This window comes from Protopterus annectens, chromosome 5.part1, assembly GCF_019279795.1.
Source record: "Protopterus annectens isolate FY-2018-M chromosome 5.part1, PAN1.0, whole genome shotgun sequence".
NCBI lineage: Eukaryota > Metazoa > Chordata > Ceratodontiformes > Protopteridae > Protopterus > Protopterus annectens.
In genome coordinates, this window is record NC_056736.1 from 288,483,731 (window position 1) to 288,627,909 (window position 144,179).

Genomic DNA, 144,179 nt, shown 5'->3' on the forward strand with positions numbered 1-144,179 from the left:
ACATGCCAAATGGGGCATTGTACTCTATAATGGGTCTAATGAGGGATGAGTAGAGAGGGATTATGACTTCTTCCTGGATGAGAAACCTTTTGTAATGAGGTGTGCCACATAGGACTTTCTAATCACAGTGGCAACATGGTTATCGAAGGAGAGGTTGCTATCTACCTGTGTCCCTATATCTCTTATCACACCTTGAGAGTTGAGTGGGCTACTGTTGATGTGGTAGTTTGTGGGCACTGCATTTTTCTCAAAGGGAATGTCAGTGCACTTTTTAGCATTGAGCTTAAGACCATGGTTCTGGCACCAGTTGGTCTCTGTGGTCCTTTTTGTAGGATGTCTACATCAGCTTGAGAATCAATAATAGCTCCCAGTTTGCAGTCATCGGTGAATTTGGGTAACCAGAGTCCCTTGGTATGGCCTTAACTTCAGAGAAGTAGATACCAAACAGGAGAGGAACCAGAACAGATCACTGTGGAACTCCACTTGTAACTGCCCGGTAGTCAGATTTGGAGTCCGCTACTTTCACCGTGTGGGTTCTGCCCATGAGCCAGTTGGCAACCGATCTTTTGACATAGGGGGTTAATGCCTAGGTTAGTGAGTCTATCAATGATCCCTGAGTGGGGGGTGGTGTTGAAGGCCTTGGCTAGATTGAAGTAGGCTGTATGGACTACCTTGCCTTCATCGACCGCTCTGGTGACAGATTCGAAGAAGTCTGTCAGGTTGAGCAGACATGATCTGCCCTTCACAAACCCAAACTATGAGGGGGTCCAGGGTTTGAAGGTTCTCTATATACCTATTTATGAGGTCATGAAGGTTTTCTATATACCTATTTATGAGGTCCATAATGATGAGCTCCATGGCTTTACAGATCAGGCTCATCAGGCTGATGGGGCGGTAGTTTCCAGGGTCAGTAGTTGCTCCCCCTTTGTGGAGTGGAATAACTGTAGCAGCCCACCATTCGATGGGAACAAAGCCTGAAGTGAAGCTGTGGTTGAACAAGACAGTCAGGTGTGGTCCCAGTTCCCTTTGTAATTCATGTAGAACACAGCCAGGTATATTATCAGGTCCCATGGAAACTGTATTTTTGGCTTTGGACAGTGCGGCTTCTACCTGTGCAGCTGTGATATTAGGGAGTTGGCATTGACCCTCTAGGGGGTGAAGAGGGGGTAAAGTTTGCACTAAACCTGTCGGCCAAGATACTGACAATATCTGTTGGTTCAGTATAAGTGGTGCCATTGTGTAGTAGCTCAGAGCACATCTGCATATTGTTATGCAGATTCTTGACATAGCTAAAAAATGCCTTGTGGTTATCTTTAGTATCTGTAGCAATTTTCTTTTTGTAATTAGCTTTGGAGGACTTGATGAGGGATCTCAGTTTTTTGATGAAACTTACAAGAGAATTTTTCCAGTCTTGGGACTTTACCTTTTTCTGCAACAGTTTTTTCCTTCTGTTGTAGAGTATGTTAATGGCAGGGGACAATTAATTTTGGTTTTGTCCAAAATACTTGCACTACGAGGTATAATGCAAAATTTGTTATTCATGTAACTTTCATTATGAAGCACACATCTGTTCCAGATTTTGGACTTTTTGTCAAACTTACCATATTGTTTTACTTTGTGTTTCCTCACATACACATATACATACAGTTGATATAAAAAGTGTACACACCCATGTTAAAATGCCAGGTTTTTGTGATATAAAAAATGAGACCACAATAAATAATTTCAAAACTTTTCCCACCTTTAATGTGACCTATAACCTGTATAATTCAGTTGAAAAACAAATCTGTTAGGGGAAAAATATAAAAAATAAAAAACGTACAATAAGCTGGTTGCATAAGCGTGCACACACTTAAACTAATACTTTGTTGAAGTACCTTTTGATTTAACTACAGCATTCAGACTTCTTGGGTAGGAGTCTATCAGCATGCACATCTTGACTTGACAATATTTGCCCACTCTTCTTTGAAAAAGCGCTCCAAATCTGTCAGATTGCAAGGCCATCTCTTGTGCACAGCCCTCTTCAGGTCACCCCCATACCTCTCAACCTCTTAGAGCTAGAAATCTGGACAAAGCCATCAATAAAAGTGGACCAAAGGCCCAAAAATAGGGACAATTTTTAAATATTGCTCTTACAAATTTAGAAAAGTTGATTGAATAACAGGTTTGCATTAACATGAATTTTCTGAAGGATATGGAGTTTGAAACTCAAATGTCTGTCATTATTTTTGAACTTCAGTCTTTAATAATTTACCACCTTCTTGTCAGAAAGCCATAATTTTATGAAAAATTGACCAAAAATATGAGGCCAAAATCTGTACATTCTGTGAAAATCTGTACAGTTGAGAGGTATGGTCACCCCATTTATTGGATTTAGGTCTGGACTTTAGTTGGGCCATTCCAAAACTTTAATTTTCTTCTGTTGAAGCCATTTGTTTGTTGATTTGGATGTATACTTGGGGTCATTGTGGTGTTGAAAGGTGAAATTCCTCTTCATCTTCAACTTTCTAACAGATGCCTGAAGGTTTTGGGGCAAAAGTGACTGGTATTTTGAACTGTTCATAATTGCCACCACCTTGACTAAAGCCCCAGTTCCAGCTGAAGAAAAGCAACCCCAAAGCATGATACTGCCACCACCATGCTTCACTATGGGGATGGTGTTCTTCTGGTGATGCAAAGTGTTATTTTTGCGCCAAATGTACCTTTTGGAATTGTGGCCAAAAAGTTCAACATTGGTCTCATCACACCACAACACATTTCCCGCATGCTTTTGGGAGACTTGATGTATTGTTTTGCAAATTTTAGCTGGGCCTGGATGTTTTTCTGTGTAAAAAAAGGCTTCCATCTTGCAACCTTACCCCATAGTCCAGACATATGGAGAATACGGGAGATTGCTGTTACATGTAATACACAACCAGTACTTGCCAGAAATTCCTGCAGCTCCTGTAGGTCTCTTGGCAGCCTCCTTGACCAGCTTTCATCTTGTCTTCTCATCAGTTTTGGAGGGATGTCCAGTTCTTTGCAATGTCACTGTTGTCCTATATTTTCTCCACGTTTGGTGACTGTCTTCACCATTTTCCATGCTATATCCAATGCTGTAGAAAAATTTTTGTACCCTTCTCCTGACTGATACGTTTCAGCAATGAGACCCCTTTGGTGATTTGTAAGCTCTCTATGAACCATGGCTTTTGCTGTAGCAGGCAACTGAGTAAATGTCAGGAAACTCCTACTAGGACAGCTGAACTTTATTTGGGGTTAATCAGAGTCTCTTTAATTGATGGCAGGTGTGTACCCAAAAAGACTGAATGCTGTAATTAAATCAAAGAGTGCTTCAACAAAGCATTAGTTTAAGGCTGTGCACACTTATGCAACTAGCTTATTGTACGTTTTTTATTTTTTATATTTTTCCCCTAACAGATTTGTTTATTTTTCAATTGAATTGTGCAGGTTATAGGTCACATTAAAGGTGGGAAAAGTTTTGAAATGATTTATTGTGGTCTCATGTTTTTATATCACAAAAACCTGGCATTTTAACAGGGGTGTGTACATTTTTTATATCCACTGTACATACATACACACACCATATCACATATTCTGTTGCAACTTACCTTACAAGTTTCAGAAAACATACCTTGTCAGGTATTTATTTTGTGGCTGGTTAACTACTCCTTAGATCAGGAACAAGAAGATTGTTTAGCTAATCAGTTCAGAAGCTCAGCACTAGAAATCCTGATCCTCTGCCAGTATGTGCTTACAAAAAGAAAAATGTCCTCTTCCACAAAAAAAAAAAAAAAAAAAAAAATGCAAAGCAAGTAGCCAGATCATCAAATGAAATGTTGCGAAAATGGACAGAAATAGAACAAAACAGGATGTCAGAGGAACACAAGCATTGTTACTCTACAAATTCAAAATACGTTAACATACACACCAGACCGGACTTAAAGAGATCGAGTCACCCATCAGTATTTCAGGGCAAGTTGGGCTGTGTGAATCCAAGTAGACAGAAACAAAAAAAAATCTCAATTGGAAAGAAACCAGGCAGAAAATAAATAAAGATGTTGGCTGCAGCTGTATTTAAATGGAATTAAACAGCCTGTCAAATAACACAGCAGCCAGTTAAATTGTTTAATTCTTGCATTATCTTGTCATTACCCCCCTTTGCAAACTGCAAGTAGGAATGCTTTCTTTCACTTTGTACCTCTAGTGTTTACCAATACCTCTCCCCTAAGCAATAATGTCCTTTTAACAAAAGCAATGTTCTAATCACTGCTGCAAAAAGCATTCCAATCTGGGGTGGAAGGGGAAGAGTGAAAACTGAAATGATTTTTTTTTCAGATGGAGTTAGATTTTGTTTCTGGCTTTTGCTACCCCTGGCTGGCCACAGTGTGTCCTGTAGTGTATGTGTGCTTCCTGACATGCTTGGAAGGTACAAACTTTATTAATTTTATGGCAGCACAAATAAGCAACTGGACTGGTATTTCACAGCAGGAGTTATTAATTGAAAGATCACATTATGTGAATACTCCAAACCTGAACATGAGAAAGAAGCCCAGACCTTTAATGGTAAAGATGCAATTCTACCAGCATAAAGAGTTGATTCTGACAAAACTGTAGTAGAAGGGCAAAATCCTAAAATGGGGAGACAGCAGAGTGTTTGTGGAAAATGATTACTCATTATACGCCAGGCAAAAGAGGAGTACATTTATTCCAGCAATCAGGGAGTGTCAAAAAGTAGGCGTGAGATTCAAGCTGCTGTATCCAGCTATCTTCAGAATATTTTTCCTGGAGGGTCAAAATCATTTTTCACTGCAGAACATGCCAAGTAGAAAATAGAAAATTTATCCAACAAAAAGTGAGCTATCGAACAAAAGAGGATTCTCCTTTTTATTCTTATGATAATAAAGCCCATAGAGAAACTATGTCAGTGAAATCTTTTCCAGTCTTCCAAAAGAAAATGTTTGAGAGACAGAAAAGCATAAGATTTGACTAGAGGAACCAGGGGTATGTCAGAAATGAGCCAGTGACTGGATTTGGGAGATGGAGGTCAACAGAAAGGAAGCCAGCAACTCAGAAATTGATGAATAAATGTGGAATTACAAAGCATTAATTGCATTTGTGAAATATGACAGAACAAGAAAACCTGGAAATATTGCATTTTTTTGCTTTGTAGGGGACTCGAAAGTATATATATCCTACTTCTTGCCATTAATATTTGAAAGAACATTTAGATGTAGGGAAGAGGAAAGAAAAAGTTAACTGTAAGTAAAACAAAATCTTGATCTTAACAGTATTTTTATACTACATGACATATACAGCATGCTATAAAGTAAAAAGAAAAATACGCCAAACCGGTGTCTGCCAACCACCACAAATCACCAACCAACCAAAACTGGAAACTGAAGTGAAAAAAAGAACCTCTCAAAATTGGTTTTAAGCGCGTTTTAATCCACAGTAAAACACAGTAAAAAAAATACACAATTGTGTATTTTTCCGTGGCTTACTGTGTTTTACTGTGGATAAAAATGTTAAAACCAATGCTATAAAGTAAAGTTATTCAGTTATTTTTGTTTGTAATAGGGACACTAAAATAGGAGCCCCTGTTTTTCATTCTGTCTTTGTTCTTGTACAGTTTTAAGAAATGTAGGCACTGCAATGTAAAAAAAGAAAGGGAAGAAGAAAACCCGGACAAAAGAGAGTGATAGAAGAAAACTGTATATGTTTTTTCTTACTTTTGCATAGGGGAATGACTGATTAAGGTCCTTGTCTTGATTTAATAACAAGTCTTAAGGGGAAAATAAATAAAAGAACACTGAAAATAATGAAAAGCTTCCCTCTAGCACATAAATGTTAACAGTGCAATATGTTTAGTGGAAGGCAATGGTGTATCTTGTTCTCATGTTTCTATGGAGACAATCTGCTAAGGGAGCAGTAAACACAGAATGCATCTTTCTTTCAGTGGCTAGAAGATAATGTTTTCTGAAAGCATTCAAGCTTTTTTTCTAGATTTGGGAGAGGAATTAAAGATAAGACAAAATAGATTGTACTTAGTAGAAGTAGAAGCACATGGTGTACCATGCATCTCAGTATGGATAACCTTCATTAGAGATGGTTAGTTCAAGCCTGTGAGTGTGGCTGTCAATCTGTGACAATTGTTCCTATTAAGTTAATAGGTTTTGTGGGTGTTCTGGGGGTGTTTTTTTTTTTTTTTTGTTTGAGGGTTTTATTGAAGTACAAAGTTTTGTAAGATGTGACATATTTTCAAATGGATATGACAAGAAACAACTGTAAAAAAGACCAACCTGCCAAACATTGGTGTATGCATGTAATACAAAAGCTGAAACTAGACATTTAAGAAAAAAGCTTTTATACATAACAAGTAAGAATAATAACTTCTTATCACAATGACACTCACCATATTATCTTTAAATGTGAATAGTCTCACAGATATATCCAAAAAAGGAAGAGTAGTGAACTATATTAAAAATGCAGAGTGCAAATAGCTATGCTACAGGAGGCACATTTAGACAGACATGAGCATGTAAATTTGATAAAGAAAGGATTTCAGGATGGTTATTCATCAGAATTCCTGGGACAAAGAAAAAGAGGAGTACTTATATTAATTGCAAGAGGAGCTGCAATAGTGATAGAAATGAAAAAAAGGTAATGGTAGAGTTGTAGTATTAAGGGGCTACCGGCAAAGGAGGAGGACTACACTGGCATGTATTTATATTCCACATAAAACTGCTACAATGGAACATAAGAAATTTCTGGGAGAAATAACTTTTAGCAGGGAATATTACTTATAGGTGAGGACTGGAATTTGATTTGCACAGTGAGGATGTGTCGGGGGGGCTAGAAGGGAAAATATAACAAAACTGAGTAGATTTTTGAAAAAAAAATATGAAAATATTTGGCATGGAAGATATGAGCTCAGTAAAATGAGTTCAGAGAGAATTTACATATCATTCCCCAAGGTACAAAAACTGGGCTAGTCGAGATAGAAGTTATATTTCACAGTTACGTGTGCATTTAATTGAAAGTTTTGATACATATCCAACAACTATTTCAGATCATGCACCCGTAATAAATAAAAATACAAGGTAATTAAATAAAAATTAAACACTGGTGCTTCCCCACCTATCTGTTAATAAGAGAGGAACTTAAGGAATGGTCAGTGGAAATTATACAGGAGTTATTAGAGAAAATACAAATTTCTTTTGAAAATATAGCTAGGGAGCAGGATAAAATTAAAGTAGAGTTTAAAAATAGAGTGATAAAAAAATAGAAAAAGAGATATGGACTTTTAGCACTACTTCTCAGGCAACAGAATGTAGAAAGGGTTATTTATTTATTTATTATTTATTTATTTTATTTATTTACATTTGTTTACCGGAAAATTCCGACTGGACCCAGGTCCTTTTTTAGTGGATGCCCGGGGATAAAATCTCCACATCATGTGCATGATACAGATACAAAGTTGCAGCAATAGTAAACAACATTACAGGTTGCTGGCTTTAATACAATAGCAAGATATTGATTATCAACAGTATATACAGAAAATGTTGCAAGTTAAGATAGTTTCTTGTCATTTATAATATTAGTAACAAAGTTGTCAGACAAGATGTTAAAGTATGTAAAGACAACTAGCTATTTCTGACTGAGGTTAGTAGTGGCGGTAGTATAGTTGGGTTAAGAGTCTAGGTGGGGGGAGGTTGTTGACATGCTTAGGGAGTCTATAACAAAGAAAATAACCAGAGATCCTGTACAAGTATTATAAATATTTCAGAAATGTTAAGAAAATCCATATAAAGCACAGAAATGTAGAAATCAAGAAAAAGTGCAAATGGAAATGTTTATGGAAGAATTAAATATGCCAAGGTTAGAGGTAAATGAGGCTGAATTACTAACAGGATAAAAGAAGATGATATAAAAATGATGATGTATAGCCAATCTACAGGAAAGTCCCCAGGAATAGATGGTATTCCTGTTGAAGCTTGGAAGCTAGTAGGGAAGAAAGTGATAAAGATCTTGAATGTTTTGTTTAATAGTGTTTTTAAATGAGGAGAAGCACCAACATCCTGGAAGAAAGTGGTGGTGGCTGTAATATCTAAAGACAGTAAAGACCCATCAGATCCAGCTTCATATAGGCCCATTTCAATTCTAAACCATGCTTATAAAGTGTTTATGTCTATAATGGCTAAAAGATTGGCAAAGGTGGTGCCAGCATTGATAGATATGGATCAATGTGGTTTTGTGGAGGGGAGGCAAACATTTGACAACTTTAACAGAACAGTGATAATCCAGTGGGAAGTAGAATATAAGAAAATGTCCCTGTTGTTGGTTGTTTTTGATGCAGAGAAAACATTTGATAGAGTAAGCTGGGATTTGGGGAAATGGAAGCATCTGCATTCTCTGATGAAATTATATGCTTAATTATGGGGATATATGAGGGACTGGAGATGAAAATTAAAGAAGGGGGTTCCTCTCTGATAAGTTGTGTTTGAGCAAGGGAACTAGGCAGGGGTGTCCTCTTTCCCTTCATTTGTGTTATATTTAGAACCAATGGAAAAATAAGGGACTCAGAAATTCTAGGATATAATTAGTATCATAGTCAAGAAAAGTTGGCTTTATTTGCAAGTGATATTATTTTATACCTGTTTATACCTGATAAAACAGAAAATGACATTTCAGTGTCATGAAACATTCTGAGACAGTTTTAACTCATTTTGGGATACAAAATGAATGAAGCTAAAACAAAGGCAATAGCTGTAAACTATGTACCCATACACAGATTTGTTCATTAATACCGATATGATACAATTAAGTACTTAGGAGTATGAATTAAATATAATTCTATTATGGCAGCCAAGGATATGTGGGAAGAGTCTAAACAAAAGATAATAGAAAAATTGAGAAATTGGAAGCTTTGTTTTATGGATATAGAATACAAGATACAAGCAGTGAAAATGTTTTTAGTCCCATTAGTTTTAAACACAGAACAGGAATAATTTTATCAACCAGAGGAAAAGTTGCGGATAGCAATTAATAGGTCTGAAGGATTTTATCAGGGAGGGGAAGAGAGCAAAAGTCATGTGGGATAAGTTAAACCTTCCAATAGAAAAGGCTCATGATTACCTGATTTGAACGGGTATTTCAAATCTACACAGTTAAGGCTCCAATACATAGCAAAAGCAGAAAGCTATATTTCAAAGTGAAAAGGGATGATAATAAAATGGGGGAAGCAGAAGAAAGAAGGAATGGCTTAGATTTTGGGTGCAGATCCTTATGGAGAATAACAGTAACCATACAGAATATTACATTTATAAAGTGGCAGAAAATATTCTAAGAACTAAGCCAATACAGGGATGGAGAAAGGAGATTCTGCCATTATAGATGACTGCAATTAGGGGTTTCAGGGAATAGGCAAAAGTGGGTTGGAATTTACTGGAGAAAACTGGAAAAGGAACCAAAGTATTGGTAGCAAATAATTAGACAGGAAAAGGTAACAGAATGGGAAGTGGTCAGGATTTAATTTGGACAGGGGAGTGGCCAAGATGATGAGCAGTTAACAGCACAGTTTTTTAGCTCTGCTTCATTTTAATATCTCTGACAGGATTTTTACTAAAAAAACTGAAATAGAGTATTTCAAAACTTGATGGATTTATAGTTAAGCATCTGCTGAAACATTTACTACAAAAATAAGTTTGAAACTCTTTTAATTTCTTTTTCTTATCAAGAACACTAGAAAGAAGTAATTGTCTCAGAATGAGTCAAGTGCAGTATACAGGACAGTACTATGAAAAAAGACATACAGGCTGTACTAAGTAACATCAGTGAGTCATCTGTAAAGACAGATAAATTAGAAAGCAAAATGGACAATTTCAAAGAGGAATGTGAAAAATAAGTTGAAGTGCTGAGTGAGTCTCTTACACAACAGTCATCAGAAATCTCAAGTATAGAAGAGGCAATGTCTGATTTTGTTGGAAGATTACTTGAAAATGAGAATAACACTGAATTTCTTCTGAAACAAAACAACTTATTCCAGGATAAAATAGAAGACTTGGAGAACAGATCTAGAAGGACTAACATCAGGATTTATGGGATTCCTGAAAAAGAAGAGGAAGGCGGTATGATTCAATTCCTTAATATCTGGCTGCCTAAAACTTTGAACCTGCCTGAAGCTTTTTCCTTTGGCATCAAAAGGGCACATAGATCACTTTCTAACTCATCTTTAACAAAAGAAAAACACCTTTACCAAGGTCAGTGACTGTAAGATCTTTCTCAAGTCAAGATAAGAATTTAGTCTTAAAAGCTGCATGGACTAATTATCAAGTCTCTTTAGCTCCAGGTGGATTTTTAAATCCTCTGCAGAAAGGTTGAGCTGTCCATTCTCAGAGTGTGGTACATCTCAACTACCAGTCTGATCGTCCTCTTGGTTGCTGTTTTCTGATGCAGCTGTGACCAAAGCTGCAATCATGTCTGCCTTAGTCAGGTTTCCATGCACCAGTCCCCTAGCCTGGCACATCTCAGCTAGCTGGTTCCTTGTCAGCTTTCTGTACTCCTCTGCTGACATACTGCATGCTCTCCCTGACTAGCTAAGCTAACAAAAGAAATAAAACAATTGTGATTTGAACTCCGAGTATTCACTTCATGGCTGATTTAGAGTACAAAACACCTTCAGTGATCACTGTACACAAGCTACAGTAATTCACCCTACCCACACCACTACAAGACAATTAGTATTTGCCAACCAATTAATATGCTGTGTGGATATCCCATCACTGTCAAATAATTAATATGTGATGCTCGTGTAGTGGTCCAGCAATCAAGAAGCCTCAATCCTCACCACTAACAGCAGTGAGGGGTGTCCATATAGGGAAAAGGATAATAAGTACACACACAGTTAAGTACAATTTCCCTTATGAGCACACAGTGATCACAGTCAGTTTGGGGCTGGTCTCTCCCTTTCTCTCCAGGTCCCTAATAAGACTTCCCACTGGCATAGCTATAGGGTCAAGATCTCAGCCTAGTGGGCAAGCTAAAACCTCCAGCACCCTCTTTGTCCAACCAGTGCTTATTGTCCCTGCCCAAGTAGCTGACACACACACACATTATGATAAGAGTTTATACAACCATACAGACACTCCTGGGGAAGGCTGACACAGGTTCTCCAGTTGTGCCCCTTTTCTTCCCAGTCTAAAAGGTAGTACCAGCTGCCACCACCTACTAATATCAGCTATTCAAAGGCCCTTCTGAAAGGGTGTCCAGTTATTACTGTGCAATATTATTATCGAAATGGTAAGTGTGACTGAACATTTAAGGCTTATTAGAGTGACTTGGTACAGTATCACTATGTACATGTAATGTACTCTAGAGCTTAAATTAACTCTACATAAAACAGCCACAGTTGAAAGGTTTAAAAATATTTAATAATAAATAAAAACACAAGACAATACTTCTTACCACACGGTGCTAGTCAAGAGTTCAGAGATCACAGAGAAATACTTAAAATAATACCGTAAAAAAGTTTTGACATCAACACAGAAAAAACACTTAGTCTAGTCTTCCTATTTTCTAGCTATTTCTAAGAGAAAACACAGTTCTAGATAACTTACATATAGAAAAAGGCAGTGCTGGTGGTGTTGGATGTTCTCAAGACAAAATGCTCACAGCTCTCTGATTTTCTCTCTTTAAATTGATAACACAGAACTGCTTCACATGACATCATTCTTCACACTTCTCTGGTGTTCCAAGGCTAACAGAAACTACATTTAAATTCTTTACACCTGGTCAGAAACCAGAGCAATAAAGGACTTTTATACATGCAAATTCTAACATTAACTCTGGCCTCAAAACAATAGGCAAAATTCCTTCATCCAAATGTATTGGCTCTGAATTTTGACATCAAAGACAGTCATGAAATGCTTGACTTAGATTTCTTACAGCAGAGTTCACTGTTGTTACATTTTTGCAGTTCAATATCCAATGCAGTCTTTTCACATTTAAGAGAACAAGTCTGTGGCTTACATTAATATTTACAAATGATAGAATTATCTATAAAATTATATCTGGCTATGCTGGCAGCCTTCACCTATCTTCACAGAGACTGTGTCATTTAATCCTGGATGTACAGTGGAGTTAATCCTGAGCTGCCACTTCAATTCCTTGAATTCTGGAAAGCCATCTGCGGGTCCTCTTCCTCTGCCCTAAATCTACGTGGTCAATAATTATAAACTTAAAGTTATGATCACCATGTTCAGCGATGTGCTTAAATAATGCATTTCTCATATCTTTTTTCTGGATGTCATAGTAATGCTGATATAGTCAGGATACTTTTTAATCCTATTTATGTGTGCCTTGTCTAGTATTCTTTATTCTGATGAAGTCCTTACACTTTGGATGAAAGAGCTTAAGCAATTTATTTAACTTGTGGTGCTGCTTGCTCTTTGTGCTTCCTCTTGTTTTTTTTTTTGTCAGTTTGTGTTCATGTATCATTACTGTTAGTTCTATGAGTCAGTTTGAATAAATCTCAAACTTAAGATTTAATCATAATAAAACAAGTACATTGTTAATTAATAAAAAAATTTTAAAAACATACAAAAATATTCTAAGTTCAATTGGAATAGCAAGCAAATAAAATACCTTGGTATAACCATTATGTCTAATAGTAAAGAAATGCTACAAACAAACTTTTAACCGGTTGTTGATAAATTTTTAAGTGTAGTCACAAATTGGAACAAATTCTTCTTTACCATGGAATAACAATTAATGCTTATTAAGATGGTAATTCTCCCTAAAATATTGCTTATATTCCAATCTTCACTACTATCTCCATCAACAAATTGAAGAAGAAGATAAATAATATTCTACTTAAATTTTTTTGGCATTCTAATAAACCAAGAGTTTCCTTTGATTGGCATGGAAAAGGTTGGGATAATGGTGGAATAGGATTTCCTGATATTCAATTGTATGCTACTTCAACAATTGTAAGTTATAGTGGTGTGGATAAATTCATCTTATGATTCAAAATGGAAACAATTTATTAAGAAATATTATTAATAAATAATAAATATATCACAAGCAGTCATAAACAAATACTACTTAATAATTTTATGTGGTCATTAAAATATTTTTGTGTAAATGGTATTACACCTTCTTCTCAAATTCCCTATTTAAATAAGATAATTTCCTCTTTCAAAAAATTCACATATTCTAACAATTATATTAAAGACTTAATAATATTTTCTATTGTTTCCAATTGCATATACAAATTATTGCTTATAAACTCATAACTTTAACAAAATGCTAGTGTTGAAACAACAAAATAATTTAATTTATTGGCATCAATTCTTAAATGGTACTGATATAGATACTTTTGAAAATTTAAAGTCCAAATACAATCAAGATTTTGAAAAATGGTTAATTTTACAAATATTTAGAGACTTTGTGAACACAGGTAAAAAAGATATTTAACGTACATAGGAAATTGTTCCCCAAATTATAGGCATTCTTAATAAATAATAATAATGCAATGAAAAATAAATCATATTTGTCACAAATGTATAAAATTCTTAAGTTAGATTTCACATATTTAGACAATTCCTATTCGAATTACTCTTCAAAAATTAATATTCACAGTGTGTACCATGATACACAACATAATCCTGAGAAAATAGTTTCAGCAGGATCAGCAAAGGGAAGAGGCACACATCGCACCACCAATGCCAAGGTCACCACAGCCACACAGATGTAGATGTGCAAAGTATGCCCTTCTATTGGCTAACAGACAATGCCTAGCACACTCACTCACCACTTAGGGGCCTAAAAACTTCCTCCTACTCACATACATATAGTAACATTGATACAGGCAACTTGCACAACCTTTACCACCCCATGTATTGGCTGTGTACTGCTTGCATCAAATAGAGTCAGCCCTGAACTGAAACTGTGTCAACTGCTGCATTTACAAGGTAAGTCCTGAACCTGGAGTGTATTGTTTACTAATATGACTGTATGGCATATCCTTGTATCTCATTACTTGTTCTGGTAAGTTAGTAAAAGGTGGGAGATCTATACAAAACTTACCTTAACATATCACAGCAGAGACTTATTTGACTTATGTGTCCATTACTAAGTAGGCCTCAGGCATCAAAGAGTCACATAGTCATACCTCTCAAAAGTACTGATGATCACTGCATGCCCTCAGTTTAGCACTATATGTTTGTACTGGAAAAATATGTTTGTACTGGAAAATGATTAAAGAGAGAAGTTAGAAAGTAGTGATACACATTGCAGTTTCTGACTTCACAACTCTCACAAGATCATTCACTATAAAGGTGGGAAATGCTGATGCTATCAACTGTCTAACTTTCCAAGGCCAATGTAAGTCAATGGTACAATTACCAGTTAAACACCACAAATGCAGATATACTAAGCACTAAGTTAGCTATGCACCCTGACCATCAGACAGAAAGCTTTTGTATCCCTGAATCCAAAAGATAGAAAACAGGTGTATGGTACAGTTATCATCACTTGCACAGGGTGTTGTGATGGGGAGTAGAAAGCCTAGTCTGGCACAAAAGGTCAACGTGTTTGTGTGAGTAAGAAAGAGAAGAAGACAGACATGTAGATAAACCAACCAATGGCCAGTGAGACAAAATGAGTAACTGTTGTGTATGTCTGTAGTGGTCCTCCAGGTGTAATTGGTGTGTGAGTGTCTACATCAACACAGCCAAACTGTGCACTGGCTCTACATCTTGGTATATTGGACAGGTATGAGCTGTCATCCCTGACATCCCTGACCATGAGAACTGACTCTACCAGGAGTTGAGGGGGAGTATCAATATTCGTCAAAGATACCCACACTTCCAGGTTGGTGGCACAGCATGAAACATCAGAGACTATCCATGTGCAACTAACAGTGGGTAAAACTGCCTTCCAGTTTATAGCCTGCTACAGACCACCCTCCCAAACCCAGGAACCCTACTCGGCCTTCCTGAGAACACTGGAAAATATGAAGGTCTCTCCAAACACCATTATATTGGGTGACTTCAACTACCCAAACATAGACTGGGAGCATTACTCTAGCTCCAACACCCTAGCCCAAAGGTTCCTAGAATTTATAAACTCAAATGCTATGGAACAACTTGTTACCACTCCCACAAGAGGGAAAACATACTGGACCTGATCATCACCAACATGGGGACTCTATGCTCCAGACCAGAAGTGTATCCCTCACTGGTAAGATCAGACCATAAACTAATCTCACTGGATATTCACATCCCGACTCCACCCCTGCCCTGAAAACCACAGTGAAAAACTTCCCTAAAGCAAATTTCACACTCCTCAAACACAAGCTGGAATCCTTCAAAGCCCGCGGCCCTGTGGAAAATATGGCCCCGACCGCAGAATCCTTTATAAACACATTCTATGAACACCTTCAGGAATGCATGGATCATGCAATCCCAAATAAAACCAAGACCCAATCCTCCAAAGGCAGACGTCCTGTCTGGTGGACCCCAGCCATAAACAAACTATACAATAGAAGGAGGAAGCTACTACATGATAGAGCAAAATCCCAAAAAGGGAAGGCATTTCTGATCAGTATTAGCAAAAAACTATGGGCACTCATAAAATCGTCTAAGGCCAGCTTCAAGAGAAAAATTGCACAGGACACTAAGGATAATCACAAGGCTTTCTTTAGTTATGTTAGGAACCTGGGTGGGAATTCCCAGATATGCTCAGAATTAGTCCAAAATGACAAAAAATACACCGAACCCACAGACATTGCCAGCATCCTAGCTGACAGGTTCAGCACAAACTTTTCCCTCCCCTCCCCACCAAAAGGGCAAATATCTATCCCAGCAGAGTGCTGCCCCCCTAACATCTCAGATGCTCAGGTAAAAGCTGCCCTCTCCAAAGCAAAAAACACAGCATCAATGGGACCAGACGGTGTCCCAGGCTGCATCCTACATGAACTCCAAGAAGAGCTAAACCCAAACATAAAACTACTGTTCAATCTCAGCCTTACTACAGGATATGTACCCAAACAGTGGCATACAGCAACAGTGGTCCCTCTCCACAAAGGTGGTGCCTCAACGGATCCTGGAAACTATTGCCCCATAAGCCTGACTAGCTTGGTCTGCAAAGCTATGGAAAGGATCATCATGGACCTCATAAATAAAGATATTGGAGACCTACAGACACTGGATCCTACCCAGTTCGGCTTTGTTAAGGGCAGATCCTGCCTCTTAAACCTGGTTGATTTCTTTAAAACAGTCACCAAGGCCATTGACGAGGGGAAGGTTGTCCACACAGCCTACCTGAACCTTGCAAAAGCCTTCGATACAATACCCCACTCAGGCATTATAGATAAGCTCACCAGCTTAAATATAAACCCCTATGTCACTAGATGGGTTGCAAACTGGCTCAAGGACAGAACCCACATGGTTAGAATTGCTGGAGCCATGTCAGACTCCAAACCAGTTACAAGTGGCATCCCACAAGGCTCAGTTCTGGGAACTCTCTTGTTCGGTATATATTTCTCGGAGGTACAGGCCAACACAGAAGGACTGTGGCTGACCAAGTTCGCAGATGACTGTAAACTGGGTGCCATAACCGACTCTCCAGCCAACACAAGCATCCTCCAAAAGGGCCTCGTAGAAACAGACAACTGGTGCCAGAGCCATGGCCTCGAGCTAAATGCCAAAATGTGTATAGTCATCCCCTTTGGCAAAAACAAAGTGCCCACAAATTACCACATAGGTGGTAATCCATTAAGCACAGAAGACGTAATTAGGGAACTGGGGATCCAAGTTGATAGCAATCTCTCATTTGACAAAAACATTTTATATAGCCCACCTAATCATGAAGGGAATCACATGTAGATCAGGGGAGGTCATCGTGCCTTTTTACTCATCCCTCATCAGGCCCATAATTGAGTACAATGCCCCTTTTGGGATGTACCTTACCAGACACCTGCAGCAACTGGAAAGACCCCAAAAGTACCTCACCAAGAGGATCAAAGGGCTCAAACAGATGCCATATGCTGCCTGGTTAAAGAAACTCCAGCTCTACTCAGTGGCATACCGCCTGCTCAGAGGCAATCTGTGCGTGACGTATAAAGCCATGTCCAACCCGGAATTAATGGACATGCTGCACCTCAGAAAATCCAAATCCCATTGAACTATGCGCTCAAGAGAATTGAACCTCAGCACTGAAATAAATAGGACATGCTGGAGGGACAGATTCATAACCCAGAGGCTCCCTTCACTCTGGAATAAAATCCCAGTCCAGATTAGGCAGAGTTCCACATTGACTCTCTTCAAGAGGAATCTTGATGAGTGGATGGGAGATCGTAGGTTTACCCCGGGTATCACTTCTGTGTCACTGTTAGACAGAGGCACAGTATACTAACCTCGAAAAAGGGCATAGCAAAATTAATTTAAAATGGGTGGCGAAAGCCAAACACACTCTGGCTAGGCTTATAAATGCCCTAGGGCAGATAGCCTAGTATGAACCTATGAACCTATGAACCTTCACGCCTAAGGTTAGATGCAGTGTTGCTACCTGAACATGACTGATGTCTGCTGGATTAACTCCCTTCACGGGGACACCCAGGGCAATGACCCCATGGCCTGCCATGTTTGGGTGTGGACAGCACACTCACTGATGGAGCAGTGGAAGTACTGCCACTATGGGAGAGTGATCAGGCATGGCCATGTTGGCTGACAGCAGATGATGTGGCTGATCTACACCCATGAGGATGCAGTTCCCCTCTCAGCAGACATTCTTTCACAGTCACTGCTCACCCCATGACAGACAACCCTCGGTCAATCACAGACACCCCTCATTCCAAAGTGTCATTCATCCGATCCAGTGAATCAGCAATGGGAATGTGCCTGTGCCTTCATGATGTTCCTAAACATATGTTGTGTGGCATGGGAAGAGACACCTGCAACAGGTGGAGGAGGGACAGCAGGTATCCTCTGAGCATCCCTATCAATCCTTCTGCATGGCACCTCGCCCACACTTTGGCTATAGCCAGACTCAACAGGCACTGAAGCCACAGTAGCCACACTTCCATGATCAATGTCGTCACCCTCCACCTGTCCAATATCTGTAGGTTCATTGGACTGGGTAGGTGAAGGCCTGCTGGCTGTGTCTGATGGAAATACAAGAGATGGCTGTATGTCAACCTCAGTGTCAGATTCAACCTCTGCACCCCCACCTGTGCCTCACTTTGACCACCATCATCATCAGAGTCTGCTGATACACTGTCATCAGGTAGCAAGGGCCAACACTCCCACTGTTATGATCACCTGTGATAAAAAGCAAAAAACACAGGAAAAAAATAATACCTGCACTACTACAGTGCAATATATGCTAACAAACTAACAGTGCTGCCAATATTACATTCAGTACAGCAATACGCACAAAAGGTCTGAGTTCAACATCACACACTACAATATTTCTTTAAACTGCTCAGTGGTACTGACATAAAAATGTTTGCCTTACCATCTGCAGATATGCCTCTGTAGTCCAAACTGTCCTGCAAGAAGTTAAGCAAGAGGTAAGGGCAACATCATCACAATTAACTGTAATATAGGGGGTAATACATTTAACCCTTTATATGTCCATTAACTATAATTTCAACAAGAATGTGGCTGACAACTCTAACTTAAGCTTATAACTGTAGCAATTTTCAATCCCCCCCAAAAAAGACATGTTACACAGATTTAACTTTTTGATCTCAATTGTTTTACTCTACAACAATATGCAACTGCTCAGACAGTAAAGCCTACCTGGAAGCTCAATCTCAGATGTTCTTGCTGTCTTAGAAACTGTTGCTCCAACATCCAAGACATGCTGTACAGCACTCTCCTGGGAGCTGTCTGGATCTCTGATATTGGCCAGGAACTCTTCACTGGGGGTTAGTGGTAGTTCCCTAAACAGGCCCTCCCCTGGTAACCATCTGGTCACTGCCCACTGCAGCTGCTCTCTTCCATGTAGATGTGATCATGTCAGTGGCCCTGTGGCATACCTGCCTGTATGTCCTGCCATGACCGCCCGTGACATTGAGATCATCCACTATCTGCTGCCATATTCGCATCCTACATGCCATATCTCCCTGTCCCCTTTCCAGCAGAAAAACACCATGTTGCCTGAAGCCATCTACAATCACTTGGTTCTCAGCATCAGTGAAGGGGGGGTCTACATGGATCAACATGCCTGGGTGGCATACTTGTAGGTGTCCTAAAAGACAACAGAAGGATAATACATATAAGTATCACATAACTACAAAACAACTGTTTCCAGATAAAACAGAAAAGGTGGCCAGTCAGTATTACCCACTGGAGACACATAAAACAGTCTAGAGATGTCAAATACTAACAACAGGCAGAATGCAAAACAAGGAAAGTAACAAGAGCAACATATCCTTATTTGTGCTATAACAGTAACTCATCTTTGATCCCCCCACAAAAGAACAGCTCATCCTTATTTGTGCTATAACAGTAACTCATCTTTGATCCCCCCACAAAAGAACAGCTCATCCTTGTTTGTGTTATAACAGTAACTCAGCTTTGCTCCCCCCAGAACAACAGTCCATCCTTGTTTGTTCCATAACAGTAACTCAGATTTGCTCCACCCTTACCCAAAACAAGCAAATGACCCATTTTGCTAACAAACCATCTTTGAAATGCTAAAAGTGCTATCAAAGGACCGGTACCTGAAACATTTGTACATATTTATCACACAACATTCCATTTTCATGTATTGGCAAGCATGTATACCTCTGAAATGGCTTGATAAATATGCCCATGCCATTAGTAGACTTTTAAGTAATGTATACAGATAAAACTGTAAAAGCCTTTGCTTCAGATTTTTCTTAGATACATTCCAGCATATGCAGTATGTAGGTGACAAAATGGAAGCATACCTTCTGAAATGTATTACTCCTCTGTACAGATATATCATGAAGAAAAAGGGGTTTTGCAGTCTTTCAAACATAGACAACTCTCCTCACCATCAGTTTTCCTAGCTACACTGTTGTTTTATATGGTGTAGATGCAGGGCTGTTATAATGGTGAATATACAAATGAGGTATGCACTCCTAAGAATTGATGAATCCCAAACACTTGGATCTATGTAGGAGATGTAAATATAGTGCAGCCACTCCCTTAGTGTTTGTTTTTAATGGATTTCACATGTGAATAATTAGTGGTTGGGGGAAGGAAAACATAACAGCACTGCAGGCTGCCTTACTTCTACTGGGTGTGTCAGGTTAGATCTACAAAGTGTTAGATGTAAGGTTGGAAATCTAAGTAAGCAGCACACAAGTCACAGGTTGTGTTCCTTAATATCCAATCTGCCCTTCATTTGTTGTCAACTGCATATGATATTATTTCCACTTACTATCCTCACACATTTTAAGGACAATGATATAGAATGGCTTAGACACTGCACATTTCAGATTACTGGTCAGATAAATGAAGAATGGCATACAAACACAGAAATGTAAGGCAGAGCTGTATATTTGTAAGCAATAATCATGGCAGGTTGTGTGATCACTAAGTTAATTACATCCAAAACCAATACATGTACAATGACACTTGTATGGTTTGACGTCAGTGTAGATGCTGTTAAAGTTGGTTGTGTGCATATCGATTTACGTTTTTTGCTGCAAAGCTGTTTGTGTGGCAAAGAGGGTTAAGGCACCCATCCTGTGTTCTGAAGGTGCACTGCAGTGAGAGTTCTAATCCAGACCTATATAGAAATATCTCATGTGTACTAACATTTCTAGTGTGTATGTCATAGATTGCTTTTCCTCATTTCAAGTATCTCTCCCTTTTTCCTTTTTTTTTTTTTTGTTTGTGGGGGGCACTGTTTGCATGATGTGCTGCTTAGTGCAAACTGGACAACTGGCAATACAGGACCCAGACAGAAACCGGATGCATTCAATTAATGCTATTAGGCATCGTGCAAACCCACTAAGTGGCACTGTTAACAGTGAGACCTTAAGAATGATTAGTAAATCAGGAAATATCATATAATATTCCAGTGGTAGCAGGTGTAAGTGTAGGGCTGGAGTATAGATGGTCCTGGGATCTAGTATGGAGTGTGCAACTTTTATTTTACTGTTGTGGCATTGCAGTTTATAGAAATGAACTGCAACATAGACAAGTGTTTTCTCAACCTTCTTGTGACAACAGGTTTGTTTAGGACTACCAAACACATGGCCCTGGGTTCGAATACTGCATATTCCATACTTTTTCCACTTCTCATTATACTCACTCTCACTTATAACACTTGACATGGTGTAGCTGATATTAATTGTATGTATAAGAGCTGAAGCACTAGTATTCTGTCAGTTAATATTCATTTATCTATGTATTATCACATTTATTCTCAAATACATGACTGTGGGTATATTGTGTACTATATTCCTGTATGTATATTTCTGCTATCTGGACTGCCATGGCCTTCACACTTGTCAAACACACATATACAACTGTCCATACATCCAGTAACCTTGTATTTGCTTTGCTTGCTGCTGTTGTGCTCCATTTACCTTCATGCAAACACAGTGCTCGGCAGTGCGCACTGCTGGATGATGGTGTGTGTGCTCCCAGTAAATGAGATGACTGGAAAAGGCAAGAAAGCATCATTTTCCATTACTCTAGTTCCATGGCAGGCATTTGTGGGAAAGGTGTCAGGTTTAGGGCACAGAAATGGGGTGTCCAGAAGTCTAAGATTTTTATTGGACTTCTAGTGAAGAACCTCAGTGCCAGGCTTTTGCAGGGTGACTATTCTGACTCCCAGTATAAGTCAGAAGCTTGGGATAGTTTAGTGCGGGCTGTAACCAGTACCACCAACATCTCCCGCACTGATGAACAATGCAGTCATCACTGCAATGACCTCTCGAGGAGGATGAGGGATACCCTTGACCATTGGATTGTGGAATTTAGGACTGCGGACATCCCACACTTGTGTAAGTATCAACTACAGAGAGTACTTGTAAGACTTAAAAGCTGAATATAGATAAGACTGGTATCCATAATGGTATTCTGGTCTGTTTTCTTCCAGACCTGCCAGGGACCAGGAGGTCAATATATAAACCCATGGGGCTAGATTGGCAAGGATGAGGGAAGCATGTGGTATGTATGCAGCAGAATAGTAGTATTAGTCTAGCATTAAAAGTTAAAGATAGCTTTTTTAGTATTTTATAGAGTTCTATCAAATTAAGCATGCATATCTCAGCTGTAAAAGCAAGTATGCATGCATTAGTATGTAGTGCAAACCAACAGTACATTATCAGACTTTAGTCAGAGGTTGTGGGTTCAAAGACCACACTTCCCAACTAGACAATGTTGTTAATTCTTCAATTATTTGCAATTTAAAGATTTAAAGTAAAAGCTCTATACCAGTGGCACACATGACCTGCTGTAAAGTGTAATCTGTATAACTGGAACACACCTGTGTGCAGTATATGCACATGTCAAGGAGTACTTGCTGCAGTCTGTAGTACAGTATGCATCTGTTAGGAGCTGGGAGTCTTAAAGTAAAGGTTAAGATAATAGATTCAATTAATTGTATAAATGCATTGTATGTCACATGCTAATTTATCTCTTTTTTCCTCTCACCCCAACCCTTATCTTCTCTTTATTTTATTTTTATTTATTTATTTATTTTTATTACATGTCATCAAATGGTGTCCATGTCATCCATGTGTACCACATCACTAATTGCTGCACAGCACAGTGGGGAGGGCCTGCCCCCAAGATCTAGCTGCTCCCCCTCCACTAGCTCCAGCACCACTGCCCAGCACATCTGGTAGCCAACCTGGCAGCACTGCCTCTGCTGCCCTGCACTACCTGCCCCTCTCAGGTAGTCCTGCCCTGGAGGCTGGTCCAGTGGTACCCTCCAGCAGCAGTGGTGAAGGTGGTAATTTTGTCACCCGCATTGAATTGCCAGCGATGGTGTGTAGGGTTGTGCATCACATTGTTGATGAATGCATACAGCGGCTGAAGAGGCTGCTCTCTCTCATTTTACATAATACCAGGATGAGGAGACACAGACGTCAGGCACTCCAGCCAGCGGCGGAGTGAGATGACAGTGATGACAGTCGAGTGGGTGAGAACTAGATTCTCACTCTCATTCAGCTTGAAAACTATGGGTTTATGATGTCCACACTTTCACGTCAATCATGGTGTCCCCCAAATTTTGGTGCCCATTATCATCCCTGTCTCTTGTCTTGTCTGTCTGCAATTGCTTCCTCACCTATCCACATTACTCACCCACACATTCCTATGTCCGTTCCCCAACATTTCTCTCTCTCTCTCAAAAAAAAAAAAAAATATATATATATATATATATATATATATATATATATATATATATATATATATATAAGCACTTGTCCTACAAAAAGTTGAATTGACTCTATATAAGTTTTTTATGTATTTGTTGTATTAGTATATATTCTTTGTATTTTATATTTTATATTCCATTCATACATTTCATTTTTAATTTTTAATTTTTATTTTTATATATTGCACAACATTTTTATATTATATATATTGTATTTGGTTAGGTTGTAATAGGTTTTGCAAATATATATATATATATATATATATATATATATATATATATATATATATATATACACAATTTTATATATATCTGTATGTATTATTTTTGAGTATTTTTGAGTGGTTATGTGTGTTTAAGAGATGATTGAATATTTTGTTAGTTAATTATTGAATCATTGCAATCAGTGAGTATATAAGTCTGGTCTATGTATCAGAAGATTTGACTCTGAAGATGCCAAAGTGTGTTTGGTGAAAGCGCTTAGTCTGTATCAGTTCGTATTAAAGAAGTGTTTCTACAACTGCCTGCTTTCCGTGGATTCATTTTAGCAGTGGTCTGTATTGTTTGGTGTGGATATTTGCAATACATCCATGTGTTTGCACCTCCCAGCACTGCTACCCTTGTGTCTCAGTATTTTCTCCACACATATATCAACCACACTACAAACTGTAATATCAAATGTTGTGTGCTATGCAATGCACATAAATCTTGTAACATGCAGATTTACAACTACTGACCCATATGCCTTAAAAGCCTTATCTGCAATGCTAGTGCAGGAATCACAATGTACAAATCCACAATGATACAAGTGACCTTCAACACACTTGTTCCTAAACATTTTGGTTTTGTGAAGGGTAGAACTTGCTTATTGACCCTTGTGGTCTTCTTGGATACTGATCCTAAAGACCTGGAGGAGAGATAACAGGACATAACACCCATGTTAAGCTATCCAAGGCCTTTGACACTATCCCCAATTCATGTCAAAGTGAAGAGCTCCCATCTGGAAATTAGGCCATACATACTAGATGGATAGCCAACTAGCTCAATGACAGAACATACACTCTCAAATTTGAGGACTGCACCTCCACCACTAGCCCACTCACCAGTGGAATACCACAAGGGTCTGTGCTGGGCCTTCAGCTGTTTGGAAAATACTTCCCTGATGCACAGGCAACAGTAAATGGCCTGTGGTGTACCAAGTTTGCAGATGAGTGCAAGTTATATAGAGTCCCCTAATGATGGTAACATATTATGGAAGGGGCTGACACAGACTAATGATTGCTGCCAAACTCATTGACTGAACCTTAAAGTATACAATGACTCATTGTACCCTTTGTCAATGACGTACCCCTGCTAATTATGATATGCATAGCACCCCCCTAAGCTCAAACACAGTGTTGTGAGACTTGGGAACACATGTTGATAGCAGTCTACACTTTCATCACTATGTGCCATAGTGGTGACGCACACAATCTGCATTGTGTACATCATACATATGGACATAACATCCAAGACCAGTGTAGTCATACCTGTGCTGTACTGAACCCTTATCACACCAATAATGGAATACAATGTTCAAATCTGTCTGTACCTCACCAGATGCCTGCAGCAATTGGAGAAAATGCAGGGTTGTGCCTGGGAGAATCACAGGCCTCCAAACATGACATACATTGAAAGACTGACATACCTGTCACTATACTCGGTATCATGCAGGCTGCTGAGAGGTGACCTATGTCTGCCCTGCAGAGCAGTCTCAGACCTTGCCCTTCTGGAAATGATGAACATCTTCAATTCCAATGCGACAAGAATAATTTTCCCCCAGGGTTCTCAACCTAGCCTGTGACATAAACAGAACACGGGGGTGGGGAGACAGATATATCCCACAATGATTCACACTCCTCTGTAATAGGCTCACACTGTGTGTGAAGCAGTGCTTCTCAATGACCCTGTTCAACTGCAACCTTGAGTACTGGCACCTACACATCCATTTCATGCAGGCAACCCAACATCTTGTCTGCCACATGGCCTGCTGATGTCATCTACTATAAGTTGAACTGCACTCTTCTAAAAGACAGACTTGTGCTGGTGTGCTTGCGTACTGAGTTCTGTAGTCTGTGTACTTAGATAGGTTGGGGATCTATTCTCACTGCAGTCAACTGTGTATGTGTGTGTTTCTAGCCAGACAAACACGTGTGTATCCTGCAGTTACTATCCCAAGCTCATAAATTGACAGTATTTTGCTACTTGCATGTGCCTACAGATCATTTCAGGCAAGACCTCCCAACGTCTTCTCCCCAATGTGCACTGCTGATGTCATCCACTATAGGTTGATCTGCAACCATGTAAAAGTTAGAGTTATACCATGGCACTTGCGTAAATATGGAGTTCTATTGTCTGTGTACTTAGGTAGGGGTTCAATTTTCACTGCAGTCAACTGTGTGTGTGTGTGTGTGTGTGTGTGTGTGTGTGTGTGTGTGTGTGTGTGTGTGTGTGTGTGAGAGAGAGAGAGAGAGAGAGAGAGAGAGAGAGCTGTTGCTTGACATAACAGAGAGCATTGTACACCAGTGTGTGGGACAGTTATATTCTCCTTACAAACACTGTTAATGTCATTAGCTATAAAGTGTAGTCGGAGATGCTCCAAGTTGGACTTGAGCTGTGGCAATTGTAGAAAGTACTGGGTTCTGTAATCTGTCTACTTAGGTAGCTAGGCCTTCTATTTTCACTGCAGACAACTGTATATATGTGTGTGTGTGTGTGTGTGTGTGTGTGTGTGTGTGTGTGTGTGTGTGTGTGTGTGTGTGTGTGTGTGAGCTGTTGCTTGATATTACAGAGAGCATTTTACACCTGTATGTGGGATACTGTTATATTCTCCTCAACAGACACTGCTAATGTCATCAGCTATAGCAGGTTTTTGGTTGTGCAGTACTCCCACCAGGGTAGGGTTAGAGATGGCCTGGAGGCCAGGCAGATGTCACCTCATCCTATACAATAAAGATTGCAGTGACATGGCTTTTAATCTATACACAGACAACATGGGATGGTTTATAGGCCCTGTGTTATCTTGCTGAGAAAGCCCTGTGGTCTCTCCAGCTGCTACATGTGTCTGGTGAGGTACAAGAAAAAGAGACCATTATACTCTATAAGTGTTGTTATAAGGTTTGACTACATTGCTGTCATACAATCCTAAGATTTCAATATGATGGTGTGAGTTATGATGTGCACAGCATAGGCTTTCAATAACAGTTTGGACAGTTGGTGGTCAAAGTTCAGATTGTTATCTATATGTACTCCCAGTGCTTGCATCACTGGGTTTATGCCTAACGGGACTACTGTCAATGTGATTAACATGGAATTCCACTTTTCAGATGGGCAGCATTACAAACTCACATTTCTGCATTTATTTGTAGATTGTGTGCCTTTGTCACCATTCAGTTATGTGTGTTAGCTCCTTCTGTACTATGTTATCACCACTGGTGGACTCAATGGATTGTACACAAGTTGCAAAAATCAGCAAACCTGGTAAGCTAAAGGCCCTATGCTTTAGCCTGCAATGTAGATAAATAGAGTTCAAACAGTGAAGGGCCAAGCACAGATTCATGGGGTTTGTTAGTGGTGACAACTCCTGTGGTACATGTTGATTCACCATCTTTCACATGATGTCAGTGAGCCAATTGGTTATCCATCAACTGTTGTAAGGCTTAACCCTCAGCTTGGAGGTTTTCTCACTGATACTTGCATGAGGGATTGTGTCAAAACTGTAGGCCAGATCAGGATAGGCACTATGCACTGTCTTACCTTCATCCAAGCCTATCACATGGAATCAATGGGCGTGACAACATCACAGATCAGCTATGGTGTGACTCAGCACATACACCTTCCTGATACAGTTGAATACACAGGTCAACATGCCCTCTACAAAGCCTATGCTGCCATACAAAGGTGTACATCAACATACATCCACCTGAGTTGGGGGGCAGCTCATGATGCATGCATGTACAGAGAAAATTGGGCTCTCCTTGACTGTGAGGTAGACCAACATGTCATCATGGACCTCTTCTACGTGTACACTAGTAATATTCCAGGTGTGTGCAATAGACCTGTGTGAATTGTCAATGGTACATCTAGTCAATTTCATCTGATAGATGTCCTCAAAGAGGTCATCGAGGGCATGCAGGATGACAATAGTATCATCTTGTAGAACTTGAAGAGGTCAAGGCATTTGACATAAATTCACACTGAGGTATTCAATCAACACTGTGATATGTGGCCATAAACATCAATATCACCAAATAGGTAGACCAGTGTATGACATACGTGGCATCTCACTTTGAAATGTGTAACATGACCTATATCTCAGGTCAGGTTCATAGGTTCATACTAGGCTATCTGCCCTAGGGCATTTATAAGCCTAGCCAGAATGTGTTTGGCTTTCGACACCCATTTTAAACTTATTTTGCTATGCCCTTTTTCGAGGTTAGTATACTGTGCCTCTGTCTAACAGTGACACAGAAGTGATACCCGGGGTAAACCTACGATCTCCCATCCACTCATCAAGATTCCTCTTGAATAGAGTCAATGAGGGACTCTGCCTAACCTGGACTGGGATTTTATTCCAAAGTGAAGGGAGCCTCTGGGTTATGAACATCAGGGTTGTGTGCTAGGCCCATTCCTGACCATTAATTAAGTGATGGACATCACAGATGATATACTTATGCTGTGTCCAAACAGCTGCCTGAAGGACTACAGTTTGTGGACAATCATTGACTCCAACTGTGATATTAGTATAATACAGACAGTATCAACACATACCAAAAACTGTAGCCACAGCCATGTCAACACCTACATTGACAAGAAACATAGATGGATTTGCTGATCAGGAAACAGACACACCACCCAAGTATAATGTGGACATTACACCCTTTAATCAGACCATTAGGTATATAACCAGTGTCCTGGGGTAGATGGTAAGTGGTACATCCACCTGCATGTGGTCACAGTACTGACTACTCCCTCAGATGTAACACAAGTACTTGGTATGTGAAGGACATGCACATCAGAGGTCATAATACCCTCATGGTTCCCAGCCTTCATCACACCAATAACTGTGTACAATGCACCCTTCTTCATGTACCTCCTTACACATCTTCTAGTGATGTGTAACTGAAGTGTACCACCTTTGTCACATTGTGCTGTCACACAGCTTATTGGCTTTCCCTAGATATTCATTCTGTGGAATATACACGACTGTCTGATGGTGCGGAACACCAATCAAGTTGTTAAACCAGATGCATGTGTGCTACCTTTGCTGATTTAGATGCATGTGTGCTACCTTTTCTGATTACGCACATACTACATACATAGCTGTTTGACAACATTAATGACATGTATATCATTTGTGACAGTGTGAATTATGCTCTCTCTCTCTCTCTCTCTATATATATATATATATATATATATATCTACAGTGCTTTTTTTGTAAAAAAAAGGTGGTGGTAAGCCTATGTTGCATTCAGATCAACCCCCTACACACACACACACACACACACACACACACACACACACACACACACACACACACACACACACACACACACACAGCCCCACCACCACGCACCTATTCCAATGTCTCATTATTTGGTTATTTCTCCCCAGTTGCCATAAACACTGTTCAAAACACTCAGTGTGCATACTGTTTTTCTGCTTTACTTCTACAATGATTACAGATATTTGGATTTAATTTAAAACTTTTATTTCAAATTTTACAGCATAAACACTGATGAACATTTGCTAAACAAAGCAATACAGTCTCACAATGAAAACAGACTTAGCATTAAAACTTATGTGCCTCTGAAACTCACATTCATTGAAACAGCATTGAAACCCACATTCAAAGAAAATGCATCTGGCCAGTGGCAGATTGTTTACCTTTGGGCTATTTTCAGATCATAGGCCCATTGCACACATTTTTAGGACCATGCAAAAGCTCTTTGATTCACCTTCCTAATTGTATTAAATTATAATATATAATAATTAAATTTATATCTCTTGTATAATACAGCACCACTTGTAAGAGTGTGTTTTAAATTTATAGCCAGTAAGCAATGAAACAAAACATATGAACCAATAATGCCAAAACTGCCCAATTCAGAAAATTTCAACCATAAAAGGCCACTCAGACTTCTCTCATTACAATCTACCAATATCTTTCAATGTGCACAGTCTCTGCGGAAGTAAAAGACATCTGAATAATTCCACATTAACTAGATCTGAGTCTGTAACTAATGAAAAGGTTGCTGCTAGCAAAAAAACTTTATGTTTCAGTGTTTCATCTACAAATTCACTGACTGCTGTCCTTGAAGAATAAATTGCCTATGTTACATTAAAAAATGATACACTGGTAATATATTGCAATAAGGAATGGATGGCAAACTAAAACGGGTTCATAGTTACTAGGCATCTTATCAAAAGGAGGACATACTTAGGAATGCAGCACCCCACCCCCTTAAAATCCATCACAGTATCAGCAATCCATCTACATGCTGAGGGAGTAGAACCTACAACCTTCTGCATAAAAACACAAATATGCTACTAACACTGCTTTAAAACTCTAAAAACACAACAGTGATACAATTTGCTAAAGAAAACAGTTGCACATTGTGGGTAGAGGATTCAGGCTCTTGTTTCTTGTAGCTAAGGTGCAGTGCTTGAGCCTAAGCAAATTACTAACCACCTGCTAACCCTAGCTAGGGCATTTCACTGTCTCACACACACCTCAACCTCTTAGTGCAAGAAATCTTGACAAAGTCTAAAATAAATAGGGACAGATTATAAATATTGCTCTCATGAACTTAGGAAATTGCTAGAATAACAGGATTTGTGTTACTATGTATTTTTTTCTAAAGGATATGAAGTCTAAAACTCAAATATCTGTCATTATTTAGCAACGTCAATCTTTTTGTGAGGAACAAACAAAAATCTGGACAGTCTGCAAAAACCTGTACAGTTGAGGGGTATGCTACCTATCTCTTACACACACACACACACACACACACACACACACACACACACACACACACCAGACCCTTCCCCATACCTCTCAACCTTTTAGAGCAAGAAATCTGGACAAAGCCACACATAATGGGGGGGGGGGGGGGGACAAAGGTCCAAAAATAGGGACACATTTTAAATATTGCACTTACAAACTTAGAAAGTTGATAGAGGCAGGGTAGACCCACATAGCTAAGGTTTCTGCAGTGGTCATCAATATAATGAACATATGAATGCTGTTCATTAATGTTTTTGATGCAAAGCACAGGAAGATGAATGTAAACAGGCAAAGTATTAATGTGTTTTTCAGCTCTGTAAAATGGTTCATCAGTTTACCCTGACTGAACAACTAGGTTAGTACTAGGCTAACTACCCTTGTTAGCTGTTTTAAGCCTAGCCAATTACCCCCATGTGAGAACTGTACAAAGATTTTATACAAGTGATGACCAGTCCATCTTCATACACTAAGCTTTCATACCATGCTCAAATCTGAATGCAAGGTAAAAATGCTAATCATCTTTCAGGTACTGACAAATTAGAAGCCTTCCATCATAAATTAACAGTGGCAACATGAAATAGAAATAAGTTTTATTTTTATGCTCTCACAACCACTTTAAATGATCATGTCACAAGTGCATTATAGGTTCATAGATTAGTACTAGGCTAACTGCCCTTTTGGGCCGTTTGAAGCCTAGCCAGTTACCCCATGTGAGAAACAAACCCTGCACCTTGTGTCCTTAAGGTAAGCACCTTAAACATTATGTCATCCTTCCACCACAACAACATTATTGCAGAAAGTACAGTTTTGTGCACTTACCATAAATGTAGATGTTCGAGTGTATGCACTGTTGCAGTCATCACATTTGGGTTATCCCTGCCAGGGTAGCCCTCGGCCAGCCCAAATACCAGAGGCTTAGTATTTCTGCGTTGGTTGCTGTCACTTCAGGACTGATGTCAGGTCATCAGTAGTATAAAGTAAGGCAACTGATGCCATTACATCAGTTTTTCTTGCCCTAACTTTCAGGGGCCCCTAAGTGGGAGCCAGGTTCTGGTGGAAGAACCCCACCAGTAGAAAGTAAATACCAAAATGTCCCTTGTAAGGAGAGAGAAGAAAGAAGAGGGGGATGGAGGGAGTGAAACCAGGACTGCAACAGTGAATACACTCGACATCTACATTTATGGTAAGTGTACACAACTGTACTATGTTCTTCATGTTTCACTGTTGCAGTCATCACCTTTGGGTTGATTCCCAAGGCTGAGGAAAAGGGTGGAGGCAGTCAAGGAAACTAGCGGCTGGCTAGGGTGCCCTGCAAGACTGCTGAGGCAAACCCTGCCCTGGATTTGGAGAAGATAGGCAGGTGGTAGTGTTTAGTGAAAGTGTGAACAGATGTCCAGGTGGCAGCCACTAGGATGCCCCTGGTGGGGACTCCTCTGAGGAAAGCTGCAGAGGTAGAGGCTGCTCTGGTGGAGTGAGTACTGACCCCCTTAGGGGGAGGCTTTCCATGTTGCTTGTAACAGAAATGGATGCAGTGTGCTATCCATTTGGAAATTGTTTGTTTGGAGATGACTTTTTCCTCTGCCCCTGCAGCAAAGCTAACTAGCAATTGATCAGACTTTCTGAAGGATTTAGTCCTGTCTAGATAGAATCTGAGCTGTCTGTGCATATCTACAGAGTGCAGGATCCTTTCCCCCTTGTTCTGTGGGTTAGGGAAAAAGGTGGGCAAATGAATGGATTGGTTGAGAGCCACACTGGACACCACTTTGGGCATGAAGGATAGGTTAGTCCTGAGGGAGACTCTGTCAGCATAGAAGATAATGAAGAGCTCCACAGCCATGAGTGCTTGTAGCTCGGAGACCCTTCTGGCTGAAGTGATGGCCAGAAAGAAAGCTGTCTTCCAGCAGAGAAATTTTAGCTCTGCTGAAGACGCTGGTTCAAACGGGGGGGGGGGGGGTTTGGGGCAGGGTGAGCTTTTCCAATACAAAGTTAAAGTCCCAAGCTGGGGTTGGTGTTCTTCTCGGTGGTCTCAAGTTGCCAGCCCCTCTTAGGAATTGTTTGATCAGAGGGTGTGAGAAAAGGGGCTGCTCATTGGGGGAATGAGCAGAGATAACAGAGGCATGAATTTTAATAGAGGAAAAAGACAGACCACTGTTTTGCAGGTTAGCTAAGTAATCCAGGATGAGAGGGAGGGAAGGCTGTGCCATATCAGCTCCCTTAGCCTGAATCCAGGTACAGAACCTTTTCCCTTTGTCAACATAAGACTTTCTAGTGCTAGGGCATCTGGCCTCACATATAACATCTAAAACCCGTTTACTGAGGTTGGCAGATTGATTGGTGGCTAGGGAATACATCAGGCTGCCAAATTGAGGGTCTCCAACTGGGGATGCATGAATTCTCCTTCCCTCTGGGTCAGGAGGGTTGGGGTCTGAGTGAGATGCCATGGTGGCAGTAGGGAAATGTTGTGAAGCAGTGGGTACTAGTGCTGGTGAGGCCAGTCTGGGGGCAATAAGAATTGTCCTTGATTTTTCCCTTATTTTGAGCAGTACCCTGGGGGTGAGAGGTAGTGGAGGAAAGGCATAGACCAATAGATTGACCCAGGGGAAGGACAGGGCATTCACTTTCCAAGCCATGCAGTGATGCTCCCTGGTGCAAACCTTGCTGAGCTGATGGTTAGTGTGGTAGGCAAAGAGGTCGACCTTCGGGATGCTCCATTTCTGAGTTATTAGGGTGAAGGTTCTTTTGTCTAGCTGCCACTCATGTGGGTCCAGAAGATTTCTGCTTATGTGGTCTGCCAGAGAGTTTAGAGAACCTGGCAGGAATTATACTAACAGGTGGAGTTGCATGGCAGAGGCTGTGTGCCAAAAGGTCATGGCCAGCCTGAATAAAGGATAGGAGTGAGTCCCTCCCTGCTTGTTGATGTACCACATCACTGTGGTGTTGTCTGTTTTGATCAGGAGAGCCCCTGGGGAGAGAAGGGGCTTGAAAGCTGTTAAGGCATGCTGGACAGCTATCATCTCTTCTTGGTTGATGTGCAGATGGATTTGCTGTGGGCTCCATTGGCCCTGTATGCACCTGCCATCCAGGTGTGCACCCCAGGCATAGTCTGATGCATCTGTGGTGAGGGTCTTGGTGGTGGGGGTGGTGAGTAGGGTAGTCCCTTGTTGTGGGAGCAAGCTGCTGCCCACCAAAGAAAATCTTTTCTGAGGCAAGGTATCATGGGTATAAGAGTTTCCAGGTCTTGAGAGTGTTGACACCAAAGACTTTTTAGGTACCACTGAAGTTTTATCATATGCAGTCTGGCATATAGAATGAGTAGAATGCAAGATGCCATAAACCCCAGAACTTGTAAGATTTTCCTTGCAGATAACTAGGTTCTGGTGGCTAGTTGACAAACGTAGGCTGTCTGGTAAGTTTGCTTCTCTGGTGTAAGAAATGCCATCTGGGATGCTGTGTCCAGGCTTGCTCCCAGGAATATAATCCTTTGGATGGGTACTTGTTTGTATTTCTTTTCATTGATTGCGTCCCTAGAGGGGTCAGTAGGGATTTTACAAAGGCTAGATGCTTGAGCAGCTTTTCCTGGCTGTCTGCCTGAATTAGGCAGTCATCTAAGTATGAGTAAATTTGGATGTTCCTTTGCCTGCAAAAGGCAATGGCCAGAGCCAGACATTTTGTGAAAACTCTGGGAGCAGTAGATAAGCCAAAGGGAAGTGCAGAGAACTGAAAGTGCAAATATCCTGCCCTGAAATGCAGATATTTCCTGCATGATTCCCTGATAGGAATGTGGAGGTAGGCCTATTTTAGGTCTAGAGTGGCTAGCCAAGCATCCTTGAAGAGCATGGGTAGCAGCTGCTGGAGGGTGAGCCTTTTGAATTTTAGTATCACCAGGAAGGTGTTTAGAATGGATAGCTCGAGGATGGGGTGCCAGGTGCCTTCTTTTCTGGGTACCAGAAAAAGTCTGGAGTAGAAACCTTGGGCTTTCTGTTCTGCAGGAACATGCTCTATTGCCCTCATAGAGACCAGGGAAAGGACTTGCTTTTGTACCTCTGCTCACTGGTTTGGAGGTAGATCTGGGAGCCCTTTTGGAGTTGGAAGGGTGTGGAAAAAAGTTTGTATCCCTGGGACACTATGTTGAGGACACAGTGGTCATTGGTAATGGTGGTCCAGGTGCTTGTGTGAAAGGTGAGTTTTCCTCCTAGGGGTAAGTGAAGGTGGGCAGAGGGAGGGAGTGGGGGAGGAGAGTCATTGTAAGTTCTTACCATGAGAGGGTGTCTTAGAACTCCCTGTTTTTGAAGTGGAGGAAGTCCACTGTTTTGATCTCTGCATTCCCTGTGGCTGCTGTCTGGGGGAGGGGTCTGCTTCCATGGGGTCTGGGCTGAATTGACCTGGTGGGAGCAGGAAAGGACCAGTGCTTGGAGGGAGGGGCAATGCCTGCTGAACCTGGGTGGCTGGACCTGTAAGAAATCCTTATCTGTCTGTATAGATTTACCTTTTTCTTCCACCTTTTTTAAAACCTCTTCTGCCTTAGTGCCAAATAAGTTGTCTTTGTGCAAGGGTGCATCCAACAATTTAGATTTAACATGGTATGGCACGGGCTGTTCCTTAAGCCATGCATGTCTTCTAAGGACAAACTGGTGACTGCTGCCTTGCAAGAAGCTTCTAGGGATTCAAACCCACAGTGCAAGGTGTGTTTAGTTACTCGACTTGCAGAATGCATTAACTCTTGTAACTCTTTAGACTCTGCACAAGCAGGAAAGGAAGACACTTTTTGTTCAAGGAGTTCCAGGGTATGTTGCTGAAATGTTAGCATATGGAACTGGCAATTTAGTGCTCTGATAGCAAGAGTAGCAGAGGTGTATACTTTTTTTACCCCATCTGTCTAGTGCTCAGGAATCTTTATCTGAGGGGGTGGGATTCTTAGCAGAGGTTGATTTCATTCCTTTAGGCCCTTGAGAAATTACCTCAGGGTCAGCAGTAGGATTTTTAAAAAGAAATTTGTATGAGTCAGGGACTGTGTAATACTTGATTGTTTTCTGGGTGCAGGAGGGAGGGCGTCAGGAGTCAAACTGGATTCCAGGAAGACATCCTCCACAACATCCAGGAATGGGGGAATGGCCAGGAGCCTGTGCTGGCCAGGAGCCTGTGCTGTGGAAGATCCAAAAATTCCCTGAGTCTCTTCTTAGACTGAGGGTAGTCCTGACATTCTCATTGGAAATGCTCCCTTAAGGTATGAAGGTTTTCCCCAAAGGAAAAGTCCTCGGGGGGAGAGGCTGAAGGAATGGAGTCCTCTGCATCAGAATCCTCATAAGCAGACAGGGGTTGCATGTCTTCATATTCAGATGCATCAGAGTCATCAGACTCCTGTTCTGACAAAACTAATGGGGATAGATCTCTTTTTCTTTTGGAAGGGATAGCTTGACTTCCCCTGATCAGCATAATAAGGTCTTCCACCATTTTAAACATTTGAGCCTGAGGCAAGGAAGCAGGTGCCTGAGATTGGGTCATTGGTTTCTTGGGTGTGGTTCATACCCTGGGCCTTAGAAACTCGGTAGTTTCTGAAAGAACAGTAGACGCGAAATAAGTCATCGGTTTGTGTCAAGAATCGGTAGTGCAAAGTACTTCCTCGGAAGCCGGTGCATGCTCAGCGACTCCGGATGCATCCAAGGGAGCGACAACCACAGTATCCTTAGTCAAAGAAGAGTTTTGCGGCATACTGGACTCCGAAAGGGTCTGGTAGCAGCCTGCAAATCCACAGAAGCGGTCATCAGGGGCTGCGAAAGCACCTCACTGAGGACTGGAGAACTGACTAGCTTAACAGAAGTGTCGTAGGTAGGTTTGGACCTGTGCGGTATGTTGTCTTTATCTTTACATTTTTTCGGAAGATCTGCTGTTGGATGGCTTACCGAAGCCATATCAGAATTCAAGGACTGTAAGCAAAAATATCTACCTACAATAAGAGCCTGATGACGTATAGTTCTGGCATTGAAAAAAGCACAAAAGCGACAGTGGGGGACATCATGGTCTGGGCCTAAGCAAGTGACGCAGTAAGAATGAAAGTCTCGGTGTGGAATTTGCTTTCCACAGGCGAGACAATTGTTAACTTTTTCTGACATTGGTTAGTGCAAGAAAAAAGGATCCCAAATGGGGTACTTAGCTTTAGAAGACTTCAGCTTCAATTCGGAAGATGAAACTCAGGTAGCGGCTGACGGGCACTCATACAAACTGCTTCTGCTTCGGGCTCCGTGGCAAGAAAGACTGATGTAATGGCGTCAGCTGCCTTACTTTATACTACTGACGACCTGAAGTCAGTCCTGAAGTGACAGCAACCGACGCAGAAATACTAAGACTCTGGTATTCGAGCCAGCAGAGGGCTACGCTGGCAGGGATAACCCAAATGTGATGACTGCAACAATAAAACATGAAGAAAATCAGTTATATCTAGATGAAGAAATGCAAAGCTACTTTCACAGCCTGGATTTTCTGATGGAGTAGATCAGGAATTATTTTCACGAACATTTACATTTATTAAGCTTGTTAAGGACTAAAAAGGAAGATCTTATTGGCTTTGCTACAGACTGGATACTACCATTTAAGTTTGATAACATGTCCAGAAGAATTACAACTTGTGATAGAAAAAGAATGCCCACTCATAGGTGCTAAAACTGTCAACGCAAATCTGTTTTGCTCAACATACTTGTGTTAGGAAGTATTCCGTACATTCACAGCAGTAAAACACAAATAGAGAGAGTATATATGGCACTACTTGAAAATGATTTACACTGTTTGGGAAATATATCATGTCATATTGACATTCTCCTTCATACTGTGCAGTCGGTGAGCACATTTACTTTTATTCTTATTTCTATTAATAGATACAATGAATCATTGCACTGTGTTGCACTGTAAATAAACTTTCCTTGAAACATTATAATTAATCTCTGTTAGATGTTATATTTCTGCTGCAGTTTTTATCATCATGAAAGTCAATATTATCCACAAATGCAATGCTAGGTAGATGACATTATGATGGGAAATACTGAGAAAGCCACTAACAAACACATCAAGCTTTTTTAAGAGTGCTTTGGTATGAAAAAGGTTGGGAACCTTTAACTTACCCCACCAAATTTTATACTTCATCTTTTTGTGTCACCTTTGACAAACATTTATGCATTTATTTATTTGTTTTCTTACTTACTTAGGTGTGAAAGAGAATCTAAAACATCCCAGTAATTGGAAACTACTAATCACACACCATCTGATTTTAATAGCTGCCAAATACTTCATATCAATCCACAGGAAAATAAAATTACAACATTATATTGGGATACCACTGCTGTTACAGGAATGCTGCACAATTTTATGAGAAAGAGCACAGATGTGAGACAAAAATCGTGACAATTCTGTGGAAATCTGGACAATTCACACACACACACACACACACACACACACACACACACACACACACACACACACACACACACACACACACACACACACCTATTTCTTATACGCACACACACACACCTATTTATTACCTACTTCTTACACACACTCGTCTTAAAAACTTAAACACACATACACAGCTACCTACCACTCACTTCTCTGTTCGTAGTCTGCAGTCCAAACACCTTCAGGAATTCAAATTTCATGCACGCAGAAGAGGAAGATGTAAACAATCAGTTGCACAGACACAGAAGACCTTCTACGTCTGTGCGACCAGATGCAAAGAGTGTTCTAGCCCTTACAAAAGTATGCTTTCATTTGTGTTATTTAAGGTAAATTAACTTCCCTACCCCCTGCTAGCACAGCAGCAGAGGTCTCGGTATGAAGGGGTGTGTGTGTGTGTGTGTGTGTGTGTGTGTGTGTGTGTGTGTGTGTGTGTGTGTGTGTGTGTGCGTGTGTGTGTGTGATCACTGTTATGTTACCTTGTGTGGCAGTCACAGACAACACATTTTCACTGTACAGTCCATACTGTAATGTATACATATGTGCTTGGTGTTGCCTACACAACCATCTTTCATTAACATGCCCTTCTCTGCTGTACATGGAGTTTCACCTGTCCACTTTCCTTGTGTTCTTTCCTACAATTCATCTGTGTGTCCCTATACAATGCACACACTTCCCCTGAGTGATCATTTTACATGGCTGTCCATGTTCTGTTACAGATTATTAACACAGCTTCAGTACAGAATGACAGGAATGGGATATCACAATACTCTCTGCACTGTAAATAAGTCTTGTACTGTGTCTGGATCATATGCTTCACATTCATACCTCTCAAATGCCTAGATATTCCCAAGATGTCCAGATGCTTTCCTGATCAAATTTGTAGCTTTCTGCCATATCACTTGGATGATCTCTGGAATGATGTGACTCAGTGTTACATACATTTGAGTGCATACCTCTCGACTGTCCTCATTTGTGCAGAATGTCCAGTTTTTGTCACATATTTGTGATCTTTTCTTCATAGCATTTTTGTTTTCTGGCAAATCATTGCCATGTCATTGCGGAGTGAAGTCAAAACTGATGACTGACATTTAAGTTTCAAACGTCATGCTCTTCAGAAAGTTCATGCTAATGTACAACCTATTTATTCAACCAATCATCTAAGTTTGGAAGTGCAATATTAAAAATCTTACCCTATTTTAAGCCTTTGACCCCCCCATTATATATGCCTTTGTCCACATATGTTGCTCAAAGAGGATGACAGGTATTTTGAATTTCATTCTACGATATGTCTGTGTGACATCTATGCAAATATGTCCCTATTTCTTGTTGTTGGCCTTTGTGGAGATATGTTGTACTAACAGGTTCACAGCATACCTCTCAACTGTACAGATTTTTTGCAGAATGTCCAGATTTTGGCCTCATATTTTTGGTCCATTTCTCCTAAAACTGTGGTTTTCTGCAAATCATTGGCAAATTATTGTAGGCTGAAGTCAGAAAATAATGACAGACATTTGAGTTTCAGAAGTTATACCTTTCAAAAAATTCATGCTAATGCAAAACATGTTATACCAATTTGCTAAGTTTGTAAAAGAACTATTTCAAAGTTGTCTCTACATTTGGCCCTTTGTCTCCTCATTATTGATGGCTTCGTCCAGATTTCTTGCTCTTAGAGGTTGAGAGGCATGATTCACAGCTATTTGTGAAGCCCTGGTGCTCACTGTGGCATTCCGTGCAAATCCGTGGACCGTAGGTGCTCTGCTTTCAACAAAATTGTGTCTGTGTTTGCTTACACAGTTTCCTAGCCTGCAACAGCATTGCCAGTCATGAAACCTAACTTAGGCGGGCCATGTGTTATTAATATGCATGGAGCAGTGCTCTGCACCATGCACCATTGTGCAAACATGTAAACTTCATGTAGGCTTCATGCGAAGCCTACATGGAGTGCATTGACTCCCAGGGAAAGACCTGCTTGAAAAATATTGTTGTTGTATAACTTTGATGTATCGATCAGCTGTGGACCTATGTAAATAGTTATTTGTTTGTTTTACAATTGATTTGATTATTTATTGTTTTAAAACCAAATAAAAAATGTAAAAAAAAAATATTTGGACTGCAGGCTATAGACTGCCTTCCTTATCAAGGATTGATAGAGCATAGGCAAGCAGAAAGAAATAGGGGGATCCTCAGTGAAAGACAAACACTGGTAGAGTTTTAAGTAGAATCTAGAACAGAAGCTGCTGTTAAAAAAGGGATGATTAGCAGGTCATATAAAATATTGCATGATAACTATAGGAATGAATCAGATGATGTCAGTAAGGATTGGGAAGAGAGAATGGATAAGCAAGTCACAAAGAAACAATGGGGGATATATGCATGACTACCAAATATACAACAAAGTCTAGGAGATATAGCATCTTTCCATGGAAGTGTTTGCACAGGTATTTTTATACCCCAAGCAGACTGCAAAGAATTCTTCCTCGGGTAGCTTGCAAATGTTGGAGGTGTAATGGGGAAGAAAGAGACAATTGGGAGCTTGTTTTTTTTTTTTTTCTGGGAGTCTAATGAGTTGGCAAACTTTAAAAATTCCCGTGCTGACTGCTTTACCATAAATACTGGGTGATAATACAGGATCCGAATTGCGCAGACATAGTAAGGCCTTGCTGAGTTTAATTCTGGTAGCTGCCAAAAAAGCAATTACTAGAAAATGGAAATCAAAGTCTAAACCAACTGTACTAGAAGTAGTGAATATAGTAACAGAGATAAAACAACTGGAATTGGGATCTTTAGAAAAGGGTAGGTGCAAGTTACATAGAAAAAAATAGGAATTGTGGGAACAATACATGCAGAATAATGTTTTGGAGAAGGAATGAAGTTTAAAAGAAGGCAGGAATTGAATGAGCTTTGTAATATTTGACTGATAATGACTGGATAGATTATTAGTGATATATAATGTTTGCAACTGAAAATATGTCAATATGATTTTTCATTTAGCGGAGAGTTTTGTAGGAGATGGCTGTTAGAAGAATTAATGGGACTTGTTTAAACTACACACTTAGACATTACAGATAGTGGGTAAGTTTTCCTGCTGGCTGAGTTGAAACAACGTTCCTCTTCACACAAAAACATGGCTACAGTAAGACATTGTGGTACATGCTTACAAGCTTACTGAATGATGCTACAGGCCCTGTCTCGAGACTTGTAATATATCTAACTCACAAGAAGTGGAACATCCCGCAAGTGGCATAATCATAGTTTTCTAATTCATCTTCACAAGCATTAGTAACTATGTACATCTCTAACGTGTTTAACTGCTCTATCCATTTGTATATTGTACCAGTACCAGTTGCACCACATCACTGCAACCCCTTCCCCCACTCCTTTTCTCCCTTGTGTTTTTCTATAGTATTCAAAGTACATTAGCTTCAGGTGCCTCCATTTATTTCTCAATTGACCTAAATCTATCCTTATTAATACCTAAATAGTAACATCAGGTAAACATTAGTGCATTGCGTCTTAGAACTACTCACAGGAAAACAATACAGTGAAAACAAAGCAAAGTAAAACTTAACGCTATCAAAACATTTTTATACACACTTTCTTCCCTATATATCTCCCGCGGTGGTGGTGCTGCGGTAGCGTTGTCGCCTCACAGTAAGACGCTGTCTGGTTCGATTCCCAGTTAGAGCGTCTTCTGCATGGAGACATGCGTGAATGGGCGTACCTTCATTGAAGGTTGTGCGTCAGGCCTGGCAAGCTGATATGTAAAAATCAACTGCCAATCATTAGCGGACCGGAGTTCCACTGTGGTGACCCCTAACCGGGAAAAGCCGAAAGAAGACACACACTTTCTTCCCTATATACCTTAATCAACCTTTAAGTGTTAGCTACTATAAAAGTTAACTAATACACATAAAAACAAAGCAGTGAAACCTTACTGATAGAATTTATTGATAAGTCCACTTACAGGTTCGCTCTAGAGCTAGCCATGGACTGTATATATAGGAGTTATCAAACTCCCGTTACAGTCGTCCATTGATCAGTCCTGGCATAATGCTTTATGCCCTTTAAACTTGCAGTCCAGCATTCTGCACCATCTTACTTTCACTCCTTAGTCCAATACAGTGATGTGCTGGCATGTTAACTGGCAAAAGGTTATTTTTCCATTCTACTACTGTTTATTGCCTAAGGTAATGATTTTTTTTTTTACATTATTTCTATTTGTTCACCTTGTTGAAGCAGGAATTGCTTAGGTTAAAGATATTCATAGTATTGCAAGTTTTGTAAGATTTAATTAGACCTTTTAGACTGTTGCTGTGATATTAAGCAAATATTAAAAATTTAATCTTGGTGAAAGTAATGTGAATCTGTAGAGAATTAGCTCAGCTCAGAAAATGAAGTTGTTTTTTCATTTTGTAACAGCATAGACAGGGCAATTCCATGTCCCACTAATTCTCCATCTGCTTAATAAATTAACCTTAATATTCTCTAGTAATCAGTAGCTCATCTAGAGCTATATTTGAAGACTGCTTATGAAGGCTCTATGAGCATCATATAAATGTTATTACTAGTAGCTACAACAAAGGATATGTAGTGCAAACAGAATTAAACAAGGCTAAGATATGTAATTGGAACTAAATGTGTTCACTTGTTGGGGTAGCACTAATAGTACAGAGCAAATTAAAAACTATAGCATGCTATTTTGAAAGACATGATAACCTACAGAAATAATTGTTTATATCTCTTGCTATTTTCGGGTTATACATACTATTAGACTGCTCATGTTTATAACTGCTGATAGACTGCTAGATTGTTTATGTCAGTAACTGCTGATAGTTTGCTAATGTATCAGAATTTGAATTAAGTCTACTGCTGTTTCTGCCTATACATACTGCTAGATTGTTAATCTTTAAAACTGCTGAAAGACTGTTAACATTTCAAATGTCAACTTTATTGTACTGATCTAAACTGTATCTCTCATTGGTCCTACTCATCTGCTGCCTGAAAGCACTCAGTTCCTATATTCTTACATTATACACTCATACTGGTGCAGGGTAACTACCCTATCTGCTCCCCTGGCATCTCTAACTTCTGTAACTCTTCACACAATACCTTCTCTGTGCTGCTTCCTCTTTTCACCTTCGCTCTTTCCTTTACTTGCTACACTTCTCACTAATATATTCCTCCCTAATCACTACTATTTTTCTTCCTCCCTTTTAAACCATCAAGCATAATTCCTGTTTCTCACTTCTCCTAGGCCCTAACTCAAGATATGTAATATATCTGCCTCACTGGAAGTGGAACATCCCTCATGCAGTGTCCTTGCTGCTCCCTAAAACATTTCATAAGCATTAGCAACAGTATGTACATTTCTAAAGTGTTTAACTGCTCTAGCCATTTATATGTTTTACCTGTAACAGCTGCAGCACATCACCACGACCTCCCCAATCCTTTTCTCCCTTGTGTTTTTCTATAGTATTAATGGACCCTACTAGTGCTAATCTCCAAGTACATCAGTTTCATGTGGACCCATTTATTTCTCAATTGACTTAAGGCTATCCTTATTAGTTGAACAGTACCTAGACAGTAGCATCAGGTAAACAGAAGTGCATTGTGCCTAACTTAGAACTACTCACAGGAAAATAATACAATGAATACAGTGAAAACAAAGCAAAGTAAAACTTAATGCTATCAATACATTTTCATACACACTTTCTTCTCTACAGCTTAATCAACCTGGCTACTATAAAAGGTAACTAATATACATAAAAGCAAAGCAGTGAAACCTTACTGATAGAATTTATTGATAACTCCACTTACAGATTCAACCCGCTCTGCTCAGTCTCACTACACTCCCCTACCCCCAATTTCTACCCACCCCCAGTACTCATACTTTTAGCCTTAATAAACCAATGCCCCATTCTAAACTACCTAATCAAAACTCTACTAACTCTCCACACCTCCCCCTTGTTAATCTGTATCACTAATATAGGTAAACACACAAATTACTAACACTTATCAGCAAGTCTAACTACCAACATCATTCACAACTCTTCAATTAATTAACCCACTTCCAACTCCTTTCTTCCCTTTCTCTCATAACCAGCGTTCAACACCCCCTTCTTACTACACACACCCCTGTTCATACTACTCTTCCACATATTACATAACAAAATGTTAACCTTACATTGCACTATTGTCCTAACTTTCTATCTTAACACAACTAACATCCTATCACTATGAGTTATAAACTTCTATACCCAATCACTATCTTCCACAGTGTCACACCAACTACAATCAAAACCCTTGATGATCAAGATATCCCCAACTATATAGAACTGCTCACATACAGTCTTTGCCCCATTTCTAGTGATCCCTCAACAATCATATTCGTGCATCTGTGAAATATGACAAATTTATATCCAAATACCTAAAAACAGTCCTTCAAATAACATCCCAACTTATCCTTAGAGGAGACATTCACCCAAATCCAGGGCCAAGACATACGTTAAGCATTCCTAATCTTCCAACAATCAAATTTACTAAACATCCCCAGGAAAAGATATGACTTATTAATATTTAACATTAACCTAAGAAGTATACTGAACAAAATAGAAGAATTTCACACTACCATTACACTTTACTCCCCAGATATTGTTCTAATAACAGAAACCTGGCTTAAAGCAGAAATCAATAGCAATGAAATACTCTCCCTAGGGTATAATATATATAGACAGGACACAGGATAGGTAGACTAAAAGAGGTGGAGGCATTGCTTTACTATTCAAAAAATAACCTCACACTAGAAATTATAAACCATATCCCTCCCACTTTCAACAATGCAAAGATCCTGTTCACAAGACTTAAAATTAACTCAAAGAAAAACCTAAATATAATTGGAGCCTATATTCCCCCAGCAACAATATTAACACATTAGAATCCATCCTGCATTGAACAGAAGTTACTCTCTCCCAGGAAACTATCATTATGAGAGACTTCAGCATCAACTGGTTCTCATGTAACTCATCCCAACTGACTGAAGATATCAGCCTCCATGGCTTAACTCAAATAATGCAAAATACAACTAGAATAAAGTATCAAAAAAGGAGTCCATCCTAGACTGGATCCTTACCAACCAACCTGAACTATCACATCACTCTGGGTGCCTCCCAGACACTCTTACTGACCACCTCCCCACCTTCCTTCTCCAACATCAAATAAACCCAACAAAACTAATATCACTCCAAGAAATCCCCTACACCAAAAACTTCAACTCCCAAGACTGTGTATCCATACTCAAACTCTGTGATTGGAATCCACTAAATCCCAACATTTAGACAAAGTAGTAGAACATTTCAACACTATCTTACTAGTAATGTCTTTTGGCTTTTCCCGGTTAGGGGTCACCAAAGCAGAACTCTGGTTCTGCTAATGATTGGCAGTGGATTTTTACTGTGCCAAGTTGCCAGCCCAACACCCAACCTTCAAAGAGGGCACACCCATTCACGCACGCACCTACCTGCATGTCTTTAAACATCACTCAACCGCAGGGAGGACATCCTTACTAAACATCCTAATCAATTAGTCCAAACCAGAAGAATTAGAATCAAATCCAACTCTGCCCCTTGTCTCACCAAAGAGACAAGAACACTCCTAAAACAAAGAGTTAAAGCCTGGGAAACATGGCATCACAATAAAACATCAACTAATCAACAAAAATACCTTGAACTAAGAAATAAAGCAAAAAAAAACACAAATCAGGCTTTATAAAAAAAAAAACAATACACAAATATTCAATCAAAGCACAAAAATAACCCACAAAATTCTAGTCTGCCATCAAAAAATTCTACAACCAGGGAAAACTGGCACTCCTCCCCCATCAACCAGTAACTCTACAGACAATATCGCCACACAGTGATGCAGTGGTGCAGCAGTTAGCTTTGTCACTTCACAGCAAGAGATTCTCCGGTTCAATTCTTGTCTGAGGTACCTTCTGTGCAGAGTCTGCATGATCTCCCTGCATTTGTATGGGTTTCCTCTGGGTGCTCCATTTTCCTCCCACATTTCAAAGACGTGCATCTGGAGCATTTCTCCCTGAGCCTGCACTGAAAATAGGCTCTGTCACAGTCAGACTTTTCCCGGTAAGCAAATGTCAAATAAATAAAAATAAATGCTTTACAGAAACTATCCTAGCCCATATAAACAGCAACTGTCCCTCTTCTCCAAACCTCTCATCCCCAGCTCAGAATAACAAATGTTTTTTCCTAGAAGCAGTCCCAACAAAAAATATTAAAAAATTCCTAAGTAAACTCAAACCCACAACCCTTGCAGCAGATAAACTACCTGCTGAATTCCTCAAAATAGCTGCCGAAGCCATTTCATATCCAGTCTCTATACTAATCAATTGGTCCATCTCAGAAGTACATATCCCTGCCCTCTGGAAAATATCTTATATAATACCACTACATAAAGGAGGATCCTCTACAGAATTATGAAACTACCACCATCTTATCACCCTTATCAAAAATGCTTGAAAGATTCATACATTCACAAATTCTAAATTAACTCTCAGACAGTAAACCTCTGGAAAATACTCAGCATGGTTTTTGCCATATCACAGCACTTCCACAGCCCTTATCAGCTTTACTAATACCATTAATGAGCATAATAATGAATGTAACCTTGTTTCGTCTATCTTTTTGGATCTCTCTAATGCTTTTGGCACAGTTTCCCACAATAAACTCTTATCTGCACTCTCCAAACCTAATCTAAGCTACTCCACTATTGCATGGTTCCAAGACTATCAGGTCGCAGCCAGGCAGTAAAATTGCAAGACCACCTATCTCCCCTTCTGCCAATAACTTTAGGAGTTCCACAAGGGTCTATACAAGGACCACTTCGTTTTTACCATATTTACTAACAGCCTTCACACTGCCACCTTACATTCAATTCAAAGAGATTCAAAGAAACTTTGTCATTTAGGAAACACAAGTGCTACCTAAACAAAATTTTGAGTGTCAGCTCTTTTACAGGAGAAAAAAAATGCACAAAAAGACAAGACATGATAGCTATTAAGGAAAAAGCAATAACTATAGTACAAAAGTAAATGTCTGGTAGCTGACACACATGCTTGTACACTATTTATATACAATGGACAATACTGACTACTAGATGATTAACACATCAAAGGAAAAAGTGCACTATACACAAAGGTGAGATTGGGTGATACTGCACATAAGGACGTGATTGGAATTGCACCTGAATGAGAGTATATTAATTTTAATATACAATAATAAATAGAATTGCTGTCTGAAAAAAAAAGGAAAAGAATGACAGCATAACAAGCTATTTTAGTTTTGGTGCATCCAGATCAACGTTTGCATTAATGAGTCTTATTTGAGTTGGAGAAAAACTGTTCATGAATCTGGAGGTCCTGCAGCGGATACTCCATAACCTTCTACCAGATGCAAGTTTTGTGAACCAACCACATGCTGGATGAGAAGTGTCACTCAGTATTTTGCAGGACCTCTTTTTACATCTCAAGTCAAAGAGCTCCTGAAAGATAGTAAGACTAGTGCCTGCGATTTATTCTGCTCTTCTTATTATTCTTTGCACCTTCTTCCTTTCAGCCATTGTGCTGTTACCGAACCATACAGTGCAGTTGCTGCTGATAATGCTGTCAGTGGCTCCCTGTAGAAGGTATTTAGAGCATTCCCAGAGAGCTTTGGTTTTCTAAGACTTCTTAGGATGTGTAGACGCTGGTTGACTTTTTTAATTAGCTGATCTGTTTTTGTACTCCAAAAAAAGATCCTCTGATATATGTATCCCCAGGCACTTTGTAGTTTGGACTCTCTCCATTTATTCACTGTTGATCTTGAGGGGCAGGAGCATGGCACCGTTATTTCTGAAGTCAATAATGATTTCCTTTGTTTTACTGATGTTCAGGCCCAAATTGTTATTGCACCATTCAATCAGGGAGTTGACCTCATTCCTATACTCACTCTTGTCATCACCACTTATGAGTCCCACCACTGTGGTGTCATCTGTGAATTTGATGATGTGGTTGCTGCTAACTTTCACAGAGCAGTCATGGGTAAGGAAGAGGACTCAGCACACAGCCCAGTGGTACACTGGTGTTGATTATAATACTCCCTGAAGTGTTGTTACCAGCACTGGTCTTTTGTGGTCTTCCAGTCAAGAAATTAAGGATCCAGTTGCACAGCCCTTTATTTATGCCATGGTTGATTAGCTTTTCTATAAGTTGCATTGGAATCTCTTTATTGAACGCTGATCTTAAATCTATGAACAACAGTCTGACATAGTTGTTTTCTTCAAGATGCTCCAATGCGAGGTCAAATGCCACCGAAATGGCATCAGCAGTTGATCTGTTTGTCCAGTAGGTAAACTGCAGTGGGTCAAAGGATTGGGATAGAACTGTACTCAAATGCCTTTTAACTCATCTTTTGAAGCGTTTCATTGTATTTGATGTAAGGGGTTGGGAAGTTGCAATCTCTGTTCATTTGTACCTGCCCCATGTTGCTCTGACGTAAATCAATGCTGTTGGCTGTTCTGCTGTGAAAAGAAAAGAAGTAAATGTAAATGCTGCTGTTCGGAACCTGCGATCTCTGCCTGCTTATGAATCAGAATCTCGTGCCAGGTGTGTAACTGTAGCATCAAGCACAAACTGAGTAAAGTGGGAAAACTTGTTTGTTTTTCTTAAAGAAGAGGTGTGCAGGAAAACATTTCTTCCCACCCCCCTTTTTTTTAATTAATCTGTCATGGTCGCCCGACCCACCCAGCCAACCTTGGGGCCTTAGGCAGCTAAAGAAGTTGCCTAGTGCTGGCCCTGGCCCTAACTGACATTTGATTTGTTTTATCCTCATGATCTTCACAAAGTACACAATTCTGATTCTAGCAAACCTGTGCAATACTTCAGTTTATGCTTTCCTCTACCCAGATGATTGATCTTCATGGTCTGCAAATGTCACAGTCTGGACAGGCCAAGGAATATGGTACTGGCCTCTCTGTGGGGAGCCAAACTAAGCTGTAGCCAGTTTTATAGGTTCATAGGTAGGTACTAAGCTATCAGCCCAAGGGCCTACGTAAGCCTAGCCAGCAAGGTTCCATAGCTTACGCCACCCAAGAAAGTTATTTTCCTGTGCCACTGACCAGCAGAGACACAGAAGTGATCCCCAGGGTGTATTTCCTATTTCCCATCCACTTATCAAGATTTTTCTTGAAGAGTACTAATGAAGAACTTTGCTTGACATAGATGGGCAGCTTCTTCCAGAGTATAGGAAGTCTCTGGGACAGGAATCTATCCCTCCAGCATGTCCTGTTTATTGTGGTGACAAGGTTTACGTCCCTAGACCATGTAGCTTGGAGGGATTGGGATTTCTTTAGGTGTAGCATGTCCAACAGCTCTGGGTTTGACATAGCTTTATATGTTAGGCTGAGATCACCTCGGAGTAGGCGATATGCTATGGAGTAAAGCTGGAGTTTTTTGAGGCGGTCAGTATAGGGCACTTGTTTGAGGCCAGTAATCCTCTTTGTGAGGTACTTCTGTGGCCTTTCTAGCTGCTGCAGATGTCTTGTGAGGTACATTCCAAAAGGGGTGTTGTACTCTATAATGGGTCTAATGAGTGACGAGTAGAGGGGAACAATGACCTCTTTTGTCCTGGATGAGAACCCTTTTATGATGAGGTGTGCCACGTAGAAGGACTTCCTGACTACTGTGGCGATGTGACTATCAAAGGAGAGACTACTATCCACCTGGGTCCCAAGGTCTCTTATCACGCATTCGGTGTTAAGTAGATTGCTGCCTATGTGGTAGTTCATGGGTACAGAGTTTTTACCAAATGGGAAAACACTGCACTTTTTGGCATTGAGCATGAGGCCATGGCTCTGACACCAGGCATCTGTCTCAGTGAGGCCCTTATGTAGGATGTCCACATCATTTGGGGACTTGACTATGGCTCCTAGTTTGCAGTCATCTGTGAACTTCATTAGCCAGAGGCCTTCTGTGTTAGCCTGTACTTCAGAGAAGTAGATATCAAACAGGAGAGGTCCCAGGACGGAACCCTGTGGTACTCCACTTGTCACTGCTTTGAGGTCAAATTTGGAGTCTGCAACTTTTACAGTGTGGGTTCTGTCAGTGAGCCAGCTGGCAACCCATCTTGTGATGTAGGGATTTATACCTAGTTTAGTGAGTTTAGCTATAATTCCAGAATGGGGGATCGTGTCGAAAGCCTTGGCGAGGTCAAGATAGGCTGTGTGAACCACCTTATCCTCATCCACGGCTTTGGTGACTGCCTCAAAGAAGTCAATCAGGTTCAGGAGGCATGATCTGCCTTTCACAAACCCGAACTGGCTGGGATCCAGAGTTTGGAGGTTATTTAATTATTATTTGTTAAACAAGTAACTGGACTGGTTTATTGACCCTTTCAAGCCATGCTCCAGGCACAGAGAACAGCATACAAAACAAGACAGGATGAAATGACAATGCTATAATCACAATGCAAACAGAATATAAAGAAGTTTATATATATATATATATATATATATATATATATATATATATATATATATATATACACACACACATATACTGAAATAGTACACTTTTTGTAGATTAGTGAAGAGCACGCATTTATATACACTATACAGAATAAACACATTTGTATACACTATATAGAGTAGATGAGTTATTGAAGAATGTTGTTATTGTTTATTGTTCTGTTGTACCCAACCATTATCCCTGAAACAGTTGCACATGGCTTCATCATCTAGGAGAGTTTTTAACATTTTTTTTTAATTCAACCATTGTTTCTACTGCTTTTATTTCAGGAGGGAGATGATCCATGTGATGGGTCCCAGCTGAAAGGATGCTTTTCACCTGATATGGTTTTAAATGAAGGTCTTATAAGAGTTAAACTACTGATCTGACTATCCCTGATGGAGCATGTTTTTCTCCTTTATTTGGAGATACTTTCTTAGAAGGAAACAATATCCTGTCTTTAGGACCTGGACAGTAAGCACCTGAAGAGATAAGTAGCTCTGTAAGTGACTAGGAATCATTGGACATCCTTTATTAGTTAGCAGTGGTTGTTTGAGAACTGTCTAGAACAGCAAATCTGAAAACGTTCTCTGTGATTTATATTGTGTTCTATGATGTGTAGAGAGCAATTATTGGTAAACAATATTCAAGTATGGATAAAGTACAGCTATTTTAAATAAACTTACCATAACAGTAGATGTTCAAATAGATCATTGCTGCAGTAGCCTCAGCTATCCAAGGCTACTGCAGCAGTGATCTAATGATGAACATCAGTACATTCTTAGTTAGGGTTGCTCTATCTATGATTGACAGGATGTGTGATATCCTCTTGCAAAGTTTAAGTTGGTATAATACTATGTCTATGAGTATACAGTATGTGTAGAGAATGTAAATTAGAGGTCTACAGTGAGACTTAACTTTTTTATATTCAGTACTGTTGGGTAAGATGTTTTCTGGATATTTATTTTTGTTTTGGTAGATAAGAAAGCTTTGGTTGCAATGCAAATAACATCACATTTGTTTTTCGAATTAATGAGAAGTTGGTTTGCATGGGTCTAATTACAGCTGAGATTGGATGTCGGTGTGATTTTTGTTTGTTGCAAGAACGTGCTATCAGCATATAATGTAACCTTAGGGTTGGAAGATGTCCAGTAAGGTAATTTATGAATAAGGAAACTAGAAATGGTGTAAGAACTGAGCCTTTAGGCACATCAGTAGGGTTTCTTTATCACAGTAATGGTTGTTACAGTGTACTTGAAAGGTTCTGTTAGGTAACTTTTAAGCCACTGTATAGTATTGCCTCAGAAGTTCAGTCTTTTTAGTTTGTAATATACTAAACTGTGTTTGGCAGTTTCAAGTGCTTTGTCATATCAATGAATACTGTTGAAGTTAAGAATCCATTATCAATGTTGGAATAGATTTGTTGGTAACAGTGAGTACGGATGTGGTGGTGCAAAAAGCATTCTGAAAACCATGCCGATGGTCAAAGGAGGAGTCTGAGAGGAGACATGATGCTTGCAAGGATAATTTACTGAAAGTAAGTTCAAGTTAGAGTAGTGTAGATGCCAAGATGACTGGGAAGTAGTTCTGGAAAGAATAGTCTCAGTACCTAGCAGCATATCTCACAACCTCTTTGTGAAATAAATCTGGACAAAGCCTAAAATAACGATGGGACAAAGGCCCCAAAATAGTGAGAGATTTTAAATATTGCTCTTATAAACTTAGAAAGCAGCTAGAATGACAGGATTAGTGTTAGCATGAATTTTCCAAAGGATATGAAGTCTGAAACTCAGATGTATGTCATTATTTAGTGACTTCAATCCTCAGTATATGTTGGGGATTGTCTAATTGCCACCTACACATGGTAAAAGGGGTTTATATCCACTGCCTACACTGAGTTATAGGGGAGAAGTCAATTTGCTACCTGCCATGTGTTATCAGAGATGGTTTAGGGACTACCTAGAATAAGAGAAAGAGATATGATAGTGAGTATATTTGCCAGCAACACTGAGTTGATGTTATGGAAAAAAATGTCTAGGTGCCACCTAGAGTGATGCAAGGTAAGAATAATTTAGGTACCTCAAGAATGAGGGTGGAGTAAGGTATGGATTGTGCAGCTGTCACCTATCCTGTGGGTGGGGTATGGAAAGCGGAGCCTAGCTGCCACTTATACTGAGGATGAGGTATGGTACGCGGAGTCTAGCTGCCACTTATAATGTGGATGGGGTATGGTATGATGAGTCTAGATGCTACTTACATGGAGGATGGGATATAGTAGGCAGAGACCAGCTGCCACTTATATGGAGAATGGGATATGGTAAGAGGAGTCTAGCTGCCACTTATACTGGGGATGGAGTATGGTAAGTGCAGTCTAGCTGCCACTTATACTAAGGATGGGGTATGGTATGGGGAGTCTAGCTGCCACTTATTCTGAGGATGGGGTATGGTAAGCGGAGTCTACCTACCACTTATGCTGAGGATGGGGTATGGTAAGCTGCCAGTTATATGGAGGATGAGGTATGGTAGGCAGACACTAGCTACCACTTATATGAAGAACGGGATATGGTAAGAGGAGTCTGGCTGCCACTTATACTAAGGATGGGCTATGGTAAGTGGAATCTAACTGCCACTTATACTGAGGATAGAGTATGGTAAGAGGAGTCTATCTGTCACCTTCATTGGGGATGTTGTATATGATGGGCATTTCTAGCTGACATCTACAATGAGTTACGGGATGGGAAGTGTACTTGCCAGCTGCAGTGCATTTATTAGAATTGGTAGTTTATGCTCCACTAGATCATTGCATGAGGTAAGATACAGGGTCATTTAAAGTGCAGATTGACTAGCAGCCAATACTTACAGGGCACAGCTTAAGTGAGTAACTGAAGATTAGCTTAAGGCTACAATGTTGGTCTAATTTAGGTTCATAGGTTCATACTAGGCTATCTGCCCTAGGGCATTTATAAGCCTAGCCAGAGTGTGTTTGGCTTTCGCCACCCATTTTAAATTAATTTTGCTATACCCTTTTTTGAGGTTAGTATACTGTGCCTCTGTCTAACAGTGACACAGAAGTGATACCCGGGGTAAACCTATGATCTCCCATCCACTCATCAAGATTCCTCTTGAAGAGAGTCAATGGACACTGCCTAACCTGGACTGGGATTTTATTCCAGAGTGAAGGGAGCCTCTGGGTTATGAATCTGTCCCTCCAGCATGTCCTATTTATTTCAGTGCTGACGTTCAAGTCTCTTGAGCACATAGCTTTATGGGATTTGGATTTTCTGAGGTGCAGCATGTCCATTAATTCTGGGTTGGACATGGCTTTATACGTCAGGCACAGATCGCCTCTGAGCAGGCAGTATGCCACTGAGTAGAGCTGGAGTTTCTTTAACCGGGCAGCATATGGCATCTGTTTGAGCCCTTTGATCCTCTTGGTGAGGTACTTTTGGGGTCTTTCCAGTTGCTGCAAGTGTCTGGTAAGGTACATCCCAAAAGGGGCATTTTACTCAATTATGGGCCTGATGAGGGATGAGTAAGAGGCACGATGACCTTCCCTGATCTAGATGTGAATCCCTTCATGATTAGGTGGGCTATATAAAATGTTTTTCTAACCACTTTGGCCACGTGGGTGTCAAATGAGAGATTGCTATCAACTTGGGTCCCCAGGTCCCTAATTACTTCTTCTGTACTTAATGGATTACCACCTATGTGGTAATTTGTGGGCACTTTGTTTTTGCCAAAGGGGATGACTATACACGTTTTGGCGTTTAGCTTGAGGCCATGGCTCTGACACCAGTTGTCTGTTTCTATGAGGCCCTTTTGGAGGATGCTTGTGTCGGCTGGAGAGTCGATTATGGCGCCCAGTTTGCAGTCATCTGCGAACTTGGTCAGCCACAGTCCTTCCGTGTTGGCCTGTACCGCTGAGAAATATATACCAAACAAGAGAGGTCCCAGGACTGAGCCTTGTGGGATGCCACTTGTAACTGGTTTGGAGTCTGACATGGCTCCAGCAATTCTAACCATGTGGGTTCTGTCCTTGAGCCAGTTTGCAACCCATCTAGTGACATAGGGGTTTATATTTAAGCTGGTGAGCTTATCTATAATGCCCGAGTGGGTATTGTATTGAAGGCTTTTGCGAGGTCCAGGTAGGCTGTGTGGACCACCTTCCCCTCGTCAATGGCCTTGGTGACTGTTTCAAAGAAATTGACCAGGTTTAAGAGGCAGGATCTGCCCTTAACAAAGCCGAACTGGGTAGGATCCAGTGTCTGTAGGTCCCCAGTATCTTTATTTATGAGGTCTATGATGATCCTTTCCATAGCTTTGCAGACCAAGCTAGTCAGGCTTATGGGGCGATAGTTTCCAGGATCCGTTGAGGCACCACCTTTGTGGAGAGGGACCACTGTTGCTGTATGCCACTCTTTGGGTACATATCCTGTAGTAAGGCTGAGATTGAACAGTAGTTTTATGTTTGGGTTTAGCTCTTCTTGAAGTTCATGTAGGACGCAGCCCAGGACACCGTCTGGTCCCATTGATGCTGTGTTTTTTGCTTTGGACAGGGCGGCTCTTACCTGAGCATCTGAGATGTCAGGGGGGCAGCACTCTGCTGGGATAGATATTTGCCCTTTTGGTGGGGGGGGAGAAGTTTGCGCTGAACCTGTCAGCTAGGATGTCGGCAATGTCTGTGGGTTTGGTGTATTTTTTGTCATTTTGGACTAATTCTGAGCATATCTGGGAATTCCCACCCAGGTTCCTAACATAACTAAAGAAAGCCTTGTGATTATCCTTAGTGTCCTGTGCAATTTTTCTTTCGAAGCTGGCCTTAGACAATTTTATGAGTGCCCGTAGTTTTTTGCTAATACTGATCAGAGGTGCCTTCCCTTTTTGGGATTTTGCTCTATCATGTAGTAGCTTCCTCCTTCTATTGTATAGTTTGTTTATGGCTGGGGTCCACCAGACAGGATGTCTGCCTTTGGAGGATTTTGTCTTGGTTTTATTTGGGATTGCATGATCCATGCATTCCTGAAGGTGTTCATAGAATGTGCTTATAAAGGATTCTGCGGTCTGGGCCATATTTTCCACAGGCCCGGGGGCTTTGAAGGATTCCACCTCGGTTTTGAGGAGTGTGAAATTTGCTTTAGAGAAGTTTTTCACTGTGGTTTTCTGGGCAGGGGTGGAGTCGGGATGTGAATATCCAGTGAGATTAGTATATGGTCTGATCTTACCAGTGAGGGGATACACTTCTGGTCTGGTGCATAGAGTCCCCATGTTGGTGATGATCAGGTCCAGTATGTTTTCCCCTCTTGTGGGAGTGGTAACAAGTTGTTCCATAGCATTTGAGTTTATAAATTCTAGGAACCTTTGAGCTAGGGTGTTGGAGCTAGAGTAATGCTCCCAGTCTATGTTTGGGTAGTTGAAGTCGCCCAATATAATGGTGTTTGGAGAGACCTTCATATTTTCCAGTGTTCTCAGGAAGGCCAAGTGGGGATCCTGGGTTTGGGAGGGTGGTCTGTAGCAGGCTATAAACTGGAAGGCAGTTTTACCCACTGTTAGTTGCACATGGATAGTCTCTGATGCTTCGTGCTGTTCCACCAACCTGGAGGTGTGGGTATCTTTGACGAATATTGATACTCCCCCTCCTTTTGTGGTTCGGTCCAAGTTTTGGGGCCGAAAAGCATGGTATGAGGTATAACCTGGTAGTGCTGGGGTGCTCTTGGGAGCCTTGAACCAGGTTTCTGTTACTGCACAGATATCGATGTTCTCCATGCTAAGGAGAGTTTCGAGTGCGTGCATCTTGAAGTTTAGACTTCTGGCATTGAGTACCATTACTCTTAGTTTTTTATCCCTTGTGATACCTATGGAGGTGGGTTTGTCTTTTGAGCCTTGCCTAAAAAAGGCACTATGGGGGTAGCAAGAGCCTTTGCCAATATCTGAAAACCCAGGGGTGACAGGTGCAAGCCGTCCCTAGCGAAGCATCGTGGCTTGTCGAGCATGTCATCTCAGGCTGACAGGCATTGGATCCCCTTTGAATGACACCAGTACTTAATTGTTGAAAGTGATCATCTTGTCTTCATATTGTGGCATCATTCTTGGTGAGGGTAAGATGCTACTCAAGGTCAGGGTCATACCGGCCTGGGCTACATGCTCAGAGAGCTCCTCTGTTTCTTTTCATGTAGTCCAGGGAGGTACATCTCAGGTCATTCACACCAGCATGGACAATGACTGAGTCATATTTGTACTTGCCTTGGAGTGACCTGAGTGCTTGTGTTATGTGGCAGATCCTAGCACCTGACAGGCAGCTCACCGTGACCTTCTCCTTGTTCAGCCTGGTGAGCGGGACGTCAGTGTGCCTGACGATAGAGTCAACTATTACAAGTGTATCAGGTGTGTTGTTTAGCCTTAAGGGCTGTGACTGTTCGGCACACTGGCTTTGTGAGCTATGTGTTGCACGTGTTTTGTTTTAGGGTAGCGGTTGCTTGGGTGTCTGCTTTGGAGGTCTCTGCTGCTTAGGCAGATTTTTTTTAGAGCCTCCGAGTATGTTTTTGTGTGTTTATGTGTTTGGTTTGCTGTCGTGGTAGGTCTATGTGAGACTGGAATTGTAGTGAGTGTGGTTTCCTTCTCCTCCTGACTGGTTACGCCAGTACTGAGTTGAGAGAGCTTAGCCTCCAGTTTGGCTATATGGTTGCATCTCTCACATGTGTTGGAATTTGTTGGGAAGAGGAGAGGGTTGTCTGTGTACATGAGGCAGCTGTAACATTGCCTCAAGATTCCCAGATTCACCAGCTGGACCAGAGTTACATTGTTTGTCCAGTTTGTAAAGTTTTATGTTAAACTATAACCAAAATAATGGTTTATCATAACCTTGAACTAATTTTAGCCTCTTAATTGCAAGTATTATGACTTGAATGGTGAAGGTAGTTGTATATGTTTAGTAATGCAAATCATAAACTGCCACACTACATTACTGCCTTGTTTGCATTTGGAGTCAAAATGTGCCTGTACAACATGGAATTTGTACAAAATTAATATTCTGATGTGATTTTAGAAGACAGTTGTGGCTGTGCCAGTCTTTAAGATTTTAAAGATGACACCCAAAACTCATCTAAGTTATACTGTTGGTATCCTGCAGTAATGTAAGAATTATTGCATCAAATTAGGTGTAGACATATCTGCTTTTATCTTTAATGGTTCTAAACTCAGTTAAGTCTCACAACTGACCCCTCACCTAAATTACAATCAGTTGTGCTCGAGTGGCCATAGAGTCCTTCAATACCTTTTTGTGTAGAATCTCACTTAGTATTAAATTTGATTTCTGAAAGAAATGGCAGCCATCACTTTCCTATAATTTAAGTGGCACGCCACAGCTTTACAGACAACAAATGCGGTTTCAAACACAAACTTGCATAGGGTCCTAGCACCAAAACAGATTAGTCAAAACTGCTCAAACTCAGGCCAGCCTGTTCTAACAGTACTTTAAAGATGATGCCATAAAATTATATTCATGGACCACAGCATAGTGTTTCAGTTTCTTTATTGCCTAAGACAAGAACATACTTTGAGAATTCAGCTTATAAAGAGGCTCCAGCTATCAAAATAAAGAAACTACCTGAAGGTCAACCTTAGATGCAAGTTCAAATGATGGCTTGGTAACAATTTCAAGGATGAACCAAAGCAACACCAGAGGAAAGCAATGACATACATCCAAGAAGGGAAGAAGAAAAAAAGAATGTACGAAAGATCCCTCAGCTGGAGAGAAGGCAACAAAAGTAACAGGGGATAGGACAGCGGGACAGAATACTGCAACAGTCAAAAGTAGAACATCTACTGTCCTTCATTATTACTGTTGCAGTATTCTTCAGTCTTGGGAGAGTATAAAAGGTACTGGAAAGTATGGTAGGAGGAAGCAATAGAAGAGACCTCCAAAAAACATGAAGGATGGTCCTGGCCTTAGAAATAAAATCCAACTTGAAATGTTTGGTGAAATGTGAACAGAAGACCAAATTAGCAGCTTCCAAGAATTAATCTAGTATCCAAACTTTTGAAAAATGCGCCAGGAAAGGCCACTGCCCTGCTAAAATGAGCATAAACCATAGAACAAAGCTGCCTGTCATGAAAATGGCAAAAAGAAATAGCTTTAGAAATCCAGGAGGAGATGGTTGGCTTAGATATCACCAAATCTAATTTCCTGGCATGAAAGGAAACAAAAAGCTGCTCAGATTTCCTGATACGTTTTGTCTTGTCCAGGTAATATCTGAGCTGTCTATGTAAATCTTTAACCTTTCACTGTCTCAATAGACAGTGAAGTTTGCATCATGAAATCAGTCAATGGTTGAAGTGCAATGCCTGCTGTGACTGTAAAGTCCAATTTTTGACCGTCGTGCTCTGTCACAATTTATACAGGTGTAGCCACTGCCTGGCTGTGTAGGTACCAAAATTGTCCTCTGCTGTCTGTGCTCTCGCTTCTCTTTCCACAGCCCCTCTCTCTTCTTCTCACTCATTTGGCTGCCTGTCTTGATGGTCAATCTCCAAGTAATGCAATCTACAACCATGGCTTCCCAGCCTGTTGGACTGATATTGCCTGCCTTCATGTCACACTTGCAGACATCTTGGAAGTGCAGAACGGGCCTTCCTGTGGGTCTGGAGCCAGAGGCAATCTTGCCATACAGAAGGTCTTTGGGGATTTGACCATCCTGCATATGGATGACATGACCAAGCCAGCACAAATGCCTTTGAGAGAGCAGGGCAAACATACCTAATATCCCTGCCTGCTCTAGGATATTCTTATTTGGAATGTGGTCATGCCAGGTGATGCCTAGGATCCTTCTGAGGCAGTGCAGGTTCATAGGTGTGTACTAGGCTAATGGCCCTGGAGCCTTTACAAGCCTAGCCAATAGGATTACCCTGGCATGGTGCCACCCAACCTTAGTTCCCAGTGCCTCTGTCGAGTAGAGCCACTGGAGTGATCCCCGCGGTGAATTTTCTATTTCCCATCCACTCAAGATTTCTCTTGAAGAGGGACAGTGAGGTGCTCTGTTTGACAAGTATGGGAAGTATATTCCATAGCACGGGCAGTCTCTGGGTTATGAACCTGTCCCTCCAGCATGTTCTGTTGATTGTGGTAATGAGGGTGATGTCTCGAGCGTGTGGTGCGGAGGGATTGGGATTTCTTTAGATGTAGCATTTCTAACAGAGTTGGGTCAGACATGGCTTTGTAAGTCAAGCAGAAATTGCCTCTAAGTAGGCGATATGAGACAGAGAATAGTTGGAGTTTTTTGAGTCTGTCTGTATAGAACAAGTGTTTAACGCCTAGGATCCTCTTTGTGAGGTACTTCTGTGGTCTCTCCAGTTGTTGCATGTGTCTAGTGAGGTACATGCCAAATGGGCATTGTACTCGATGATTGGCCTAATGAGGGAAGAATAGAGGGAGCCAATGACCTCTATTTCCTGGATGCAAAACCCTTAGTAATGAGATATGCCACATAGAAGGACTTTCTGACCACAGTGGCAATGTGGTGGTCAAAAGAGAGGTTGCTGTCAACCTGTGTTCCCAGATCTCTTATAATGCCTTCTGTATTCAGTGGACTACCATTGATGTGGTAATTCATGGGAACTGGGTTTTTTCCCAAAGGTGATGACGACACAATTTTTGGCATTGAGCTTAAGGCCATGCTTCTGACACCAGTCGTTGGTGTCAATGAGGCCTTTCTGTAGGATGTCAACATCACTTGGGGAGTTAATAATGGCTCCCAACTTGCAATCATCTGCAAACTTTGTCAGCCAGAGTCCCTTCATGTTGGCCTGGACTTCTGAGAAGTAGATACCAAACAGGAGAGGACCCAAGAACGATCCCTGTGTGACTCCACTCATGATTGGTCGGCAGTCTGACTTGGAGTCAGCTACTTTCACACTGTGGGTTCTATCTGTGAGCCAGTTTGCAACCCACCTAGTGATATAGGGGTTGATGCCTAGCTTATTGAATTTTTCTGATTCCTGAGTGGGGAATGGTATCAAAGGCCTTGGCCAGATCAAGGTCAGCTGTATGAACCACCTTGCCTTCATTCATAGCTCTAGTGAATGACTCAAAGAAGTCAACCAAGTTGAGCAGGCATGATCTATCCTTCACAAAACTAAACTGTGTGGGATCCAGAGTTTGGTGATTCCCTATATCCTTGCTTATTAGGTCCATGATGATACATTCCATAGCTTTGCATATCAGACTTGTCAGGCTAATGGGGCGATAGTTCCCAGGGTCTGTAGTCACTCCTCCTTTGTGGAGAGGGATGACTGCAGCAGTGTGCCATTCGGTAGGGACAAAGCCTGAGGTGAGGCTGTGAATGAACAGGGCACACAGGTGAAGTGCCAGGGACAGAGTGTTACCAGTCTGCTTTCTTCGCAGGAGTACAAGGCCAATGCTTCACTACTATAGAGCAGCATACTGAGCACGCATGCTTGGTACACCTTCATCTTAGTGTTGATGGTCAGTTTGGAATTATGCCAGACCCTCACTGTTAAGCGTGCCATTGCTGTTGCTACCTTACCAATCTAGGTGTTCAGCTTGGCATCCAGGGAGAGATTGCTTGTGATGGTGGAGCCCAGGTAAGTGAAATCCTTCACCACCTCAAGAGGTGATTATTGATGAAGATGCGGGGGCTGCTGCTAACATCCTGTCCCATGATGTTGGTCTCCTTGAGGCTGATTTTGAGGCAAAAATCTCCGCAGGCACCAGAGAAGGAGCTTATGAGGTGCTGTAGTGCTTCCTAAATGTGAGTAGTCAGGGTGGTGTCATCTGCAAGCAGCATCTCTGTGATCAGCTTGAGGGCGTGCAAGATTGAAGAGATTATCAACATTTCTGGTGTAGAGGTATATACCATCACCATCTTTGGACTCATTAAAGGCATGATACAGTGGCAGAGAGAGAGTGAGTACACACCTTTGCTTCACTCTACTTCTGATTGGAAATGAGTCTGATGAACAGCCATCATATTGTATGACTCCTTGCATGTCTTCATGAAAAGATAAGATCATCTTCAGGAGTTTAGGGGGACATCAAATCCTCTATAGCAGGGTGAAGAGGCCTTTCCTGTTAACCAAGTCAAAAGCCTTATTTAGATCAATGAAGGCAATGTACAATGGGTTCCTTTGCTCACAGCACTTTTCTTGCAGCTGCCTTAGTCAGATGATCGTGGACCTTCCCACTCTAAAGCCAGACTGTGCCTCAGGATAAACATGTTCCGCAAGTAATTTCAGTCTGTTCAAAACTATGTGGGCAAAGGTCTTCCCAACAATGCTGAGGAGGGATATCCCAAGTAGATGTTGCAGTCAGTTTGGTCTCCTTTGTTCTTGTACAATGTGATGATGTTAGCATTACTCATATCCTGGGGCACTGTTCCTTCCAGCCAATATTGTAACAGGAGCTCATGCAGGTGGTCGAGAAGAGCACACTTCTTGCCCACCTTGATGACCTCTGGAAGAATGCCATCCTTTCCTGGAGCTTTACTGCAGGCAAGGGAGTCAATGGCTTTGCTAAGGTCCTCTACAGAGGGTGGATTATCAAGCTCTTCCATAATAGGAAGGGGGCTTATGTTTTCAACTGCTATGCAATAGTCTCCTTTGAGTAGAGCTCCTGGTAATGCTTTGTCCATCTCTCCATCTGTTTGCCTTGGTCTGAAATGACTTCACCTGAGGCAGACTTTAGGGGTGTAATCTTGGCTTTATTGGGGCCGAAGGCTTTCTTTATGCCCTAATACATGGCACAAATGTTGCCACAGTCAGTGACAAGTTGGATGCTGTGACAGAGGTTCAGACAGTAGTCATTGGCACATTGTCGAATGATCTGCTGGGCATTGTTTCTGGCCAATGTGCAGCTAGAGTCACCTCTGAAGGTTCCCTCTTGCAGTTCAGTAGTGCTGCTCGCTTGGCTGTGAGTGTTGGTTTGATCTCAATGATTCCTGCTTCAAACCAATCTGGATTCTGCCTCTATTTTGACAAAGATATTCATAGCAGAGTTGTAAATGGTGTCATGGATGCGGTTCCACCTCACTTCAACACTGCTTTGTGGGCAGTCCTTGACCTCTACAATGTTATTGGCAGGCATTCATGCAGGTCTGGCACTAATGTCCTAGCAGTATTGATACAAGGGAGTGCTTTAGCTTTGAGAGGTGGATTTGTTTGGGCTGGAGATGCACCTTGCTGCCAACCAAGGAATGATCGGTTTCACAGTCAGCATTGTGATAGCTGTTGGTGACAAGGACACAGTTCAGCAAATGTCTTCTAGTGATGACAAGATCCAACTGATGCCAATGATGAGACCTCATATGTCACCAGCTTACTCTGTGGTTAGGCTTGGTGGCAAAGAATGTGTTGGTCATGCAAAGGTTGTGGCAAGAATATAACTGTAGCAATCTCTTCTCATTTTCATTCAGTTCGCCAACATTAAACTGTCCAATGTTGCTGGGCCAGGAATCATGATCATCTCAAACTCAGGTGTTGAAGTCTCCAAGCACGAACAGGCCTCTGATAATGGTCTCTAACTCCATGCAAAACACATCTTTTGTCTCAGCAGAGGAGGAGTAGTGTGTAGTGTGTGGGAGTGTATACGCTCAGGATGGTCACTGGGCTTGAAGACATTGAGAGACGGAGAGAGAGGATTCGAGCCATACCTTTTGATGGTGGTTAGATTGAGGACAGCAGGGAATTCCTGACTGCAAAACCAACACCATGTAATTGCTGCTCCTCTGGTTCCTTCCTCTGCCAGAAGAACGTGTAGTCCTACTCTCTGAAGCAACCATTTGCTGGAAGTCTAGTCTCCTGCAATGCAGCAATATCAATGTGGAGCCTACTAAGTTCATGGCTGATGATGGCTGTTTTCCTTGTATCGTCAACCTGACACCTGGCAAAGATCATCAGAGAGGCTGGGGCATAGTGTCCTGACATTCCAACTTGCCAGTCACAATACTGGTAGTTTACTTTTCTTTTTTTCATTTCATGGTGCAAAACTTTACAGTCTGCTTTTCAGTATTTAACTTATCTCCAAGCACCCATTAAAACAGGCAGACTGTGACAGGTCAGCATTTTATTGGCTGGGAGCTGCTCAGATTGAGGTGGGTGACAGCTGACCAGTGGGACTACGATGGTCCCTCCCACCTTCGGAGACAGCCTGTAGCATCTGCGCTTACGCTACTCACTCTGGACTTATAAATCGTAACTGTTGTCTCCCATGTTGTTTCTGATGCTGTAAGCAACGGCCCTGAAGAGACCTCTCTAGGACATAAGAGCCTGGGCGCAGTATGTTGAGATTCAGTGATGCCCAATCAACAGGACCCCCCTCTTGGCCTCCCTGATGTGATCAAAAGGAACGCAGAGTGATGCATTTGGTGTCAGCTTGGCTGCCAGAAGGAAGTCAAAAATTGACAACCAGCCTCCTTAGGGGCTCCGCTCAGGATTTTCTGTCTAGGTTTACTCCCATAGCCTTTTCTTCTCATGAAGATATCCACATGGCAGCAAAGTCATCATACAGTGGCCATATTGTGGATTTGGAATCAGAGTTTCCCATCTTCTAGATAAACTGCCTAATAGGCTAATGAGCTCCATCTGCCCAGGTTTAGAGTCACAGTTTACCTTCTCCTAGGCTGGCTGCCAACCAAGCCTGAGTCCAGCCTGCCCACCCAGTTAAACTGCCAGTGACTTGGGTGCACCACACAGCAGGCTCTGTGACAAACAGGGGGCCCACGGAAGATGCTGCTGTGGGCACAATAGTGCAGGAGAGGCTATATACAAGGACCTCCTGTTTAGTAAACCAGACAGTAGTCCCGCAGCAATCACTACACCTGGAAAGGAGAGGCTGTAAGAGATGCTTCACTTTCCTTCAACCCCCATAATCCAAGGTGTGAAGAACCCTCTCATTAGGATTCTGTGGAGAAGGGAAAAAGAAGGAAGATGAATGGACTGATTCAAGGAAAAATCATTAACCACCTTGGGTATAAAAGAAGAATTGATATGAAGAGACACCCTGCCTTTGTGAAAAAACAAAAAAGGTAGACGTGCCAACAGTGCTTGAAGTTCAGAGACCTATTTGCAAAAGTAAGTGCCACCAACAACTGTCTTTCAAGTACACTGTTGTAGGGAAGAGGAAACTCCAGCTTCAAAAGGGGCTGAATAAAGTTCTTAAGGACAAAATGAAGGTCCCAAGAAGGAGGTATAGACTTTCTTGGTGGCCGAATATGAAGGATGCCTTTCAGAAATTGTTTGATTTCAAACTAGAAGCCAGACATGGATTCTTTGGCAGACAAGCAGAAATGGTTGACAAATGAACTTTAAAAGATGAATATGCCAAGCCAAAACTGAGCAACTCACACAAATAAGAAAGGACCATAGGAATGCCCACAGAAAAAGGGTCCAGATTCTGCTCATGACACCAAATAGAAAATCTCCTCCATTTTGTCACATAGGATTTTCTAGTGGGTTTTCTGGCCTCCTACAAAACGTGTAGCATGTCCTCAGAAAATTGGTCTCTAAAATGAATCAAAACCCTATCACCAAAAATGTCAAGTGAAGGGTGGGCACATGAGGGTGAATGACAGATCCCTTGTCTTGTGTGAGAAAATCCATCCTGAGGTAACTTGTGATGACTGCCCCTGGCCAGATGAAATAGAAAGGGGACTTAATGCTGTCTGGGTTAAAAGGGAATCACCAGCAAGATTTTGGGCCTGTCTCACATGATCTTGTGCAGGACCCTTGGTAGCAGAGGAAGGGGGGCTACAAAGAAGACAAAAATTTGTGCCCCCTTGTTTGCTGGTGTGACATGACTGCGCTATTGCCTGTAAAAACCTTTAGGAACCCAGAAACAAAAGGGAGTGAAAGGCCTAGAGAGCTAGAGTTAGAACACTCATCTCCTTGATGTTGATATGGTCTGCCAGTTGTTGATGGGACTCAAGACCCTGGACTTTAAATTTGTTGGATGAGACTCCCCAACCTTGATCAGAAGCATCCATGTACAGCTCCTTGGTAGGGACAGGCACATGAAAAGGCAGAATTGGATTCAGGGAAATCTGGTGATTCCACCAGCTGAGCTTGAGACAAGGCAAGAGAAGAATGAGATATGCCAGAGGATGGCAGTGCTGGTGCCAAACGGTTTTAAGGAAACACTGAAATGTTCACATATGGAGTTCGAAAAAAGGAACGATGGCAGTGCTGTTGCCAAACAGTTTTGAGAAAACACTGAAATGTTCACATATGGAGTTTGACAAAAGGAACCATGGGAACGGTGGATACCATGTACCACAGAGCTCAAAGGAATTCCCTTGCAGGAAGGATTGGAAGAGGTAGAATGAAATGGAAATAAGCAGACAAAGAGAAGACTTTTGTCAGTCAGGAGGCAAGCCATCTTGAAATGGGCTGAATCCTGCAACCCAGGAACACTTGGTTCTGACAGGGAGTCAACACAGAGTTTTTGAGATTGAGGGTGAACCCCGCACTGAGTAGAAAATGCATACTGACGTGTAGATCCTGAAGCTGCTGAGAGTGGGCTTGAATCAAAAGGTTTTCCAAGTATATTTGAATTCTTTGAAGTCTGCAGATGGCTACCACAGGGGCCAGACATTTGGTAAAGACCCTCGGAGCTGTAGAAAACCAAAAGTCAAAGCAAAGAACTGATAATGACAGGAAAAATAGAGAAATATAAAAACTTCCTGAAGAAAGGGTGAATAGGAATGTGGTAGTAAATATCCTTCAAATCCACAGATACCAGAAAAGCTTGAGGAAGCAACACAGGGGAAAAAAAAAAAAAGAGTCTGAGGAGACAAAATCCTAAAAGAGGGAACCTTCAGAAAGGCATTGAGAAAGGACAGGTCTAGAATGGGCCTCCACAACCCCTACTTCCTGGGGAGCAGAAATATCCTGGAATAAAAACTTGATCCCTGCTGAGAAAAGTGGATAGGCTGAATGGTTCCCTCTACCTCCAAATCCTAAAGAACCAAAGGAAAATGAGGGAGCTGACAAGCAGAAGGCTGAGGAAAGCCTGAGAATGGAGGAAGGGACTTCCAGACTATAAAAATAACCATTTTGGATAATGGAAAACACCCAAATGTCGGTGTTTATCTGTTGTCAAACATGAAAAGAAAAAGTCAACCTGAAGGACAGAGGAATATGGCTGAGTGGTAGCAGTGGCTGAATGTCAAACAGAATCAGATTTGTCAGGAAAAGAAGGCTCTTGACCCTTAGAACCCTGAGAAAGCTTGTCCAGAAAAGCTCTCCTAAAAGTCCTCTTGCCCCTAGAAGGCTGTCTAGGCTGCCTATGGGCAAAGGAAGGCAGTCCTCCTCATTTTTCGTAAAGCACAGCAGACTTTCCAGGATACTTCTGGTGAAGCTCCCTCATGAGGCAGAGGTGGTCTGCAGAACCAAGGCTTCCATGGGGCTTTTTCCAGGAGGCATTTCAGTGCTCCTGAACAGTTGCCTTACTGTTGTACTCTGGAGGTAGGCAGAGGTCTCTTGGCTCTCCACCTAAAAGCTTGGGAGGCCATCACTTCAGACACATGGGTGTTGAGTTGCATGTCCAGAGGTTATGCAATTCCCTTAGTTCCCGTGAAGGAATCTCAAAAATCTCTTTCATATGTACCACCCCATCAGAAAAGGTTCACAGCCATCGAAATTCAGAAGCTGCTGGCCAAGTGAATCATCCAAAAGGTCCCACCAGACCAGTGATGATCAGGATCTATTCCAGATTCTTGTGAGTGCCAAAGAAAAACAAGGACATCAGACAAATTTTGTATCTCAGCAAGCTAGACCATTTGTCAAACAGACCAATTCCAGATGGTCATGGTGCAGTCCATTTTACCTATCCAGAGGAAGAATGATTGGATGTGCTCAGCAGAGCTCAAGGATGCCTACCATCACATAAAGATAGTGAGGGACTCCCAAGAGTTTTCTTCACTTTTGACTGGGGCCAATCAATACCAGTTTTGGGCTCTGCTCTTTGGACTCACTACAACTCCCCATATGTTCACCAAATGCATATTGTTAGTGGCACTCTAGCTCATGCTGCAAGGATTCCAGGTGTTCCCATACCTGGATGATTGGCTCCTCACAGTTCCCATGAAAGCATCCCTAACCAAAGCTCAGGACTTCTTACATCAGCTGTGCCTGTCCTTAGGTATAAAGGTGAATTATGAAAAGTCGGGTCTGGAACCAATGCAAATGTTAAAATTTATCATTTGCCATTTGGATAAGGACACTCAGATAGCTAAGCTAATACTATAAGGACTGACCTCTTCATCTACAGGTTTCTCACATTATTCAGGTTCTTAAACCCTCTGCAAATTCAGTACTCCATCTCCTTGGGTATATGGCAGGTTCAGTCTGTCTTATTCCTCTAGAAAAATTCCACATGAGAGTTTTATAATGGACTCTAACAGTTCAGTGATCTTATCTAACACATCCTATGAACTTCTTAGTGGAACTGATAAACATTTGTTGCCACCATATTCAGTAGTGGTTGGGACATTTTGAGGGGCAGATTGTCCAAGGGACCAGGTCAAGGCATGAGGCCAATTTTCACATCAATGTCTTACATATTAGGATGGTCCTCCAAGTGTTGCAGGCCTTTCAGGACCTTTTCCTCAAGGACATGACTGTCATTCAAATAGACATGACAGTGGTTTGTTATCTGAATAAGCAAGAGGAATGCATTCCTATCCCCTGTGTCAACAAGTCATGAGGGTTTGGCAATGGGCAGTGTTCTCGCAGCAGTTTCTGATCGCAACACACATCCCAGGAAAATCCAACATTTTGGAGGACAGTTTGAGCAGAAACATTCTTCTGCCCTATCAGTGATCCCTGGATTCAGATGTAGTGGCCCAGATTTTCAGCCACTGGAGCACTCCTTGCTGCAATCTTTTTGCTTCCCCATCTAACACAAAGTGCAGTAGCTTTTATGCCATGATACCACCCGAGGGACAGTTACCAAGAGATTATCTTCTGCATGCTTAGCTCTGAGTCTTCTTTACCCCTATCCCTGAAGCCTTTGATAAAGTTTCTTCAGGAGGCAGCCTGTTGCAAAGTGATGGTAATCCTCATTTCCCCGTTCTGGCCCCGGCAAGTCTGGCTCTCCATGCTTTGGCCTCACCTGCTTCACCCTCCTTGGGTGCTTGATCCAATTCCGGATTAAATTTCTCATCTTTCAGGATTACCCATTCTGAACCTTCACTGTCTTAGACTTACCACATGGTTTCCTCAACTCTGATGATGGCCAGGAATCCCAAGCTCTCTGAGTTATTCATATCCTTTCATCATCCCACAGACAATCCACTAGGAAGGTTTATACTAGTAAATTGAATAATTTTTTATTTGGGCCTCTTCCAAAATCTTGGATCCCTTTTCAGGACCACTGGATGCTATTTTGGACTTTTTCATTCTGGCCTTAGTTATTCCACCATTAAAGTACAACTGGCTGCTCTTTCTTTCATATTGGCAAAGATAATACTTTTCTAGTGTTTCATGCAAACAGCAATAGCCATGGTTCAGTTTAATAAATAGTAAATCTTAAGTGCTCTCATCAACAGTAAAACTTTAATAAGTGCTTTCATCTTCAATATATAGCCAGACTTCTTTAGAATGAAGAACATAAAAAGCACTAAAAATGTAAAAAGCACTAATAAAGTCAGTACTGCAAAGACTTAGCTTTCACCAAATATTTACATTTACCAGCTTGAATACAGGTAGTCAATAAAATATTTTATATCACAAGCATTCTTCAAATCATGATCTCTGTTCCCTAAATTAGCATTATCTAGGACAAAAATAAGGCTGTTTTCTATTTATTACAAACTCTTGAATGTTTAAATGGAACTCATTTTGACTTTATTCCATACAGATGTTCACATATTCTACAGTTTTAGCATGCTTAATATTTTTCCTGTATAGAATGCGCTACTCTGTACATTGAACTACATCACTATCAGACTTGTACATAAAGGCGTGACTGTTCTCAGTAATACCATTATAATGGATAGCACTTTCCTTAATAAATAATTGCAGTCCAATCATTTACGTATTCCTTGCTTCTTACATAAATTAACTTTCATTTCATCATTAAAACAGTCCTTCAAAGTTTTACTTGTATTATTTCTGAAAAAATAGGCTTTTCACCAAGTACATTTAACACTTTTAGTGACCCTTAATTGTTTATCCTAAATTTCTATCTTCTGTTGCCCATACAAATGCTAGGGGAGATGCATGCCCAAATCTGTAAGTAAAGTACAGTTGTGTAAAATCTTACCATAACAGTAGATGTCCTTGCCTTCACTGTTGCAGTATTCTTAACTATGTGGGATTCCCTGCCACTGAAGCCTGACATCCAGCCAGTTTTCCAAAGACTTCTGAACTTAAAAAGTATGCCAAACGTCACTATATGCTCCCTGCATAATGTCGGGCATAAAGGTGACATTCAGGCTTACCAAAAACAGAACTGATTGCCCGAGGAGGAACACCAGTCCAAGGAATCCAAGAGGTAACATGTACATCCAGGAAGGTAAAGAATTAGGGGAATGGAGGGAGGGAGTGAATACTGCAGCAGTGAAGGCAAGGATATCTACTGTTATGGTAGGATTTAGCGCAACTGTACTATGTCCTTACATTCACAGCTGCAATATTCTTAACAATATGGGAGAGTGCCAAAGCTCAATAGGAAACTAGGGAGGAGGAAGGGGCAGAAGACTCCTCTAAAAAAAACATGAAGAACTAAACTAGCAAAACCAGCCCTAGCTCTAGAGATACCATCCAACTTGTAGTGCTTAGTAAAAGTATGCAGACAAGTTCAAGTAGCTGCTTTAAGAATAGAATTAGTATCAAATTTATGTATTTATTTTACATTTCTTTACCGGGAAAGTCCGACTGGACACACATCCTTTTTCAGCAGAGGCCCAGGGAGTTCAGCTCCAGTAGATAGTATAAACGTAGATAAGATAAATAATATAACAATAATTCAATTAGCATACCAATTTAACAATAGGATAAGACTTAGAAAACAGCATCTAGTGGAAGCAAAAACAAAAAACAAAAGAAAAATACTAGCATTTGGACAAGAAGAAGAAGGCAAGTTACAAAATAGCAACAACTAAGACAGATGTAGTTAGATATAAAGAGCTCAAAATTATCCATGATAACAAGAACAAAGCCAGTTTTCTGTAAAGAATTTAGAGCTTTTTAAATTGTTCTAAAGAGCAGTTAGAGGAAATATTGGATGGAAGTTTGTTCCACAGTTTAGGAATAACACTGGAGAAGAGAGAATCACCAGTTGAGTTAGCTTTGGTGGTTTTTAACAAAACATTGTTACTAGAGCGTAGGGGTCTGATAGTGGAATATGGTTGTATTATATTGTTGAGAGCTGGGATTTCTATCTGGCTGGTGTAGGAGCTTGTGGGCAAAGATAAGTTGTTTGTAATGAAGCAGTTGGGGAAGTTCAAGCCAATTAAGATGTTTAAGTGCACTGCAGTGATGTGACCTATGTGAGGAATCAGTAGCATATTCAGCAATTTTATTGTAGCAGGATTCAAGTTTGGTAAGGTCAGTTTTACGAAGGTTGATTAGTAGTGGGGAGGCATATAAGAGAGTTGACAGGAGGTCAGTATGAGCAATAGTAGCTTTTGTGGATCTAGTTAGGAACTGCCTGTTTCTGTATAGAAGACCTATTTTCTTGTGAACTTTTTTAATAGTTTGTGCAATATGGATGTCAAATTTCAGATTATTGTCAATTTCGATGCCTAACAATTTTGTTTGCGATATTGGGGTAATAATGTTTTTATTTTTGGACTGTAAGTTGAAAGTTAAGTGAGAAGAGGGTGATCTTGATTGTGTAAAAGAGTAGTAGCTTTGTTTTATTGGGGTTTAGAATGAGTTGTGAGTTGGTAAGCCATGTTTCTACAGACAGGAATGAATCTTGAGTTATGGTGTTGAGGTCTTGAAGGGAGAAGGCTACACATATAAGGGTAGAGTCATCTGCATATTGTATCACAGAGGCATAAGCAGTGGAGGTGTGAAGTTGATTGGTAAAGAGGGAGAAGAGTAAAGGTCTATGGATGGAGCCCTGAGGGACCTCTAAGGTAACTGGTAAGGGAGTAGAGAGGTGGTGTTGCCAAAGAACAGCCTGCTGATGTCCAGATAGATAGCTTTGAAACCAGGTGATAGAGCATCTAGAAAAATTGAGAGAGCAGAAGACTTCAGTTTGTTATGGTTACCATATCAAAGGCTTTGGACAAGTCTAAAAATATGGCAGATACGAACTGTCCTTGATTTCTAAAGTCATTAACTGTGTTAGTAAAGTAAGTAGGGCTGTGGTGGTACTGTGTTAGGGATGAAAACCATCTTGTGTGTTAGAAAGTAATTTGTAGGTGTGAAGGTAGTCCATGAGTTGAATATGGATGACTCTCTCCTTAAGATTTTAGATAAGGGAGACAGAATGGCAATTGGTTGATAGTAAGTTCCATGGAATTGCCTCCTTTCTGTAAAGGAATAATGTGGGAAGTCTTCCAGATAACAGGTACTGTGCTCTCAGATATGGATCCATTAATGAGTATTGCTACAGGATATGCTATTCCTTTAGCGGCAATCTGAAGATATTCAGCAGGGAGGTTATCTGCAGCTAGGGTAGTAGGTTAAGGTTTACGCAGCAATTTTTTATGGTATCAACAGACACTGGTTGTTAATGTAAATTGGCTTGGGTATTTTGGAGGGATGTTGCTGAGCTTGTGAGCAACAGGAGCAAGGTTACTGGAGGTGTTATAAGAATTGGCAAGGGCTAAAACAGTTTCCATAAAATAATTATTAAATTGAGTTGCTATGTTATCAGAGTTGCTGTTTGAGCTTGGAGTTGGGGTTATTGCTTTACCAGGTGATAGTATATTTTTGAGTGCAACCCAAAACTTTTGGGGAGTGTTATGATGCTTTTTCTGAATATTATGGTAGTAGTTGATCTTGTCTAGCTTTATAAGTTTTTTAGCTTTGTTTCGAAGTTCTAGGAATGTTTGTTTAGTAGTTTGGGGTTTAAATTTAAGAAGTAAGTCTAAGGACTTTTAAATTTCTGAACTGTGTAGTTCAAGGTGATGGCTTGTATACACAGTTAGTTGAATTGTTCAATAACACTGGACTGACATTTATGAAAATGCTTATACAACATTATAAGAGTGAACTGGTGTCCTTAAGAGAACAAACTGAGAACCTGGACTTTAAAATTAGGGCATCCCAGGCTTTCAGTTCCTTGGCGTCTCTCTATTTCGGAATCAATGCAAAATTAGAGAGGCACAGAGCTCCAGTTATTCTAAGAAAGCAGAAAAAGCTGAAGAGGGATCTTACAGCTTATGGCTCCAAAACAGCTTATCCGCTAAAGAATAATAGGGACACCAACGAAGGTACAATTTCATTTGTCAACAATGGTACATCAAATGATAATGTTAGTTCTATTAATAAAGAGACTGGTTCTAACGTTTGCCCAGTAAATGCAAATGAAGATGGAAACGCTGGATGTTTTCCACCAAATGACACTCAGGCAGTGTCTTTGGCCAGTAAGTTGGTTCTTTTTTTGTTGGACAAAACAGGCAACAAAAAAACTCTGAGATGGTCTGGGAAAGTTCAAACGAGAATCAAGGGGAAGGGAAAGGATCACAAGAAGAACTAGACTATACCATCAATGTTTGTAATTTGACTGATGATGTGTTGTCAAGTGACATGATTTCTGTTCTCAAAAAAGGTTTTTCTTTTATTCCATCAAACCATGTCAATGTTTCTAGGTTGATAGTTGACTTCAAATTGTACTTAAGGAAACTTAACTTGAAGTACATTTTTGAAGGTATTGCTAAACCTGAATCTAAGGAGTTTGAATGTAAAAAAAGAAGTATGTACAACCCTTTATTAAATCCTACTTTGGTGGTTTTTGGAAAGCTGTGTGAGCAAGAGTTCAGAAAAATTAGACACCATGATGAAGGTACTTTCAATTTAAACCCTTCTGAAATGTCTGCTTCGAATGATTTAGCTAATAACTAAAATTGGTGTATTATGAAAGCAGACAAAGGTGGTTCTATTGTCATTATGAGGTCTGTTGATTATAGTGTGGCAATGAATTCTTTACTTAGTGACCAAAATTGTTATAAAAAAGGTCACTAAAGAAGACATTGCCAAAGGTTTTTTGAGACTGGACACGTGTTTATTTAATTTATTCAGTCAAGGCAGTATAGATTATTCTGTTTACAGTTTCTTGACTGTTGAACTTCCCAAACTGGCCACACTATTTGGTATTCCTAAGTTACATAAAAATTGGATGAATCCTCCCTTTAGACCAATAGTGTCAGCCAGTTTTTCCAAGACAGAATCCATCTTAGTTTGGTTGGACAAACTTTTGAATCCGATAGTGCAAAAAATGAAATTTTATTTGAGGGACTCATGGCACTTGTTAGAATGTCTAGGTCAACTAGATAATTTTGACACAACAGTCAAATTTGCATCATTAGATGTGACATCTTTATATACAAGTATTAACCAAACAATTGGAGTAGAATACTTGAGAGAATATTTAAGTCAATACACTAATCTCGAGAATGACATGGTTAACACAGTGTGCACTTTGATGGAGCTGGTATTGGAAAACATTTTTTTTATTTTTGAAAATACCCATTTCCAACAAATTTCAGGCATTGCTATGGGATCAAGGGTAGCCCCTTGTTTTGCCAATTTGGTAATGGCAATGTGGGAGAATAAATTTCTTCTTTCACACCTCCTATCAAAAAACATTTCATTTTATAAACGTTACATAGATGATTTGTTTTTTCTATGGAATGGGGATGTTGATTCTTTATATACCTTTGTACATTATTTAAACGATTCCACCAATTTTTTGCAATTCACATTAGGTAGTATTGGCAATAATATAAATTTCTTGGATTTACATTTAACTATGAGTAATGAAGGTATGCAATGTGAAAGTTGTATTTTTAGAAAGTCCACTTTTGTCAACCAATATTTACACCATGACAGTTTACATCCTGTTTTTATGAAACGTGGTGTTGTTAAGGGACAGTTTATTAGATTAAGTCATTTGACCAGTAGAGATGATATTTTTCAAGATGAAACAGTTAAATTGACTGGATTTTTCATAGCAAGAGGCTATGACAAAGTTTGGTTGGACAATATACTAAAAAAAGTTATTGGCCTTAGATCTAATAAGGCTTGTCCCATTTTAAGACATACTACTTGTCCAATTGCGGACAAATCGGTGATTTCAACAGTACGCAGCAGTTACAGTTTAGATTTCCCTATTCCAATTACAAATGAGATGTTTTTTATCAAAAATATTATTTGGAATAATTGGAAAGTACTGTTAGGTAACACTGATTTGTGCAATATTGTTGGTAGTTCTCCCCTTTTCACTTATAAAAAAACAGTTAATATCAAGACCATTCTTAAGAGGAGTATTCAGGGTTGCATTAATGTCCAGACTAGTTGTAATTTAGGCACGTTCCCTTGTGGAACATGCAAACAATGTAGGTATATTTTAGGCACCAGTACAGTGTTATTCAAGCATATTAATAAGACAATTCACTGCAAGGGACATTATACCTGTAAGACCAAATATGTGGTTTATGTTGCTAAGTGTGTTTCTTGTGAACATTTTTACATTGGGAAAACTACTAGAGCTCTGAATAGGCATATATATGAACATACTTTAGCTATACGCAAAAAAGATATGTCAAATGCTTTAGCTAAACTACGCCATCAGTTGTTCTACCTTTAAAAAGTTTTCCTTTTTTGTCTTAGAGAAAGTTAATGATGATATGTTTACTGGAAATTTTAAAGTACTATTAGAATGTAAAGAGACATTATGGCAGATTTCATTGAATGCCGACCAGCTTCCTGGATTGAATGACATGATTAATATAAAGTGCTTTTTAAAAGCACAAAGATTATAGTAATAAGTAATTTTTATATATAACATTTATTGTTTATATACTTAAACTAAGAATTTTTACACTAACATGTTTTAGTATAACATTTTAAGTAGAATATGTGTTTTTTCTTTTCTTAATTGAATTAGAAGAACCCATTAAGTGTTTTATGTATTCTATTTGGTATATTTGATCACATGAGGTATATTAATTCTTATTTAAACCTTGAAACAAGTATGGATGTTTATTCTGATGAAGTTCGTGGTATTAAATTGGACGAAAACGCATTAAAAAGAACAAGGTTGTGGCAGTTTTTCTTCGTACTCCAGTACTGGCAGTTTTTTACTTAGTTTGGTGTGGTGTTTGTGTTTCTTTAAATTTAAGATGTTGTTCCCAGGCCTTGTCTCTAGATTTAAGAAGGGATCTCCACTCTCATTTACTCAGCCAAGGGGCATAATTGCCCTTAACTCTGATGGTGCTGGGGAGAGAGCGTGGGAGTTTAAAATATCTAAAAAAGTAGTGTTAAAGGAGTTAACAGCGTTTTCTAGGGGAAGTTGCTTGAGTGAGCCCCAGTTACATTTTAGGGCAGTGATGAATTTATGTGGACTGAAGTATGTTTTTGTTTCTAATAGTGCAGTAAATGGTCTGGTTATTGTGGAATGCATGGTACGTACAAGGAAAGTAAGTATGTGGTTACTCAGACCATCAGGAAGACAACCTGCCTGAGATAATAGTTTGTTTTTTTTAGTAGATTGTTAACCAGCACCCAGAGATTGATGTTTGGTAGATTTGTTGGTCCTAGTGGTGGATGTAATAAACTGGTTGAACCCATGTAGGTCAATATGAGATCTTGGATTCTGAGAGGAGCAATCTAGCCAATCAATATAGAAGTCACCCATCAGAACTGTTTCCTGTAGGAGGGAAGTAGAGGACCATTGTAGTATGTCTTCTAAGGTGGGGATATTGTTACCTGGAGGGATAACAGGCAATTTTTTTGGGGTTGATTTTTAATGTGATTAGTTCTGAATTTCCAAAGTCAGGGATGTGTAGATCTATGTAGTCTAGTGTTAGGTGATCTTTGAAAACAATAACTACCCCCCTTTTTTAGTTAACCTGTCCTTACGTAGTATATTGTATCCAGGCTGTACAATTTTGTTGTTGTTATTGGTGGGTTTTAGCCAAGTCTCTGTTAATATTACAATGTCAGGAGCACAGAGAGTAAGTAAAGTATGCAGATCATGAACTTTATTTATAATACTTCTTACATTCCTATTAAGGAGGAGGAGTGATGATTTGTTTTTATTACGTAGTTGTGAAAGGTTGGTTCTGACAGGGCAATTGACTGTGTAGTTTACTGGTTTGTGGCCAGGATTAGGGTGAATGTCAACAAACTTGCATAATTGCTTTAAGAGGTGTTATAGCAGTTTGGTAAATTTGTATTGTAAGTTGGCATTTTTAGATAGGTTTGAGAAGTATTTAGTGGGGGTTGGAATTTATTTGCATGATAATCTAGGCAGTTGGTATAGAACAGACTTGGAGCAATGGTAAAGTTAAATGGGTTGTCTGGGTGAAGTACTGAGGAAGTTTGCCAGGGAGGGTTATTGGCTGACAGAAGTAGACAATTATAAGAGGTGAAGCAGAATAAAAGTAAAAGGAGATGAGAGTTTCCAATACAGCTGAAGGATATTGGAAATATAGATACTTGGGATTGCAGAAGAGGTAAGAAAGATGATGGAGATTATAGGTAATGCATTGGATTTGGGTAGTAAACTTGCACTAGAAAAGAGGAGGGATTACCAAAAAAAAAATACTGGTCAAAACATATTGGATACGTCTTGACTGAATTAAAGAATGGGTTGGTTATCAATTTCTCTAGGAGGCTACTGGGTGGATCTATATAGGTGGAGTCAGTTAAAAGACAGAACTAGAAGACAGTCCTGACTAAATAACTGCTGGATAGTATTTGGAGATTTTATAAGGGCAGGATTTAGAAAATGAATACTAATGCTTAGTGAGAATGACTGCTATTTGCTAATGTGGTATGGGTGGGCTTAGTGAAGTATAAATGTAATTGATGTGTTGGGTGGGAATAGGGAGCGGATTGAGCCCAAGTGCAGCGAGGGCAAATGGAGGGGGTTGAACCAGGGGACACAGTAGGTGATGTTAACAGAAAAAAAATATGTAAAACACAGGAGTAAAAACCAAAGCTGTAATGGAATGAGAACACCAGGTTTTTATAGTTGGGTGAAGGTAATTAAAGTTTAAACTGCCACAAAGTAATAAAAACAAAAGGAAAGAGAAGGCAAGTCTGCAAGGCTAAAGCAATAAAAATGAAAGAGTGCAGATGAAGAGGGTGTGTGAAAGTTTAATTGAGGATAAACAGAAGGGGAATACGTAAAAGGTGTGGTGATGTGCTAGGAGCTGTAGATTACAATAAATAATTCATATAAAGTGTATTATTAACATGCATCAGTAACAGCCATGCTTGTAGGCATTAACTGAGGAGGAGCTGTGGGAGGTCTACTTGATTCTGAAGTTTCAGATGGGTTCCAATAAATGTTTTACAGCCTAGGTAGGAAAACGGGAAAAATAAATGAGTGTAAGAGCAGAGTAAATACTGTGAAGATAGGTGAAGGCTGCTAGCCTAGCCAGATAGAATTTTATAGATAATTCTGTCATTTGTAAATATTAATGTAAGCCACAGGCTTGTTGTCTCAAATGAAAAAAATGCTGTTACAAAAATGTAGCAACAGTGCACTCTGCTGACCAAGTAAAACATGCTATGATCCTTTGATCTAAAGTTGGCTCCGGCCTGTCTAGGTGAACGAATTCTTGCTACTGTTTTTAGGTCAGGGTTAATGGCCAGAATTTGCATGCATAAATGTCGTTTATGGCTTTGCTTCCTGACCAGGTGTGAACTTACTAAAGAATGTAAATGCAGTTTCTGTTAGCCTCGGAACCATGAATAATGATGTAATGTGAACCAGGAATGTTATTTTAAAAACAGAGAGAATCAGAGAGCATTAAGCATTTTTGTCTTGACCGTCCAACTCATCAGCACTCTGCCTTTGCTCTATATGTAACTTTATCTCAGAGTTGTGTTTTCTCTTAGAAACAGCTAGAAACTAGAAAGATTAGACTAAGTGTTTTTCTGTGAGTTCAGAACTGTAATACTGAATTATTTTAAGTATTTCTCTGTGATCTCTGCACTGTGTAGTAAAAAGCATTGTTTTGTGTTTTGACTGTTATTAAATATATGTAAACCCTTTCAACTGTGGCTGTTTTTGTAGAGATAATTTAAGCTCTTTAAGAGTACTTGCATGCCTTTGGTAAAATTGTACAAAGCCACTCCTATAGCTTTAGCCGTGGGCTATACGACCAATTGGATAATAATATTGCACAGTAATAATTGGACACCTTTTTAAGGGCCTTTGATTAGCTGATAAATATTAGTGGGTGGTGGCAGCTGATACTACCGTATAGTCTGGGAAAAGGGGCACAGCTGGAGAACCTGTGCCAGCCTTTCCTAGGAGTGTCTGTGTGGTTGTAAAACTCTTCTCAAAGTGTGGGTGTGTGTGAGCTACCTGGGCAGGGACATGAAGCACTGGTTGGACAGAGAGGGTGCTGGAGGTTTTAGCTTGCCCACTAGGCTGAGATTTGGACCATATAGCTGTGCCAGTGGGGAGTCTTATTGGGGACCTGGAGAGCAAGGGAGCGACCAGCCCTGGACTGACTGTGATCTCTGTGTGCTCTTAAAGGAAATTGCAGTTTATTGTGTGTATTTGTTATCCGTTCCTCCTATATGAGACGCCCCTCACTGGTGTTAGTGGTGAGGATTGAGGCTCCTTGATTGCTGGGCCAGGGCACGGGTGTCACAAATACTACAATGAATTACTAGGTGTGCAGTTGGCTGATGTATGTGAAAGTGTGCTAGAAAGGTAAAGAACATGTAACTTCTATATACAATAGTCTAGAGCTTCAAAGAATAGAAAAGAGGGAAGGGGGTAGAAAAAAAGGAGTGAGTATAAGTACAGGATAGGTTGTAGAGTTAGTAGAACAGATGTACGAGGGAAGTAGTTTTACAGCAGTTACAGATCAGTTCAGGGGAGACAAATATATGAATCAAACAAAACATCACATATAAAGCATTTAACATCTTAGCAAATTGTAGGGATAAATAGCAGTCAACATAAATACCTAAGAAAGGCACAATAGCACTACAGCAAAATCTCTGAAAACTATACAGAGCTACATTGAGTACAGTCTAAATGCATATAAATGCAGTGGTACAAGAGACAGTAACAGTGAAAGTTACAAATGGGAATATAGTAGACATGGAATAAAATAAACAATATCAGTGTACCCACAACTATCAAATATGGGTATAAAGGCAACAGTACAAACAACAATATTGCAGTGGGTAATGGCTCCCACTAAGCCTCTAAGATACACCTTTGAAAAAGCACCAGAAGAAGCCACAGCTGTAGTAGAACCAGCCTTAACTGAAAAAAGAAGGCTCCTGCCATGAAAAGTGTAACACAAGGAAATAGCTTTACAAATCCAAGAAATAGTTTGCTTGGATACAGCAAGCCCCAAAAATCTAGGATGAAAAGAAACAAATAACTGATCAGATTTTCTGATAGCCTTGGTCATATCCAAATAAACTCTAAGTTGCCTATGCATGTCCAAAGTATGCCGCACTCTTTGTCAGTTTGTGGACAGGAGAAAAAAGTAGGCAGATTAATATATTGATTAAGAGATAGCTCATTAACCACCTTCTGCATAAAAGAAGGGTTAGTGCACAAGGACACTGTCCTTATGAAAATTCAAAAAAGGACATAAGGGCTTGCAACTCAGACACCCATCTGGCAGAAGTAAGCACTAACAAAAGAACAGTCTTCCAGGAACAATGTTGCAAGGAAGCTGAAGTAACAGGCTCAAAAAAAGCCTGAGTCAACATCTCCAAAACAAAATTAAGATCCCAGGGAGGAGAAACAGGCTTCCTGGGAGGTCTACACCTTTAGGAAAGTGTTTCACCTCAAATCTAGCAGCTAAAGGAGGAGAAAAAGGCAGACAAGCAGAGATAGCTGATAAGTGGGCCTTAACAGAAGAATAGGTCAAACCAGCGTTGAGCAACTCAAACAAATGAGAGAGAACCAAAGGAGCATCCACAGTAATTGGGTCCAGGTTAGGAAAGAGACAACAAAAAGAAAACCGCTTCCATTTGGATAAGTAGGATTTCCTAGTTGTAGGTTTCTTAGCCTCCTGCAGAACTTGCAGGATGTCCACAGAAAAAAGGTGTCAATCAGGAATCAAAATTCGATCACCCACAGTGTCAGCTGAAGCGTGGACAAGTGGGTATGGATAAGAGATCCCTTGTCTTGTGTGATTAAACCACCGTGTGAGGTAACTTGTGATGACTGCCCGGCTAGATGCAGAAGAATAGGGAACCAGTGCTGTCACAGAAAAAAGGAAGTCACCAACAAGATTTTAGGAGCATCCTGTTGAATTTTGAACTGGACTTTCAGAATGAGAGGAAGGGCAGGGAATGCATAAAGAATCATCCCCTTCCAAGAGAATGAGAGGGTGTCTACCTTCCATATCAGAGGACCTTTTGACTCGGGGACAAAATAGAGGAAATTGTCTGTTCAGAGGGAAGGCAAAAAGATCCACTTGAGGAGTACACCACAGGTGGATAATGTTCAGAAACACATCCCTGTGAAGCATCCATTCTTGGGACTGAGTTAAGGGCCTCCTCTGTCTGCCACAATGTTCTGACTGGAAGGGATATAAACTACCTGAAGAGTCACTTGTCAGCAAACTCCCATACAGATGTAGCAACTTGTAAAGAAGATAAGTTCTCGTTCCTCTGTGCTTGTTGATATACCACATCACTGTGGTATTGTCTGTGAATACCTTGAGAGACCCTGGAGAAAAGAGAGACTGAAAGGTCTGAAGAACCAGCAGAAGAGCTCTCATCTCTTTGACACTGATGTGCTTCTTCTTCTGACAAGGTGACCACACCCCCTGTACCTTTAGGGAGCCAAAAGTCACCCCCCATCCCATGTTTGAGGTGTCTGTGAACAATTCCTGAGAGGGAAAAGGGGAGTGAAAAGGGATCCCTGGATTCAGAGACAACTGCTGAATCCACCAGAGAAGTTCCTGTCTGAGGCAAGGAAGAGTAACTCCTAATTCTAGAGGATGAGCATGTTGAAGCCACACTGACTTTAGAAACCACTAAAACTTTCTCATATGAAATTTGGCCAGAGGGAGCATCGGAATGGTGGATGCCATGAAACCCAGAACTCTCAGAAACTCCCTGGCAGTAATGGAAGCCAGAAGAAGAGTGCTAAAGAATGAAATGAGAGTCAAGGCCTTTGGAGGGGGCAGTAATTCAAGCACTGGCACTGTCTGAATCCTGCAACCCAGAAAAACAAGATCTTGAGAAGGAGTCAGATAAGACTTTTTGAAATTTATACTGAACCCCTGGCTCTGAAGAAGGTATATGGCAAAATGAAGATTTTGCAAAAATGTCTCTGGAAAGGATGCCTGAATCAACAAGTTATCCAAGTAAGGAAATATTTGGATTATTTGAAGTCTGCAAAAGGCAATCACAGAAGCAAGGCATTTGGTATACCCTTGGGGCAGTAGAAAGGCCAAAGGGCAAAGCAGAGGACTGAAAATGCCAGGAAGCAACAGAGAAACAAAAACTTCCTCAAAAGAAGATGGATTGGAATATGGAGATGAGCATCCTTGAGATCCAGAGGCACCATATAGGCCTGAGGAAGCAAGGGAGGAAACAGAATCTGAAGGGACAGCATCTGAAAGGAAGGTACCTTTAGGAAAGTGTTTAGATGCGAGAGATCTACAACAGGTCTCAAGTGCCCTCTTTTCTGGGCACTACAAACAGTTGGGAGTAGAACCTTTTCCCCCTTTGGGTCACAGGCACCTCTTGAATAGTACCCAGAGACAAGGGATTTTGAAGAACCCCCTCTTTTCTGGGTGCCAAAAACAGTTGGGAGCAGAACCCTTTCACAGGTACCTCTTGAATAGTACCCTGAGACAAGAGATCTTGAAGAACCTCTGGTAAAAAGGGAAGATGTTCCTGAGGAGGCTGAGAAATGTCTATAAACAGAGGATGGGATTTCCACACTATGAAGTACCTTTGATGAATGATCGACAGAACCCAAGAATTCTGAATGATCTGAAGCCAAAGCGGCAGAGAAAGAGAAGGGCAAAGAGGGATGTGGCTGGGAAGGTATAGATAATAACACAGGGCCTGGTTTGTCCAGAAAAGAAGGCTTTGGAGTCCCTGGAAATTGAGTAGCCTTAGCAGAAGGAATCCGTTGCCACTCTTCTTACCTTTAGTAGTACGGAATTGCTTATGAACAAAGGCAGGCTTAGTGCGGTAGTTTCTCTGAACTTTAGGTACAGGGGAAACAAACACATGTTTAAGCTCTCATAAGGCCTTACCCTTATCCTGAAGGGACTTAAACAAACCAGCAGCAGCTTCCTCAAACAAAAGTTTAGAATCCAGAGGAGCATCCATCAACTTAGCTTTAATATTATCAGGTAGAGATTGAAGCCTAAGCCAAGAATACCTCCTCATAACTGAACCAAAAACAGCAGCCCTAGGAGGCATCCACTGCATCATAACTACATTTAATAGAATGACAAATGACTTGAGAGGAAGTCCCTAGCAAGGAAAGAACAGAAGTTTTACCCTCAGAGTCTGGAAAATCAGAAATAAGTTGGCAGGCCTAATAAAGAAGAGCCAACACATACCTAGACATATGGGTCTGATAATTAATAGCCCTAAAAGCTAGGGTAGCAGAAGTGTAAATCTTTTTGCCCAGCCTGTCCATAGTTCTGCTGTCCACTACCGAGGTGTCAGCAGCAGGACAGGTACATAAAAAAAGAACAATCCTCAGGAACCCTATAAAACCTATCAGGCGTCTTGAGAGCAAAGGGGGGGGGGGTCAAGTGCTGGAGAAAGCATCCAGTAAAGCAGCCAAGACAGGAGGAATATCTGCAGGTTTAGGAGTCCAACTGCAACAACTCATAGTCTCTTTTATGGATATCAGAAACCTGAGTACAATTCCACTTAAAAAATCCATCATCCTAGAGAGTGCATCCCCAAAGGAAATTTCATCCAAAATAACATCAGGACTAATAGATTCCTCCTCCTCTGACCCATGGTCCAAAGAAGGAATTTGAGTAAAATAAGATAGGGAGTTGTCAGCAGAATCTGACATCCTCAGAAGAATCCTTGTCTCTAGGCCTTTTAAGAGGAGTAGAGGACCAAGGATTTGCAGGAACTGAAACCCCATGAGGAGGCTTTAAGGACATTAAGGGAGAAAATGACCCCTGAGTAGAAGCCTACATCGCACTTTGTGTATTCCTAGAAGCACAAGAAACACATTTAATTTTTTGTTTCTTTTTTAAGGGAACATCCTGAGAAAGTTCAGATCCAGGACGACAGTCCAGAACCACAGGAGATTCCCTCCATAGTATCTTTAGCGACTGGATTAAGACGATGGTTCTCAAAATATAAGGAGAGGGAAGAAAGTCTACTTTGAAAGGTTTTTGGAACAAACTCCTGACAAATAGAACAAGATGTATGGTCATGAGAAGCATCTAAGCAAAAAAGACACTTATAGTGGTGTTCTCTATGGGGAATCTGTCTCCCACACTGGCATTTACTCCTCCTGGATGACACTAACCTCAAGGAACACAAAAAAAACAAGAAAAAACAAAATCCCCAACAGGGCACTTACCTTGCAAAAACAGCAAACAGACATAGGAAGTCACTGGAGAATGAAAATGCTTTCAACTGGCAGAAAACGGATGCAGGAAAACAGACAGATGGTGTAAAAGATACATTCAGATTGGTGGCACAAAAGTTCTGTTTTTGGTAAGCCTCAACATCACCTTTATGCCCTAAGTTTTATGCAGGGAGCATATGGTGATATTCTACATATCTTTTAAATTCAAAAGTCATTGGAAGACTGACCAGACGTCCGGCTTCTGTGGTAGGGAATCCCATACAGTTAAGAATACTGCAGCAGTGACTGTAAAGACATCTATATAAATCCTTCCAGAGATGAGGCAAGTCTTAGAACTAGTTGTTAAAAAAAAGTTTCTGAATAGGAACTTCCAAGATGATGGCTGACTAAGTTATTAATTAGAGCTCACCTAGTGTAGAAACCATGAAACTGTTAAAAGAGCCAATAAATGTTATTAGGTTTGGTAAAAATTCAGATACTGACTAGTAATTAAATGAGGCAGTTCCACTGAACTGTCAAACTTTAGACCCATAGCTATTCTGTCACCTCTAGCTAAAATTATGGAGAAGTGTGTACACATACAGCTCATGCACTACCTCACACAGAACAAGCTGTTGTCCAACTTTCAGCATGGCTTTAAGCCACACCACAGTACTACTTTTGCCCTCCTCTCTTTCTCTAACATAATTAACCACAACTGCAATAATAATAAACTATCCTCAGCACTCTTTCTAGATCTGTCCAAGGCTTTTGACATGGTTGACCACAAAATGCTTATAAATACCTTGAAGGCCTTCTCCTTAAACAGCCATGCTCTCCAGTGGTTTCAATCTTACCTGCAGGGCAGGCAACAGGCAGTCCTATGGCAGGACAAGCTATCATCTTGCCTACCCATCACATTAGGAGTCCCCCAGGACTCGATACTAGGACCCCTTCTTTTCTCCATCTTTATCAACAACCTTCATTCAGTCATCACAGTTGCTACCTGCATTCAATATGCAGATGACTCCACCTTGATTTGTTCTGACACCTCACCAGCTACTTTATTCACATTAACCCAAAATACCTTCAATACAGTGGAAAAATGGCTCTCCAATCAACATCTAATCCTAAACCCCAACAAAACTAAGCTGCTTTTCTTCTCCCACACATGCAGGACCCCCCCTGTCATCCTTCAACATAACCGCTAACAATGGCACTATCAACTCCTCAGAAACCCAAATTAAACTACTGGGTGTCATAGTTGATAACAACCTGAAGTTTGATGCACATATCAATCAAACTATCAAAACCATTAATAAAAAACTTGGCTCTCTTTACAGAATCAAACGTTTCCTTACCCCACTTGGTAGAACTGCACTTGCTCATTCCCATCTACTATCAACTCTTCTCTATGCCTCACCTCTATTCTCCAACTTAAACAAAACAGATCTTAATAAACTATCATCCTGCTATAACCGCATTGCCAGATTTGCTACTGGCACAGCCTACTGGACACACCACTGTCACAACCTAAATCACCTAGGATGGCTTAACCTGCCAAGCCTTCTGCAGTTCAACCAGCTAATAGTGGCAAATAAAGTCCTTTACCAACTAGAAAATACACCTGCACTAAAAAATATTATCAGCCCCTACACCAGCACCCGGCCACTGCAATCATCCACTAGACTCCTAGTTCAAACATACAAATCCAACTGCTCAGCTGGGGACTCTCTGTTTGCCAACTCTGTTGGAAAAACATGGAACAGAATCCCAGCTGACTTGACCCTAGAACCCTCACTAACTCAATTCAAAAACAAACTCAAGAAATACTTCAAAACTCATTGGTTATGTCCTTGCACTAACCCCAACTAGTGACCTCTCTATTTCCTAGGTGCCTTACCTTCAACTACTTCTTTTTTCTACCATTCCATTGCAGGAAGGGTCAGTTGTATATCTTCTGCTCAATGTGTCTTAAACCTGAATGTAATGTTATGTATATATATCACTTTGAAAATAATGTTATGTTTTGTAAAGTGTTTTATAATAAGTTAGTACTATATGTGCTAAATGCTGGTATTGCTTATGACTGTAATCTACTTGAAACTAGCATTTACTAAATGTTCAATGTGTATTATTACCTTGGAGCTTTTCTCCCCGGGCCTACGCTGAAAATGGACATATATCCACTCGGACTATCCTGGTCAACAAATGTAAAATAAAAAAATTAAATAAATAAAAATTACACTACTGAGATGCCAATAAAGACATCCGAAAAAAGTAAAGGAAAATCAATCAGAAATGAAAAAAAAACTGTCTGGGAGGAACTTTGCAGTTATTTAGCAAAGGGCAGTTCAGATTGTAGCTTTAATACAGGACAGGGCTTCTAGTTAGTAACTTAGAGGAAAAATAAACTCAGACGTGTTTAAGTGGAAGCCTGGAGGAATATATACAAAATTGAATGACAAAAGGCTGAAAAAAAGAAGAGCTTTAAAGCCATTCAGAAAAGCTCATAAAACTGCAAAGAAAAAGATGTTGAGATGAAGGTAAGACTGACTGTGACACTTCCTAAGAAGTGATGTTTAAAAAAATTGTAGTTATTAGACAGAGCACACACAGAAAAACAGAGATCGTTTGTTATATCACAGAAACTGGAAGGAATGGATTATATTAATTTTATGAGTACAAGGAAGTAATTGCACTGGTATTCCACAGCATGATTTGTTAATTGAGAGGGCACATCATGTTTATGCTGCATATCTGGCCATCAGAAAGCAGCCAAGATCTGCAGTGGATATAAAAAGTGTACACACCCCTGTTAAAATGCCAGGTTTTTGTGATATAGAAATATGAGACCACAATAAATCATTTCAAAAGTTTTTCCACCTTTAATGTGACCTATAACTTGTACAATTCATTTGAAAAACAAACAAATCTGTTATAGGAAAAAATATAAAAAATAAAAAATGTACAATAAGCTAGTTGCATAAATGTGCATACCCTTAAACTAATATGTTGTTAAAGCACCTTTTGACTTAATTACAACATTCAGTCTTCTTGGGTACGCGCCTATCATCAATTAAAGAGACTCTGATTAACCCCAAATAAAGTTCAGCTATCCTAGTGTGATTTTCCTGACATTTACTCAGTTTCCTGCAACAGCAAAAGCCATGGTTCGTAGAGAGCTTACAAAGCATCAAAGGGATTCCATTGCTGAAAGGTATCAGTCAAGAGAAGGGTACAAAAAAAATTCCACAGCATTGGAAATACCATGAAACACAGTGAAGATAGCCATCAAAATGTGGAGAAAATATGGAACAGTGACGTTGCAAAGAACGGGACGTCCCTCCAAAATTGATGAAAAGACAAGACGAAAACTGGTCAGGGAGGCTGCCAGGAGACCTAGAGTAACAATGAAGGAGCTGTTGGAATTTCTGGCAAGTACTGGTTGTGTACTACATGTGACAACAATCTCCCGTATTCTCCATATGTCTGGACTATGGGATAGGGTTGCAAGACGGAAGCCTTTTCTTACACAGAAAAACATCCAGGCCCAACTAAAATTTGCAAAACAATACATCAAATCTTCCAAAAGCATGTGGGAAAATGTGTTATGGTCTGATGAGACCAAGTTTGAACTTTTTAGTCACAATTCCAAAAGGTACGTGTGGTGCAAAAACAACACTACGCATCACCAAAAGAACACCATCTCCAAGGTGAAGCATGGTGGTGGCAGTATCATGCTTTGGGATTGCTTTTCTTCAGCTGGAACCTGGGCTTTAGTTAAGGTGGAGGGAATTATGAACAGTTCCAAATACCAGTCACTTTTGGCCCAAAACCTTCAGGCGTCTGCTAGAAAGCTGAAGATGAAGAGGAATTTCACCTTTCAACACGACAATGACCTCAAGCATACATCCAAAATCAACAAAAGAATGGCTTCACCAGAAGAAAATTAAAGTTTTGGAATGGCCCAGCCAGAGCCCAGGTCTAAATCCAATAGAAAATCTATGGGGTGACCTGAAGAGGGCTGTACACAAGAAATTCCCTCCCAATCTGGCACATTTAGAGTGCTTTTGCAAGGAAGAGTGGGCAAATATTGCCAAGTAAAGATGTGTCATGCTGATAGACTCCTACCCAAGAAGACTGAATGCTCTAATTAAATCAAAAGGTGCTTCAAGAAACTATTAGTTTAAGGGTGTGCACACTTATACAACTAGCTTATTGTACGTTTTTTTATTTTTTATATTTTTTCCCCTAACAGATTTGTTTTTCAATTGAATTATAAAGGTTATAAGTCACACTAAAGGTGGGAAAAGGTTTGAAATGATTTATTGTAGTCTCATTTTTTATATCACAAAAACTTGACATTTTAGCAGGGGTGTGTACACTTTTTATATCCACTGTACATTAGTAAAGATGCAACCATACCAAGAGAAAGAGCTTACCCTGACAAAATTATGGAAGTAAAAAATACTAAATATTGGGGTCAGAAGAGAGTTCGTAGATAATGACAATTCACTGTAGACAAGGCAGAAAAGAGAATCAAATGTATTCACACAGTCAAGTGATAGCAAGAGGAAAGTGTGGGGTTTAAATTGCTATAGACACCAGTCTTCAAAGTATTTTTTTTCCTGAAGGAGCAAATACGTTGTTGGAAGTAGAACAGGCTATGGAGGAAATATAAATGTTTAGCTAATAAAAAAAATAACTTGTGAAGCTGAAGGAAGCTGGTTTTCATTCTTTTGACAATAACAAAGTTCACAGATTGACAGACTTGCAAGATGGCTAGACAATGAGTAACAACTTAATTTCAGCTCTCCTTTTGTGAAAACAGAAATTCAGAAAAGACAGCCAGTGAATTTCTCTTTTTGAGTAATTTTCAGTTACTTGCTAGTAAGTGCACTGCCTGGATGCCAGCAAAGAAGAAATCAAGAGAACATGAAAGAAAAGCAACCACAAAAGGTGAGAAAAAACAGTGGTTGGGAAAAATCATACAGCTGTTCTGCAAAAAAGAAGTTCAAGTTCCAGCTTTGGTGCAAGACCTGACTTTCAATAATCTAGTGGAAAAAAAGTCTAATGTGCTCAGATCTAATTATAATAAATGAAACACTGAAGGAGTACATTAAACTAAATTAAAAAAAAAGATAAAGGTTGGAAAAAATGGTAAGTAATGCCTTTCGGCTTTTCCCAGTTAGGGGTCGCCACAATGGAATTCCGGTCTGCTAATGACTGGCAGTGGATTTTTACGGTGCTGAGTTTTCAGCCTGATGCCCAACCTTCAAATAAGGCACACCCATTCACGCACGCACCTAACCTGCATGTATTTATAAGTCACTCAACCACGGGAAAACAAATATTCGGATAAGCTGACAAAAGTGTGAAAATCAGAGGTCAAAATGAAAAAAGGCTGGCTGTGTATGAGACCAAGAGATGTTAAAAAAAAAATACAATTTGGATGGCACAGTGGTGCAGCAGTTTGCATTGTTGCCTCATAGCAAGAATATCCCTGGTTCGATTCTCGGCTGGGGTGCCTTCTGTGTGGAGTCTGCATGCCCTCCTTGTGTTTGTGGGTTTCTTCTAGGTACCCCGGTTTCCTCCCACATTACAAAGTATCTGGAGCATTTCTCCCTTGGCCTCTGCTGAAAATTGGCTCACTCCAAGTTGGACTTTCCCAGTAAACAAATGTTAAATAAATAAATACAATTTTGATGATACAGTATATAGGGAAACTTGACTTTTTCATCTATACCAGAGAAACTGGAAGAAACAGACTATTAATACTATGAAAGCACAAATAAGCAACTGGACTAATATTTCACAACAGGATTCATTAATTGAAAGGGCATATTGTGTGTAAGCTCCAAACCTGACCATGAGAAGGCAGCAAAGACCTCTTTTATTAAAGATGCAATCCTACAGCAGAAAGAGTTGATTCTAACAAAACTGTAGCAGAAGGACAAAGTACTAAAAGCTGGGGATAGTAGAGTGTTTGTGGAAAATACTCACTGTACACCAGGCAGAAGAGAAAAGATTAGTGGTGTAAAAACTTACTATAAAGTTAGAAGTCCTTCTCTTCTCTGTTGCAGTGTTCTTTATATGAGGGAGACTGCCTGACAAGCAACCCGACCGTCAGCCAATATACAAAATCTTTAGTGCCTGGGGTGTGTGCTACATTGCTTGTAGGCTGCTATCGAACATAGGCAATAAAAGCGAAGTACACTCACACCATACTTAGAAATGAGTGCCCCAGGGGGAACACTTGTGAACTAGGTATGTAGACTAGGTACATCCAAGGCAGAACAAATGTAGGGGGATGGGGGGCAGGATAGAATACTGCAACAGAGAAGAGAAAGACATCTAACATTATGGCAAGATTTTACACAACTAATTTATGTCCTTTCTATTCTAATGTTGCAGCATTCTTTACATGAGGGAGGATGCAAAAGCTCATGAGGAGGAGGAGATGGAGGAGATACGAGAAGAGGAGCTTCATAGAAGCCATGGAGAATGGCCCTGGCGAACCCTGCCCTAGATTTGGAGATGTTGTCCAGTTTGTACTGCTTGCTGAAGGTATGGACTGAAGACTAAGTAGCTGCCTTCAGAATGGAATTGGTGTCCAACTTCTTGAAAAAGGCACCAGATGAGGGAATGGCTCAGGTAGAATGAACCCTAACTGGTATTCCTAGCAGAAGGTGATAGCCTTAGGAATCCATTTTGAAACAGTTTGTTTAGTGTCCGAGAGTCTTACGGCTCTAGGGTGAAAGGAAACAAACAGCTGGTCCGATATTATGATACCCTTGGTTTTGTCAAGATAAAACCTAAGATGTCTGTGTACATCCAAAGTGTACAGAGCTCTTTCTCCAGAGTTTTGGGGAGAATGGGGAAAAAGGTAGGAAGGTGGAAAACTTGGTTGAGTGATAACTCATTTACCACCTTAGGCATAAAGGAGGGGTTGGTGCAGAGACAGACCTTGTCCTTATGGAACACTAAAAAAGGAGGGGAAGCCACAAAGGCCTGGAGTTCAGAAACCTTTCTAGCAGAAGTGATTGCCAGTAGCAGGATTGTTTTCCAGGTGCAGAATTGTAGAGAGGCAGATGCTACTGGCTCAAAGGGAGCCAGGGTCTGTTTTTCCAAAACAAAGTTAAGATCCCATGGGGGCAGAGCTGGTCTCATGTGAAGGATGCCTTTCAGGAATTTTTTGGCCTCAAACCTGGAAGCTAAGGGAGGTGAGAGAGGCATATAGGCAGAGATGGCTGACATGCACTTTCACTAAAGAATATGTTAGGCCAGCATCCAGCAACTCACACTGGTCTGATAGGACTGTGGGGACATTCACCAGAATGAAAATCTTTTATTTTCCATTTGGATAAATAAGATTTTCTAGTGTTGTGTTTTCTAGCCTCCTGCAGTACCCTAAGCATGTCCTCTGAAAAATGGCATCTGAAAGGAATCAAGGCCCTAAAACCCACAGCGTCATCTGTAGAGTTAACAGGTGACAGTGAATGAGGGTTGGCTTGTGTTGTGAGAGCAGGTCCACTCTGTGGGGTAACTTGTGGTGCTTGCCCTTAGCTAAATGCAGGAGTAAGGGGAACCAATACTGTCTTGGACAAAAGGGGGTCGTAAACAAGATTTTTGGTCTGTCATATTTTAAGGACATTTGGAATGAGATGAAGGGAACGAAATATAGGAACATCTCCCTCCATGAAAAACTGAATGTGTCCACTTTCCAGCTCACACGGTGTGGGTCTCTGGCACAAAATTGAGGAAGTTTTATGTTCATGAGGGAGGCAAAAAGATCCACTTGTGGAATACCCTACTGGTGGACAATGTCCAAAAATGTGTCCCTGTGAAGCATCCATTTGTGGGGTTGCATTTTGGACCTGTTCAGTGTGCCTGCCAATGCATTCAAGTTAGAGGGAATGTATACTGCCTAAAGGTGTGTCTGCAATTTGACAGCCAGCTCCCATACTTGTAGGGCAAGTCTGCAGAGGAGGTAAGATTTGCCCCCCCCCCCCCATTTGTTTACATACCAGAGCACTGTCATGTTGTCTGTGAAAACTTTTAAGGACCCTGGAGTGAGGACAGACTGACGGGCCTGAAGTGCCAGGTGTAGTGTTTTCTTTCTTTTATGCTGATGTGATCTTTTCTTTGAGAGGGTGACCAGGTGCCTTGTGCTTTCATGGCGCCAAAGGCTTCTCCCCAGACTGTGTCTCAGGCATTTGTGTACATCTCTTGTACTGAGGAAAAGGATGAAGTGGGAGGCCTGGGTTGGCGCAGAGTTGTTGAATCCACCAGGTTATTTCCTTCTTCAGGCAGAGAAGAAGGGGAATTTGGAACTACAGAGGGTGTGCATATTGTGTCCACATCAATTTCAGGAACCATTGCCATTTCCTTCTGTGTATTTTTGCCAGAGAGAGCATCAGTATGATGGAGGCCATAAAACCCAGAGTCCTGAGAAGCATTCTGGCTGAAATATGGGGCAGAGGAATGAGGCTTTCAAAGAGGCAGTGAGCTCCTGGACCTTCTGGATGGGGAGGGGAAACCTTCAGGGGGTCTGTTTGAATCCTGCATCCTAGGGAAACATGGTCCTGTAATGGGGACAGAACTGATTTTTGGTAATTTATAGTGAATCCCAGGGAAAGAAGTATGGAAATTGTGTGGTTGAGATCTTGCTGTAGCACCTCTGGACTGTCGGCTTGGAAACGATCATCCAAGTATGGGAAAATTTGGATGCCATAGTCTGCAGAATATCACAACTGGTGCTAGACACTTTGTGAAAACCCTTTGGATGAAAGACCAAAGGGCAAGGCAGAAAACTGAGTGTTCAGAGGCTACACAGAATCTTAGATATTTCGTGTAGCTGGGATGGAATACGAAGATAGGTGTCCTTTATGGCTATTGAGGCCATAAAGGTGTGAGGTAAGATCAGGGGGAATAAAGTTTGTAAAGAGAGCATCCTGAAAGTGGGTACTTTCAGGTAGGTGTTTAATAAGGAGAGGTATAAGATGGGTTTTTCAGAGGCCTTCTTTCCTTGGGACTAACACCAACCTGGAATAGAATAACTTGCCTCTTTGATGCCCGGGAACATGCTGAATGATGCCTTGATCCAGAAGGATTTGTACCACCTGTGGAAACAGTGGTAGTTGTTCTTTGGGTGGTTGAGGAATGCCCTTGAAGGGCAGTAGAGACCGCCAGATCATGACATATCAGTTTTTTATGATGGAAAGCACCCAAGAAACTTAAGTAATGTTTTCCCAAGCTGGACTTGAAAGGGAGAGGTGCAGGGAAAGTGGAGCAGCAGGGTCCAAGTAGTCAAATGGACTCTGGTCTGTCTGGAAAGGGCTGTTTTGGAAGTGGCGTTTGTTGAGGAATCCTAAATGGTTGTCGCCTCTTTCCGGATCTCTTGGTCTTAGACTGAGCTGGCCTGGATTGTCTCTTGACAAAGGCTGATTTAGAAGGGTAATTTCTCTGGAATTTTGGGACGGGGATACCAGGAGGTGTTTTAAGTCTTTCACCTCCTTACCCTTCTCCTGCAAGGTTTTGAAAAGGTTATCAGCCACAGTGCCAAACAGGCTTCATTGTCTGGGGGGGCATCCATCAATTTGGATTTGATATCCTCTGGCAAAGGTTGTAGTCTTAGCCATGCAAATCTCCTAAGGACAGAAACCATGCGGAAAACTGAATAACCAGGCTGAAATGATGAAACGACTCACAGAGATCATGTATAAAATCTTTACTAGTGCTTCCTGGTACCTGTCCTAGCAGAAGCCTCTGCAGCATCATAGCTACATTTAATTAAGTGCCTGGTAACCTGCTGAGAGGTTGTAGCCAGAAAGGATGTAGCTAGAGCTTTATTTCGGATTCGTGCAGGTCAGAAATTATTTTAGACAACTGTGATAAGAGCTCTGAGTATTTTATCATATGGGTTTGGTAGTTGATTGCCCTAAATGCAAAGATGACAGATATATATATACTTTCTTGCAGAAGGCTGTGAATCTGGAGTCTTGCTAGAGGATGCAAAACCATCTAAGGAAGGAAGGATGGGGGAATAGCTGAGGGGCTGGGTGTCCACTTGCCCTTGGCGAGGGATAATAGAAGGGGGAACCAATTCTGCCTTGGCCAATAGGGAGTCACTTCTTGTACCTTGAGGCCCTTCATGGTAGCCCCCCCAGCCCAGGTCTGAGGCATCTGTGTGCATATGTTGAGCTGGTGTAGAGGGAAGGCCTGGGCTCAATTGAACTTGCTGAATCCACCACTTTAACTCTGATTTTAGACAGGGTACGAAAGGTATATGGAACTCTAGAGGGTGGCTGTGTTGGGACCATACATTTTTTAGGTACCATTGTAGCTTCCTCATGTGTATCCTGGCTAGTGGTAGCATAGGTATAGTGGTTGCCATTAGACCTAGAAGTCGCATGAATTGTCTTGCTGACACAGTTGATGGGCCTGGAGAAGGTCCTGAAAGTGGTCTTTTGGGGAAAGCACTTTGTCCTGAGGAAGGAAGGCCCTCATCAGATCTGTCTGAATCCTGCATCCCAGGAAGATTTTGTCCTGCTGTGGAGAAAGGGATGATTTGGCTAGGTTGAGGATGAACCCCAACCCTTGTAGCAGAGACATGGAGAAAGTACAGTTGTGTACACTTGTAGATGTTCGAGTGCATTCACTGTTGCAGGCATTCCATTTGGGTTATCTGCTTGCAGGTAGCCCTCAGTCGGCCTGATTAACAAAGTCTTGGGTCCTGCATCGGTTGCTGTCCCTTCTTCCATGACGTCAGGTCATCAGGGGTATAAAACATGCAGCTGACGCCATTACATCAGTTTTTCTTGCCCCAGATGTCAGATGCCCCCAATGGGAAGCAATTAGATATAAAAGTACAAAGATATAGCTCCAACAAAAAAGCAAATACACCAAAAAGGCTTTTAAGCATAGTAAAGAAAAGTAGAGGTATAGTCAAAAGACGTTAGGGGGCTGGAGGGAGGGTAACCAGGACTGCAACAGTGAATACATTTATACATCTACATTTATGGTAAGTGTACACAACTGTACTTTGTTCTTCATGTTTCACTGTTGCAGTCATTACATTTGGGTAGATTCCGAAAGCTATGGTTGGGAGGAGGAATTTAGATAGCATTAGGGCCAGCTATAAGGCCCTGCAAGACTGCAGTGGCAAAGCCAGCTCTGGATTTAGAGAAAAATGGCAAATGATAATGCTTGGTGAAAGTATATACAGAACTCCAGGTAGCAGCTTCTAGGATGTTCCTGGTAGGGACGCCTCTGAGAAAGGCTGTAGAGGTAGATGCAGCCTTGGTGGAGTGAGGTCTGATCCCCTGGGGCATAGGTTTTCCATGGTGCTTATAGCAGAAATGAATGCAATGGCTTATCCATTTAGAAATTTTGTGCTTTGAAATAGCCTTCCCCTCTGCCCCTGCAGCAAATGCCACCAGCAGTTGTTCAGATTTCCTTTGAGGTTTAATCCTGTCCAAGTAGAATCTAAGTTGTCTGTGCACATCTAAGGAATGCAGTATCCGTTCCCCTTTATTCTGCGGATTGGGAAAGAACATTGGCAAATGAATGGACTGATTAAGAGCCACACTGGATACCACCTTGGGCATGAAGGATGGATTGGTTCTGAGGGACACCCTGTCCGCATGAAAGATGATGAAAGGCTCCACTGCCATAAGGGCCTGTAATTCAGATACCCTTCTAGCTGAAGTGATTGCTAAAAGGAAAGCTGTTTTCCAAGAAGAAATTTTAAGTCTGCAGTAGCAGCTGGCTCGAAAGGAGGTAGAGTGAGTTTCTCCACGACAGAGTTAAGGTCCCAGGCTGGGGTTGGAGCTCTCCTGGGTGGTCTCAAATTTTGGCCCCTCTGAGGAACTGCTTGAGCAGTGGATGAGAGAAGAGGGGAGGTTCTGTGTTATAATGAGCTGAAATGGCTGAGGCGCAGATTTTAATGGAGGAAAAAGACAGGCCCTTGTGAAGCATCTCAGTTAAGTATTGTAAAATCTGAGGTAAATTGGGTGCTGCTGTGCTCATCCCTTGAGAATGTTTCCAGGCACAGAATCTTTTCCATTTTTCAGCATAAGATTTTCTAGTACTAGGCCTCCTTGCCTCTAAAATGATATCCATCAAAGGTTTGCTGAGGGATGGTAAAGGAGAGATTAAGTAATTAGCCAGGCTGCAAGGTTCAGTGTTAGAAGCTGGGGGTGCAGAATCTGGTTCTCCTGCTGAGACTGCAGGGAAGGAGTCTGAGGCAGGTGCCATGGAGATAACCATGACACACTGTGCAGGAGGGGGTACCAGTGTTGGCACACCCAGTCTGGAGAAATCAAAATCATCCTTGGTTTGTCGTTTGATTTTTAGTAGTACTTTGGAGAGCAGGGGCAGAGGGGGGAAGGCATAGACTGATACATTTTTCCAGCTGAAGGACAGAGCATCCGCTTTCCAGGCTTGTTTGTGGGGAGTCCTTTTGCAAAATGTGTCCAATTGGTAGTTCTGGGGAGAGGCAAACAGGTCTATATCTGGGCTCCCCTATTTGCTTGTCAACATGTTGAAAATCCTTGGTTCCAGTTTCCACTCGTGTGGATTCATGAGTTTTCTGCTTAGTCCGTCTGCCAGTGTATTTAATTTTCCTGGCAGGAATAGAGCTTGTAGGTGCACTTGGTAGCTCAAGGCTGTGTTCCACAATGCCATGGCTAGTCTGTAGAGGGGGTAAGAATGTGTACCCCCCTGCTTGTTTATGTACCACATAACAGTGGTGTTGTCCATCTTTACCATTAGTTGTCCTGGAAGAATGTGGTCCTCGAAGGCTGTCAGAGCATTCTGTACAACTAACATTTCTTTTTGATTGATATGCAGGCGCATTTGACTTGGGTTCCATTTGCCCTGAATGCACTTCCCTAACAGGTGAGCCCCCCATGCACAGTCTGATGCGTCTGTTGTTAGGGTTTGGGTGGTAGGGGGTGGTGTGAAAGGTAGTCCCTTGTTTTGGTGGCAGGCCTCTGCCCACCAAAGGAACTCTAGGCGTAGGCAAGGTATGATAGGAATCATTGTTTCTAGGTCTTGAGAATGTTGACACCATAGGCTTTTTAGATACCACTGTAGTTTCCTCATATGCAGTCTTGCATATGGAATTAGAAAAATGCAGGAGGCCATGAACCCCAAGGCTTGCAGTATTTGTCTTGCAGATAGCAAGGTTTTTGTGGCCACTTGTTTGAAGTGGGTTGTCAAATTAATTTGTTTCTCTGGCGTGAGGTAAGCCATCTGGGAAGTTGTATTCAAGCTTGCTCCCAGAATATAATTTGTTGACAGGGTACCAGGTGTGATTTATTTTCATTTATGGTGTACCCCAGACAAGTTAGAACCCTTTGTACAAAGGCCAGATGAATCAAAAGTATGTCCTGGCTTTCTGCCTGAATTAGACAATCGTCCAGGTATGGGTATATTTGAACATTTCTTTGCCTGCAAAATGCAATAACTGGAGCTAGGCACTTTGTGAATACCCTGGGTGCAGTAGACAGGCCAAAGGGCAGTGCAGAGAACTGATAGTGCGTGTAGCCTGCTTTGAAGCGTAGGTATCTTCTGCAAGATTCCCTGATTGGGATGTAAAAGTATGCTTCTTTTAAATCTATTGTTGCCAACCAGGCATCTTTGCCTAGCATAGGAAGTAATTGGTAAAGAGTCAGCATCTTGAATTGTGGAATCTCCAAAAAGGTGTTTAGAGTAGACAGGTCCAGGATAGGATGCCATGAATTGTCTTTTCCTGGTATCAGGAAAAGTCTCGAGTAGAAACCTTGTCCGTTTTCCTCTTCTGGTACCAGTTGAATAGCCCCCGTGCTAAAGAGAGAAAGTACTTGTGTTTGGGCCTCCGGCCACCCGCTTGGTGTTGGCAATGTGTGGAAGTGAAATCTGTATCCCTGATACACTATATTTAAAACCCATTTGTCCTGGGTAATGAGTTCCCAATTCTTTGCATGAAGAGCAATCTTTCCCCCCATAGGGGCAGTCGGTTGATAAGTGCTTGGAAATTTTAAAAGGAAGTCATTGAGACAGTTTAGCATAGGGGGGAGTCTTATTATTCCCAGATTTGGAAGTGGAGATCCCCCACTGCTTAGTTCTGTGTCCCCTGGGACTGAAACCTGGGGTTTTTGCTGTGTCTGTGTTTGGCTTGAGAAGACCTGGAAAGGGCTGGAAAGGACCAATTCTTAGAGGGCCAGTGCCTACTAAATTTAGGAGGCTGAACTTGTAAAAAATCTTTAATAGTTTGCATAGATTTAGCTTTATCTTCCATCTTTTTAAGAACTTCCTCAGCCTTGTTGCCAAACAGGTGGTCCTGATTTAAAGGATCATCCAACAATTTAGCTTTAACATGATCAGGCAAAGATTGCTCCTTAAGCCAAGCATGCCTTCTGAGCACAGACCCAGTAACAGCAGCCTTGCAAGAGGCCTCTAATGACTCAAAACCAGATTGCAAAGTATGTTTTCCAACTTGTTCAGCAGAATGCATTAAATCCTGTAATTCTTTATTTTCCACACAGTCAGGAATCAACATAATTTTCTGTTTAAGCAGTCCAATAACATATTGCTGATACTTTAACATATGAAACTGGCAGTTTAAAGTCCTAATGGCCAAGGTTGCAGAAATGTAAACCTTCTTACCCCATCTATCCAGCTCCCTGGAGTCTCTATCAGAAGGGGTAGGATTTTTAGCAGTAGAAGCCTTAATGCCCTTGGGCCCCTGTGAAATAGTCTTTGGATCTGCAATAGGATTTTTAAAAAGGAACTTGTAGGACTCAGGGACCCTGTAGTATCTGTCAGGTTTTCTGGGAGCAGGAGGCAAGGAATCAGGGGCCAAACTAGATTCTGAAAAAGCATCATCATCAATGTCTAGTACAGGAGGAATAGCTAAAGGCCTATGCTGAGGTAGGAGAAGGAAATCCCTAAGCCTCTTTTTGGAATCAGAAAAATCCTGGCTTTCCCAGTAGAAATGCTCCCTTAGAGTATGTAAAGTTTCCCCAAAAGAAAAATTCTCAGGAGGGGAAGCAGAGGGAATGGAGTCCTCTGCATCAGAATCTTCATAAGTAGATAAGGGCAAATCCAGATCATCAAAAGAATCAGAAACAACAAAATCCTGATCAGAAGATTCATAATCAACTTCAGTCCTAGGCCTCTTAGAAGGGGGAGGGGTTGGCTACCCCTGATTAGAGTTATTAGATCTTCAGCCATTCTTATCATTTGTTTTTTAGGCATAGAGGCCTGAGCATGTGGCCTGGGCATCGTTTTTTTAGGCCTGGATCGAGATTTAGGCCTAAGTTAAGAAGGAGGCGTCAGTTTAATATGCAAGTCCATAGGCCTGATTACACCCTCAGAAGCCGGTGCCTGCACAGCGGCTCCGGACCCATCCAAGGTAGAGACATCCGCGGGTTCCATAGTTAAAGCATCTCGCGGCATAACGGACTCTGAATGGGTCTCAGTAGAGGCCTGCGAATCAGAAGTAGCAGGTATCAGGGGCTGCGAAAGCGCCTCACTGAGTATTGGCGAACTGGCGACTGGCTTAGGAGAAGCGTCGTTGGCAGTTTTGGACCTTGGTGGCCTGTCTCTACCTTTGCGTTTTTTCAGAATCCCAGTAGTCGGAAGGCTAACCGACAACATTTCTGGATAATTAAACCGAGAACCGAAATATTTAGAGGCGAAAATATACTGATGATGGATAGTGTGCTGATTAAATAAAGCACAAAACTGACAGCAAGGTACGTCGTGGTCAGGGCCTAGGCAAGGAATACAGTACGAATGAAAATATTTATGAGGTATTTGCTTTCCACATGTAATGCAATTATTAACTTTTACTGACATCAGTAAGGAGCAAGAAAATGTTTCCCCAACGGGGTACTTAGCTTTAGTTGAAGACTTTGGTTCTGAAACTTGAAAATGAAAATTTCAGGAGTCGACCAACTGGCACTTGCGAACTGCTTCTGCTTCGGGCACCGCACGGCAAGAAAGACTGGTGTAATGGCATCGGCTGCATGTTTTATACCCCTGGCGACCTGACATCATGGAAGAAGGGACAGCAATCGACACAGGACCCAAGACTTTGTTGATCAGGCAGACTGAGGGCTACCTGCAAGCAGATAACCCAAATGTAATGACTGCAACAGTGAAACAAGAAGAACATGTTTTCTTTTTCTGCAAGAATAAGAATATTGCCTAGGTAGGGGTAGATTTGAATGCCCTTGGTCCTGCAGTAGGCTCTGTCGGAAGCTAGGCATTTGGTGAAGACCCTGGGTGCAGTGGATAAACCAAAGTGCAAGGTAGTAAACTGAAAGTGAGAACAGGGCCCAGCAAAATGCAAGTACTTTCTATGGGCTGGTTGTATGGGAATGTATAGGTAGGCTTCCTTCAGATGCAGAGTGGCCATGAATGCTTTGAGTGTCAGTAGTGGAAGTAGGGTTTGCAAGGATAGCATTCTGAAAGAAGGAACTTTTAGAAAAAGGTTTAAGAAAGGCAAATCCAGGATTGGCCTCCATGGTCCATCCTTTTTTGGTACTAGGAATAACCTTGAGTAGAAACTTTTCCCTTCTTGGCCTGAGGGGGCAGGTTCTATGGTTCCATGAGCCAGGAGGTCCTGGACAATGTGAGGAATTAGGTGAAGTTGGATTTTGGGTGGGAATGGAATGTCCTGTGGTGTGGGCCTGACCTTCCAAGATAGGAAATACCCCTCTTCCACTATTGCCAGAACCCAGCGGTCTTGAAGTGATTGTCTTCCAAAGGGGCAGATAGTGGGAGAGATGGGAAGACAGGGGAGGTGGGCAAGGCAGTCACGCAGTTGGTATTATTTCTGTCCTGAAAGGGGTATCTGTGGGTAGGCTGAGATGAGGTGGGCCTGGAAGGAGTAGTAGTAGAGGAGGGGTTTCTTCTGACATAGGTGGTCTTAGCTGGGTAGTTTCTGTAAAATTCTGGTATTGGAGATACCAGAAGGTGCTTAATATCTTGTAGCTCCTTTCTCTTCTCCTGAAGGTTCTTAAACAGTTCAGCAGACTGTTTTCCAAACAGGAGGTTGTGGTCTAGTGGGGCATCTAAGATTTTGGATTTGCAATCTTCAGGTAAAAGCTGGAGCCTAAGCCATGAATATCTGCAAAGCACAAATAGAGCAGATCTAGCAGAGGCCTCTGCTGCATCATAACTGCATCTAATTGAGTGCCTGGCTACCTGGGATGGCAGGGACAGTTCTGATGCTACTTCAGTCTTGTTGGGAAGAGTCAGGCAAGGGGGATAGAAGAGTATAAGCTTGGGATACCAAATCCAAGGCATATTTAATCATATGGGTTTGGTAATTAATGACCCTGAATGCTAGGGTGGAGGAGGTATAAACCTTTTTTCCCCAGCCAGTCCATATTTTTACTATCCTTGTCAGTAGGCAGAAGTGACGAGGATGGAATCAGTCTTGACTGTTTGTCTGGGGCTACAGCTATTACAGCAAGGTCCACCAAGGATGGTTTTACTAGAAATTTGTGGTCATCAGGCACCTTGTAGAAATGATCAGGTCTCTTTGGAACAGGTGGCTGAGGATTTTTAGATGCAAATGCATCTAGGTATGCAGGTATAACTGGAGGGATTGGTAGATGGAGAGGGAGATTCAACCTGCAGCACTTCAAAATATCTTTTTTGATTTCAGTCATTTGGGAAGTATCACATTTAACATATTCTTTCATTTTTGCAATGGGTTCCCCAAAAGTAATATCTTCTGGAGTAGAATCTTCCTGTATGGATTCCTCATCTGTGGAACAGTATTCCAGGGTGGAGGCTATTTGTGAGGAGTATGTGATAAACTCATCTGATGATACAGAAAAAAAACTCTTCTTCTTTCTGAGCAGAGGAAGGGAGGATTGAAATGGCTGAGGCAGATCTTGGGCTAAGCACTGGGACAGTGTGTGGTGAAGAGGCTGAGGGCATAAGGGCCATGAAGGCCTGCATCAAAGACCGTGTAAAAGATTGCCAGTCTGGTTGTCCCTCCAGAGAGGAAGATAAATGTTTGCTTGCTTGTTTTCTTTTTAAAGGGGTAAATTTTGGAGATACGGAAGGCCTAGATTCCGGGGCCTGAGCTATAGGAGGAGGCTTGGATTCCTGCATCAGAGACAGTCATCTGGTGGAGCCTGGTTCCCTTCAACTTCGGTAGTAACTAACATCAGAGTAACTTCTGTGGACTTGCTAGCTGGTACTTCAGAAGCGGCTTCCTCGAGGGGAGATGCCAAAGTAGGCGGCTCTAGAAGATGTTCCTCAACCCTATATGGGCAGTTGGCAGGGCGTCCGACAACAGAGGGGCAGAGGTAGTAGGCCATGAAAGCTTGGCCTTTTTCCTTGGTGGTTCCACCTGGGTGGCCAACTCCAGATCCTTCCACAGCGCTATAGATTAAAGGTGGCCAGATGGCTTCTAAGCGTTTTAAGGATGGGATTGGCAGATGGCGCAGCAAGTATGGTTGTGTTCCCAGTCTAAACAGAATACATAACAGCCATGGGAGTCCTTATGCGGAATTTGACATCCACATCAGCATTTACCCTTCTTAGCGGACATTGGCTAAGAACAAACAAGCAAACCAAGCTCAAGTGATAGAAAAATAAATAATTCCCCAATGGGGTACATAGCTTTAGATGTCTTGAAAGTAGAGGAGAGATGCAATTGATCTAATGTTTGACTGCGGCAGAAAAGTTCTGAGGTCTGTGCATGCAGATGTCACATTTAAGGTCCCTGGTTTATGGCCCTGCATGTGATGTCCCATGCACAAACAGCAACCAGGCTTAAGCTTTTGCATAGGAGCCGACATTCAGGTCATCTGAGGTGGAGAATCCCACAGTAAGAGTACTGCAACATGGAAATAGAAGGACATCTTCAGCTTCTATTTTTTTTAACTTCTGCTTCAGTAATCTTCTGTTCTACATTCCCTCTTTGTGATTTTTTTTTATTGTGAAATTTTCCATATCTGGATGCCTTTGCCTACATTTCCCTCCAATATCTTTGGAGCTGCCTTTTTGTGTTAATCTGGCTTTCTCCTTTGCATAAATATTGCACCACATCAGATCTCTCTTTCATTCCCATGTCCATATTTTTTATACCCTACAAATGTCTTTAAATTTTGTTCTTTAAATTTTCACGCTTCCTGAGTCACTTCTTTTTCCAAATGAACAAGGTTTCTTGGTCTACACAGTTTTGCAAAAGTACAGTTGTGTACACTTACCATAAATGTAGATGTTCGAGTGTATTCACTGTTGCAGTCATTACATTTGGGTTATCTGCCTGCAGGTAGCCCTCAGCCGGCCTGAATACCAGAGTCTTGGATTCCTGCATCAGATGCTGTCTCTTCTTCCATGACGTCAGGTCATCAGGGGTGTAAAACATGCAGCCAACACCATTACATCAGTTTTTCTTGCCCCAAATGTCAGGAGCTCCCAAATAAGAAGCTAGTATATGGTGGCCCCAGATGTCATATGGTACCCCCTCCAACAAAAAGCAAATACACCAGAAAGCTTAAATACACCAAACAAGAATGAAAGGTAGAGTCAAGAGAAGTCAGGGGGCTGGAGGGAGGGTAACCAGGACTGCAACAGTGAATACACTCAAAGATCTACATTTATGGTAAGTGTAAACAACTGTACTATGTTCTTCGTGTTTCAATGTTGCAGTCATCACATTTGGGTTGATTCCCAAAGCTAAGGAAGGGAGGAGGAAGTTAGAGAGCATTAGGGCCAGCTATTAAGCCCTGCAAGACTGCAGTGGCAAAACCAGCTCTGGATTTAGAAAAAAATAGGGATGTGGTAATGCTTGGTGAAGGTATGTACAGAGCTCCAGGTAGCAGCTTCTAGGATGTCCCTGGTAGGGATACCTCTGAGAAAGGCTGTAGAGGTAGATGCAGTCCTGGTGGAATGTGATCTTATCCCCTGTAGGGTAAGTTTTCCATGGTGTTTATAGCAGAAATGAATGCAATGGGCTATCCATTTGGAATTTTTTTGCTTTGAAATGGCCTTCCCCTTTGCCCCTGCAGCAAAGCCAACTAGCAGCTGCTCAGATTTTCTGAGAGGCTTAGTCCTGTCCAAATAAAAATCTATGTTGTCTGTGCATGTTCAAAGAGTGCAGTATTCGTTTTCCTTTGTTTTGTGGATTCGGGAAAAAGGTAGGCAAATCAATGGACTGATTAAGGGCCACACTAGACACCACCTTGGGCATAAAGGAAGGATTGGTCCTGAGGGAAACCCTGTCCGCATGGAAAATAATGAACTGCTCCACTGCCATGAGGGCCTGTAATTCAGACACTCTTCTTGCTGAAGTGATGGTTAGAAGGAAAGCTGTTTTCCAAGAAAGGAATTTCAACTCTGCAGTTGCAGCTGGCTCAAAAGGAGGGAGAGTGAGCCTTTCCAATACAAAGTTAAGGTTGCAGGCTGGAGTAGGGGCTCTCCTGGGGGGGTCTTAAATTTTTGGCCCCTCTGAGGAATTGCTTTAGCTGGGGGTGAGAGAAGAGGGGTGGTTCAGTATTATAATGTGCTGAAATGGCAGAGGCATGAATTTTAATTGACGAAAAGGATAAACTCTTGTGGAGCATTTCTGTTAAGTACTGAAGTATATGAGGTAAGCTGGGCACTGTTGTTCCCATCCCCTGAGTCTGGCTCCAGGAACAGTATCTTTTCCACTTTTCAGCATAGGATTTTCTAGTACTAGGCCTCCTTGCCTCCAGAATGACATCTAGCACCTGTTTACTTAGGGTATTGGACAGCTCAAGGAATTAGCCAGGCTGCAAGGTTCAGAAGCTGAGGGTGCAGAATCTGGCCCGCCTGCTGGGACAGCAGGGAAGGGGTCTGAGGCAGGTGCCATGGTTCCAGCAGTGTCATACTGCGCAAGAGGGGGTACCAGTGCTAGCGTGGCCAGTCTGGTGCAATCAGTATTGTCCTTGGTTTGTCCTGTTTGATCTTTAGCAGAACCTTCGAGAGGAGAGGCAGAGGTGGAAAGGCATAAACTGAGAGGCTTTCCCAGGTACAGGACAGGGCATCCACTTTCCAAGCTTGACTGTGGGAAGTCCTTGTGCAGAACTTGTCCAATTGGTAGTTCTGAGGGGAAGCAAACAGGTCTATTTCTGGAGTCCCCCATTTGTTCCTCAAGAGGTTGAATATTTTTGGTTCCAGTTTCCACTCGTGTGGGTCCATGAGATTTCTGCTTAGGTCATCTGCCAGTGAATTTAGCTTGCCTGGCAGGAACTGAGCTTGTAGGTGCACTTGGTAGCTGAAGGTTGTGTTCCACAGTACCATGACTAGCCTGCAGAGAGGGTACAAGTGGGATCCCCCTGCTTATTTATGTACCACATAACAGTGGTGTTGTCTGTCTTTACCAATAATTTTCCTGGAAGAATGTGGTCCTTGAAGGCTGTCAGGGAATTCTGTACAGCTAACATTTCTTTTTGGTTGATATGCAGGTGCATCTGTCTCGGGTTCCATTTGCCCTGAATGCACTGCCCTGCCAAGTGAGCCCCCCGTGCATAGTCTGATGCATCTGTTGTTAGGGTTTGGGCGGCAGGGGATAGAGTGAAAGGGAGCCCCTTGTTGTGGTAGCAGGCCCCTGCCCACCAAAGGAACTCTGTCTTTATACAAGGAATAATAGGAATCATTGATTCCAGGTCCTGAGAATGTTGACACCATAGGCTTTTTAGATACCACTGTAGTTTCCTCATATGCAGTCTTGCATATGGAATTAGTAGAATGCAAGAGGCCATGAACCCCAGGGCTTGCAGAATTTTCCTTGCAGATAGCTGGGTCTTTATGGCCAGTACTTTGAAGTAGCTTGTCAAATAAACTTGTTTCTCTGGAGAGAGGAGAGCCATCTGGGAAGTTGTATTCAAGCTTGCTCCCAGGAATACAATTTGTTGGCTGGGTACTAGGTGATATTTCTTTTCGTTTATGGTGTAACCCAGTGAGTTTAGAAGTTTCTTTACGAATGCCAGATGTTTTAATAATTCCTGGCTTTCTGCCTGAATCAAACAATCATCCAAGTATGGGTATATTTGAATATTTCTCTTCCTGCAAAATGAAATTGCTGGAGCTAGACACTTTGTGAATACCCTGGGCACAGTAGATAAGCCAAAGGGAAGTGCAGAGAACTGATAGTGCATGGAGCCTGCCCTGAAGCGAAGGTATTTCCTGCAAGATTCCCTTATTGGAATGTGCAGGTAAACTTCCTTTAAGTCTAAAGTTGCCAACCAGGCATCTTTGCTTAGCATAGGAAGCAGTTGTTGAAGCATTAGCATCTTGAATTTTGGGATTACCAAAAAAAGTGTTTAGAATAGAGAGGTCAAGGATAGGACACCAGGAGCTGTCTTTTCTGGGTACCAGGAAAAGTCTTGAATAAAAACCTTGTCCCTTTTCTTCTGCTGGGACAGGTTGAATAACAATGATACTTAGAAGAGAGAGAACCTGCTGTTGAGCCTCCGCCCACTGATTTATGGATAGGTCTGGTCAACCGCTTGGGATTGGTGGGGTGTGGAAGTGGTATCTGTATCCTTGGGAAACTATATTCAAAACCCATTTGTCCTGGGTAATGAGTTCCCAGTTTTTTGCATGTAGGACAAGCTTTCCTCCTAAGGGAGCAGGCAGCTGAGCAGGGCTTGGAAGGGCTAAGGTTAAGTCATTGTGCCATTTTCCCATAGGGGGTGTCTTACTACTCCCTGCTTTGGAAGTGGGAGCCCCCCACTGCTTAGGCCTGTGTGTTGCTTCAGACTGTAATCTAGGTGGTCTGCTGTTCCTGAGTTTGGACTGAGAAGGCCTGGAAGAGGCTGGAAAAGACCAATTCTTTGAAGGCCAATGCCTACTAAATCTGGGAGGCAGGAAATCTTTAACAGTTTGCATAGATTTAGATTTTTCCTCCATCTTTTTGAGGACGACTTCTGCTTTGTTGCCAAACAGGTGGTCTTGGTTTAAGGGAGCTTCCAGTAATTTAGCTTTAACATGATCTGGCAAGTTTTGCTCCTTAAGCCAAGCATGCCTTCTAAGTACAGACCCAGTGACAGCAGCCCTGCAAGATGCTTCTAAAGAGTCAAAACCACATTGCAAAGTATGTTTACCAACTTGTTCTGCAGAATGCATTAAATCCTGTAATTCTTTGTGTTCAGTACAGTCAGGAGTCAACATCATTTTCTGTTTAAGTAGTCCCATAATATGCTGCTGGTACTTTAACATATAACTGGCAACTTAAAGCCCTAATGGCCAAAGTAGCAGAAGTATATACCTTCTTACCCCATCTGTCCAAGGCTCCAGAATCTCTATCAGAAGGGGTAGGGTTTTTGGTAGCAGTAGCCTTAATACCCTTTGGTCCTTTGGAAATGGTCTCTGGATCCACAGTAGGATTCTTGAAGAGGAACTTGTGAGAGTCAGGTACTCTGTAATACCCATCAGGTTTTCTGGGAGCTGGAGGTAAAGTGTCTGGGGAAAGGCTAGATTCCAAGAAGGCATCATCTACAATGTCCAGAACAGGAGGGATAGCTAAAGGCCTATGTTGAGGGAGGAGTAAGAATTCCCTAAGCCTCTTTTTGTTGTCACAGTAATCCTGGCTTTCCCAGCAAAAATGCTCCCTAAGTGTGTGCAAGGTTTCACCAAAAGAAAAATCCTCTGGAGGGGAAGCAGAGGGAATAGAATCCTCTGCATCAGAATCCTCACAGGTAGATAGGGGCAAATCCTGGTAATCAGAAGAAACAGAAATATCATATTCCTGATCAGAAGAATCAGAAGGAAAATCAGTTCTAGGTCTCTTAGAGGGGGAAGACTGGCTTCCCCTAATTAAGATAATAAGGTCTTCTGCCATTCTAAGCATTTGTTTTTTAGGCATATGGGCCTGAGCATGTGGTCTGGATGTCGATTTTCTAGGCGTGAGTCTCTGTCTTTATCCTTACATTTTTTCGGAATATCGGTAGTTGGATGGCTTACCGAAGCCATTTCTGGATAGCTATACAGAGTACCAAAATAATTTCCTGCAAATATAGACCGACGACGAATAGTTTGGGGGTTGAAAAAGGTACAAAACCGACAGCGAGGAACGTCGTGGTCTGGGCCTAAGCAAGGAATGCAGTACAAATGAAAATCTTTATGAGGTATTTGCTTTCCACAGGTAATACAATTGTCAACTTTTACTGACATCGGTTAAGAGCAAGAAAAATGATCCCCAATGGGGTACTTAGCTTTTTTGAAGACTTCGGTTCTGAAACTCGAAAATGAAAATTTCAGGAGTCGGCCAACCGGCACTTGCGAACTACTTCTGCTTCAGGCACCACGCGGCAAGAAAGACTGATGTAATGGCATCGGCTGCATGTTTTATACCCCTGATGACCTGACGTCATGGAAGAAGAGACAGCATCCAACGCAGGAATCCAAGACTCTGGTATTCAGGCCGGCTGAGGGCTACTTGCAGGCAGATAACCCAAATGTGATGACTCCAACAGTGAAACACGAAGAACATCTGGTGGAGGTGGTAGGTAAAAGGGAATTATATAACCTCTGAAAATAATCCTCTGCATCCATGTATCTTTTGTAATGTTTAGTCAGGATCTCTGGTGCAGGTATGGATGACCTCAGACTGCCTCCAGAGGTGGATAATCAGGCAACATTTCAGGAGCACTGGTATGGTCTATCAGAGAAAGAATCACTGGACCCAGATTCTGCAGACATCCTCTGCTGCATGGGTGGTGTCTTCCATTTGAGTTCTCCTTTTGTCCCTGGGAGAACTATCTTCAGGGGATCTTAGAAAGAACCGTGGGAATTCCTGTACCACATTTTCTGACTTCCTTGTTATTCCTGGAACAAGTCCTTTGAGCAGTCGAAAAACATACTCCAACTGCAGAGAGGGTCTTTCCATCTTGTTTGCACCTGGAGTGTGTCCTTAATTTTAGGGCCGAACAATAAGCTTCTGTTAAAAGGAGCACTGATAAAGGAGGACTTGCCTTCTAATAGAAATGCCTGAACCCGCCAGCCTTGAGGGATTTTCTGTTGCATGGGAGATCAACCTCATGGACAGGTTGGTGATCACTTGAAAGGTAGCCAAGTGCGAGGCCACAGAAGACTGAACCTCAGGAGTACTGGCCCTGGAGAGAGAATTTGAAAGTTCCTTAATCAGATCCCTCAGTAATCTTGTGAAGTGTGCAAAGTAATTCAGCGATCTCTGTGCAAAGATCACTGAAGCATACATGCACTTCCCAGATCTGTTCAACGCCCTAGATTCTTCATTGGGGGGATGGACATAAGGACTCTGCTCCATGAGTTCTTTCTTATTGACCACCACCATGACCATAGCATCAAAGGGAACTCCCTTGCTCCAAAATTCTTTTCCTGCAGCTAGTGCCAAAATCCAATCTGGTCTTTTGGGGATTGGTTCAACTGTGTCTGGTTCCTTCCATGCCCACTTAGAGATCAAATTAATGAGCTTATCAGTGGGCAGAGTCACCCAGGAGGTAGATGGGCCAGACCCAAAGGCCTCCAGGAATACAGATTCCTCTTTGGAAGAGTTATCAGTGAACCAACCACCCCTCTGCTTAAGGATTTCTAGGATGTCTCTAAATTAGATGTCTTCAGGTGGAGATTTTGGGGACCCTTCCCTGTCATTGAAGTCTGTATCTTCAGTGATGGACTCCTGAGGAGAGTCCAAGTGCCTCCTCTTGCATTTACTCCTCCTAGGGAATTTTTCAGTGGGGTGTTCCAGAGAAGTATTGGAAGAAATACAAATGCCCTGGTGGGTAATCTGGACAGTGTGGGTTGGCTGAGTGGAATGATGAGGCTCAAGATGCAGAGACATACAGGAACCAGAGGGTATATCCGAGCGGGGAGGAACCATTCACTCTGTAGGAGCAGAGAACACACTCTCCACCACCTCAAAGGCAGAAAGCCCTGGGGAGAAGGAAGTTAATGGAGCCGAGAAGCCAAGTTTCTGACCCATCGGCACCCCCTGCCCTGAAGGCAATCCACCTGAGGCAGAGACCAGAGCTATTCAATGACAAAGTTCAGAGGGGCAGAGACAGCGGAGTCAACTCTAATGCCTCAGATCCAACAGGGACACTCCGACTCACAGTTGTTCAGCTCAGAAGCACTTGAAGCAGACGCCCTCAGAAAAATCCGTGGAGCTGAAGATATTACGATCTTTGGATCTGAACCAGACAAATCCAGAAGACTCATATCCAAGGTGTCTGAAATGACAAGATGGATGGGAGAAGGAGCTGAGATTGGAGATGTAGTACTAGCAAGGGCTTCCTGATTAGATGGGGTAGGAGCTGGAAGAACGTCCATCTGAATCTGCATCGAGGGAAACTTCTTTATCATTCTATCCACATCAGCCTTGTTCAGACTTCTGGAAGAATGAGATGATGGCACTGAGGAAGACCTGGAGCGCCGGCAGAATTACAAAAAAGGGAGAAAGTACCTGAGAGGCTATCGGATTTATGGAGGAAGAATAAGGCCTCCTTGGTAACTACTTTGGATCTGAAAGGACAGGATCTAAGAAAGTTGAAGTAGTCTTGGACACCAACTTTAGGGAAGTAGCAAGCATCGGATCCAACTTCTTAGGCTTTTTCTTTGAGGGTTCCATCATCGGATCCAAGGAAGGGTTGAGGATCCAGACTGTTCGAAATGTTTACCAGAAGGCTCCTTTTGCTTAAATTTGGGGGGGGGCACAGCCCCAGACAGAGCTTCTGAGAGAGAGGAAGGTTGCAAACCTTTTAAAATCAATTTGTTTTTCCTGTCCGCTATGGCTCTAGGACTAAAAGATTTACAAATCTTGCTGTTTGAAGGTGATCTGGGCCAAGACAATATACATATAAGGCGGGAGAGTCAAAGTGGCGATTTGTGACCGCATTTTTGACATTTTTAAAACCTGTCGGCTTATCAGACATTTTAAAACAACTAGCAGAAAAATACAAGATGCTTTTTTTTTCTAAGCAAGAAAAGGAGAAAGACAAAGATACCGACAAAGGTATCAAGAATATACTCTACATGTATAAAAAGAGGTAGAGGAAGAGTTTACCAGCTATGGTAAAAAGGAGTACATAAAGGTGTAAGAAAGGGAAGTAAAGCAGATAGCACAATAAAAAAGAAATATAAAAGTTATATTATTAAACATAAGGCTATAAAGAGTGTAAATCCAATACTTTTCACTTATCTCCAGAACAACACTATGTTTGAGAGCTACCACATCCAAACGCAGCAATGGAGATCTGAGATGTGTTGGGGGGGCTCTTTATCACTTGATCGAAAAACCTAATTGTTCAATAACTTTGTTTAACTCAAACCTCTCTTCATCGAATGTCCATTTCATTGAACTTTTTAAATGAGCTGAAAATAACAGCTGAACTGGATCCGAAAATTGGATCCAAAACCAGTTGTTGAGGAATAAATGAAAATTGACATCAGATTATTATATTCATAAAGTTGCAGAAAAGAAGTTGTGTGCTCACCATTCCATTTCATCTGTGTTGTCCGTTTTCATTTTTCCTCAACAAGTGGGTTCGGATCGGACTCGGCCGCTTTTTACAGCTTGTGGATATTGGAAACTCTTGAGCTCTTCCCTTACCCGCAATGCGCCAATCCCCTACCATACCTCAGAACTCCTTTGCTAGCCTTACAGCTTCATAGAAGTTTAGAAACAGCACTAGGATGAGAAAACTATATTTGCAGCTCAAAGGCAGGAACATTGGTTCCCTTATTTTTCTCATTCTTCCAGTAGTCACAAACCAACTGGTAGAGGGTTGAAGGGAGGGGAGTTGAGGAAGAATGAAAATGGACAACACAGATGAAACATTATGGTGAGTACTTAACTTTTTTACCTGATGTCAATTTTCTTTCATTCATTCAACAAGTGCGACAGAGTCCCCAGCTACAAGAATACCGGGAGGACTCTAAGGAAGGATATTCCTGAGCACTGTTGAGCTGAAGGCTGCTCTTCACCTCGAAACCAGATCCAATTTGTAATGAGTAATAAAAGTGTGAGGATTAGCCTAAGTTGCAGCTGCACAGATATCGTCCATGGGAAGACCTGGTTTAGAATACTGATGAAGTTGCCATGGATCTAGCTGAATGGGCTCTTAAAGGTTTTGACAAAGACAAACCCAATTTCTTGTACACAAAGAAAATGCAATGACAAACCCAATTTCTTGTACACAAAGGAAATGCAATCAGCCATTTTGCTAAAGTTACTTTGGTATCCAATTTGCCCAATTTTTATTCTGCAAAATAAACAAATAATTCACCTGTTTTTCTCAGATTTTTTGTTCTATGCAAATAGAAACATCACTGTCTGTATTCTCCCTTGTTAGTGAAATTTGGAAAATTAATAGACTGATTGATGTTGGATTGTGACACCACCTTAGAAAGGAAGGATAGGTTGGTTCGTAACTCTACCCTTCTTTATGGAAAATTTAAAGGAGGAGACTTAGAAGATAGGGCTTGAATTTCAGAGGCTCTTCGAGCAGAGGTTATAGATACTAAAAAGGTAGTTTTCCAGGTAAAATATTTTAGTTCACACTTTGCTCATGGTTCAAATAGAGACGGAGTTAAAGCTTGTAATACTAAATTAAAATCCCATAGTGTAGTTGGATCTTTAAAAGGGAGGTCTAAGAAGAAATGTTCCCCTTACAAACACCTTGCAAAGTTTTGAAGAAGCTAAGGAGGAGTTATTTGTTCCCATGTGGAAATCAGAAATGCCAGCTAGTTGTACTTTAACAGTTGAGGAACTAGTCCCTTCATTAAAAATGACAGCCAAAAACTCAAGAATGTTAGGTAATGGTGCTGAAAAAAGGATCAATGTCTCTCTGTTGTACCCAGAAAAAAAAACTTTTCCATTTGCTTCTGTAAATTTTCCTAATGGAAGCTTTATGGGAAGACAAAAGAATGCAGCATACTGGGAAGGAGAGCCTTGGTTGTCTGACTATCAATGGAACTGCAGAAACCATGCAGTCAACTTTAGGCCTGAAATGTCTATGTGAATCATGTGTGTTGCTTGAGACAGGTCATCTGGAACTGGATCCACAGTCCATGCTGGGTGAACTAGATGAGGGCAACAAAAGGGGAACCAAATCTGATGAGGTCAATAAGCAGTTAAGGGGGTAAGCATAAAGGAGACCAGGGGGCCAATCATGGAGAACAGCATCTCTCAGTGATTCTCCAGGTGGGGGGATCAAGGCAAAGAAAGTACAGTTTTGTACCTACCATAAATGTAGATGTCCGAACAGGATAGCATCTGCAGTCATAACAAATGGGTTGTCCTGTCGTCAGGCAGCCCTTCGGTCGGCCGGATTCCAAAGTCTGGGTCCGGCTTCGGCTGATGTCGCACTTCACCCGACGTCATCTCTGCTGGTCTTCGGGTATAAAGGCATCAGCCGACACCATTTTCCTCAGTGTTTCTTGCCCCAGATGCCAGTTGCCCTCTAGGAAAGCTAAATTTTGGATAAATGCCAATGTTTCCAAAATAGTAGAAGGCAAACACAAAAAATAAGCATGTATGTACATATATACAAACAAATACACCATAAGAGACTCCCCAGCTAGCTATTAGGAGGGTAAATACCCTAGGAGTACCACAGAGGGAAGGAGGGTGGGTAATCCTGACTGCAGATGCTATCCTGTTCGGACATCTACATTTATGGTAGGTACAAAACTGTACTATGTCCTTCAAGGATGCATCTGCAGTCATAACAAATGGGTAGAATACCATAGCCAAACTAGGGAGGAGGAAGAAGAATTATGGTGTAGTTAGGATCCCTTGCAATACAGCAGTGGCAAACCCTGCTCGGGATCTAGAGTATAGAGGTAAATTATAATGCTTGGCAAATGTATGCACGGAGGTCCAAGTAGCTGCCTCAATAATGTCCTTGGTTGCCACTCCTCGTAAGAAAGCTGTGGTAGTGGCTGTAGCCCTTGTAGAATGAGGTCTTATGTTCTGTGGAACTGGTTTTCCATGGTAGGAGTAACAGAATCTTATGCAATTTCCTATCCATTTGGAGATTGTCTGTTTGGAAATTGCTTTTCCTTCCCTTCCTGTTGCATAGGCTATTAAAAGCTGGTCAGTTTTTCTGTTACTTTTGGTTCTGTCCAGGTAGTAGCGTAACTGTCTATGTACATCCAAGGTATGCAGCAGCCTTTCCCCCCTGTTCTGTGGATTGGGAAAAAAGGTAGGTAGGTGGATTGCCTGGTTTAAAGACACTCTGGATACCACCTTAGGCATAAATGTAGGATTAGTTCTCATGGACACTCTATCTTGATGGAAGATTAGGAAGGGTTGTACTGCCATTAAGGCCTGTAGTTCCGAAACCCTCCTTGCTGAAGTAATTGCCAGTAGGAAGGCAGTTTTCCATGATAGGTGTTGAAGATCTGCTGTTGCTGCTGGTTCAAATGGAGGGAGTGTCAATTTTTCTAGCACAAAGTTCAAGTCCCATGCTGGTAATGGTGGTTTCCTAGGAGGTTTTACATTCTTGATCCCTCTGAGGAATTGCCTGAGTAGAGGATGAAAAGACAGGTGGATCAAGCTGTATTCTGCGGAAATAGCTGATGCATGTATCTTGATGGAGGAATAGGACAGGCCCGTATGTAGAAGCTCTGCCAAGTACTCCAGGATGTTAGCAATATCTATGTTCGAGACATCTTTTCCTCTTTCAGTACTCCAAATGACAAACCTTTTCCATTTTCCTGCATAGTTCCTTCTTGTTGAAGGTCTGCGGGCTTCAAGGATAATGTCTTTAACCCTTTGGGATAAGTCTGGGTTAGTTGCTGTTATGTGATGTTCCAGGCAGTCAGTTGCAAGGTTTTTAGGTTTGGGTGCATGATGTTGTAGTTGTTCTGAGTTAACATCAAAGGCATCAGAGGTATTGGCCACATTCTCCCTGAGACATGCTCCTCAGCAAAGGATACCAGTGTTGTCTTGGCCAATTCGGAGCTATCAGAATTATCCTTGGACGTTCCTCTTTGATTTTCAGTAGTACCTTGTGCATCAAAGGAAGAGGTGGGAATGCATATGCTGTCAGGCCTTTCCAACTGAAGGATAGAGAGTCCAACTTCCATGCTAGTGGGTGGCATGTCCTTGTGCAGAATTTTTTGAGCTGGTGATTGTGTGGGGATGCGAATAGGTCTATTTGTGGCATTCCCCATTTCTTTGTGATGGCCTTGAAGATGTCCGGGTGTAGCATCCATTCGTGAGCATCCGAGGTGGTTCTGCTTAACATGTCTGCTAGGGTGTTTTCTTTTCCCGGTACAAATATTGCCTGTAACTGGATGTTGTAGCTCAGAGCCATATTCCAAAGGTCCAGAGTCATTCTGCATAGGGGGTATGAATGAGTGCCTCCCTGTTTGTTGATGTACCACATGACTGTGGTGTTGTCTGTCCTTATCATTAAATGGCCTTCTTTGAGGAATGGTTTGAATTTCTGGATTGCTAGTTTTACTGCCAGCATTTCTTTTTGGTTTATGTGCAGGTGCAGCTGGTCTGGAGTCCACAATCCTTGTATGCACTTGTCCAACATGTGCGCCCCTCAGCCTAGGTCTGAGGCGTCCATTGTGATGGTTTGGTTTGCTTGAAAGTTGTGGAAGGGCAAGCCTGGGTTTGACTGGCATGCTTGAGCCCACCATAGGAACTCTTGTTTCAGGCATGGGATTAGTGGGATTTCGGTTTCTAAGCTGTGCCTGTGTTGAGACCATAAATTCTTTAGGTACCACTGTAGTTTTCTCATATGCAGTCTGGCATGGGGGACCAGGATTATGCATGATGCCATGAAGCCCAAGGCCTGCAGTACTTTTCTTGCTGTTAGTTTGTGCTGCTTTGTTAATGCCAAGAAGTAAAGAGGGAGTTGTGCTTGTTTTTCTGCAGTTAGGAATGCCATTTGTTTTACTGTGTCCAATTCCACACCCAAGAATGTTCTTGTCTGGGATGGTATCAGTCTTGACTTTTTTAAAATTGATTGTGTATCCCAGGGCTTGTAGTAAGCAAATGACTCTTTGTAAATCTGTTGTCAGCTTGCTTTTGTTGTCCGCTTGTAACAGGCAGTCGTCCAGGTATGGATAAATTTGGATTCCCTGTAGCCTGCAATGAGCGATTACTGATGCCAGGCATTTTGTGAATACTCTGGGCGCAGTAGATAAGCCAAAGGGCAATGCTGAGAATTGATAATGCTCTGATCCTGCAAGAAATCTGAGGTATCTTCTGCAATTTGGTCGTATGGGGACATGCAGGTATGCCTCCTTGAGATCTAGAGTTACCAGCCAACACTCCTTGCCCAGCATGGGAAGAAGTTGCTGTAGGGTCAGCATTTTGAATTTTGGTACAATGATGTATGTGTTTAAGACGGACAGGTCGAGAATAGGTCTCCAACTTTTCTCTTTTCTTGGTACTAGGAAGAGTCTGGAGTAGAATCCTTTGCCCTGTTGTGTTATTGGTACTCTTTCCACAGCTCTCATCTTTGTTAATTGAGCTATCTGCTTTAGAGCTTCTGTTTTTGATTTGGAGGTAGGTTTGGCATTCCTCTTTTACTGGTAAGGTGTGGAAGTGGAACCTGTAGCCTTGGTCTATGGTTTGCAAAATCCACTTGTCTTTTGTGATATAGTGCCAATTTTTCGAAAATAAGGCTAACTTTCCGCCTAAAGGTGCTGCTATTTGCTCCCTGGTAGGCGGTGTCAGAGCCAAGTCACTGTGATTGTCCTGTTGCAGTGGCAGTGGTTGTGTCTGTGCCTCTCTGGTTATTGCCTTGCCACTGGCGTCCTCTATAGGCACCTCCTCTGGATTGATTTCTGCCTCTAGAGCGTCTATTCCTGCCTCTTTGAGATTTTGAGGAGTCTGGAAAGGACCAATTTTTGGCAGGCCAGTTCCTGCTAAACCTTGGGGCTGAACCTGTAAGAAATCCTTAACTGTTTGTACAGATTTTGCCTTCTCTTCCATTTTCTTCATTACTTGCTGAGCAGGTGTACCAAATAGACTGGCCTTATCCATAGGAGCATCTAACAGCTTTGCTTTAACATGATCCGCAAAACCTGTTCCTTCAACCATGCATGCCTTCTTATCACTGTGCCAGTCATGGCTGATCTAAATGAAGCCTCCAGTGCATCATAGCCACATTTTAAAGAATGGTTACTAACCTGCTGAATGTTATTCACCATTTCTAAAACATATTTCTTATCTAAGGAGTCATCAGAGGACAGCTTCTTAGTTAACTGATCAAGCATAAACTCGGTATTGGATCATGTGAAACTGACAGTTTAAAGCTCTAGCTGAGAGAGTAGCAGAGGTGTAAACTTTTTTCCCCCATCTCTAAGGACCTGGATTCCCTTTCAGAAGGGAGAGGGTTTTTGCTGAGGTCGAAGCTACTGCCTTAGGCCCCTGGGATATAGTCTCAGGATCTGCAAGTGGGGCCTTGTATAGGTGGTGATGAGTGTCTGGCACCCTGTAAAATCTATCTGGTTTGGCAGGGGCTGGAGGTAAAGTATCAGGAGCAGTGCAAACATCATTAAATGCATCATCCACAACAGGCAGAACTGGAGGTATAGCTAAGGGCCTATGTTGTGGTAAGTGCAGAAAGGTCCTAAGCCTTTTTCTTGAATCTGAGAAATCTTGTCCCTGCCATTGGAATTGTTCTCTCATGGCATGTAAGGTTTCCCCAAAGGAAAATTCCTCTGGTGGAGAGGCAGATGTAATGGATTCTTCAGCATCGGAATCTTCATAAGTAGAAAAAGGAGCCTCTGGCTGATCTGTAATGTCTGAGTCATCCGAAGAATCATCAGAGGACACTGGCTCGGGGCTCTGCTCTAGGTCTCTTTTCTGGAGGCTGAGAGGCCCTGTCTGGGTGAGATTGGGATCCCCTAATTAAGGAGATTAAATCCTCTGCCAGAGTAAGCATTTGTGAACTAGAAGTGGGCCTATGTGAGGGGATCTTAACAGGCACTGATTTAACAGTTTTGGCTGCTTTAGCCCTGGCAAAGGCCTTTATAGACATGGCTGCAGGAGGCCTAGCAGCACCACGTGCTGGGGTAGAGACGTCCAAAGGGATGGTGTCTGATAATTCACTAGGAACCACAGTAGTAGGCAAAACTTCAGAGGCCGATTCAACTAAGGTAGCAGGAGCCTCAGTAGTAGTCATGGATTCGGCTGAAGATTGATCCGTTTTCTCGGTTTCGGCCGAAACCGAGACAATCGCGGCTTGCTTAACCGTGGTTTCGGCCGAAATTGTGGACCGCGAGTGTCGGTCTTTTTCTTTGTGTTTTTTAACAATTTGGGTAGTCGGAGGATCCGACGGCATAATGTACGCAAAATCTGAGCCGAAAAACTGTTCAGCAAACTCCGACCGACGCCTAAGCGTTCGTCGGTTGAAGGAAGCACAGGCTAAACAGGCTGCTACGTCGTGGTCTGGGCCTAAACAAGGTAGGCAGTAAGAGTGGAAATCTTTATGAGGTATTTGTTTCCCACAAGTTAAACAGTTATTTACTTTTTCTGACATCGGCTGAGGCAAGAAAGAGTCCCCAACGGGGTACTTAGCTTTTTAGAAGTCTTCGAAGTAGTATTCGGTAGTAGTAATCTGTGGATCTGACCGACCGGCACTTGCGAACAGCTTCTGCTTTGGGCACCACGCGGCAAGAAAGACTGAGGAAAATGGCGTCGGCTGATGCCTTTATACCCGAAGACCAGCAGAGATGACGTCGGGTGAAGTGCGACATCGGCCGAAGCCGGACCCAGACTTTGGAATCCGGCCGACCGAAGGGCTGCCTGACGACAGGACAACCCATTTGTTATGACTGCAGATGCATCCTTGAAGGACATCCTGCTGCACTTGTTGAGGGGAGATGCAGAGAGGTTGCAGCAAGGTTGGTCCCACTGGTGGAATATCTCTGCAGCAGTTTTTGTGTTGTGAGGCAATAAAATGGACCCACTCAACTTGTCTGCTATCACATTGGATTTCTCTGTAATGTGCATTGCTATCAAAAAATCAACTGGATGAGATCACCTATTGCCACACTAAGAGCTTCTCAACACAAGGAGTAAGACTTGGTTACTCCTTATTTGATGTACCATAGCACTGACAGATTGTCCATCGGAATCTCAATAGTCCCAGAAAAGAGAGTCTTGAAAGGCCTGCAATGCTAGAAGGACTGCTCTCATTTCAAGGATACTGATATGCATGTTGGCCTCTTCAGGGGACTAGGTGCATTGGACTGTCATTCCCATGAAGTGTTCCCCCCACCCAATTTGGGAAGCATTCATGGTCATTATGGCTTTGGACTGATGAAGAATGAAGGGACAGCCTTGTAATATTTGTTTTGAATGAATCCACCACAAAAGGTACTTTTGGCATGCCTACGTTATTCTAATCTAGGTGGACATGTTGGAGCACAGGTTGGTGCACAATAGACCTCCGAGTTGCTATGGTCCACTGAAGAATTCTCATATGGTATCTTGCTAATGAAACCAAAATTATCGTAGTGGACACTGACCCCAGGGCTTGTAAAATCAATAGAACTAGTAGAGAAAATTTTTTAATTATCTTTTTGACTTGAAATCAAACTGCTTGTACCCTTGGTAAGGAAAAGGAGGCTGTCACTGATACCATATTGAATAAGGCTTCTTATGAACTTCTGAGATGGTCCTAGCTGAGATTTGTTTTGACTGATGATATTCCTAGATGACAGCAAAGCTGGACTACATAATCTCATGCTTTTATCAGGAGATGCCCGGTCAGAATGGTTAAAAGCCAGTTGTCTAAGTATGGAAACACCCAGGATCCCAGCTACTACTATTGCCATGCATTTGGTGAACACCCTGGAGGCTATGGTGAGGAAAAGGGCAGAGCTCTGCATGGATGATGACTGGCTCCCAGATGGAAGCTATTTATCTTCTGGATTGTCAGTTCATTTTTATGTGATGGTACGCATCTTGAAGATCTATTGAGCCCATCCAGTCATCACTGTGCAGGAAAGGTCAAAATGGACTAAACACCATCTGGAACTTGGAGTACTGTACTGATATGCGCAGAATGCAGAGATCTAAAATTGGTCTCCAATCTTGTTTTCTTTGGTACTAAAAAGAATATTGGGTAAATTCCAGACTCTCCCTGGTCTGGGGGGAGAGGGTCCTCTTGCATGAGTCTTTCTAGCAGCTTTATTTCTAGTGCTGCTGCTTTCCTCTAACTGGGTAGAACATCGGGAATTTTGTTTACTGTTAAAAGGTGGAAGGGAAAAGAATATTATGTAACTTCTGGAAATAATCCTCTGCATCCATGTATCTTTAGTAATGTCTGGTTGGGCTCTCTTGTGCAGGGATAAATGACCCCAGACTGCTTCAAGAGGTGGACAATCAGGCCTCCTTTTATAAGTATTGGTAGGATCAGTCAGATAAAGAATCCCCAGATCCACTGTACTGCATCTTCCATTAGAGTTCTCCCCTCTGCCTCTGGGGGAACTATCTCCAGTTGGATCATGGAAAGGACCCTGGGATTTTCTGAACCACATTTTTCAACCACCTCATTAATTCCTAGAGAAGGGTCTTTGAGTAGTCAAAAAATGTACACCCACTGCAGACATGGTCTTACCATGCTGCTCACACCTGGAGAGTGTGTATTTAACTTTGGGGCCAAACAAAGAACTTCATTCAAAGGAAGCATTAAAGGAGGAGGACTTGAAGAGAACCACAAAATTACAAAGGTGCATCCAGACATGCCTCTTAATGGAAATGCCTGAACCTGCCACTCGAGGAACCTTTAGCTGCATGTGACATGAGCTTCATGGACAAATTTGAGACAGATTGCAGGGCATCAGCTGTAAGGCAACAGAGCTCTCTGCCTGAGAGAGATTTGGAACATTCTGTAATCAAGTCTCTCTGAAGTATGGTAAGTGTGCCAAATAACTCAGAGACCTGAGTGCAAAGGTTGCTGAAGCATATACATGCTTCGCAAATCTGTAGAAATCCCTGGACTTCCTGTTAGGGGGATGGACAGATGAACTCTGTTCTGCGAGTTCCTTCTTCATGGCTGCCACTATGACCATGGCATCTACTGCTACTTGTTTGCTCCAGAATTCTCTTCCTTTCAGTGGTGCCAGGACCCTATCTAGTCTCTTGGGGACTGGCTCAACAGTATCGGGTTCCTTCCATGTTCGCCTACAGATCAAATTCATCGGTGGACAGAGTCACCCAGGAGGTAGACAGGACACACCCAGGGGCTTCCAGGAATACAGATTCCTCTTGGGAAGGGGTACTGGTGGACCAACCACCCCTCTGCTTTAGGATCTCCAAGATGTCTACAAAGGAGATGTCATTCAAGTGGTGATCCTGTGTACCCTTTCCCCTCATCAAAATCAGTATCTTCTGTGACCAGCTCTTGAGAACAATCTAAGTGCCTCCTCTTGCTTTTTCCTCTTCCTAGGGGCTTCTTTGGTGGGATGCTCTGGAAAAGTATCAAAAGATATAAGTATAGCCTGCTGGGTAGTTTGGAGACTTTGGGCTGGCTGTCCACTGTGTGTAGCACAGTGTTTAGGCTCAAGGCATAAAGACATATGAGACTGGAAGACTGATCTGAGGGGGAGATTGTTCTTTCTCTAGAGATAGAGAGAACTCTTTCCACTACCTCAAAGGTAGAATGTCCCAGGAAGGAGGTGGTCAACAGTGCCAAGATGACATGCTTCCAGACCATTGGCTCTCTTTGACCGAAGGCAGCCCATCAGAGGCAGAGGTTGGAGCAGAGCTGTCTAAAGCTGAGGCTCCGAGGGGCACAGACTCTGACAACTACATAATCAACGCGGACCTGGCAATGGCACTAGAGCTTTGAGTCAATCGGCACCAATGTGATCACAGCCAGTCCACTCATAGAAGGTATCAGCCTTCAGATTCAAGAGCTTCAATCCCGAAGATTGGATTGGAGGAGCCAAAACAGGTGGAGTAGTACTAGTAAAAGTCTCTGGATCTAATGGGGTAGAAGATCTCCCATCTGAGTTTGTGCTGAGAAAAATTTCCTGATCATTCTATCCACACCTGCCTCTGTCTAGAAGACAGAGAAAGTACAGTTTTGTACCTACCATAAATGTAGATGTTCGAGTGTTCACCCTGCTGCAGTCATCACACTTGGGTTATCCTGCTGTCAGGCGGTCCAGCAGTCGGCCCGAATTCCAAAGTCTTGGTCCGGCGTCGGTTGCTGTCGCTTCTTCCCTGACGTCAGTGCACCAGGGGTATACAAGAGGCATCCAACGCCATTTTCTTCAGTTTTTCTTGCCCCAGATGTCAGGTGCCCCCAATAGGTAGGCTATATATATATATATATATATATATATATATATATATATATATATAGCTACATAAAAATAAAACAATACCTTCAGGCACAAGCAAATACACCACAGAGGTTGTATAGGATAGAGTGGTATAGATAAGTTCAGCTAGTTCAGAGGGGATTGAGGGAGGGTAACCTGGACTGCAGCAGGGTGAACATTCGAAAATCTACATTTATGGTAGGTACAAAACTGTACTATGTTCATCGTGTTACCCTGCTACAGTCATCACACTTGGGTTGAATCCTAAAGCTAAGGATGGGTGGTGGAGTTAAACAGGGTTAGAAGAAGCTAGTAGGCCATGCAAAACTGCAGTGGCAAAATCAGCTCTAGTCTTAGAATATAGAGGTAAGTGATAGTGTTTGGTGAAGGTGTGCACTGAACTCCAGGTTGCAGCTTCCAGAATATCCTTGGTTGGCACTCCCCTGAGAAAGGCTGCTGATGTAGCTGTAGCCCTGGTGGAGTGGGACCTAATGTTAGCAGGTACCGGTTTCCCATGATGCGTGTAGCAGAAACGTATGCAATGCCCTATCCATTTAGAAATGGTCTGTTTTGAGATAGCTTTTCCTTGTGATCCTGCTGCATTGGCTACAAAGAGCTGGTCAGATTTTCTGAAAGCCTTAGTTTTATCCAAGTAGTAACGTAATTGCCTGTGAATGTCCAAAGAGTGCAGGAGTCTTTCTCCTTTGTTCTGGGGATTTGGGAAAAAGGTGGGCAAATAAATGGTTTGGTTTAGGGCCACACTGGATACCACCTTTGACATAAAGAAAGGGTTAGTTCATAGAAAGACTCTGTCTTGGTGAAAAATGAGGAAAGGCTCCACTGCCATTAGTGCATGTAGCTCTGAGACTCTTCTAGCTGAGGTTATTGCTAGTAGCAGGGCAGTTTTCCATGAAAGAAATTTTAAATCAGCTGAAAAAGCTGATTCAAAGGGCGGCAGTGTAAGCTTTTCCAGAACAAAGTTGAGATCCCAAGTAGGTGTTGGTGCTGTCCTGGGCGGTCTTATGTTTTTAGCCCCTCTGAGGTACTGTCTTAGGAGTGGATGTGAGAATAAAGGAGGATCCGTGTTGTAATGAGCTGAAATTGCTGAGGCGTGGATCTTAATAGATGAAAATGAAAGTCCTTTGTGCAACATCTCAGTTAAATATTGTAGAATCTGAGGAATGTTTGGATCAAGGGGATTGTGGCCTTTAGCCTGGTTCCAGGCGCAAAATCTTTTCCATTTGTCTGAATAGGTTTTCCTGGTGCTGGACCTCCTGGCCTCTAGAATGACATCCATACAGCTTTGGATAAAGGTGTTGGCTGGTTGTTTAGGTAATTTGCCATGCAGCCAGGTTTAAAGTCTTGAGCTGGCTGTGTAGAATCTGATTGTCTCGCTGGGTGAGCAGGTGAGGAATTTGTGGTAAAATCCATGGTGGGCTGTGGGCCATGTTCCTTAGAATTGGATACCAATGCTGGTGTGGCCAGTCTGGTGCAATGAGTATCATTTGTGGCCTCTATAATCTGACTTTCAGCAGTACCTTTGCTAGAAGAGGCAGTGGAGGAAAGGCATACACTGTTAATGTTTTCTAACTGAATGAGAGGGCATCCATTTTCCAAGCTTGTGGATGGAATGTCCTTGTGCAAAATTTTTGAAGTTGGTAGTTTTGGGCATGGCAAACAGATCTATGCCTGGGCATCCCCATTTTTGAGCTATCATTGCAAATACTTGTGGATCTAGTTTCCACTCGTGTGGATCCATGATGTTTCTGCTTAGGTCGTCTGCCAATGTGTTTTTCTTTCCTGGCAGGAATTGTGCTTGTAATTGAACCTGGTAAGACAGTGCCGTGTTCCATAAGGGCATTGCTTGCCTGCATAGAGGGTAGGAATGTGTGCCCCCTTGCTTATGTACCACATTACTGTGGTATTGTCCGTCTTTATTATTAGTTCTCCTGGGTGTAAAAGGTCCTTGAAAGCTGTTAGGGCATTCTGTACTGCTAGCATTTCTTTTTGATTGATATGCAGATGCCTTTGATCTGTAGTTCATTTGCCCTGAATGCACTGTCCTGCCATGTGTGCTCCCCAGGCATAGTCCGATGCATCTCTTGTGATAGTTTGCCTGGCTGTGGGGAAGGCGAAAGGCTGACCCTTGTTGAGGTGACATGCCTGTGCCCACCATAGAAACTCCTGTTGAAGGCAGGGAATGAGTGGTATCATTGTTTCCAAGCTGTGGCTGTGCTGAGTTCATATGCTTTTCAGGTACCATTGTAATTTCCTCATATGCAGTTTTGCAAATGGTATTAGTAGCATGCAAGATGCCATGAATCCCAAGGCCTGCAGAATTTTTCTTGCAGGGAGTTGGGTCTTTGTTGCCATTATTTTGAAATATTGAGTCAGCTGTTGTTGCTTGTCTGGCGTGAGGTAAGCCATCTGGGCCGTTGTATTCAAGCTGGCACCCAGGAATATTATGTTTTGTGAGGGCACTAGTTTTGATTTCTTTTCGTTTACTGTGTACCCTAGGCAACTTAGAAGGTGTTTGACAAATGCTAGATGCTTTAAAAGAATGTCCTTGCTTTCTGCTTGAAGAAGGCAGTCGTCCAGGTATGGGTATATTTGAATTCCTCTTTGTCTGCAGTATGCAATTACTGGTGCCAGGCATTTTGTGAAGACCCTGGGCACAGTAGATAAGCCAAAGGGCAGTGCAGAGAATTGATAATGCATTGAACCTGCAATGAAGCAGAGGTATCTTCTGCAATTTTGTCTGATAGGGACATGCAGGTATGCCTCCTTGAGGTCCAACGTTACTAGCCAAGCATTCTTGCCCAGCATGGGAAGAAGCTGCTTTTGTGTTAGCATCTTGAATTTTGGTACTTGCAGATAGGTGTTTAGAATTGAACGATCCAGAAATGGGTCTCCATGCTTTGTCTTTTCTTGGGACTAGAAAGAGTCTTGAGTAAAATCCTTGTCCTTGCTCCTGTGTAGGTACCTGTTGAATGGCTCTCATGTCCATGAGAGCTGTAATTTGTTTTTGTGCCTCTGCCCATTGATTTGGTGGCAGGTTTGGCATTCCTTTTATCCTTGGCAAGGTATGAAAGTGGAATCTGTATCCTTGTGAGACAATGTTTAGGACCCATTTGTCTTTTGTGATGATGTGCCAGTTGTCTGCAAAAATGCTAATTTTCCTCCCAAGGGAGCTGCCAGGAGAGATTTGCTTGGTAGTTTGAGAATTGAGTCATTGTGTTTGTCTTCTGCTAGCTTGGGGCCTGTCTTCTCCTCCTTTCTGGGTAGCAGTACCCCATTGGCGAGGTTTGTAAGGGCCTTGTGACTGACCTCTGCCCCTTGGGCATCTGTATTTGCCCTTCTGTGATCTGTCAGGAGCTGGAAAGGACCAGTTTTTTGTTGGCCAATTTCTGCTGAAACGAGGGGGGTGTACCTGTAAAAAAATCCTTGACCATCTGCATAGACTTTGCCTTATCCTCCATTTTCTTTAAAACCTCTTCTGCTTTGACACCAAATAATATATCCTGCTGTATAGGTGCATCCAATAATTTTGCTTTTACATGATCAGGTAGAGTTTGTTCTTTTAACCAAGCATGTCTACGTATGACAGACCCAGTAACAGCTGCTCTACATGAAGCTTCCAATGAATCAAATCCACATTGTAAAGTATGTTTGCCCACCTGTTCAGCTGCATGCAACAGATCCTGCATTTCCCTGAATTCAGACTGTTCAGTATGTGTGCTCATTTTTTGTTTTAATTGCGACATTAGGAATTGCTGATATTTCAGCATGTGAAACTGACGATTTAATGCTCTCATAGCCAGAGTTGCTGAGGTGTATATTTTCTTTCCCCATCGGTCTAGGTCTCTGGAATCCCTTTCAGAGGGCATAGGATTTTTAACCATAGAAGCTTTAGCCCCCTTGGGACCTTGGGAAATTGTTTCTGGGTCAGCCACAGGGCTTTTATAAAGGAATTTGTGTGAGTCAGGTACTCTGTAGTATCTGTCTGGTTTGGCTGGAGCAGGAGGTAGAGAGTCTGGATTTAGACTAGACTCCAAGTAAACATCATCCACAATATTTAAAACTGGAGGGATAGCAAGTGGTCTGTGCTGGGGTAGTAAAAGGAACTCTCGGAGACTTTTCTTAGAATCAGAGTAGTCTTGGCCTTCCCAGTGGAAATGTTCCCTCATGGTATGTAAAGTTTCCCCAAAGGAGTAGTCCTCAGGGGGAGATGCTGAGGGAATAGAGTCTTTAGCATCAGAGTCTTCATAAGGGGGAAAAGTGTAATCCTGTTCCTCAGCAGAATCTGTGGAAATTGAAACCTGGTCAGAGGAAGCATAATCCTCCTCTTGTCTTGGTCTTTTATCTGGAGGGGGATGGGAACCCCTGATTAGGGTAATCAAATCTTCAGCCATCTTAAGCATCTGTTTCTTAGGCATGGGGCCTTGAATTGTAGACTGATGTACAGTCTTTTTTGGTTTTAAAGGAGTTTTAAGCTTAGCATAAGATTTAATGGTGAGTGTAGTCGGTCTGAAGACACCTTCTGCAACCGAAGATGTTTCCACTGCACCGGGGTCTCCTTCGGCTCTGGTGTCGGAAGGGCCTAATGAAGATGGCTGCGTCGGCCTAGTAGACTCCACTTCAGAATTCGCAGCTGTCTGGGGTTCCAATTCTGTGGTCGTCAGGGGCTGTGTAGGCGCCTCACTGAAAACCAGAGAACCGGCGACAGGCCCAGCAGAGGCCTCGGAGTCTGGCTTGTTCCTAGGCTGCCTGTCCTTATCCTTGCATTTTTTATGCATGCCGGTCGTCGGCTGCTCCGACGGCATGATATAATTAAATTTCCTACCAAAGTAATGGCGTATGAAGTCAAAACGGCGTTTGATAGTTCGTTTATTAAACCTAGCACAAAACCGACAACCTGTGACGCCGTGGTCTGGGCCTAGACAAGGAATACAATAAGAATGGAAGTCCTTATGAGGTATTTGCTTCCCACAAGAAATGCAATTGTTAACTTTTTCTGACATCGGACTGAGGCAAGAAAAGGTTCCCCAACGGGGTACTTAGCTTTATTGAAGACTTCGGACTGAAATTAGAATCGAAAATCTCAGGTGTCAGCCGACCGGCACTTGCGAACTGCTTCTGCTTTGGGCACCGCGCGGCAAGAAAGACTGAAGAAAATGGCGTCGGATGCCTCTTGTATACCCCTGGTGCACTGACGTCAGGGAAGAAGCGACAGCAACCGATGCCAGACCAAGACTTTGGAATTCGGGCCGACTGCGGGTCCGCCTGATGACAGGATAACCCAAGTGTGATGACTGCAGCAGGGTAACACGATGAACATCAGGCCACTGAAGGGGTCCTAGAATGATGGCATCTAAGAAGGGTGATGGTAGATGGGAAGCAACAGGGTCTAGAGAAGATGCATAACAGGTCCTAGTGAGCTTCTTCAGTTCACAGTGTGTCAGATCCAATGAGAAGGATCTGTTATCAGATACTGTATGATCCAAGGATTTAGTCCAACAAACTCAGATCTAACTGCCTAGACACCTTGCGAAAAAGAGAGCTACGAGTGCAGGATCCAGAAGGGTCCATGTACGCTTTCTGGACTCTTTGTCTAACTTTTTGGAAGTTTGAGTTCCAGATACTGTTTGTGAAAAAGAAAGATGGCAATAAACCTTTTAGAATCAGTTTATTTTAACAATCCACTAAGGCCAGTGGATTAAAGACCTTACAAATATCACAAGATTCTTTTAAATGAGCTGTGGCTAAGCAATACACACATGAATCTTGTGCGTCAGATAGACGTACTTTGTGCCTACAATCGTTACATTTCTTAAAACCCAAAGGTTTTTCAGTCATGTTGAAGCAGAAAATTTGAATATAGCAAAAATAGAAATATGAGAGTTAATTTTTTTTCAACAAAGAAAGGAAGGTTACCAACAACGGTAATTAATTAGATTATCACAAGATTATAAATAAGAGAGAATTTACCAACAATGGTAGACTAAGAATAGAGAGAGAAATGTATTGAGCAGTACAGTGGTGCAGCATTTAGCCATGTTAACTCACAGCAAGAGATTCTACTGTTTGATTCTCGGCTGGGGTGCCTTCTGTGAGGAGTCTGCATGTCCTCCCTACATTTGCGTGGGTTTCCTCTGGGTGCTCCAGTTTCCTCCCACATTCCTAGGACATGCATCTTGAGGGTTTCTTCCTAGGCCTCCACTGAAAATGGGCTCTGTCCCAGTCAGACTTTCCTGATAAACAAAGGTTAAATAAATAAAATGGATTAGGGAGGAATATATAAAAAATCTAAAGTAAGAAAAAATATAAATCTTACTTCACTCAAATACCACACTAAAGCTTGAGAGCTAACAGCAACCATGTCCATATATGAAGGTGGTAAACAAGATCTGAGGCATGGTAGGGGACAAGACCATTATGGGTAAGGGAGGGGCTCAAGAGTTTCTGGTATCTACAAGTTGTTAAAAAAAAAAAAAAAAAAAGCAACAGAGTTGGATCAGAGGGTCAAATCCGAACCCACTTGTTGAGCGATGAGTGAAAACTGACATCATCAGATAGTATTTTAAGAACTAAGCCAATACATGAATGGGGAAAGGAGATTCTACAAAAGGTGTGACTGCAATTAAGGATATAAAGAGAAGGAAATAGGGGGCTGCAATTTACTGCAGAAAACTGGCAAAGGAACCAAGATATTGGGAGCAAATAATTAGAGACAGAAGGGTAATGGAATGAGAAGAGGCCAAGAATACATTTAGACTGCAGGCTAGAGACTGCCTTCCCCATCAAGGATTGATATCAGAGTATAGTCAAAGAAAAGAATAGGATGGTCTTAAGTGAAAGACCAGCACTGGCAGATGTTATAGCAGAATCTAGAACATAAGCTGCTGTTAAAAAAATATTGCATGATAACTATAGGAATCAATCAGAGGAGGTCAGAAAGGGTTGAGAAATGAGACTGGATAAGCAATTCACAAAGAAACTGGAGAGTACATGTCTGGCTCTCAAATATGCAATACAGTCTACAAGAATTAGGATCTTTGCTTACAGGTTTTTGTATAGGTATTTTTATACCCCAAGCAAACTCTAAAGAAATTTTCCTCAGGTCGATTACAGACATTGGAGGTCTCAAAGGGAAGACATTGATAATTGGGAACATTTTTTGGAAGTGTAGAGTTGGCAGACTTTAGAAATTTCCTGCAGACTACTCTCTCACAAATACTGGGTGAGCAAACTGTTGTAACTAATGAAATGATTTTTAGGCTGTGATACAGAACCAGAATTGCATGGACATACAAAGGCCTTGCTGAGTGTAATTCTGGTGGCTACCAAAAAAAAAAAAGCAACTACTAGAAATGGAAATAAAAGTCTAAACCAACCATACTAGGAGTAGTATACATAGTAGCAGACATAAAAAAATGGAAATGGGATCTTTAGAAAAGTGTAGGAGAAAATTACATAGGAAAAAATGGGAACTGTGGGAGTACATACAGAATGATGGCTTAGGAGGAGGAATGAGGTTTAGAGGAAGGCAGAAATTGAAAGCAACGTTAGCTGGCCAATGAATAGAAGATCATATGTGATGTAGAATGTTTGCAACTGAAAATATATCAGTATCGTTTGTCTTCATTGATATACATGTATGACTGCCTATGTCATAACTGGCAATTCAATAAAGATGTTTCTTGCTACTTCTTGCTTCTTATACATAAAACTTTTTCCATTGTTCTAAAGGTATGTGTTAGAGTGACAGAGAAGCCCAGAAGCTGACCATAAGAATCAAAATACTTTCGACTCTCAAGCAGGCATTGAGAGAACATAAGGATATGGAAGAAGACTTGCAACAAAGTGAATTTAGTGAATAAGTGGGAGAATCATACAGCAACAGTATGGAGAGATGAAAAGTCAGCAAGCAAAGAAGAGTAGTAGTGCTGAAATTGAATTCATCCTCAAGTCTTGGTGAGTACCTTCGCGATGTGGACCGTTTTTCACAAAATCTCAGCAAGGTGATACCGACAGACTATTTATATACAGACGGTGCAGTGGTAGCGTTGTCACATCACAGCAAGAGGCTCTCTGGTTCGATTCTTGGCTGGGGTGCCTTCTGTGTGGAGTCTGCATGTCCTCCCGCATTTGCGTGGGTTTCCTCTGGGCGCTCTGGTTTCCTCCTACATTACAAAGACATGCATCTGGAGCATTTCTCCCCGAGCCTCTGCTAAAAATTGGCTTCATTCCATGTCGGACTTTCACAGATAACAAATGTTAAAATAAAATAAATATAGCATACATCATGAATGGAAGTAAATCAAAAATAAAAAAGATAGCTGGGTGCACAAGACCCAGGATAAAAAAGTGCCTCATCCTGGTAGGAACACTGGTGCCAGGACTGGAAAAAATGACAGTGTAAAATCCTCAAAATACAGAAACATTCCTACAATGGGGCTGGGCCAGGCCAGGCCAGGCTCGGAGGATGGCCCCCCTGTTGCAGAAGAAAGTAGCAGTCCACAAAAACAACAAAAACTGATTGGCCAAAGAAGAGCCATAAAGACGAGAGAGTGGACTATTGAGGATAAGAAATTATGTATTGTTACTATTGTGTAAAAAGTCCAAAATTTCCAGACACAAGATTATACAAAACAGTTGAGAGAAATTAGAGGAAAGAAAAATACTTCTGCAGAAAAAACGGTCAGAAGCTTCAAATAAAAATTTGTGTTCACTAATACAACAGATTTTGGAAAAACAGTACATAGACCAAGAAATTTTGATCTGTTTGGAAAAAAGCATCTGAGGAAATGAGAAAATATAAACAACAAAACAGAGAGAGATACCTGAAAAATATAAAAAAGAAATATGGACATGGGAAACAGATCTGTTATGGTGCAATATTTATGCAAAGGAGAAAGCCAAGTTAACTAATATAGAGAAGGCAATCTCAAAGATATTCAAAAAGAAATACAGGCAAAGGCATCCAGATATGGAAAATTTCACAATAAAAAGATTAATAGCACAAAGATGCAATATAGAAAAGATGATTAATAAAGCAGAAGTTAAAGAAATAGAAGTTGAAGTTATGGATTGCCTTAGAAGTGAAGGATTTTATGTAGAAGGTGTAAAACAGATTACATCACAGCATGATGGAGTGAGTCCCCAGAATAAGGAAAAGCAAGATCAGGAGACATGTGAAGAAATGTGGACAGGGGAAAGGAAGAGAGATTTAAAATGGTGTAATATTTATGCAAAGGAGAAAGCAAAAAGTAAAGAAGTGTACACTTACATAAATGTAGATGTTCGAGTGTATTCACTGTTGCAGTCATTACATTTGGGTTATCTGCCTGCAGGTAGCCCTCAGCCGGCCTGAATATCAAAGTCTTGGGTCCTGCGTCGGATGCTCTCTCTTCTTCCATGACTTCAGGTAGTCAGTGGTATAAAGCATGCAGCCGACGCCATTACATTAGTTTTTCTTGCCCCATAATGGGAAGCAATTATATATAAAAGGTTACACCTCCAACAAAAAGCAAATACACCAGAAAGCTGAAATACACTAAACAAGAAGAAAGGTATAGCCAAGAGAAGTCAGGGGGTTGGAGGGTGGCTAACCAGGACTGCAACAGAGAATACACTTGAACATCTACATTTAAGGTAAGTGTACACAACTGTACTATGTTCTTCGTGTTTCACTGTTGCAGTCATTACATTTGGGTAGATTCCCAAAGCTATGGAAGGGAGGAGGATGTTAGAAAGCATTAGGACCAGCTATTAAGCCCCGCAAGACTGCAGTGGCAAAACCAGCTCTGGATTTAGAAAAAATAGGCAAGTGGTAATGCTTGGTGAAGGTATGTACAGAGCTCCATGTAGCAGCTTCTAGGATGTCCCTGGTAAGGACACCTCTGAGAAAGGCTGTGTAGAGGTAGATGCAGCCCTGGTGGAATGTGATCTTATCCCCCTGTGGGGTAGGTTTTCCATGGTGCTTATAGCAAAAATGAATGCAATGGCCTATCCACTTAGAATGGCTTTCCCCTCTGCCCCTGCAGCAAAGGCAACTAGCAGCTGTTCAGTTTTTCTGAGGCTTAGTCCTGTCCAAATAAAATCTAAGTTGTCTGTGCATGACCAAAGAGTGCAGTATTCATTCTCCTTTGTTCTGTGGATTAGGAAAAAAGGTTGGTAAATGAATGGACTGATTAAGGGCCACACTGGATACCACTTGCGCATAAAGGAAGGATTGGCAAGGAGGGACACCCGGTCAGCATGGAAGATGATGAAGGGCTCCACTGCCATGAGGACCTGTAATTCAGACACTCTTCTTGCTGAAGTGATGGCTAGAGGAAGGCTGTTTTCCAAGAAAGGAATTTCAACTCTGCAGTTGCAGCTGGCTCGAAAAGAGGTAGAGTGAGCTTTTCCAATACAAAGTTAAGGTCCCAGGCTGGAGTAGGGGCTCTCTTGGGTGGTCTTACATTTTTGGCCCCTCTGAGGAATTGTTTTAGCAGGGGGTGAGAGAAGACGGGTGGCTCAATATTATAATGAGCTGAAATGGCTGAGGCATGAATTTTAATTGATGAGAAGGAAAGGCCCTTGTGGAGCATCTCTGTTAAGTATTGAAGAATATGTGGTAAGCTGGGCACTGTTGTGCACATCCTCTGAGTCTGGCTCCAGGAACACTATCTTTTCCACTTTTCAGCATAAGAATTTCTAGTACTAGCCCTCCTTGCTCCAGAATGACATCTAGCACCTGCTTAATGAGGGATGCTATTGGAGAGCTCAGGGAATTAGCCAAGCTGCAAGGTTCAGAGTTTGAAGCTGGGGGGTGCAGGATCTGGCCCTCCTGCTGGGACAACAGGGAAGGGGTCTGAAGCAGGTGCCATGGTTCCAGCAGTGACATACTGCGCATGAGGGGGTACCAGTGCTGGCGTGGCAAGTCTGGTGCAATCAGTACTGTCCTTGGTTTGTCCTGTTTGATCTTTAGCAGACCTTTCGAGAGGAGAAGCAGAGGGGGAAAGGCATACACTGAGAGGCTTTCCCAGGTGAAGAACAGGGCATCCACTTTCCAAGCTTGACTGTGGGGAGTCTGTGCAGAATTTGTTCAAATGGTAGTTCTGAGGGGAAGCAAACAGGTCTATCTCTGGGTTCTCCCATTTGTTTACCAACATGTTGAATATCTTTGATTCCAGTTTCCACTCATGTGGGCCCATGAGATTTCTGCTGAGGTCGTCTACCAGTGAATTTAGCTTGCCTGGCAGGAACTGAGCTTGTAGGTGCACTTGGTAGCTGAAGGCTGTGTTCCACAGTGCTATGGCTAGTCTGCAGAGAGGATATGAGTGGGTTCCCCCCTGCTTGTTTATGTACCACATAACAGTGATGTTGTTTGTCTTTACCAATAATTGCCCTGGAAGAATGTGGTCCTTGAAGGCTGTCAGGGAATTCTGTACAGCTAACATTTTTTTTGATTATGCAGGTGCATCTGACTCAGGTTCCATTTGCCCTGAATGCACTGCCCTGCCAAGTGACCACCCCCATGATGTGTCTGTTGTTAGGGTTTGGGTGGCAGGGGGTAGAGTGAATGGCAGTCCCTTGTTGTGGTAACAGGCCTCTGCCCACCAAAGGAACTCTGTCTTTATACAAGGAATGATAGGCATCATTGATTCCAGGTACTGAGAATGTTGACACCATAGGCTTTTTAGATACCACTGTAGCTTCCTCATATGCAGTCTTGCATACGGAATTAGTAGAATGCAAGAGGCCATGAACCCCAGGGCTTGCAGGATTTTCCGTGCGGATAGTTGGGTCTTTGTGGCCAGTAGTTTGAAGTAGGTTGTCAAATAAACTTGTTTCTCTGGCATGAGGTAAGCCATCTGGGAAGTTGTGTTCAAGCTTGCTCCCATGAATACAATATGTTGGCAGGGTACTAGATGAGATTTCTTTTCATTTATGGTGTACCCCAGTGAGGTTAGAAGTTTCTTTACAAATGCCAAATGATTTAGTAGCATGTCCTGGCTTTCTGCCTGAATTAGACAATCGTCCAGGTAAGGGTATATTTGAATATTTCTTTGCCTGCAAAATGCAATGACTGGAGCTAGGCACTTTGTGAATACTCTGGGCGCAGTAGATAAGCCAAAGGGAAGTACAGAGAGCTGATAGTGCATGTAGCCTGCTCTGAATTGTAGGTATTTCCTGCAAGATTCCCTTACTGGAATGTGCAGGTAAGCTTCCTTTAAGTCTAAGGTTGCCAACCAGGCATCTTTGCCTAGCATAGGAAGCAGATGATGAAGTGTTAGCATTTTGAATTTTGGGATTACCAAAAAGGTGTTTAGAATAGAGAGGTCCAGGATAGGACACCAGGAGCTGTCTTTTCTGGGTACCAGGAAGTCTCGAGTAAAAACCTAGTTTTCTTTCTTCTGCTGGGACAGGTTGAATAGCCCTGATACTTGGAGAACCTGCTGTTGAGCCTCTGCCCACTGATTTGGGGGTAGGTCTGGCCAACCGTTTGGGGGTAGGTCTGGCCAACCATTTGGGGTTGGTGGGGTGTGGAAGTGGAATCTGTATCCTTGGAAACTATATTTAACACCCATTTGTCCTGGGTAATGAGTTCCCAGTTTTTTACATGCAGGGCGATCTTTCCTCCTAAGGTAGCAGACAGTTGAGCAGGGCTTGGAAGATTTAAGGTTAAGTCATTGTGACAATTTTCCATAGGGGGCGTCTTACTACTTCCAGCTTTGGAAGTGGAAGCCCCCCCAACTGCTTAGGCCTGTGAGTACCTTGAGACTGTATCCTAGGTGGTCTGCTATTCCTAGGTTTGGACTGAGAAGGCCTGGAAGAGACAGAAAAGGACCTATTCTTAGAAGGCCAATGCCTACTATATCTGGGAGGCTGTACTTGCAGGAAATCTTTAACAGTTTGCATAGATTTAGCCTTTTGCTCCATCTTTTTAAGGACGACTACTGCTTTGTTTCCAAACAGGCGGTCTTGGTTTAAGGGAGCATCCAGTAATTTAGCTTTAACATGATCTGGCAAATTATGCTCCTTAAGCCAAGCATGCCTTTAAGAATGGACCCAGTGACAGCAGCCCTGCAAGATGCTTCTAAAGGGTCAAAACCACAATGCAAAGTATGTTTACCAATTTGTTCGGTAGAATGCATTAAATCCTGTAATTCTTTATTTTCAGCACAGTCAGGAATCAACATCATTTTCTGTTTAAGTAGTCCCATAATATGCTGCTGATACTTTAACAAATGAAACTGGTAGTTTAAGGCCCTAATGGCCAAAGTAGCAGAAGTATATACCTTCTTACCCCATTTGTCCAAGGCCCTGGAATCTCCGTCAGAGGGGGTAGAGTTTTTGGCATAGTAGCCTTAATGCCTTTAGGTCCCGGGGAGATGGTCTCTGGGTCCGCAGTAAGATTCTTGAAGAGGAACATGTGAGAGTCAGGTACTCTAATACCAGTCAGGTTTCCTAGGAGCCAGAAGAAGTGTGTCTTGGACCAGGCTAGATTCCAAGAAGGCATCATCTACAATGTCCAGGACAGGAGAGATAGCTAAAGGCCTGTGTTGAGGTAGGAGTAAGAATTCCCTAAGCCTCTTTTTGGAGTCAGAGTAATCCTAGCTTTCCCAGCAGAAATGCTCCCTAAGAGTATGCAAGGTTTCATCAAAAGAAAAATCTTTTGTAGGGGAAGCAGAGGGAATGGAGTCCTTTGCATCAGAATCCTCATAGGTAGATAAGGGCAAATCCTGGTAATCGGAAGAAAAGTACAGTTGTGTACCTACCATAAATGTAGATGTTCGAGTGTATTCACTGTTGCAGTCATTACACTTAGGTTATCCTGCTGGCAGGCTACCCGAATTCCAAAGTCCTGGTCCGGCGTCGGTTGCTGTCGCCTCTTCCCTGACGTCAGTGTGCCAGGGGTATAAAAGATGCAGCTGACGCCATTTTCTTCAGTTTTTCTTGCCCCAGATGTCAGGTGCCCCCAAAAGGGTAGGCTAAAAAAAAAACATTGCTTATAAAAGCATGCACTAAAATAAACAATACCTTCATCTACAAGCAAATACACCACATAGGTTGTATAGGAGAGAGAAGTACAGATAAGTCCCAGCAAAGAGAGGGGGATGATGGGAGGGTAACCTGGAGTGCAACAGTGAATACACTCGAACATCTACATTTATGGTAGGTACACAACTGTACTATGTTCATCGTGTTTCACTGTTGCAGTCATTACACTTCGGTTGAATCCCAAAGCTGAGGTTGGGCGGCTGGGGTCTAAACAGAATTAGGAGTGGCTATAAGGCCCTGCAGAACTGCAGTGGCAAAGCCTGCTCTGGATTTAGAGTAAAGAGGTAAGTGGTAGTGCTTAGTAAAAGTGTGCACTGAAGTCCAAGTTGAAGCCTCCAAAATATCCTTGGTTGGTACTCCTCTGTGGAAGGCTGTTGAGGTGGCTGCTGCCCTGGTAGAATGTGGTCTAATGCCCTTAGGCACTGCCTTGCCATGTTGTGAATAGCAGAAATGAAAGCAGTGTCCTATCCATTTTGAAAGTCTGCTTTGAGATAGCCTTTCCTTGTGATCCTGCAGCATATGCCACTAAAGGTTGCTCAGTCTTTCTGAAAGCTTTAGTTTTGTCCAAGTTGAAGCGTAGCTGTCTGTGTATGTCCAAAGAATGCAGAAGTCTCTCCCCTTTATTCTGTGGGTTTGGGAAAAAAGTAGGCAAATGAATGGTTTGGTTAAGAGCCACACTGGACACCACCTTAGGCATAAATGTTGGATTTGTCCTTAGAGAAACCCTGTCCTGATGGAAGATAATAAAAGGTTCCACAGCCATTAATGCCTGTAACTCTGAGACTCTTCTTGCTGAAGTTATTGCTAGGAATTTTATCTCAGCTGTATTAGCTGGCTCGAAAGGAGGCTGTGTGAGTTTTTCCAAGACAAAATTGAGGTCCCATGCAGGTATTGGAGCTCTCCTTGGAGGTCTTATATTTTTGGCCCCCCTGAGGAACTGCCTAAGCAATGGATGTGAAAAATAGGTGGGTCTGCATTGTAATGAGCTGAAATGGCAGAGGCATGGATCTTAATTGATGAGAAGGATAGGCCTTTGTCCAGCGTCTCAGTTAGATATTGTAAAATCTGAGGCATATTTGGGACAAGCGTGACAATTCCTTGTGCCTGGTTCCAAGCACAGAATCTCTTCCATTTTTCTGCATAAGATTTTCTGGTGCTGGGCCTCCTGGCCTCCAAAATAACATCCATAACCACTTTAGAAAGAAGAGTATTCTGAATGGTTCCACTATCCCCCATGCAGCCAGATTTAGGGTTCTGAGTTGGCTGTGCAGGATCTGATTGTTTCATTGGGTCAGTAAATGAGGAATTTGAGGCAATGTCCAGGCTGGGCTTTGGGACAAGCTCCTTAGGATTGGGTACCAGTGTTGGCGTGGCCAATCTGGGGCAATTAGTATCATTTGTGGCTTCTCTTGTCTGACCTTTAGGAGTACCTTGGGGAGGAGAGGCAGTGGAGGAAAGGCATATACTGTAAGGTTGTTCCAGCTGAATGACAAGGCATCCACTTTCCATGCTTGTTTGTGATGAGTCCTTGTGCAGAATCTCTGAAGTTGGCAGTTGTGAGGGAAGGCAAAAAGATCTTTGTCTGGGCATCCCCATTTCCTTGTTATCATGCTGAAGATTTGTGGATCTAGTTTCCACTTGTGAGGATCCATGAGGTTTCTGCTTAGTTCGTCTGCCAGAGCATTTGTTTTTCCTGGCAGGAATTGTGCTTGCAGGTGTACTTGATAGGTCAATGCTGTGTTCCACAAAATCATGGCTTGTCTGCAGAGGGGGTAGGAATGTGTGCCCCCCCTGCTTGTTTATGTACCACATAACTGTGGTGTTGTCCGTCTTTATCAGCAGCTGTCCTGGATGAAGTAGGTCCTTGAAGGCTGTCAGGGCATTTTGTTCAGCTAGCATCTCTTTTTGATTGATGTGAAGATGCCTTTGGCTTGGGGGTCATATGCCCTGAATACATTTTCCTGCCATGTGGGCCACCCAGGCATAATCTGACACGTCTGTTGTTAGTGTTTGCCTGGCTGTGGGTAAAGTGAATGGCTGTCCCTGGTTGTGGTGACAGGCCTGTGCCCATCATCGAAACTCCTGTTGCAGGCAGGGAATGAGTGAAATTAATGATTCCAGGCTGTGGCAATGTTGAGTCCAAACACTTTTTAGATACCATTGTAGTTTCCTCATATGTAGTCTTAAATATGGAATTAGCAGAATGCAGGAAGGCCATGTAGCCCAGAGCCTGCAGAATTTTTCTTGCAGATAACTGGGTCTTTTTTTGCCATGCTTTTGAAGTAAGAAGTCAGTTGCCTTTGTTTGTCTGGTGTGAGATAAGCCATCTGGGCAGTTGTATGTAAGCTTGCACCCAGGAATATTATCTCTTGAGAGGGTACTAGTTTTGATTTCTTTTCGTTTACTGTGTACCCTAGGCAAACTAGTAATCTTTTTACAAATGCCAGATGCTTTAGTAGAATGTCTTTGGTCTCTGCTTGAATAAGGCAGTCGACCAAGTAGGGATATATTTGAATTCCTCTTTGTCTGCAAAATGCAATTACTGGTGCCAGGCATTTTGTGAAGACCCTGGGCGCAGTAGATAAGCCAAAGGGCAGTGCAGAGAATTGGTAGTGCATTGAGCCAGCTATGAATCTGAGGTATCTTCTGCAAGATTGATTGGGACAAGCAGGTATGTTTCTTTGAGGTCCAAAGTTAAAAGCCAAGCCTTCTTGCCCAGCATGGGCAGAAGCTGTTGCAGAGTCAACATTTTGAATTTTGGAACGTCCAGAAAAGTATTTAGAATAGACAGGTCCAGAATTGGTCTCCATGCTTTGTCCTTTCTTGGTACTAAGAAAGGTCTTGAGTAGAATCCTTGTGCCTGTTCTTGTTGTGGCACTGGTTGAATGGCCCTCATGTCCATGAGAGATGAAACTTGTTTTTGTGCCTCTGCCCACTGAGTGTGTGGCAGGTCTGGCATACCTTTTGCTTTTGGAAGGGTGTGAAAGTGGAACCTGTAGCCCTGAGAGACTATATTTAGGACCCATTTGTCCTGGGTGAATGTGTGACAATTTTGTGAAAAAAGTTAGCTTTCCCCCTAAGGGTGCTGCCAAAAGATAAGTGCTTGGCATTGGCAGAGGGAAGTCATTGGGACTGTTTCCTATACGGCTGTGATTTGTCTTCTCCGCTTTTGGAGGTAGAAGCACCCCATTGTTTGGGCCTGTATGAGCCCTGGGGCTGTTGTCTGCCTCTAGGGCATCTGTATCTGCCTCTTTGTGGCCTGTCTGACACAGAAAGGACCAATTCTTAGAAGACCAGTTCCTGTTAAATCTGGGTGGCTGTACCTGTAAGAAATCCTTCACTGTCTGCATAGATTTAGCTTTATCCTCCATTTTCTTCAACACCTCTTCTGCCTTAACACCAAAGTATCATGCTGTTATGGAGCATCCAATAATTTTGCTTTAACATGATCAAGCAGAGTTTGTTCCTTTAACCAAGCATGCCTTCTAATAACAGAACCTGTTACAGCGGCCCTGCAAGAGGCCCCCAGCGAATCATAACCACATTGCAAAGTATGTTTTCCCACTTGTTCAGCTGCATGCAATAAATCCTGCAATTCCTTGTTCTCAGAACATTCAGAATTTGTCAACATTTTCTGTTTTAACACATACATTAAGTATTGCTGATATTTAAGCATATGAAACTGACAATTTAAAGCCCTTACAGCCAAGATAGCAGAAGTGTAAACTTTTTTCCCCCATCTGTCCAGTGCCCTAGAATCTCTATCTGAGGGGACAGGGTTTTTTGCAGTAGCAGCCTTGACCCCTTTGGGACCCTGAGAAATAGTTTCTGGGTCAGCAGCAGGGTTTTTATATAGAAATTTATGAGAATCTGGAACCCTGTAGTATCTGTCTGGCTTAACAGGTGCAGGAGGTAAAGAGTCGGGAGACAGGCTGGACTCTGAAAATACATCATCTACAATGAGTAGAACAGGTGGAATAGCAAGAGGTCTGTGCTGAGGTAGTAGAAGAAAGTCTCGGAGCCTTTTCTAAGAATCTGAATAATCGTGGCTCTCCAAGTGGAAATGCTCCCTCATGGTATGCAGGGTTTCCCCAAAAGAGTAATCCTCAGGAGGAGAAGCTGAAGGAATAGACTCTTTTAGCACAAAACCGACAGCTAGCTACATCGTGGTCAGGGCCTAGGCAAGGAATACAGTAAGAATGAAAATCCTTATGAGGTATTTGCTTCCCACAAGAAATACAATTGTTAACTTTTTCTGACATCGGTCTGGAGCAAGAAAAAAGTTTCCCCAACGGGGTACTTAGCTTTATGGAAGACTTCGGATTTGAAATTCAGTTTCGAAAATCTCAGGAGTCGGCCGACCGGCACTAGAGAACTGCTTTTGCTTTGGGCACCGTGCGGCAAGAAAGACTGAAGAAAATAGCGTTGGCTGCATCTTTTATACCAAGACCAACAGAGATGATGTCAGGTGAAGAGGACAGCAACAGGCCGGACCAGGACTTTGGAATTGGCCGACTGAAGGGTAGCCTGCCAGCAGGACAACCCAGTTGTTATGACTGCAGATGCATCCATGAAGGACATCAGAAATTTCCGAATCCTGATCAGAAGGAAAATCAGTACTAGGTCTCAGAGGGAGAAGGCTGGCTTCCCCTAATGAAAGTAATAAGGTCTTCAGCCATTCTTATTTATTTTTTAGGCATATGGGCCTGACCATGCTGTTTGGACGTCTGCTTTCTAGGTGTGGGTCGAGTTTTAGGCCTGAAAGATGAAGATGGCGTCGGTTTGAAATGCAAGTCAGTAGGCCTGAATACACCCTCAGAAGCTGGTGGCCTGCACAGTGGCTCTGGACCCATTCAAGGTAGAGACATCCGCAGGTTCCATAGTCGAAGTATCTCGCGGCATACCGGAGTCTGAATGGGTCTCAGTAGAGTCCTGCGAATCTGAAGTAGCTGGTATCAGGGGGCTGCGAAAGCGCCTTAGTACCGGCGAACTGGCGACTAGCTTAACAGAAGCACCGTCGGCAGCTTTGGACCTATGCAGTCTGTCTCTGTCCTTATCTTTACGTTTTTTAGGAATGTTGGTAGTCAGATGGCTTACCGAAGCCATTTCTGGATAATTAAACTGTACTGAAATAGTTTAATGCAAAAATGAACTGACTGCGAATAGTTCGAGGATTGAATAAGGCACAAAACTAACAGCGAGGAACATCGTGGTCTGGGCCTAAGCAAGGAATGCAGTACGAATGAAAATCTTTATGAGGTATTTGCTTTCCATAGGTAATATAATTGTTAACTTTTACTGACATCAGTTTAGAGCAAGAAAAAGGATCCCCAACGGGGTACTTAGATTTTTTGAAGACTTCGGTTCTGAAACTCAAAAACGAAAATTTCAGGATTTGGCTGACCGGCACTTGCGAACTGTTTCTGCTTTGGGCACCACGTGGTAAGAAAGACTGATGTAATGGCGTCGGCTGCATGCTTTATACCCCTGACTACCCAACATCATAGAAGGTGACAGCATCCGACGCAGGACCCAAGACTTTGATATTCAGGCCGGCTGAGGGCTGCCTGCAGGCAGATAACCCAAATGCAATGATTGCAACAGTGAAACACGAGGAACATCTAACAAATACAAAAAGAGCAGCACCAAAGATATTTGAAGAAAAATATAGGGAAAGGAATCCGGATATAGAAAACTTTACAATACAAAAAAATAAGACTGAGAGAAAAAGTAGAAAGAGAGATTAGTAATGGAGAAGTCAAAGAAATAGAAATTGAGGTTATAGAACAGCTGCAGAGAGAAAGATTCAGTGTAGTAAATCGAATACAGAAGGCACCACAACAGGATAGAGCAATGGATATCCAAATTAAGGGGAAACCAGTGGAACAGGAAGCAATTGGTCAGGTGCCATATCAAAATATTTTGGAGCCTTCCACAGGAAACCAGTATAAACGTTCATTTGAAGCTAGACAGCAAGGAAAGGAACAGGAAACTGTGGAAACTCTGATGTAGTCAATGTTGAGGAGTGATAGGGCAGTGAATTCCCATACGACAGAACAGATGGCACAGGACGAAACTGAAGAGAATGTGCCACAGGAAGGTGCTATAGAACTTTCTATAGAATGTCTGCAGGAAACGGAAAACAAGGGATGTGCCCTCAGTATACAAGAAAATGAGTTAAGAGTTGCTTGATTTAATAGACAAAAAACGATATATCAAGATCAATGAGAGAAACAGACTGCAGAAGGTTAATAAAACTCCAAAAGTCAGAAGCATGATAAAACAAAAGAACACAGTAATTAGGACTGTCCATAACAGAATATATTATGTGGTGCTAAAATAATAACTGATAGATTTCTTCCACAGGAACACAGGGTAGCAAGGGAAAAGCTGGGTTGAAAGCGAATACCATCGTGGAAATATCGACTAGAGAAAACTATAAAGCAGCTAAAACAAGAAGTGTCACTGTTAGAAGATTATAGAAGAGGGAATAGATCAACAAAAATACTAAGAAATATAGATGTGATAAAAGCAATGCACAGTATTAGAACAGACCAGGATCTATTATGCACTATTGGAGATGAACTAAAAATTTCAAAACAGGTGGAAAGACTTAGAAGATACGAAGACAAATATAAGGGAAAAGCACAAAATAAGTAATTTATTGATGACCCAAAAAAGTTTTATAGATTATTGGGAAATAAGGTAAAAGGAATTGAAAGACTGCCAAAAAATGAGGAATTTGATACATTTTGAAGTATCTATGAAAAACTTGTGGTTAGCGTTGTCGCCTCACAGCAAGAGGTTCTCCGGTTCGATTCTCGGGTGGGGTGCCTTCTGTGTGGAGTCTGCATGTCCTCTCCGTGGATTTCCTCAGGGTGCTCGGGTTTCCTCCCAAATCCCAAAGACATGTTATAGGTGGACTGGACACACTAAATTGGCCCTAGGCGTGCGTGTGTGCCCCTTCTGTGGAAGGTTGGGCGCCGGGCTGGCAACTAGACACCAAACTCCACTGCCAATCCTGAGCGGACAGGTGATCCGCTGTGTTGACCCCTAACCGGGAAAAAGCCAAAAGAAGATGATCTATGAAGAACTTGTGGAACATAAAGATGATAAACGGATAGAAGAAGTATAAGAAAGAATAAAAAGTTTAAAGGTACAGGATATGAAATGGGATGAAATTGCCAGAGAGATTGAAACAAAGTTGAGAAAAGATTCTAAATGGAAAACCCCAGGCCCAGATGCAGTATCTAACTTTTGGCTTAAAGTATTCACTTCTTTGCACAAGGATTTAGCCATGAGTAAAAACTATTTATATGCGCACCCCAAACACACACCACACTGGTTAACAGGAAAAAAAATGCTCTTAAGAGTGAACCTGCAAGCTACCCTAAAAATTATAGACCAATAACCTGTCTTCCAATAACGTACAAACTATACATGGGAACAGACTCCGACAGAGTTTATAGTCATTTAGAAGAAAACTCAATTATAGCAGCAGAACAAAAGGCCAATAAAAGAAAGTTATATGGAACAAAGGATCATTTGTTGTTAAAGTTACAGTGGAAAACTGTTAAGAAGGGGAAGAATCCAAGTATGGTATGGAATGACTACAAAAAAGCATTTGATAGTATCCCACATTCATGAATAAAAAAAGTGCTTAAAAATGTAGAAGATACACCCCTACACTGACTGACTACATTACAGTAACCATGAAACAGCGGCAGACCACTCTGCAATTAAGCCATGATAAAGGT